Raw genomic sequence first — 144,179 nt, 5'->3', positions numbered from 1 at the left:
AAACAACAGCAGGATTTTTTTTTCCCAAAGAGCCACATTCAAACAAAACAATGATGCACTGAAATTTTAAAAAAACTATGTTTACAATCCAGCTTAGGTAATAGAAAGGGGAATGGCTTTGCTTAAACAAAACAGCCTTAAAAAAATCTTAAATTCCATGAACCATTGCAGATGATATCTCTTGGTACTTCTGACAGAACTCCAACGACCAGAGATTTGAGGCAGATCTGCCAAGCCTTTGCCCTACAATTTGTTTCTCGAGGAGAACTGGAAGGCTTTTAAACAGAAAATTAAATTTGAGAATGTTTAGGCTTTTAAACAGAGAAAACTCAAAGTGACCGGGGCAGACAGAACAGGAAGAAAAAATAAAAAGACAAAATGGAAAGGTTTGTATGCAGTTCCCTTCCCCGACCATGCTGTCCTTGCCAGCCAGTCCCTGCTCCCAGTGGCCTCAGTGGCTTTGCTGGTAGCAAGAATTTTGGCTCAGTGTCTCCGTCCCCCGAGGCACAGCTGGCATTCCCTGTCCCCTGGTGTTCCCAGTCCCTTGCTGATGCCCAGCACTCACACCTGCCCCCTTCTGCCTCTGTCCCACAGGGCCCTGGGAGAAGGAGAAGAGGTCGCTGCATCCTCCCCTCCAGCTCTCATCTATCCATCTGTGAAGAGCTGCAGCTAGTGTACTACCAGGAGCAAGCAAATCAAATGCATGCTCTGTGCAGCGGCTCCCCTGCTCTGGCTGCTACCGCACCTGAATATTTTCCATGTTCTTCAGCTCTGTGCACATGCAGTCCCTTCCCAAAGGTGCAGGACAGTGCTCCAGGACTTCCTTCAGCAAAGAGGTTTGGTCTGTTGGTTGGTTGGTTGGTTTTCTGTTTGTTTTTTGGTTTTTGTTTTGTTTTGTTTTTTAAATTCCCGTGTGCTGTGATTTCAGTAGCAATAGAGCATAAACATGTCTTGGCAGATCTTCAACTAATCTAAGTAGCCAGAGCTCTACTGACATTGGCAGACATGGACAAGTCACCACATCTGAAGACAAATACTAGAGGCTCCATCCTGCTGACACAGAAGACAATGGCAAACCTCCTGCTGACTTCATAAGAAGCAGGATCTGACATTTAGTGCAATATCTGGAGAGGTTTGCTTATGTGGACTCTGGAGAACTTACAGTAACATACATTTCATTCTTTCCTATGTGTGTCCAAATGTGAGGTCACTTGTTCAATTACACCCCTATTCTTATTCTATTGGGTAATGAGGGGAAAACAAAAGAGTGTTTGCATTTGCTTATAGCACTCGTTTTTTTCCCTAAAGCCAACACAATGGCACTAGGACGTTTTTCTCTCAAGAAAATGTAGCAAGCCAACAGGAAGAAAAAAAAAAGCCCCAAACTGAATAGTTGTAAAATGTTATTGAAAGGATTCATAATGGGTTCCAAGGGGTTTTATTGAATGGCTTTAGGAAAGCTTAATTCTTTAAAATAATTTTTGAGGTGAACATGTATTTGATTATGTTTCAATAGGGTTTAAAGGCCTCCTGTTATTAGCATTGTTCAGTGAAAAGCTCCTATATTTTTTCAAATGTACCCCTTAATTCAAATCTTTTCCTGCAATTTGATTTTGAGAGAGAATCTGTTTTTAATGCTGATTACTCTTTCTGTGTAGAAGAATTTTATTTTGATGACCTATCAGCTGCTAAAAAGCTTTAAATGACAGTGAGTGCAAAATGGTGCAATTAGGCTGAATAAAAGTGTAAAGGCTGTCCTTCCAGGCTCTGTGAATGTTGTACAGCAAGTCTGATTGAAGCAGGGTGTCGTCACAAATTCGTGTGAAGATGAGGTGGCTGGACCATGCTGGAAAGATGTAGGGAACAGGGATGCAGCCGAGGGAGCCATGGTGAGCTGTGAAAGAGCAGGGCACTGGGCTTCTTCAGTTCTCCCTTTAACAGCATCGCCAAATCCAGGCTGGGTTTAGCTCTCACCTTCTGGCCTCTGCTCCCAGTGTTGCAGTGTCTTGGCTCTGTTCCACAGTCTGTCCTGTCCCACAATATTTGTGGAATTGCATAGGATGACATTTAAAATTTGGCCCTGGGCTTATTAAATACAGGAGAGCAATGGATGGGGAAGCACCTCTAAAGAATAAAGACCCAAATGGATTTGTTACTTCCTGTCTAAGAGCAGGCTCGCTTACCTGTCAGCCTTCATTTCTTTCGGCAAAAGCTAAATACCTCTGTTTTTCTCATCTTACACACTAACCAATCCTACTACAGGTAGGTGTACCACCACTTCTAGTGGAAACGAGTGGCTTGCAGGGGTTACATACCTCTAATCTCACTGTATGAATATAAAAGGATTACTTTTCATTTATTACCTAGGATCCCTTCAGGCCAGGACACAGCTGGGTTGTCTCAGCTATGCACCATAAGAAGGTTGCTGTAGCAAGCCCTTCAGCTAAATCTATGAATGCACAGCATACTTGTCTGGGTTTTGTAAGGAGGATTAGCATGTCTAATTGAGAAACATTACCTGTTGTTCAGTCTTAGGCTGCAGTTGCAGAGTCATTCCACCATACGCTTGACTACCCTTCTGATAGTCACGTCTAAAGAAAACGGACTGTTGCAAAATCCTACTGCAGGAGGTTCCCTTGTGCAAAAAAGGATAGTTCCTTACAGGAATTGTCAAAAGATTGTATCCCAACCTCAAGTATGTTGCTGCCTTGGCTTGGCTTCTCTGCCCAGTTTAGCAGAGACTCTGACCCCAGAGATTTTCCATTGCAATTGCCAAAGCAATTTGAGAGTGGAATATTTTGCAAATGTTTTGTGACAATTTGAACTTTTTGTAAGAACAGCAACTAGTACTTTTTCTTTGGATTAATGAACACTGTGCTTGCTGTATATTATTAATTTAACTAGTTCCTTTGGAGTCCTTTGTACTTACAGAATGTGTACATAATTTATTATTGCCCCTGCCCAGAGGCAATTGCAATGTATATCAGATAAGTTACAACACAATGAAGACACAATGAACAATGCAAAGTTAAAATTATACAGCATAAAATTGTGGCTGTTGCTTCAGTCATAAGGTTTTTGTCAGTTTATACAGTTTGTCATGTTAGCCAAGAAATGGAAATGGAGTTGACAAGACAAGTCGAAAGAAGCACACTCTGAGGCGTGGAACAAAAAGTACTTTTTAACATAGCTTTAATCTTTAAGCTAGTGTTCATTTGTGGCTAGTTTGCTGCAAGTTGTAACGTACCTAGGTCTCTCATCCACCTCATTTTATCCAGCTTCAACTGTGTATTAAGGCCGATTCCGGGGATGAGAAAATAATTTGCCTTTATTCCTTTGACTGCGCTGGTATATTTTATTTTCACTCAGGTTTTTTGGCCAAACTAACTCAACCACACACAAGAGTGAGGTGCCTGAGCCAGGTCTTGGGAAAACCAAAGAGAAATCTGAGGTTCATGCCTTTCTATCAGACTTTTTTTTTGTCCCAGACTGTTAAAGTCTTTCCTCTGTGTCTTGCAGATATATTTTATGTTCCTCTGATATCAGGAAATGTCTGAATCTCCTCACTATTAGGGCATTTTGGGGCAGGACAGTTACCATGTTAGTGCCATATTACTAACAAAGCATCCTGGCTTTGACAATGATATTTGACTGGAAGTGACACATTAAGAAATTAACTAATTTCTGTCTCTGTTCCCAATACAAAAGCTAGTTGTCAACCATATGCAATGAACGTCCTGCCTGCCCTTAAAATTTCCTATTTTTCTATTTTTTTCCCCTCAAATCCTCTTAGCATTTCAAAAGTTCTTTTGATTCACTCATGAATACAATGGCCTTTTATTTGCCTTCACCTTGATTATACTGGAGTTTGCTGGAGTGGTTAAAGGATCCCTCCCCAGGGCATTTGTCATTCCTGTGCTCCAGACAATGTTTGCACAAGTTCCCTTTCATCCTCTTTCCCATTATCTGTGATTTCTGCAACACTGAGATCTCTTGCACAAGACCATTGCTGGTACAAAAGCACCATGTATCATTTTGAAAGGCATTCCCTGTCATCTCCTAATTGCAAGCTCATATTTGGGAAAGGCTCTTGGTATTTTTCCTGGAAGCCAATATCCTCCTGCAGGGCTGGTACCGTCCCTGGCATCAGTCTAAAGTCAGAGTCCATGGCCTTTCGTCGGTGACTCTTTGCCATGTGCACACGCACCTGCTCTCTGTGCGAGCGTGCTTAATACCTCCAGTGAAAATTTTTGAAGGGCACACTTTTTTTATGCAGTTTAATGCAGGGTTCATCACATTAAAACAGCTACTAGAGTCAGGGTACAAGACACCTCTCAGATCCTGAGGATCGGCCTGGGACATCCTTTGATCCCCAGCACTTCACAATATGGGGGATCTCCCTTACAGAGCTGATGCAACATGACCTGACACTCTCCTGTTGTTCTCCTGTTGCATGTCACCCTTTCTTCCAATTAAATGCAATGGTAGTGGGCACTGCTCTCCCTTCAGGTCCCAAGGAGGCTGTTGGGATGCCAAGCAGCATCCCCCCCAGGAGGAGGAGGGTGTCCCAGAGGGCTGCGAGCCTCATCCATGCAGCGGGACTGCAGCTCCCGCTGGACAGGCAGAGCTTGGCAGTGTAGCATGTCTTCAGCAGCAACCAAGTTTCCTGCTGTTCAAAAGGGCCAATTATTTCTGACTGATTAAATTTGAAGTGAGAAGGCCAAAGGCTCCAGAAACAAAATCAGCTCCCAGAGCTGAATTGCCATCTTACTAAACCTTGGGGTGCTGTGAAGGGGGACTCTGATTCTCTGTGGAGATGGACCTGCTTTGAGCTGCTCCTCTGCCTGTTAGTTGAACAGACTCTGGGCATAGCAGTTTAAGGAAGAGGAGAAGGTTGTCTTTTAATAGCTGAATATCATTCATGCAGTATATGAAGAGAGTTTTCCCAATGAATAGATTCCAAGACTATTAAATATTTTCTTCAATTTTTTGGCAGCTCCAGTAACCTGGATCTGTCTTGTCTTCCCTCCCCTGAAGCCTCTTTTCTTACTGCTGTAAAGCGATGAGTATTTCCAGTCTGTTTTACGTTTCTGATTTCTGCTGGTGTGTACATGCGTGTAAACACTGTCATTTCAGTGTGGATCCCTTGTGGTGGTTTGTCGTGCTTTAAGTGTTTGGCATTTCAGTCAAAGGCTGTTCTGAGGTGATGGTCAGGGGTGCTCAGTGGTCAAGGAGACCTCCAGTGCCAAGCCCTGTGAGTATGATGCTTTAGATACTTGATGCTATCTATTGTGAAATCTCACACTTAATATTCGGTAATGTTTGCATGCAAACTAAAGCTGTTTGGGTTAAAAAGAGAAGAAAAAAAAAAAGACTCTCACAGCTGCATTATGCTCTGACCTGGACTTGCACTCCCTGTTGTGCTCCGCAGGCCCAGGCTGGCAATGGCATTTCCCGTGGCGTGGGGCTGCTGCTCCACCGCCGCTGCTCCGCCAGAGCGGGGAGATGTGCCCTGCACCCGCCGGCCCCAGCTCCCCTCCCCAGCAGAGCCCCAACAGAGCTCCCTGCACTCAGGGCTGGCACAGCCCTGGGCTGTTTCTTGGTGCCCTGCTGGTATCATTCTGTGGCCTTCAGGCTGTAATAGAGCATCATTTCACGTGTCTCTGGCCCTTCCCAGGTTTTCAGCTGTGCTATGTGACAGTGACTTTCAGGAACCAGACTTTTGCACAAGTGCCTGTCTAGGAAGGCAGAGGAGGGCTTTTTCCTCAACAGCAGCAGGCAACTTCAGATGTAGCATTCTCTTAGAGTTCCCTTCTAAAGGCTAAGCTAAAAACCTCAGAACAATATAAACCCCTTAAAAGTCAAAGATTCACCCACTTCTGCGTAAAAGCCGCTACAAGGACATAACCTAATGTTACTGTCTTACCGTTGCATATGACACACTACTGCCTTCCCATCACAGTGTGTAGCACCTGCAAAGCACCACAGTGGGAATAAAAGCTCTGCAGGCCCAAGCAGCCTCCTATGGAAGACTGTAATTCAGCAGTATCACAGCTGCAATGCAGCAGCCACTGGGGAAAACTGGAGCTATGGGCTCCCAAAGGGCTTGCTCACAGCTGGGTCAGGCCATTAGCCTCATCCATGCTAGCTGCAGTGGGTAAGCATCAAACCAAAGCCAGGCAGGTGTTTTAAAATCAAGTCCTGGGATCCATTCCACTTGAAAACTACATTTGGCTGAGTTGGCGGTGGAAGTGTATTGCCATGTTTCATGTCATTCACAGGTTTATTTAAAGCTAGTGATAAACACAGTTAAGTAAGAGAATCCCTCACAAGTGACAGAGGTTCTGGGAATATCAGGCCCTAACTCTTACACAGCCTAGTAAAAAGAGATAGCGAGGTAGACTGAACGTTGTGTTTTATAGGTAGTAGGATACTAATTAAAATGTACAGGAGGAGAGTTCCTTAGTGTTCTTGGAATAGTAAAACACCACCATAAACTTAGCAGCTCTCCAAGTAGATATTATGGTTAATAGGCGTTACATGTTTTCATATATCTTTCATTTAAATGACATGTTGTATTTCCTTCAGGTGTTCTCTTCATGTATTTATTCAGGCTTCAAAAGCAGTGATTTTGTTATAAAAGACTCTAAAACCTGTTTTTTTTCTGTAAAATAATGACAACCCAGCAGAACTAAAGAAGAGCAAGAGCCAAGGACTTTAGGGTCCGGATAGGTGTAAGAACTGAACTTTACCACAGTCTGAGGTTGTCAGATGTGTGCTTTTGCTCTTGACCTTTAGAGAAATGTGGTGAAAGCCACAAAGTTTAAATCTTCCTTTTTATATTCATAGGCTCAAAGTATCAGATTTGTCATATAATTACATTTTAGGCCAGCCACTGAACACATAAGAAGTACAAATTTTAATCAAAACTTGCCACTATGTAAAAGGAAACCACTAGGCTTTACTTCTATATAGCTGATTTTTCCATGAAATCTCCAGAAAAGACTGGTGATTTTTGGTTTCAAGCATTCTTCCGTAGTAACTTGAAGTATTTTTAAAGAAATCCTGATTTTTTTAGCGGGTACTGGACAATTGCCTTCTGAAAACCAGAACTTTTATAAATGTTTTCTGTTGTGGTGAACACAGTAAATCTCTGGTTCCCTTTTAAAATCTCAACCAACAACAAAAAGAGAATATTTGGCTTGGTTCTGTTTTTCTTGTATTATCCATGGGCCAGATCCTGTTCCTGCTAGCCTCTGTGTCAAAATGTCTATGGACTTTTTGGCACTAAAATTAACCCTTAATTTTGCAAGAGTTATCTGCAAGAGATCAACATAATTTACAAAAATACAGTGATTATTTCATGTGTTTTTTTATCCCTGGCTTAGCATGCACCAATTTTGTCCTCTTGCCATCTTTGCTTCCCCAGTTGGTGTTCTGGAAGTCTAGCTAAGCCACTTATAATAATTTTCTCATTCACCAGTCATTTATTCCATTGCTTTCCTCCCTCTCCTAACTCCAATAAGTTGCTTACCTCATGCTTTTGTTTTGAAAAATCGCTTTCTGCACAGTAATTCCAACCTCCCCTGATCCATATTTCTGTAGAGACCATATCAGCATTGATTCAAGAAAGCAAGTGTGTCAAAATAAAAGCTGGGGCTTACCTTCTCCGGTCCAGCTTCAGGCCTTTGAAGGCACCAATTCAAATTCTTTTTCTACCAATGGCAAATGGTTACCTCAGAATCAGTATTTCATGGTAGAGCTATTATTTTGACGAAAGTTTAGTCCATTCTCCTGGTGAGCATATGTTAATTTTATTGCAGTATTTTAAGGCAGGCAGAAACGTTTGAAATCCATTACCCTGGGAAACCGAAGTGGCAGACAGGAATCTATGTTACATTTAGGTAACATCTTTCTATGACCCTTTTTTTCCCCTGTGGTGCAGTTCACAGCCTTTATTCTTTGCACCCCCAGGATCTGGGTGTTGTAGCAAGCAATAGCACTGTTACTCCAAAGGGAGAGTAAGTAAGTGATTTGCATGGGATCTGAGAAATGGGGCAGATCAGGGAATTAAGTGCCAGACCCGCAGGACAGGCTGCCCTCACCACACCAAGAGGCTTGGTCAAATCATTCTGGTGGTGAAGAGCCCAGGCTAATGGTGGGAGGCAGGAGGAGCAGGGTGTCCAATGGGGCGAGCGGTGCTTGCATCCTCATTCAAGCATCTCAGCCCTTGAGAGGGTGTGGGAGTTTAATGTTTATTTAGGAGATGAGCAAGTTTGGTGTCTTGGGAAGATGTGGTTCCCCTTCAGCCATAAGAAAGGAGAACTGTGGAAATGACTAGCATGCCAGTGCCTGACAGCGGGGATTTAGGGAGCCATTAGTTATTGCTCTGACTTGCTGTTTTTCCAAAGGCACCTGTCAGACCCAGCTGACACTTCAAGCACAGAGAAATATTTGGCACTAGCCGTTCCTTGTGAACGTGTTATATATATTCCCTTTTCACACACTTGCTTTGTTCTCATGAGGTTTAGTATTAGCGAAGGTTTTTGTCTTTGTTCTCTGCAATAACCAGCAGACGTGCCTGAGCTGAGGTACTGTGTGCAGGCTTTGTCATTTTGATCCTGTTTTCCACCATCCCCTGGACCAAGGATTAAGGCTATTAATGAGATATCTACATTTAAATACTGCAGCTAACTGCTCCAATTCCTGCCTGCTAGCTAGGGAGCTGGGTCAGGCCCTGTTCTTCTGTCAGCTGCCCCATGACCCATGCAAAATGACTGCGTGAGCTTTTCATTGCCCACCTTCTTGTGTTTGCTGAGATTACCTCTGAGAGGATAGACATCTGATCTGGGACATGAACTTACACGTCTGCTCCACTGCAAGTTCGGCTTCTCTCCATGTTACCGCTGGGAGTCCTTGCCTGACTTAACCTGTATTTTTGATGCACGCAATTTTTAAGTTTCCTTAAACTCTTTTTTCCTTTTGAGGCAGCATAAAGGATCTCTGGTCTTTTTAAATTGTTTTTTAATTATTGTTATTTTTAGCCTTGCCAGTCCTTAAAAAACCTCATTCCCTCTCCAAAACGTTGCAGGAAGAAACAGAATGTAGTTCTGCTTTATAGATAGAAAGTTAAGTAGTGGTAAAGCTATCAGAGAGCAGTGGAAGGCTTCAAATTCTGTAAATCCAAAAAATCTCTATCCTAAAAAAACTTATTAGCTAATACTGAGAGTCCTACCTCTCCTTTTAGCTTTGCAGCAGAAGCTCGGAGAACTGCTGTTTGTGTTGACTCTCTTTCTGCAGGAGGCCTCCACAAGCTCTGGGAATCCCAGTCTAAGTCTGCCTGGGATTATGCAGGTTTCTTTTCTGAATCAGATTGAAATGCTACTTCTGGACTTTGCTCCTCTAACTGTTCTGTCCAGAAAAGCAGTTACACTTTCTTAAAATTGTATCTGCTTTGCAGATTGGATGCTTGAAGTTGCAGATAAGATCTGTGTTGTTTTGTAGGGCAGGAAGATGTTTGTGAGGTCCCTTTTGGAAAATTCCATCTTTGGTTTAAGATCAGTTGCAGTTAATAACAACATCCCTTAAAAAAGGCATATCTGATTTTGTACTAAATCTCTTTTCTCTATTTTAACCATCCTAGTGGTGGCTCTACTTGCCAATGATTCCCTGAGAAAACTCCTTCAGTTTCTGCTTTTAAGACAGAGAAATAATTCTTGAGTCATGACAAGTAGGATGGTTGGGTTCCTTCAGCCTTAGCCTATTTTTATTATCGGCTTCTTGCCTCCTCAGTGCCCTCAAACTCTTCCCTAACTGCACAGATGACCTGTTCTTTCTAGGGGTGTCAGCTTGATGAGATACATGTGTGATCTGTTTTTAAAACAATGAGTATTTTAATACTTCTGCTACAATCCCTGACTGCTCACTTTTGTAAATATTTCTAATAACTCTAGTTCTTATATTACTTTAGTGAGGAGCAAGTGAGCGTTGCAAGTCCTCCAGTTCACTTCTTTATTATCTTCTGTCGCTTGCTTTTTTTCTCCAACAATATCATCAGTCCCCCTAAAGCTTGCACCCATCTTAAAATGAAGACGATTAGCTTGCAGACTGGTAGCCTAGTCACTTTTCCTCTGAGGTGTTGCATGTTGCTCTTAAGAGAAAACCTCAGGCCTGTTCTCCTCTTCATCCATGTGTTGCACCTTCTGCTAGCACCGTCCAGCTTTGCAAATTCAACATTTGTGACTTTGCATTGCCTTGGCTTCTTTGTTCCCAGGCTGGCAGGCTCGTGCATGGGATCCCCCTGGCCTTTTGAGCTCTGCTTTCTTGGCCTTGCCAGGTCACTCTAATGATGCAGGGAAACCTCACTGATCCAAAACCTGGGAATATACCACTTTCTTGGACACTGAAACTTGTAGTGCAAGTAACAGCAGCATGAGGGTTATGTGTGCAAATATGTTTTCTTAGTATGTTCTAATGTTCTTTAGTAAAAAAAGAGCATATTGGCAGTAGGTGAAGCAACAACTTCAGAATGAATGCATTAAACATAAAAAGTCACTGCAGGTTTTCTCTGTCGGAAGTAAAGCACAAAATTGACATGGGCTGTGTAAATATACAAAGCAAGAACACTGCACTGCGGGCAAATGTTTACAAGACACATGTTTAGCCAATGTCATTGTGTTCCAGCAGAAAGCAAAAATGCCAAATGAGAAGTCCTGGGCAGTCATATATTTTGTCAGATGCTGTGAGTCTGTGGAACAACATTAAGTGAGCAGTGTTTGTGCTGGGCTGCTGTTAAAGATAGGCAATGTACCCATCCAATATTTCAGTAGTAGCTTTATGGTTCACTTGTTAGCTGGTGTCCATATTGTTACCCTTGCCTGAGATTTCAATATCCACATAGTTATCTCTTGTGCACAGATCTGCTATTCCACTGACTATTATTTCAAGGAAGGCTGTCTTGTTGCATGAGAACAAAAATCATTGCCATCCTCACTTAGCAGTGAAACTTCCTTAGCTCTGTTTGCCATGGCTTCACCTGATCATTGCCATCAGTCCCATCAGCACACCCTATATCAGGATCAGTGTCAAGATGGGGACCTATTCTAGTCACCCAGAAGAAATTCAGGCCAGATGCTATTTCACGCTTTGCCTGCCATGCACATTCAGTCTTCCTGCCTTGAAAAGCTTTTACAGAGTTTCTTTTCCTAGTGAAGATGTGCCTGTAGCTCTTAAGATTTTTGAATATCTTTGGTGTATTCAGATCTTCAGACCTTGTGGCAGCCAAGCAGCATTTCCCACCAGGGACTCCTCCAGCAACGTGTGTTCGCTTGAGTGATATCATGGTGCGGCAAGGGCTTGCAAGGGACAGCCTCCAGAAAATGAAGGGATTTTATCAGCTAACTTTTCTCCACTGTTGAGCTGTAGGTCCAGAAACAAAAGAGCTGAGGAGGCAGGATGTGAAGTCTGACCTTGCCTGGGGACAGGGCAGTCCCATCAGTCTGTCTACGAGCATGAAGAGTTGGGCCTATGGCAATCAGGAGCTACGGCAAGCGGAAAGTCTCTGGAGCAGTACTGCCTGCAAGAAGAACAATGCTTTTGGTGCTTTAAAGTCTCCTGCGTTGTTTAAGTTGTCCAAGAGGTAACACATTGCAGACTAAGTGGTTTTATAACAGCCAGTATTAAATGCTGACTTATTTCACAGGCAGATAAGCAGTTAGTGATACGTTTTTTTCTTGAAAGGTTAGAGATCTCTAAGATGGAGATACTTTGGCCAAGAAGTGGCAATTTGTATTTATTTACTTTTCCTCTTCCTGAATCTGTCAAAGTGGATGTGACTGTTCTTGACTCAACCTGCCATAGCATCTGGGTGCAACAGTTCTTGGGAGAAGCAGGATGGCCATGTTTGTGTCTTACCAAATGGAAATCACTGTCTTTGACTCAGCAGATGCTCCAATGCTGTGCAGCTGTTTGAGGGAATGAGATTCATGTGATGGCTCTGACCGTCCCCCATTCCCTCTGCAGAAGCTTCTTCTCCATTTGAAATGCCAACCAAATACTACTGCAAAACAGGAGCTGCCTAAGTTGCTGCAGGTTTTATGGGAAACGTACATGTAGGTACCTGTAGAAGAGAGAGGCCTCTGTCACCATCCGCCCATAGAGGAAAAGGCAACAGATCCACCTGGTCTCGTTCTGCACCTGGCTGGTCAGTGAGCTCCCAGTGCTGCCAGGGGCTCAGGTCATGGGTGCTGCTCCTTCAGCAGAGCAACTGGAAGTAGAGGGGCTGAGGTACCTGCAGGGGAGGAAGCTTTGCGACGTCAGCTGTGTGTAGAGCTGCTGCTGGACCCAAGTTCAGGCCCATCCCCGCACCGTCTGCACATCCTGCTGCCAGTGCAAGGCAGTGGCAGGTATTTTCCCAGGGCCCCTCTGGCTCAGCAAGGAGGGTGACTCAGCTGGGCTGCAGTATCTGCTGCAAGTCCCTATTTCTCTCTGTTCCTATTGCATTTTGGTGCAAAACGCCCCTAGGTGAAATGAATCTGAACTTTGGCCATTAGGGCAACAAGCTTGAACCCTTCACGCTGCAGAGAGGCATGTTTGCATCTCACTGCCTGAAGAAGTGGTCAGCAGGCTGTGGCACAATGGAAGTGTGTCAACTCCTCATCTGGGCAGGTCTTTGATGGCACTGCTCTCGGTTTGTAGTGGCACCTGGGGACAAACCTTAGGGGAGCTCTGAATATGTGTACCCTCTGGGCTGTAGTGTCTCAGACCCGAGGCAGGTTGCTGGGCCTAAGAGACATGAAAGCTTAAAAAGCTGGGGAAATTTTATGGTAAAAAACCAGACACTCATTGTGTTAGGTAAAGATCTGAGGATTGTGTTCTGCACCCAGTCCTGCCTAATTTCCATTCTGAGTGCTTATGTCCTTATGTGGACTCTCCTTGGAGTACTTGGGTTTCAAGGGTGAATAGATAAGAAACAAAGTTGAGTGTCAAAGCCAACCGGTGAAGCTGACTGTTCCAACTGGGGTAATGTTGCACTGTCCTGTGTAGCTTCCAGTCCCTCCTCTCTCTTGCTTCCCACATTTCTTACAACACTTTTTTTCTTTCCTGCAGCTGTAACTGACAGAGATGGGTACTGAGGAAGAAATACCTTTTTTCCATAGCCATAAAAATAGTTTCCTTGGTTTTATTAGCAGCACATGGATGTGAGTTCAGCATCCTCTCCAAAATAGACAATAAGCAGGAAGTACTCAATTTGGCAATGCATTTGGGGTTAGAAACATTGCTGTTTTCAAAGCATTTCACCAGAGTCATTAATTAAGTGCTAGAACAGAGAACTTCAACCAAACAAAACTAGGGGAAATTACATTTCTCTTTCCTGACCTATATAAAAAGCATTTGTGCTTAAATCATATTAAAAGCTTTAAAGGGACCTCTCTCCCAATGGAACATGCAGAAAACATGTCCTGCAATAGGATTGCTGCTCACTGTAACTTAGTAGGACTTGGCTGCATTTCCCTCTTCTTTGCAAATGTTTAGTGGGAGTGTTTATGGGATCAGAGTCTAAGCAAGGATAGTGCAGATATGGAGTTTCATTTTTCGAATCTGAAAGCATGAACTGGGAAACTTTCTCCTAATGGGTAGGCTTATCCTGTCTGAGAACAAAGACAAATCCATCCCATTTCTGTACAGTCCCAATGACTAGCATCGTGATTAACTCCAAAGCCTTGCTTGGATATGCAGTCCAAATAGCTTAAGATTTAGCAGAGTCTGAGAGAATTGGGTAAACAACATATCAGAGGCCTGAAGTGTCAGAGTATTCCCTGTCTCTATTATCAACTGTGATTCAATAATCACAGTCAGAGGAGAGATGGTCTGGCTTTCATTTAACGTGTAAATGGACCATACCTATCCAAATAAGGGAAAAGTCTCAGCACATTGTATCTCACAGTGGGGCATAACTGCTGCTGCACTCCTGGATCCACAGGCCCCAGAACAGATGCACCTCTAGCTACCATCTGCAATAGGGTCCCTGCGTCCATCCTCTCTGCATGCTGCTATGGATATGCAAGACAGGTCAGAGTACATTGCTTAAAGAATTGACTGCCTTCTCTGTCCATGGTCAGAAATTGCTGTGGCTGCTGTGAGTGGTTAGTTCTTGAACAAACTGGGACTAAGAACTGCTGCTCTATTGCTTTCTTCCATTACCTTTCTTTATTCTACTCCAACAAATTTTTTGTTACTGCTTCTTTGTGCTAGACAGATTATCTCCGGCAGCAGCTGCCTTTCTCATATAAGACAATTTGTTCTTTCACTGTGTTTTCATTGATTACTCATCCCTTTATATAGCCTACTTCATGAGTCACTTTGCCTACCTACCTGCAACCAGCGTGGTATGCTATCCATCAGTTCCTTGTTCGGAGGCAATTACCAGCCTTTTATTGCTGGATTTTTCTCTCAAGGACTACTCCTAATGCCAGCTTACTTCATTAATTTCTAATTTTGCAAACCACAAATTGTGACATAGCCGCAGGAGCTGGAAATAGAACTACATACCTCTCCTAGAACTACACATATGGAGTTGGAAGGGAACTCGGGCTGAAGTTGCCAGCATATCCCTTATAATTGCTTTCCACAAATATTTAACCAGCCAGATTTTACTCTCACATACATCTGTTCATTTCAAAATTGTTCAAGTGGACTCAGTGGATGGCAGTTAGTTGTATAGATGGAGCAGGACATTGCTCAAAATGGGAAGAGCCTAAATCCTTCAAATCTTCTCACCACTGCCCTAGCACAGTGGCATGAGGTCCCAGACAAACTCAATCATGCTTTTATAGACTTCTCCACAGTTTTGTCTGGCCAACCTAATTACAGGTTGTTTTCTCACATGAATCTCTCTTAGTGGTACTCCGAGAACGAGAAGTTAAAATGCTGATATCTATTTCTAGCATGTTACAGGCAATTTTATAAATATCTGTATAAAAGATTAGTTTCAGTATTAACTCTGGGACAATGTTAACTTGAAATGAAATAACTAATAGTTGCGATTTGTATGTCTTGGACTGAAGATACCTAAAATTATCGTTATTCTTTGCAAGTGGAATGAATACCAAGCAGGTCTGGGGCATAGGAATAGCCATGCAGGATTAATGATATGAACAGCATGAAACAAAGCTCAATGTAATCTCAATTGACCTTTCTGTCCCCTCATCTGAAGGACACCAAGGGGAGTTGTTTGCGTCTCTCCTTCCCCCTGGAGGTTTTTTTACAATATTAGAAGAGAAAGTGCAAACTTCTTCTGTCTCCTTGTCACCATGATCCCGGCAGGGAAGTGTATACTCTGTGAAAAGGTGATAAAGCCAGTCTGGCTGTTCAACTAATCTCTCTGGTATACATTCCAACATAAATGGAAGTATGTTTTGCAACTCAGACAGCACAACTCCATTCGCAAATTAAATCAGGCCATTGAATTCATTGTACCTAGGTCATGACTGCTGCAAATTGGAGCTGAGTGCAAACTGCCTACCTCAGACCGTGCAGCTGGGCACCCTGCACACAGGACCCTGAGTGATCTGGTCTCTCTGGGCATTGGCATGAGTGATCATGGGTCCATGCCAGGGGCTCCAGAAAGTCTCTCTTTTTTCCCCAGCTGCTGGGCTATGAGTTACTTATCTGATCTTTCAGGACTTGTAAAGCCACCCATAGCACTCCAGGATATATTCTTTCCCTGGAATGTTCTATTGTATTGGAGATGCTGGTTATTAAGGGGAAAAACAGCTGGGGATTTTTTAGCATGAAAATTATAAAAAAGGAGGTCCTTTTTTGATCCACTGCCACTCAGATTGCACGCAGGTCTGTTGTCATCTAGATACAATAACTATTGCCATTGTTTTAGTATCATTTAGTGTTTTTCTTGGTTCTACTATTTCTCAAGGACCGCAGTCTCATGAATTGTTTTATAAAAAAACAACCAAAGAATGGTCTTCCAAAATGTCCCGTACATTCAATTAAATGTTGATATGCCTTTCCTATTAATATGTACTTTCCATCCTGAAACACCATCATATAAAGCAGTGCTTCAGCCAGCTGAAGTAAGTGTGTGCCTTGGGACACAATTTCCAAGTAGTCCTTCTCTGTACATTCCACTCTTGATTTAATCCAGGTTTATCTCAGCTTTGCATTAGCTGATTTGGAACAGGTTTAAGCTAAAGTGGATGAAGGCACTCTTAAACTGGAGCAAGAGTGTTCATACACAGTATCACATTAGCTAGCCTGAATGGATGCAAAGTATGTGTGTAGAAATCTTCTTTATTAATGTTCATCTTTGACATCTCTTTTCCTTTTTACTGAGCCTCTCCCTGCTGCCATGTTTGTCATCTTTCTGCTGCTCCATGCCTGTGGCAGAATTAAAATGATTGGGGTCTCAAACCTCAGAGAAAGCTATACAGAGTCAAAATTTTAGTCCTCTTAACAGCAATGAAAGCTCATCAGAGTGCAGCTCTCCCCCTTGTCAAGAGGATGTATGATGACATCTTTATCCCTGAGTATTGGCAGAGGTGGCCATGGGGGCTTGGGCACTGGGACTCTTCCAGCACTGAGCAGAGGACGATGCTCTGCTGAGATGGGGCTTTCAGTCATAGCGGCACTCACCCCTTCACTGCTCAGTGGTGTTGTCTACACCGTGGTACAATGCCGATGCAGTAAGCCCAGAGCATGCTGGCTGCTTATACTGCAGAAGGCTCTGCTGGCTGCAGCTGGACCATTTCCCTGGTGAGAGAGGGGCCCTTCCCACTGGGAAGGCAGTGTGCTGTGTCATCTGCTGTTTGCCGAAGCGGGCTGCCGCTCATGTTGGACCATCCTTGCTGGAGACAGAAACATGGGACATAATATAGGGCACACAGAAAATTAAGTCTGAATTTCATAAACAGTGGAAAAGGAATAATGGGGCAGACAGGGGAGGGCTCAAAGCAAATTTTCATGTTCACGCTTGGCAAAAGTAATAGCAGCGTTTGAATGGGAGGCTGCACTGCCTTTTCCTAGCATGCGTTTCATTTGCAGGAGGTACATTTCATGGCAGAAAGGTAAAACATGGGTCTTGTCATCACAGTGCCCATGAGAAAGTTAAGTTTTAGCAATGGAGGCATCAGGAGGCTCCAATGACCTGTGCAGTGAATTTGCTGGATGGGAGACTCTTTAGTGCCCTATTGGTTTTGGTACAGAAATAAGCTCTCATTTTCTCCTTCCTGGGAATCCAATAGTTGTAAGAAGAGCTGCCCACAAGGTTCACTCAACAGTTTTTGAGGGAAACAAAAAATTTTGCTGGGAATATTGGGGTTTTCTTTGAAAACAATCAATAAAACTTTGTTTTTCACTTCTTTACCTCTCCTTTCTTTCTGTTTTGCTTGTGGAAAGATAAAGAAATGAGTATGAAAAAAAACCCCAAACCTGGTGGAAAACTGACAGTATTTGGACAATGCCAAATAGAGTAACAAAATTTGCAAAACCAACAACAACAGAAAGCAATCCTTTCTTTCTGAACTCCATCCCTATTCCCAGTTGATGTTCAATTATCACATTTCTTCAGGAGTGTTTGTTCAAAGAAGAATTTTCGCTTTCTTTCAATGGTGCTGTGGAGCAGGCAGTCCTGGTGCCGATGGGGCAGCCTGCTTGCCCAGCTCCAGTGCACGGACGCATGCTCTGCTGCTCCCTGCTCCTTTGGGTTAAAAAGGCTGTGAAAACAACTGTCAGAAAATTAGCCTAGCTTACTGCCAGGGCTGGATTTTTGAACTAGTGACACAGGATCTGCAATTTATTATCAGTCTTCTGAGTTCTCCTGGATATTGCCCAGTGATTATATTTTATAACTAGGTCAAAAATATGCGTGGTAATTTAATAGTCACTTGGAAATTGCCAAATATCTTAACTGGTCTGTCCAGCACAGCAGTCCGCAGTGGAGAGGCCAGCACCTCACCCTTGGAAGGAAGAGGGAGAAATAAATCCATAATGGGCGGTCAGGAAACAGCCAGCCAGCTGGGAAGCTTCTGATTAACCCATGTTACCAAATACATGGTTGATGCTACAATATAGTCCTTTTTTTTTTCCCCTCTGACTCATATGAAATAGCTTATTGTACAATATTCTTGTGAGCATTCTCATTATTTGTGTATATTTGAATCATATTAAATTGTTGACATCAGTGATATCTTCTGGTCATGCCTTCCGTAGGCTAATTAATGCTGGGAAATCTAGGATTCCTAGTATATCATAAGAGCTATTATACAATAATGATTAGGTAGATATTAGTTATATTTAATAGAAAACATTTTTCTCAGAACCCATTTTTGTAGGTATGGTGCTAGCTAAAATGCATGTTGGGTGATAATTTGCAGCAGTTCTCATTGGACTCCATTAGAGTCCACAGAAATGTTCCCTGCTTTGAATATTTTCCCACTTAGCTGTGTACCTGGGAAAAGGATCTGCAGCAATTTTAGGCATGCTTTTTTGAAGGTCAAAAGATTGTCACTTGCAGAAGCAACACCTGTGAAATCTCTCTTTTGTTAGCAAAAAGAAATCTGTTTTCCTTTTGGTTACTGTGTTCACTGTCTGTAGACCCCTGTTGCTGAGTTTGAAATGGTACCCTCAGAAAAATTCCCACCACTGCTGACAAGGGAGCTATAAGGCATTACAGAGGCAGTGGTTTCTTTGTTCTTAATTCGTCTATTAATATCTCATTGCTACCATAAATGTTGTTTTCCCTTCTGAAGACTTACAAGCTCAGTGCAGTTGGGCTAGGTTTGCAGAGAAAGCTGCATTAAGAGACCTTGAGGACGAGAGCAGGGCATGCCTGTAAAATGTTCTCTTGAAACAGGTAGGAAGCCCTGACATGCTCCAGCAATCAGCAAGAAGTCTGTTGACTGATTTAAGAGCAACTTGATTGAACTGTGAAAAGCATGAGTCACAGATCATGGTGACCGATGTGTAACAGCCTTTTAATTATTTGAACATTAGCCTCCAGTTTGAAGTAAGTTGAAGAAACGGGATGACCCTGTCTATTTGAATAATGAAATCTTTCTGCTATCCCTTCCCCTGGCACCACTGGTGGTTGGGTGAAAGTCTGGCTTCACTGAAGCCAACACCACAGTTGGAAACAAGACTGCACACCTCAATATTTACTCTGGTTTCTTAATTCTCAGTTCCTTCTGCATTTTCAGAGCTCTTTTCTGGCTTCTCCTTGCATCACGCCCACGACAAGACCAGCACCTTGGTGTCCCTTTTGAAACATGCTCTAAATGAACCATTTTAAAAAAATGAAGGCAAACCCCTGTGGCTTTCCGTGGTGGGCGAGAAGGTGTCTCTCCAGGGGGTGGGGAGCTGCTGGTGTGTGCTACCAGCTGCCCTTCAGCAAAGGCTTCAGCTGGAAAAGGCAAAAGCCAGCAGCTTTCTACACCATGTCCATGCCAGCGGCTGGAGCATGGTCCTCTCTGCCCAGATGATGTTTTGGGGTGGCAGGAAAAGAGCCAAGCAGCTGAGCCCGGTGTCTGCTCAAGCTAAAAGCTGACTTCAGGCACAAGGGATAGGACTGAGAAGGAGGGAGAGGGAGCTCCAGGTCTCCCAGTCTGCCACCAGTAACACAAACCATAGCTGGTTAGAAAATTGGGTTTCTTAGATATTGAGAAGCTGAGTTGCCTTCCTGCACACCAGCTGGCACCAGGCTGGATTGAGACGCCCATCACCAGCCCTGGCTTAAGTGTATAAACACCAAATACTGTCCTAGAGCTCTCTATATTCTTGGCCCCTTTGGCCTTTGGATGGATTATATGATAGTTGAAGTGCCTCTGTCAGAACCTCTGTCAAGCACTGGTTGCCCAGAGAGGGCTGATATCCCCAGCCTTGAAGATGCTCAAAGGCCCTGGGCAATTTGGTCTAGCATCGAAGCTGGATCCAGCTTCAGAGCAGGCCCTGCCCTGAGCAGAGGTTTGGGCTTGAGGAACCTGAACAATGCCATGAAAATAAATGTGTTTGCAGAAATTCCACCCTTGTTCTGTGAAAGCTGCAAGCAGCAGAAAGTACTTCAATAGATGGTTTGTGCGTAAGTGCATTTTATTGACTCTGTACAGGACAGTGCTGCAGATCTAGAACTGGTTGTATTCAGCTCCACTTTCTCTGTTTATGCAGGTTTCACAGAACTGTCAGCACAGATTGCACATCCATTCAAAGCAAGTTAGCTTTATGTATTGAGACAATTTTGCTTTACTCAGACTGGAATTCAGTTGTTTTGTTTCCATTAAACTAGATGAATTACTATTTTTTCTTAGTCTTCTAGCCCAATTTTGTTGGGTTTTGTCCCTTGCAGGCAAGGAAGGAATAGCTCTGTGGGTTAAATACGGAAAGGAGGTGTGTGGGTGGGTTGATGACGTACTGCAGTGAGGTGCAGGTGAGCCAGTTACTGAATCCAGATCATTAGGAAGTCCATCACAACATCCCTAATGTTCTTGCCCTGTTGTTCTTACATTGCATGACCTATCCATAGATTGAAGAGTGACATCAGAGGAGCATTTATTCCCATCTTTATGAGGAACCAAAAAATCACTTTATGCTGATGTTATGGTGCTGCTGCTTCAAGAGATGGTTCCTTCCCCCCACTTCTCATTGCCTCTTTTCTTCTGCACTGTGTTTGCACCACTCTTTGTTGAACTGGATTTGAGACCTGGTTTGGTTGAAAACAAAGCTTTGCGTTTACTCCCAGTTACTTTTCTGCCAGATCAGCTCCCTGCTCTGACTGCTGGTGTAGCCACAGGCTTGGTAACTCTGGCACAAGGAGAGAGCAGGAACATCAGGTCAGAGCCACCCATTTTTGCAGGAGCCAGACAGCATCAGCACAGTGTCCCCGAGCGCAGGGGAATGGCTGGGCTGAGCCAGCAGAGCAGGAGCCATGTTACGGCTCTTCCACTGTCCCCACTGCTGCCCCCACACCCACGCTGCCCTCGAGGTTCGCCCCTACGAGGGGACTGCTGCGCCTCTGCAGGCCCAGGCGAAAGAGGCAGTCCCTTCTCCCAGCAGGGTGAGCGTGCCTATGGGAGGTAACAGGCATGGGAAATGGGGTGCTGCCGGTCAGTGCAACAGGCCCCCTGGTCCCTGCTAGATGATGACTTCATGGTGGAGCAGAGCTAAGATATACCAGGTGGTGGATCAGCGTACCTCGGATGTTTTCTCTGCTTATCGTTTGCCTGTGCGTGCCACAGCCCTGGGTTTGCCTTAGGCAGGATAAAGCATTGCAAAGACTTTTCTTCGCAGTCAGGATTTTGTGTGTGCCATTGTGACCGTAATTGCTCTACTGACCTCAAGTATTGAACTGTGGTCTTTAATTACATGAAAACCATTTACATGAGCAAATACCTGACACCTGTGACCTAATTGCTATGAACTGAATATTATTTAGAGGATCATTGTGAATGTCATGTTGTAGGTTTGTATTACTTAAACCTTCGGAGCATACTGAGTTGACAGCTGTGTTGTTACTTAAACCCATTCAGATAATGCCTCTTGTTTTTAAAATGTGGAACTAACCATGACATACCCTGCTTCATGGTATTTCTGTGTACATGTGTTTGGAACAGGTGCCCTCTTTATGACTGAATCCCCCCATCCTCCCCATACTGTCATAGAATCACAGAATCATAGAAGGGTTTGGGTTGGAAGGGACCTTTAAAGGTCATCTAGTCCAACCCCCCTGCAATGATCAGGGACATCAACTAGATCAGGTTGCTCAGACCCCCATCCAACCTGACCTTGAATGTTTCCAGGGATGGGGCATCTACCACCTCTCTGGGCAACCTGCTCCAGTGTTTCACCACCCCCATTGTAAAAAATGTCTTCCTTCTATCTAGACTGAATCTACCCTCTTTTAGTTTAAAACCATTGCCCCTTGTCCTATTGCAACAGGCCCTACTAAAAAGTCTGTCCTATTTTTCTTAGAAGCCCCCTCTAAGTATTGAAAGACTGCAATAAGGTCTCCCCAGAGCCATCTCATCTCCAGGCTGAACAACCCCAACTGTCTCTGCCTGTCCTCATAGGAGAGGATGTCCCACATCCTCTTGCCATCCTGTGGATCCTGCCGCAGTGCCAGCCATGGCAATTATGCCCAAGTAGAAAGCAAGAGAAAAGGAGCTACTGCAAACCCCCATCTTCCCCGCCAGCCCTGGGCAAGGACATGTGTGCGTGCTGCACCCCAGCTAAGCACCCCATCAGGCACCCCAGGGTGTGGGGTGCAGGATCCAGTGTGGCTGAAAGGGCAAGCTTGTTTGCTTGGAAGTGTAGTGGAGACTTGTGTTATGTATTCAGTATTTTGCGATCAAAACCAAATGTATTCCCAGAGGATTAGCTTAGTACAAACTGTGGAACAGTGCACGCTAATCTCGTTTAAAGAGCACTGTTCAAAGTAGGAATGGGGCCCAGGGCGCCTGAGAGCCCTGCCTGTGGCTTGCAGGGAAACCTGTTGCTTTTCATTACCTTTAGCTAATCAATACAAATGCCATCCCATGCACCTTTTCAGGCATTTCCAGCAGAGGATCTTCGCCATCAAATAGATCAGATTATCCTCTGAAAGGAAAAAATAAATCCCCCAAAATGGCATTATTACAAAAGAGATTTTTCAATAAAACTTTTAATTTCCTTTCTACATAGCCATAGGCCAAAAAAACCAAACACACACACACATATCTGCTATGCTTAAAGATAGGTAGGAAAGGGTTTGGAGGTTTTGAAACAGACTCATAGCCCTGCAGAAAAAAGAAAAAAAAAGAAAAAAAAAAAAGGAAAATCCCAGGAGTATAAAGCTTGTAGAATTCCAATATCAGGTGTTATTATTTTTCATATCTTCCCATATCTTTCAAAAATAGAGCTCAGGATTGAAAACATCTTTCACAGATGCAAAATTTTTCCTGAAAATATTACAAAATTATTTACAATTTCTAGATAAGCAGTTAGAAACTGTGATTTCCCTAGCTTTTGAGGAAAGCTTATTAAGTGTTTAAATTGCAAGTGGGAAAAGCAATGCACAGAAAATTAATGTGTTTCCCTTCACCCTCTCAGGCCTTCTCTGCAAGTTGCCCCTTGTCATTTCCCCTTCGTTTCACCCTCTTTTCAGCTCTCGAGCTCTGAGCCATCCTTAGCTTTCCTATGGCTGTGTAAGTTATGCCTGTACTGAGATAATGGAGACATAAAAAAACCTGATCGTCCATTTGTGTAGTAATCCAACAACTTAAATTTAGAATAAAAACATTAAAATGAGAAACACTGATTGTCTATACCCCTTTTTACCACTTTGCTTAATAGCAGTGACCTAGGAACCACTATTTTATGATCTAGTTTTTTTGTTTAGTTTTCATATTGCTAGCTTGGTAAAGCTGTGAATTTCTCCCAGTTCCTGATGCCAAATATTAGTCTGAAAACCTTCTTCCCTTATGGTGATGCCTTTCTATGCCTGACTGTTCCTATGAAGCAAACGTTACTGCTGCTGTTGATTTCACTTTTTTTTGTTGTTTTCCAGGCAAGCCCGGAGAGCTGTGCTTTGCTCATGGTCTTGTTGTGCAAGAACTGTGCACATCTGGCTGACGACTTCTGAAGCACTGTGCTGCTGCTTCTGCTGCTGGTTGGCTTAACTGTAAAACTGGAGGGAAGGGAAGAGGGAGCTGGTTTGCAGGTGGGTTTTTCATATGAATAGAAATAAAAAGGTGACAATAAAGTTATGATGTTAGGTGAAGCAAACATTTTGCTTTGCCTCAGCAGAAAGTATTTGTTTCTTTAACTATTTAAAACCATAAACTTTAGATAAACACCTAAACAAAGCATTTCTATGAAGTCAAAGGAGTTCATTTACAGGATGTTGAAATTAAACATTTAGTGCTCAAGAAAAAGTTGTCTGAGCCAAAACAATTAAATTAATTCTATCTATAGTTTTCTGAGTGTTTCACAGATTATGGTTATGTATTTATACCCTTCTATCAAAAGTCTCTCATCCTCTACTCCTGTTTAACGGGAAGGAAATGGAAATTCATTTTACAGATGGAAAAGTAGGGCAGAGAGAGGGTTGGCAACTAGTCCCAAGTCCCAGGGGGTTTGCAGAAGCAAGAATCAACTTCTGCTCCCTGCTCAGCCTGGGGTTGTAATGCCACTGAAGCCATTTGTTTCGTAGGTGCAGTTCTGACCTCTGTGAAACCTTTAGGGATGCATTTGTATGGGTGATATGCTTTGCATGGCCAGGGCATCCCCAGCACTGCTGATGGTAAAGTTGCAAGCTCGCCATCTAGGACAGGCTCACCCTGCATTTCTGCCTCACTTCAGAGAGGAAACAACAGTTGTTGCAGGTGGCTGCTGGTCCTGTCCCGCGCCATGCCCCTCACTCCAATCCCAAAGTTTAGAGGTTATTAAAGCAGAGGAGAACAATTTGTAATTGATTCTGTCCTTTCCCGTTGCTCACAGTGGACCAAAGCCTGTGCTCTCGGTCTGGGGAGATCCCCTGTGGAAATCAGTGGCGTGTTCAGATAAGGTTTTCAGGTGCCTAAGAGCAACCATCTGCCTCCAGAACAAAGGAAATAAATTCCAGGCAGCAGTTCAGAAAAGGGACTTGAGGGTGAAATTCTGATGTCTGTGAAGCATAGATTGTGATGAATGAGAAACAAACTATTCCCAATGTACAGTTATGAATGTACTAGAAATGTGATTCTAAGGATTGCAAACAGTATCACAAACTGCCACCACACTGTCTTGTCAACAGTAGCTCATGAAATATCCCAGAAAAGCCTACAACTCCTGCTTGATTTGCCCCACGTCTTTTAATACAGTTGCCCCTCAGTTTAGATGCTGCATGGCTTTTAAACTTGAGGGTCTCATACAAAAAAATAAGGTTATGGGGCATGTGATTTGGCATCCTGTGGCCTGGGTTGCCCAAAAGGTAAGCCTAGGAACCTCTCTCTGTGTGTTCATGTTTAAAGTATACAGATTTCTAAATGCTTATATTTTTAATTTATACTTACATATAAATGTATAACTATAACTATAGGAAAATAAAATATATACTCTACATTTACACTAAATATGACTGCCTTGCACCTGGCACGTGAATTTGCCCAAATTACAGACTTTTAATGGACAACTGACACAGGCACTGCTCACTGGGAATAAGATGTGGGTTAGCTCAGTGGAAGCCATGTTCATGGTGATTTGTGTTCGTGTTCTGAGCAAAACTCTTCATGGAGTCTCAAGAGGTAGTATGTTATTTGTAGTCCCCAGCAAAAATCCTATCCACAATCAGTAGAAAAATTCCAGTGGACTTCAGATCAGATTATCAAAAACCTCTCTGAGATGCATTTTTGACCTCTCTCTGTTCTTAAGAAAGAGCTGGGTAGAAAAATCGGGCAAGAATAAAGAAGAAGGAGCTTGTGGAAAATGTGATGTTCTCAGCAAAGGGATTGGGATGACTGCTGAGCTTTGACCACAGAGTGAGGTGAGTCCTGAGTTGTGGCTCTGCTGTGCAGGACATGTCCTGGCTTTGCAGGCTGTCCTGCTGCCACCTCCTACCACCCCTGTGCCTCACAGACTCTGCAAAAGGTGCTGCTGCCAGGGTGCCCAGCCTGGGCAAAGACAGAAAAGGGGGAGAAGCAGCCTCTGTTTTGCCTGTTCCAGGATCTCACCCACCAGCCCTGCTTCTCACAAAAGGAGGGTTTGCCTCCTTTTGCTGTAGTTTGGGCAGCAAAAATGGCTATGGTATCTGCAAACAGGCACTCTGGCCAGTGCCAAGATTTTTGCGGGTTTCAGAGCAAAGTTGAGCATTAAGGCAGGATTCAAAGAAAGATAAGGAGGTAATGCCATGGGTATTTACTTAAGGAAGTTGTTTGGCCGAAAGGAAAATATGGAAGGAAGAGCAAAAGTTTTGGTTTGAAAATACCCTCCTGGAAGCAGGAGTCAGCAAGCAAGAGGTGAGTGAGACTTGGGGTAGGGCACAAGGGGCTTTAAAGCTGAGGTGAGGCACTTATCCTGCATTTGGCAGGCAAGGACTAGCCTGTGGAGGTGGCTTAACATAAATAAGCAACTGGAGAATGATCTTCACAGCAGTTTTATGAGTCCTGAAAGTGGGACGTGGCTTCGTTTGCAAATGCTGGAGAAAAAAGCATTGCTGTCCTCAAGTGAGGTGCTAGAAAATGGTGTAGTTCGGTCATGCTGTGAGTGCCCGGATCACATGGGAAGTGTCTTAGGCAGGTTGGGTGCAGCCAGCTGGAAGACTTTGAAGTGCTCTGGACCCATGGGCTCAGCAGTGTCTCCGGTTTGCAGGTGTTGCTCTTGGCTACGTGAGGCATTCAAGCAGGACTGGAGCTGCTCTTCGCAGTGACTATAGACTTGTCTGGGAGAGAGAGGACTTGGGGGGACAAATAAGGGTTCAGGTGCCCAGATTAAGCTTCAGCTGACCACTGCTTAACACAGCAGGTATCACAGAGAGGCTGACTAAGAGTTGTGCTTTAAGAGACTTGAGCTTGGCAGGAGTCCTAAATTATGGATGACCAAATTGACAGAGATACAAACTGCCATGAGTCTCTTCCCAAGCCTCAAACAAACCAACCATTGACTTTTATTGTTTCCTCTGCCTTTCCACTTCCTTGTTTTTTGTGGAACTCCAAATGGAAATGTCAGAGGCTGGTTTTCCAGCATTTCCAAGAGAGATAAAATCAGAAAAACTACCAAAATTAGCTTTGTTAATATTCTTCGCGTGCTTTTCCAGATTGACTTCTAGACCAAAAAGTGATTTTGGTCTAGACATTTGTAAACCTTCCAAACATCTGGACTTCTTGAAGTCAGCTCAACTTTACTCCATCTACTCTGGTTGTATTTCCTGTTGTACTATTAAAAGAACCACAAAAATATTTAAGCACTGGAGGAACAGGCTTATGGGGAAATTTTCCAGGAACGAAATACACTTGGCTAAGTGTGATTAAAGAGGAGGTGTGATGAGGATTGTCTTCTAGTCATCCTGTCCCCTTAGAAGGAAAGGGAAGCATCTGTAGGGCAAACCCAGTGTGTAATTAGAAGTAATGGAGTCCTGCTAAGGCTCAGGCTGTGGGTCCTGGTTCCACTCTGGTTCGTAAAGCGTGTACTTGCGATCTGCAGAGAGCCGGCAGGACACGTCTCTGACTCCTTTCTTTCCATGCTTTCTATTTCTTGTCTGGGGAGAGCAACTGAAAATGTCTTTATATGTTCATTATAAGCTGCAGCTACAGAGGAAGACGATCAGCTAGATCAGCTGTGACTGCAAGTAATAGTCATCAGCACTTCCTATGTGCCTAGTAATGCTGGCTAATTTCATAAGGAAGAGGAGACAGAGGAGTAAGAGAGTAAGTTGGAAGGAGCAGAGAGAGAGGAGCATGATCAGCAAACTGGGCATTATTATGAACTAGAGAAAAATAATATGACCAGTGCAGAGAAGGGGGCACAAGAGGACCTGGGGACTGCATCACTGGAAGGTGTTGGAGATGCTGAAAGGCTTTTTCTCAACCAGGTCTATTGGCAGGCCGAAGCATATGTTTTTTCTGTGTCATTTCCAGTGTATCTTGAGTAAGCAGTAAAGGCTCCAGATATTACATAGCAGAAATGGAGAAAGGGTAGTGGGAAGCTGAATGGCTGGAAAGACAAAAACAGTGGGGACAAGAAAGATCATGGCTCTCATCTGGCCAGGTGACCATTGATCATAACACTAAAAACGAAGAATCTCCTGTGCAGCTGTAACTTCTCTCACTGTTGTGCACACTCTCATTCAAGTGTCCTTTTCTCAAGTGTCCATGGAGAAATCAATATTCTGCTCCTCAGAGCAGGTGGTGGATCTCTGATGACCTATTGGTCAGACTTTGATAAACCGGGATGGTTGTACACCAAGGAATTTCTTTCTGAATGGCTGTATGGTCTTGTGAACAATTCTTGCTTTCCATGGTAAAGAACCATGTTGAACAGAGGCTATAATCCCTGACTGGCCAAAGCTGAATCAACACTTCATTTCCTTTTCTAAACTGATCTAATGAAAACCTTGAAATAATTTAGTATCAAAGAAGATATTTGTAGTTGTTGTTTAGAAGATACCATGGCAGTGAAACCCAAAGAGAATGGTTAATATAGTCTGCATGTGGAACCAGAACTTTTTCTGAAAAGGTAAAAGAAGGAATTAGAAAAATTCACAGTTCCTGTGGCCAGCAACTTGATTTTTTGCCATCTTGGTTTTTCACTGGTTGCCTGAAGTACATGCTTTACATCTGGCCCATGTGATGGTCCATGTATTTATGGTACTGCACAAATTTTGGGGACAAGGGTTCCTTTCTTTATGGGCAAATTATGTATTCCTTTCACATTGTAATTGGGACTTTGGCGTATTCTTTGGAACACTGTGTGCTTTGTGACTTGCTCTAACGCTTAGGTTTTTCCATTTTATAGTGATCATAACTTGTGTAAGACTTTATTCGTGGCCCAAGTAAAATAGGGGTCATACAAAATACTTTTTGTCTTTGATGATGTAATTATTCAACTGAAGCAGTGTTACTCATGGTATTACACATAGAGGTCCACAACATTCCAAATGTTTCAACAGTGCAGCTATGCAATTTGATAAGTAGTAGTAAAGTGGATACAGGTGCTTTCTGCATTCCTTTAAGCTTGCAACAAAACATGTAAGATGGTCAAAGGCAACAGTCAAATCTACCATGTCACTAGAACAGGGCAGGAAAATAAATTTACCCTTTTCTCTGTAAAGCAAGGAAGGAAAGGAAAGGAATTTAGGACTACCAGGACACTGGTCTTGAGCACATGCCCCCAGAGAGCGCAAGCGTCTTTCTCAAGTTTTCAGGGAACTGGTAAATTTTGTGTAAGGACATAGGGCAATTTAACATGCTTTGGGAATCAGAGGGCAGGCTGTATTGGCAATGTAGACATAGCCATATTCAACATATTAATATGCTGAAGAGTGTGCTGAAACAGGTATGGGTTTACCTTTGAGATTTTAAATGCTGACCGATTGTAAATACAGATAGCCAGAGCAGGAATTATCGGTAGACCAAGACTGTCAGGTGAAGTGGTGGATGAGCAAAGATAATGCAAGTATAGCGAAGATCAGAAAAATAAAAGAAAGGAAATGAGATGCTGCTTACAGTCTGTTAATTACCCATGATGAGGAATATGTCTGAAACTGCATACTTGGAAAATTATTATGAACTAGGAAGAATAATATGATACTCAAAATTTTCTCTGAAATTTTACCTCATTTTAAATGTATTAACCCAACCTTCACCTAGTAGCTCTGACATCTTATGTTACTTGAGAATTTGGCTTATTAATTTGACTTGACTCTTTTGTCATTCCAGAACTTGTTTTTTGTTAGTTGTTCGTGAGACGCAGGCTGAAAAATATGATGTAGTGGTAGTATTTTTAACTCTTTTAATCTGACAGTGCACATATATGTGTATGTGTGCACGTATGTGTGTGTGTTTATATCTCCATACATGTAAGTGAATGTATACTACTACTATTTTGAAGCAATCAACAACAGTGCAACTGTGGTAGCACTGTCTTTAAAAACAGAGCATGTTGAATGTTTGCTGCAGAATGTTTTTAATGTGAGTTGTGTAATAGATAAGCTGTAGGGGTTTTGAACTGCTGACAGGGAAATGTTTAGATCTACAAAAAGCCTCACTTGTCAGCTCATATCTAACTGTCTCTTTGGGCACTGAAATTTTTTCCTAAAGTATTCTCTAAGCTCATCAAATTGCTGTCTAATCCAGAGGTGGCCAGTATCCATACGCATCAAGGCTGACACCCATAAATTTTCCCATGGTCCTAACAGCTACGTCCAGGCATAGACTTATGCACTTCATCTTGGACTTAAGCAAAATTTAGATATATAATCCCTAAACATTTTGAAATGCGTGCTAACCTAAACTCCATTGGCATCTTACTTTTTAATGGAGGCTTTCCTAGATGCCTCATGTTTTGCTTCTTTTCATTCCCAATGTGCCCCAACTTTGGCAGGGCAGAGAAATTTAAATCTGAACTGATATCCAAGCCTACCAGAACAAAGAACCAGGTATCTTCTCAAACAGGGGAGCTCAGTCCAGAATGTGGTCCCAGGGCATGCCTAACCTGCATCAAAAGCATTAACACTCTCATAAAAGTTACAGCAACTACTTATTCAAGAAAAAAAAACAGGCCAGTGATGGAGGGAGGTGTGCAAAAGGAGGAGGGTATGGCTATCAGACGGGAGGGAAGACACTGGGGTCCTGATTCTGCTCCCAAAATTGTTTATACATTTCAAATTGAATTACTGGATGCAGCAGTGAGGTGGTGATGGGTCATTTGCCTCACAGGCGAGTTATCCTAACTATGTGATCCCACGCGCAGCTGTAAGGTACTTAGCATGTACTAGACCAGTGTTAAGTATCTTGAAATGAAAAAAGCTGAGAAAAGAAATATGAGATAACCTGAACTGAAATCCTGAGACTGACTTCAAAAAAGCCAGGTCTCCACACAGGTTCAAGAGCTCTAAAGCTTTGGAAGATCCTTCTGTGAGAACTGGGTTTGCTTCTTCCATTCTCAGCTATAGTCTTCTGAGAATAGTGTCCCTAACTTAAAGGACAAAATAATGTTGGGGAAAAACTTCTGTGCATTGCTGCTATTTTGTAATGTGATTTAGCAGCTGGGGACAGAGAGGAAAGCCAGACTGATGTAATCAGCCAGCTTTCCTCAAGGCAGTTGACATTTACTGCCCACTGTTTAAGACTTGCTCTCCTAGTTGGTGGTTCTTCTCCAGAGGGGCAAATGAAGAGGAAAGATATGATAAGTATGTAACTCACTGTAACTCATTAATGAAACAGTCCTGGGCATAGTCACTAGAGATACCAAAGTTTGCAATGAGGATGGCTGCAGATTTATGCCTTCTTTTGATCTGACATCTCCTCTACCACTGGGATAGGCAAAGATACTTTTACAAGGTAAGTCAGGATGACTGTAAATGGGTGCACTAGTACACACTTGGCAAAACATGAACACAGAAGGCTTCTGGGGTTTTGGTTTTAGTGATTTTTGGTTGCTTCCCCCCCCCCCAGTAGAACAACGTTGGTGTTTAAATGGTGACCACTCTTGGCCTGTCTTCAATAGCAATACCTATGTAAAGGTACTGCTGCATAGGGCTTCTGCAGGCTAAGCTGTAGAATATGAGTAAGAAACATCCCTCCCCTGTAGCACCATGTAAAAATCAAGGTTTTGTGGCTAAAGGGGTGATTAAAAAGTGTGGTTGCATACAATGATCTGGATAAATAATACCAACTGACTGCACTTTGGAGGCTCCTTTGGGCTTTGTAAAAAGTGTTTCCAGAGAGGCAAAAGTGTCTTTTTGTCAAACTTGAAGGATTCTCAAAATTGGCCTGGGGTCAAAATCAACTGAAAGGAACACACTCAGCTTCAATGGCATCATAGAGTAACCTGAATCTCTCTGACAAGCATTAAATGATCTCCAGCAGCCTTGTCAGCTAATCCCAAACAGAACCAGCTTGCCGGGAATACCAAACCTTTTGGCCAAGTGACAGCTGGTTTCTTTACAAAGGCCTTGGGAAAACCCAGTGAAAGAAATAGTTCATCAAAAAAACCACAGGCCAATTAATTTGGGAAGATTTTTCCATACATGCTTTTTGGTTCTCAATATTTCTAAAATGACTTGTTTTAGAAACACAAACTTTATTTTATGTTGCTGGATTTACAGAAAAACAATTGTTTTCTTTACTTCTTAGTGTGATAAACATGTAATTATCAAATCAAGACCTAACTCTAGATACAGCAGAACAAACAGGATGTTCATGTGTCTTAAATGCATTCAGGACACATTTACAAGACTCATTAGCAAGAGGAAATGAATACTAGCTGGAAGCCAGGACCAAAGGTAATTTTAAGTCACCTTGGAGGTTCCTTGAGGATTGTTGTGCAGCCTGAGCTTGGGTCTGTAACTTCAGATCCCCAGGAATGGGTGCTGGCCACAGGCTCTGCTAAACTGAGCATCTCACCAGACAGTAAAAGGTCCAGGTTTTCAAATTTACCTTGTTGTCTTAAAATGCATAAAATATCTTCACTGAATTTTAAAAGCACCCTAGCAGATGCATCCCATTAATCCTAAACTGCAGTCCAAATTAATGACTGCCACATTTATAAGCCCTGCTAGATACTCCCTGCATCTTCAGACACCAAAATGCCTTTGAAAACCTGGCTTAGATTCTGCACAGCGGCTCCTGATTGTGAAGGCTGGCAGATTATTTTGAAATGCTGCAGGCATTTTAAAAGTTAGGTGAATTTTATAAAAAAATTTGGCAAATCTTGTTTTTGAGACTATTCTTGTTGGTCCTGTTTTGCTATAGAGTACTATGAAAAGTGTCATTTGCAGCTCTGAAAGTTTGAACAAGAGGAGCTAAACTTTGGCTAATTACTGCCCTCACTCATATAAACCATGTCAACCTTGCCACCTGAACTTGGTCTTTGAATTCTCCTCCAATCTTACCTTTAACATTAGCAGGTGTCTTGGCTATAAATACACCAGTGCTAATTTATGGCCAGCAGCTTGAGGGAGGTGATTCTGCCCCTCTACTCTGCTCTTGTGAGACCCCACCTGAAGTATTGTGTCCAGCTCTGGGGTCCTCAATACAAGACAGACATGGACCTGCTGGAGCAGGTCCAGAGGAGGGCCACAAAAATTATCAGAGAGCTGGAACACCTCTCCTGTGAGGACAGGCTGAGACAGTTGGAGTTGTTCAGCCTGGAGATGAGAAGGCTCTGGGGAGACCTTATTGCAGTCTTTCAATACTTAGAGGGGGCTTATAAGAAAGATAGAAACAAACTTTTCAGTAAGACCTGTAGCAATAGGACAAGGGGTGATGGTTTTAAATGAAAAGACAGTAGATTCAGACTAGATATAAGGAAGAAATCTTTTATGATGAGGATGGTGAAACACTGGAGCAGGTTGCCCAGAGAGGTGGTAGATGCCCCATCCCTGGAAACATTCAAGGTCAGGTTGGATGGGGCTCTGAGCAACCTGATCTAGCTGAAGATGTCCCTGCTCATTGCAAGGGGCTTGGACTAGATGACCTTTAAAGGTCCCTTCCAACCCAAACCATTCTATGATTCTATGATTCTAATGAATGTATCTTTTTGTACTTGTTACTTAGTACCACTAGTCTGGAGGCTATTTTCAGTTAAATCACTATACTGCCGAAGGATTCCAGGGGATATAGGGGACTAGGAGTGCTGACAAAGTTATTTACAACAAATCCACCTATTAGTCTCACCAGATACTTCAGTTTTACAGCCTGATACCTACCGCTTCAGCTCTGTTGGAGTGTTATTTCTCTGATTATTTCCCCTTGCCTTTCTCTGCGAGCCAGGATCCTCTCCATACTTGAATGTCCAATTTTCAGCCCCAGGTAGATACTTGCTCTGTGTGTCTTGTCTCTCCAACATTTTCCTTTTATTTTTCCAAAGAGGCTCAGAAGAAAGGCACAGGCTAAAATTACACTGACTGGACTGAAGCAAGCCATATCATCATCTGTACTGGACTACCTGTGCTAGGTACTTCCCTAAAAGTCATCCATGAATGCTGAATCCACTTCTGGGCACCACTGAGGAGGTGGGCCTGCAGCTGAGGTGTAACACACGGGCTGTAGGAGGCACAGTGGGTGGGGAGACAGGTGGCACCACTGTCACCCTTCTTGGTTGGGAGACTCGAAAGATGACCAAGGAAGTAGCAGTAACGTTAGGAGAACTGGAAAAGTACAGTGTGTGAGGGAGGCATGTGACATGGAAAGGATGAGACCGTGGCTTTGTGCCTTGGAAGTCTTTCAGCTTTCCACGCTTCAGCAGGGCAGAGTGCCAAAACCCCACAGGTGTTTGCTTCACGCAACTGAAAATACGGGGTCTGAGGTGCTCAGAGATCACTGCAGAGCTGTAAAAGAGCTTGGCACCAATGTGCAGATTTGAATTATTATTATATTAATATTCTTTCTTAATATTGTCAGAAAAGCCAACATTTTTCCCATGAGAAATTCTGAATCTTTTCCTTTACTGAAATCTGGCCAGGGCTCCTGCTGACGGAAAGGTTAATAAAGGAAGTGAGCTATCCAAAGGGTTCTGACAATGTTTATTATAATTTTTTTATCCACCACATAGACTTGCATTTTAACCTTCAGGGTCTCAGGAATACTGATGCACCAGAAAATGGATGTGATCCTCACCCTAAGTTGCTGATGCCAATTTGGAAATAAGTAAGAGTTGTGCAAAGTTTGCTTTAAACTGAAGTGTGGTTTTCAGATCATGATTTGGATGCAGAAAAGGCACATTCAGAGCACTCCTTCGCTCTTTATCTCTCCCTGTGTCTTTGTTTCTTTGCTTGTTTGTTTGAAGCACTTTCTTTTCCTTCCCTGTTGTTGGAGGATACTGTGATTGCACAAGCAGAGTTTCATATTTAAAGTAACAGAGTTGGACAAAAGTTTTCCCAGCTGAAGGCCCAAGCCCAGGCCCTGGGAATAAATCGTAGAGCTTAACAGCAGTATTTTACAGATTTTAAAGCTGAGACTTTTAAACAAGATTTCATGGAATGGACTTTTACCAGTTCATTGACTCATCTAAAATTAAATGGAGCATTTCAAAGAACTGCTACAGCAGCAAAATCCAAGAGGAAGAGAGAAAATATACAGCTTGAACAGAACTGTTCTAACAAACATTTCTAGTGTTAATTCTGCAGAATGCTGCAACTGTTTTGTGTTAGCTCAGTGACTTCAAGCAGCCCTGAGCTCCCAAGTGTCATCAACCATGGGACAGTGTGCAAAGCATCCTTAAATCTCCAGTGTAGTTGGTCTAGGTCAGCAGTCTGGATCCAAAACTGGACTCAAGATTGAATCTCTTCATGATGTTTTGATTTTTAATTCTGGAAAAGCCCATTTTAGAAATGGTGTTTGCCACAAAATTGGGGTTTGTTTTCAGTTCAGGATATTTAAGATTTTGGTTTGGTTTTTAACATATCCAGTTTTGAATCTCTGGTTCAAATCTAGTGGTCAGATTTCTACCTGCTGCTAATTTCTAAGTAATGTTTTGATGTCAGAATAAAAGAAGCAGGATCTTTCTGCTTTTATTGGTGTCGAGCAGAAATCAAGTCCCTCAAGAAATTGATTTGTACTTGTATGGACTGATGCAGGAAGCTGAAGAATCAGGCTGTGTATTTTCCAGAGCACTGATATCCACTTAACACATGCTTTCCAGACTCTGTAGTCCCTAATTCTTTCTAAGGGTCCCTCCTGCATCTCCTCTTGCATTTGTCTTCCATGACATTTTTGACAGGAGATATGTCTTATCTATGTTTAGAAAGTGCTTTTTAAATTTACAGCACTATAGAAATCCTTTTATAAGAATCAGAATGTAAACCTTTACCAGCCACAATAACATGAGTGGAAAATTCTTTGTTAATTTCTTAATGACTGACTAAATATTGTCTTTAGTGTTATATTTATAGGAAGTTTCCTTGTATGTGCTTTACTGTAAATGTTATTCTTAGAGGTGGAGTTAGGAAAACCAGAAATTCAATACAGATCTTTTACTTTTCTTCAGTGGCAAAGAACTTTTTACCAGTTACACTGTGTCCTTCAGGCAGAGAGAAAGTAAGATGGGCCCTTAACATTATGTGGAATTGGAGCAATAAGAAGTATTTTGGTTGCTCTGGGATTTATAAAGCCTACCTGGGAGGATTCTTTTTGCAAATTATTTTCCAAATCCCTACACTTCTCAAGCCTCCTTCATTTGGGATTTTTCTCAGCATCTAATCTCAAATAATAGTTTCAGCTGTAGACAAAGATAAATTCATGCCAGACCAGTCTGAGATTATTTATCTGTGATTTTTTTTTAGAAATCAGAAAAAGTGGCCTTGGCTACTGTCTTTGTATGGCAGCCCTTCCCTCCAGACAGAGCAACCCTGCATGTCAGCCTGGCATGGGGCAGGTGCGGGAAGACATGCTGCTTTGCGGAAGACTGTGCCTTCCCATACCTGATGTGGATGGATTTTGTGTTTAGCCCTGGGTGGCTCTGAATGGGACTGTCCAGATTTTACACTTCCTTCGCCCCTACTTTGCACATGCTTGTGCAAGGCATGAAGTAGTGGAAATCACATCCAATAAATCAAGTTTAATTCCTTTGCAAAACTGAGATGCAGACAAGCATCTCTTCCTGCTTTATTGCTGAGGTTACTATTGAGGTTTCCTGCTTATAATTTATTTCACATAAGCTGATTAAAAAGCCATTAGAAAACAATCAAATATCTCCATAGATAGAACAGGATTACAAAGACGGTGCAATTATTCATTTGCCGTCTTGCTGTGTTAATAGAACAGCTGCTGCCACCAGTCTTTTAACATGGCTGATCATTCTTGCCCAAGTTTATCTCTACTGAAAATAAATGTTTTGGGTTTTATGTCAAGATAACTAAAAGAGGCTTCTAGAAACAATGTACATGTAGTTTTTACTTTTCTATACACATAAATTCATAGGAGCTTAGAAATACTGCTTGGAAGGGATCTCTGGAGATCACCCAGATAAAACTCCTGCTCAAAATGGGAGTATCATCCAACGCTAGACCAGGTCAGCCATGGCTTTGTCTAGCTGAGCCTTGAAAACCTACAAGGAGAGTCGTTCTAGGCAATCATTTCTAGCACTGTACTATGTTCTTACTGTAAAAGTTCATGGCAAATTCATGCATGCTCCTAGTTTTTCTCAAACTAGCTATAATACGAAAATGGCTAATGGATCACATTTTATTATGAGGAGTTAGCTATCCTGATATAAAAATGCAGTCTTTTTTGCACTGAAGACAGAGGTTGCCAGACAATGGTCATTAAGCATCAGGATTCAGAGGGCTGAAGATAATTTCATCAAAATACTGACCTGCCAAGCTGTTGATCATTTGCCTGTTTAGATGAAGTGCAAGAGCCTGGGATGAGGTATGGCAGTGCTCAGAGCAGATGAGACCATCTCAGCAACTTGCTTCTGTCTTCTGAGGTCAGAGTACCAGCTGGAGTGTTAGAGTGGAGGACCAGAAAGTGATGATACGACAATGTGAGTGTGTATTTAACAAATACATGTACATGGAGGGAGAGGGAGAGAGAGAGAGTGAACTCCTCTGTGTAGAACAGAAACTCCATTCATTTGGGAATGGCTGCATTATCCAGAGCAAGAAAAATCCTTGGGCATATATGGAAGTCCAAGGCAAGTGTGAAACAAACTCATTTTGCCACCTCACATCTTCCCCCAATTACAAAAATGTTAAACATTGGCAGAGGTGCATTATTGCTATCTTTCCACTCAATCTCTAGAGCTAGGATTGCTTAATACCTTGAGTCCAACAGCACAAGCCGCTAGCAGGAGAGTTATAAATATCTTCCAAATGATTGGTTACACTCACATGCTGTCTTTTCTTTTAACGGTAAGTTTTCTGGAGAAGAATTCCTTGCAGAAAATCATTTGAGAGGGCAGCATTGCTGGGGAAGCTGGACTGGTAAGCAATCAGGGAGGCTGCTCGCATGCTCACTGGAATTGAGGCAGCACCTGCTGCTACACTGCTTAGGGTCCTTGGTTAGTTTAACTGATAAGAAAGAAATGAAATGTTATTTGCTCACCTCTGCCTCACATTGTAGTTGGCATGGTTGTTCAGAGGGGAGAGGGATGTTCAGAGTGACTGCATGTCCCTCCTGTTCTTTGCAATCAATAAAAAAAGATTTCCGTCACTGGACTTGGGGCTTTCTATGTGCCAGTTATTACGGCTGCAGTATGACAAGGTCTATCCTAGAAATCTGTTTACAGAGAGCCACTACCTGAACAGGAGTCTCAGCAACACACTTACACGTCATTTCTGTAAATAACTCCTAACAGCTATGAGAGCCTCTGAGGCCTCTGTGAACTGCTGTGGGGGCAATGCTGAACAGTGTGTTCCTGAACATGCCAGTTTCCTCCTCCATGCAGAAGGCTCAGCTCTGCCTGCAGCACCGCGGGTAGGAGTCAGACTGGTGTGGCATTGTTCATGGGCTTGGCACCGACACACAGCATAATGTGATAATCCCCGTGGGTCGAATCTGCACTGTCCTTTGCCAAAAAGCTGTACTCGGAGGTAAACTTCTGACCTTGTGGCTTTTTTTCCCCAAAAAGTATTTTGGAAAGAAGTAATTGCTATCCTTTCATAAGCCATTCTTCACTCAGAGGATGTGATTCTCCTGTGTGCTACTGTGGCTTTTTAAAGAAACAGAGAACTCTTCATATGGCCAAGACACTCCAGCACAAACAATCGAGGTGGCATGGCACCAAGGCAACCAGGTTCTTCCAAAAAAGACCATTCTGTAAGGCTCATAACTGTGAAGTCTCACTCACGCTTCAGCTCAGGACATAGGAAATGGTGCTCTGTGTCTTGCATATTCACTGTTAGAGTATCTACTGAGCAAAGGGTGCTTATCAAAGAAACACATAATTTTTTTTTGAAAAATGATTGCACTTGAGACATCGATCTAGCAATGAATAAAAAATGGCATTTCTTGAGAGAGTTTTAAGGGCTCTTTGGTTCAGTGGTAGTATGCATATGGTAAGTATGTATTTACAAGTTGAGACATGCAGTGCTTCATCCTTAACTTGCTGGTTTGTGTAAGTACTTGAGGATACAATGTGCTGAAGGAGCATGTACAAAGGAAGAGCTTTAGCTGAGAGATAGTCATAGCCTAATAATTATCACTCTTTTTGGAGACAACTACAATTGCATTAAAAGCAGAAAAAAAGTACAGTTAATTTTATATAACAGTGCAACATTTTTAGTTTGCACCTTTACAGAGGAAGTGTGAAGACAAAGAAATCTAGGTACTAGCCAGTATCTTAATGAGCTATAGTAATAGTTCCTACATGTAGGGGTTAAGAAGATAGCAGACTTGGTTTACTGCCCACAAAATGCTGTCTCAAATTTTTTAAGCATCCTTTACTTTGCTTCCTGTTTTATATGTTATAATTTTAATATGTCCAATAATTGGACCTGCTACTCCTTGTGGATTCAAGTGAGACTACACAGACATCTACCAGCATGATTTGCCGCAATCAAGTAATTGATCATTTGCAGACTATATCCTCATTTGCGCCCAGTAATTGTGTTGAAAGTTATTTGCAAGTGCAGAAGTCTACAATTCAAGAGTCATGCACTAAACACACTTAAGAAAACAAAAAAACCTTGCTTTAAGAGCCACATGATTTGCATTTCAGAAAGGGATATCCATGTAGAGTTAGGTGGAGAACCACAGCATTGAGGCAGCATGGGCTGACTTTTAGTGTAGTTCCTACTGAGGGTGAAGCCCTAAGTGATGAGGAGTGGGGTGAGAGATGGGAGCCATTTAGCCACATCGGCTGTTGTCCCCCTCCCTTTTAACCTATTCTAGACAGCCCTGGCCCCTCTCCCCTCTCCAGCTGTGGTTGGTGGGTGTGACTTTGCTGTGCTCCCCCTACCCCAGGCCAAAGCCTATCAGAAACAATGTGCCATAAGCCGTTTTTCCTATGCAAGCACCTGCGCTGCTGCTCAGTACTGCCCTCCATGCCAGCCAGCAGAAGTGATGGGACCATTTGCAAATGATGGCTTTTTGTCACAGTCTTTTGAACAACTGAAGTAGCCACAGTGTCCATGCTGTGGTGGCACCAGCTGAGCATGGTGACTGAGCTCAGGCTTTGGGCAGCAGGACCCCACTGGGGCCTGCAGCACTCGCTGGATACCTCCAGGTTGGACCAGGCTCTGGGTCAGACCCTGCAGTTTGGTGGGGAGCATGGCTAATTTTCCTTGTATCTCAGGACTCAGCAGAGCAGAGACATCCAAGACCTCCCTCTTACAATCCAAGCTCCCCTACAGACCCCTTCCCCATGACTTGTAGAGGATCTGACAGGGGTATGCATTAACCATCATTTCTCTGTTACTTAGCACTTGCCAAGTGGGAAATTGCTACCTACTAAATTTGCTGGGCATTATGTATTTCTAGGTCTTTACACCAGCATGTGAGAGTGTGTCCTAGGTTTGGGGTCCAGGTGTGTGCCCTGGGTGTCCTGTCACATGCAGACTTCCTTCTCTTCCCCTTCCCAACCTATCCCATGGTTTCCACACACTGGAAAACAGGGCATGAGCTTTGGGAACTGAGGCACATTCAGATGATGTGCTGCTCTGCGTGATGGTTTCTGGCTTTGCAATACCCCAGCAGGTATTTGCATGTGTCTGTTCATCTGCACAGGGACATAGCAGGGAGCGGCCAAGCTTACACTTGGCTCTTACATATCCAGGGGCTCAGTCATACTAAGGAATCTGAAAAGTGCCCTTTTAAACACCCTGAACTATTGCTTATACCGTTGATAGTACCTCAGGGACAGTTGTCCCCTGGTGCTGGTTGGAATGAAGAGCAGCGCTGTGCAGAGGGCACCAAGCAACTCTGATCTACTGCCAGCACATGCAGGACACCAGCCCTTTTGCACTGCTAGCCTGAAAATGACTTCCTGGAAGCACCTGTGTAAATGTCACAGAGAAGCCTCTTTAAACTACTCAGATGAGGTGCAAGTAGTTATCTGACTTGGGAGATGGGAGAGATTCCTGGCTTTGGGGGTCAAATGCTCATGTGATGGCCCTGTGACACTTCAGCTGGTGGCCCCAATGTGCCTCTGCTCCAGAGCTGGTCCCCAGCACTGAACACCTCAGGTATCCATAGCTCCTGGCCAGCACCACTGCCAGCCAGGAGGAGCAGCCCTGGCAGCCTGCAGCACATGCTCCTGTGAGCCATGTCCTCCTTGACCAACCTGTCTGTTTTGGCCAGCATCCTCTGGACAGCCTCTCCCGGTGCGGTCAGTCCTCCTGCTTTTCCACATGTGCAGGTCTGTGATATTTTTCACTTTAATCACTCTCTCCTTGCTGCTGGTGAACCAGCCATGTCATGGGAGGTTGGGGTGAAGGAGTTTTCTCTTCAAGGCTATAATCCTGCTTCTTGGTGTCTACTATGGATGGTCCTTATCTGGGCTCATGTACTACCTTTCCTGCTTGGTTCTGTTAGCAGGACTTTTTGATCCACAGCACGTAAGCATCAGAATCAGACATGCTTCAACACGCTCCATCTCCCACAAGATAATACAGGCATTTCCTAGTTTATCACAAGCAGCTTTTGTGTAAATAAAAACAAAGCCCCAGATCTCCATGGGTATAAAACAGACAATCAGCAAATATGATCCTCCACAAAGATATGTTGTAAATTTTAAATGAATGAAGTGCTAACACAGAAATTGGTAGCATTGTCTTCTTCCAGGCAAACTCATGCCAGGAATTCATGTGGTCTGTGAACTCAAAACCCATGGCAGGCCTCTGTCAGGGTGTTACGGGACATCAAGATACCATGGGACTAAAGCTGAGCTGGCAACCTCTTTCCTTTTTTCAGTGCTAACCCGCAAGGTGTTTCCAAAAAGTCACTGAGTGACCAGCCCAGTAGCATGCACGTTTACCAGCATGCAACACCAATACTGCACAAGACAACAAGAGGTACTGTGTTTGAACGTGCCTCCTGCCATGAGACTCACGGATACATTTTGAACCTCCCTGCATGCATGAAGCAGATTGATTGCAGTGACAGTGCCCATCAATTTAGCTTGCCTGGCCTGCATAGAAGCCAGGCGAAACAGGACCCAGCTCTGCCACAGGGCAAGGATGACGCCATGCTGGGGAACCTGGTTCCTCTGCACTGCCAGCACCATTCTGGGTCCCTGAGAAAGACAGAGGATATGATTGTGCACCAAAAGAGGATCAGAAAATCCTTGGAGAAACATGCTGATCTAACCCTATTTCTGCACTGAACGTGGAGAAGACATGGACTAGAGCACACAGCTCCTCGTAGTGCCTGTGCTTTCCCACCAACCAGCTCAGAGTCAGCAAATCGGCAGTAGGGGCTGTTGCACAGGAGGGATACATAGCTGTAAAATGGATATCTGTCCAAGCTGCATCGTTTTCAGACAATCAGCAAGCTGCAGATGTGTTTAAGTAGCTGACAATCCCCAGATATACTGGGGCAATAAGTGGCAAGATCATCTCAGTGCTTCGTGCTCTCCCTCAGTGGGTCAAACACACTATTTTTCAGGTTTTGAACTAAAAATGTGTAACAAGTCATGAAAGGAAAGTGTTTAACCATAGAGCAAAAGTGCAAATAAACAAAATGGAACAAAAGGAAGACAAAAATCCTCTACAGCAATGGCATACACAATCCTCAACAGCCAGAGCATTGCAGAGGTGCCAACACTCTGGCTCCTCTGAAGCAACCACAAGCTCTGGGTCTGGATCATCCTGTATTCATGCCTCCATGATGGTGCCTGCAAGGGGGTGAAATTTTTTCGCTGCTGGAAAGGGAAGGTGAAGAGGAAGACACAAGCACAACCAGGCTTAGTGCAGTTGCAGAGGCCTGCTGAGCACTCCTTGCCATGCCTGAGGAGAAGCCTTTTCACAGGGCTGGAGGATGTTTTGGGACTGCAGGTCTGCAGTGCATAGATAATATTAGCTCTTAAGGACATGTAAGAGGAGCACGTACGAGGGAAGAGACAGAGGGTAAATAAGGAGAGCATGAACCGGAGACTATTAGGCAAGACCGGCTATTTTTGCAACACTTTCAGGCAGGTGTCTGCCCCTCTCCCATCCAGATAAATGGTGACACGTTCCATAGGCTCCTGGATCATGACTGCTGAGTGCTATGTGGATGCTTTACCTGCTGAACACATCTTCATGACTCTTCCAGCTCCAGAGGGCATGTCTGGCCATCCTCTCTTCCTACCTCTCTGGGGCCCTGTAAAGTCTCCAAGAGACTTGCATATCTTCTCCTTGGCCCTGGTTTTTTCCAGTGCTGGAAGCAATGCATTAGCTGCACACCCGAGTGGTAGTTCCTGGGAAGCTGAAGGTGCTGTATCTTGCAGGTAAGAAATATAACATGGGATTGCTGTGGTGTTTCTTTTTGTAGCTTAAGAGTTAGAGTCCCAGATGTTTCTGAACTGACATCACCAGAGCCACATGTAGCAAGTAGTGTTTCCTTCAAAGTATGGTCATGACCCTGAAGGGAAAGACCCTGCAGAGAAAGGCAGCATGGACTGAGGATCCCATGTGGGACCAGGCAGACTGAGGCCAGAAAGGAGGTGCAAAACTGGCGGTGTCCTATTGTCTGTTGCTCTAAGGTCCCTCAGGCACCCCTAACTCTAGGCTACCTAACAAGAAGGCAGTTGAGTTATGTGTTCACAGCCCTGAAGATGAATCCTGCTGGGCATGAGCCGGTCCTGTTGGCTGCTGTTGAGGAATAAACTGACTGTTCATAAATGCAGGGATGTAAGAGCCTGCCATTTGTGGGACTGGAAGAAGAGTTTTGAAACATTATTTGTGCTGAAAGTTGCAGTGCTTTTATCAGGGAAAGGCAAGCCACATGTATGATGTGATCAGGTACTATTCCTGCTCATCTGTGGGAGGATGAGTGGGTACAAGCAAGCACAGGCAGCCAGCACACTCTGGTCTGCTCTGTATGTGTGCCTTCCTGCCTAGGTAGGTGGGAAGGGGGCTGCTTGGCCACTGACCAGTAAATGGCATAGCAGGCTGCAAGCAGGCATTAGATGTTCCTGATGCTCAACACTTGCTCATGTCCTGGTACCAGTGGACCAGGTGATGGGCTGTGCAGGGCTCCTGTGGTGCCTGGAGGTGCAGCCCCTTTGTTGTCAGGGGCTGTGCTGGTCCAGGACACTTCATGGTGCCATCCCCACTGCTGATGGCAGCGGCAGACCACCTCTGCAGGCTACCTCATGCTTGTGACTTGTCCCAACTTGCTGTCAGGGTCTAAGTAAGCATCCATGGGCACACATGCACCAAAGAGAGTCTCACTCCCTCATGCCAGTACGATCATTTTCAGTCTTCCTGTCTGTATCTTCAGGACAAAGCTGTTGACACCTGGTCACCACTGCAAAGCTGGAACTCAGCATTCATGGAGTCCCCCTGCTTATGTCAAAGATGGGAAATTGTCTTGGCCCTGCAGTTGAAGCTTTTGTCTTGTCCCTGCAGCCAAAGCTGTTGGAGGCAGCGTTCCCTGTCTCTGGAGGTATCTGGGCAGACATGTAACCTGGCTGTGGGAAGGTGCTGGTGGCACCTGCCTAGGGTCCTGCTGTGCCTGGTGGAGAAAGGCAGGCTCTTGCAACCAACATCTTGGCGTGCCCCAACGAGGCAACTTACTCTGTTGCCACTGAATGAATAGTCCAGGTGTGTCACTTGGGCAAAGCCAGGAAGCAGCATGCTGAACTGGGAGCTGCAGTGCTGGTCGGAGTTGCTGGGAAGGCGGGTATGTCTGGCCTGGCACCTACATGGCAGCTATGGGGTCAGTGCCTTTGCCAGACAGAGGGCTGAGTCTTTTCAGAGCTGTGAAAGCCTGTGGGTAAAATTTGGAAGCTGTGACCCTGGAAGAGGTGAGGTCAGGGAAGGGTGTCCTCCAGAGGATGGAGAAGCAGTCAGCAGGTGGGCAAGGAGAGCAGACAGACCCGCAGTTAACGCAGCGGGAACCATTTTAGAGCTAGTCCTGTTCTGGTTTAGATTTAAATCGCAATGGACAGGCCTGTGGTTTTTATTTCTGGGTTATCATATGGCTGTGGCATTTTGAGCTAATTTTAGTCTACCTTCTGTTAACTTTTAATTACTTGTCCAAATCTAATACAGGGAAGGTAAGGCTAACCTAATTCTTTTCACATGCTCAGTCTAGAACAATGATTCAACTGCAGAGAAAAATTATTCTTATCACAACAGAATGATTTCACCTCTTGTTCCTATTCTCCATGTCATGGTTAAAGACTTGTTTATGTTTCATAATGAATTTTCATTTTCAGGAAGTTTGAGCTTGGATTCAGAATTGTGCTCGGGGCTGGATCTCAGTATATCAAATCTCGGCTTGGAAAAAACCATCATCTGTACAAAACTGCAAAGAAATCCAGTTGGCTGGAGGTTAGCAGTTATTTAAGAATATGTTGTGGTTCTGCTCTTTAAAAATATAATCTAAAGGGTGCTTATATATAGTCCATCATCTCTCCATAATTTAAGGGAAACTATTCACCTATCAATGAAAAGCAGCTGCTCTTGTGCTGCTTCACTGTACAGCAACCACAGTTTATATGATGAAGTGGAAAAGACTATTTTATGCTAATGAAATTGCTTCAGGCATTTTTAAACAACCCCCCTTGCCCTTGAAGCATCCTAGATGTAGCTAACCTTTGAATTGCAGGCACGTGCAGCAAAATGGCTGGTGCAACTGAACTATATAGATATGAACGTTACTGTAATATAATCTAGATATATAGAGTGAAACTTTATCACTCTTTTAATTGTTGCTTTCTGCAACTAAATCAACTAAATATCTCCTAAATAAAATAAAACTCAAATTGGCTTCTCTTATTACCGGTTCCAGCAGAATTTTTTGTGCTGTTAGGGATAAGCACATGCCAAAGCGCTTTGCTGGATTAGGCCTTAAATGTCTCAGGATTTAAACTCCTCAGATGAGTGGAGAGGAGGGACTGAAATTGTTCAACATAGACTGAGGCCAAGCATGCTGTAGGAGGTCTACTGTGGCTCTTAATTTAATGTAGAAATCACTCTACCTCCACAGAATACAGTTTTGGCTGTTGCAGTAACTTCTTGGGTATAGAATAATTAAGAGTTAAAGAACAGAAGAGTTAGCTGGACTACTATGCTCATCATCTCACCAATGCAGAAGTATTCCTTACTGTATTCATCTATAGCTATTTAGTACCTGAAATCCTGTATGTGGGTCACGTGCAGCTCAGGCTAGCAGTGATGGTGCTGCCTCCAGCTGATGGCCATGAGACAGCTTGTAAGAAATGTCACAGTCTCCAATAAGTCTGCAGTGAATGATTGCCTCATCTGAAGAAGGGTGAAGCCCCTGGCTGCCACAGGCGTCTCCCAGGCATGACATTTCAATGCACAAACCCTCCTCTGAGCTGGGGGGCTGCCTGGAGCCCGTGCACACTTGGGGTTTCCAGCATTTCCTGTTCCTTGGCACTGGGTTGCCCTCTGCCATGGGCGGCTCTGCCCCAGCCCGGACAGTGTGGTATCCACTTCACCACACCCCTTCCCAAGGGGCTTGTTGCAGCAGGTACCCACGGGATGATTCCCCACAGCGAGCATGGAGGAAGGCATGGCTGCCCCTGTCACACCCAGCGCTTGCTGGTGGCACCCCAAAAGAAGGGAAGGCGTGGGGCACCCCTGCTGGAAATTGCACCTGGGAGCACAGGGACAAGCATCATGGTGCTGTGTGATACGATGTGTGTAGGTGTTGGTGTTTGCATCATCTTCTTCTTTTGATGCTCTTTTGGGATGGCATTGAATGAGGGGGAGATGGCATGGACATGAATGATGTCTTCTCTCTCTCTCTAATCCGGCAAATACATGTTGACCCAAAGTAGAAGGGCTGGGGGTGGAGGAAACCATGGCTCTCCTGAACACACCGGTGTGGGAGGATGCTTTGCAGGGAGATTTTGGGGTAAACCCTATTGAGCTGAGTCTTATGAAGAGCGGCTGAGGGATCTGGGGTTGTTCAGTCTAGAAAAGAGGAGGCTGAGGGGAGATCTTATCGCTTTCTACAACTACCTGAAAGGGGGTTGTAGTGAGGTGGGTGTTGGTCTCTTCTGTCAGGTGGCTGGAGATAGGACAAGAGGAAATGGCCTCAAGTTGAGGCAAGGGAGATTTAGGTTAGATATTAGGAAAAATTTTTTTACTGAGAGGGTTATCAAACATTGGAATGGGCTGCCCAGGGAAGTGGTTGAGTCACCATCCCTGGAGATATTCAAAAAGCGAGTGGACAGGGTACTCCAGGGCATGGTTTAGGGGGCATGGTTAATGGTTGGACTCGATGATCTTGAAGGTCTTTTCAAACCGAAATGATTCTATGATTCTATGATTCTATGACCTGGCTACAGTTTCTCTGGCTCTAAGCAAGCACTCTGTTTGGCCACTGAATAGCAGAGAAGAACATTTTCTTCCAGTTGTTTGATTTGAAAGGGCTTTTTTTATGCCCCCTTTTTACTTATAATTTGTAATGATTGTGTCACCTCAAGAGAAAGCCTGGGGACAGCCCTGTGTGGATGGAGAGGGTGACTAGCAGTCAAAATAGGTTGCAGGGACTGGTAGGATGCAAGGCATACTCTTGCTAGTTGTTTAACTCTGGTTTTTAGATGCCTGACTCTCCCCAGGCACTACCCAAGCATAAAACTTGGGGAAAGATACATTCCTCATATTTTTTAGCATAGACCATCCTGTCCTGCTCTCTCCCAGTGCCCCCAGTTGGAGAACCCTTGCCTGAAGGGTGTAAAGTGGTAGCAGAGGCATTGCTGGGAGCACAAAGAGCAGATGGGGGGAAGCCCCTGGGAGGGGCTGGGCACCCCTCGGGAAACCCACTGAACCAACATCTCCTTGAGGACAGGCAGGAGAAGAGGATGGCTGATGGGTGCCTGCTGCCCTCCTCGCCACAGACCCCATGGTAAAGGGTACTTCAGCAGCAGGGTTATCGTGCGCTCCTCTGTGTCCTGTGCAGGGATCTTGTCAGGTCTGTTGCAGCTGGTTGTCTCCATTGGGGAACTGGGCTGTGGTGTCATTCAGCCCAAGGGTCACAAATTTTGCAGGGGAGATGGAGGAGCTTGTGTGGGTCTGTATTTGCTTAGTGCTTACAGGTGAGGGGCTGTGTGCTGGACACCTTTGGCAGCCCTATGCTCAGGCGTCATCTTTCGTCCCCTGTTAGGCTGCCTGCTGCATAAAACAAATAATAAAACTGACAGTTTGAGATTCCTTGTATTTACCAGCCTGTTCCCATCTGATGGCTGAGAATATTACTTGGGAAGACAAAAGCATTTAACTTTGTTTATAGAATAAGCCCTGTTCCTGCTCCCAGGTCTAAGTGTTACAAGGGTTGGCTTTCTAGAGCTCTGGGCCCTAGGTGTGCAGCCAGAAGCCAAGTGCTAAGGTCCTGCCTTAGCTCAAACAGGAGTTCAAGGAGCTACTTCTTTCCAGGAGGGCTCTTGGCAATGAGGAGCATCGAAGCCAGGGTTGGCCAAAGGCCCTGTGGATCTACTTCACTGGCACACTTCAAGTCATTCTAAGCTGCTCTAAGGGGATTTCACAAGCCCTCCAAGAGCTCTTTTCCTCTGTTCTACTGTTGCACTCAAAATGGATGCAGCAGCAAATTTTCTCATCAAACATATTTTTCCTTCCAGTGAAACAGTCGTGCACGTATCCTCCAGCAAGAAGTGCACGAGGTGGCAGTCACTGTGAGGTGTGCACCCTGATGAGTCTTCTGGGACTATTGAAAGCTCAGAGGATTGAGGGGTTTGGGTATTTGTATACCGAACTCCCTCAAGACCTTTTCCATCTGTGAATGTGCAGTCCCTCCCTCTGTCTTTGAATAATGCTTCGTATAACAGAATATTCTGGATGGGAACAAATGAATCTTAAGGCAGCTCTAGAGAATGCAATGCAAAAAACAAGGGCCTGAACCAAATTTGCTTTCTCCTCCAAACCCTCTTGTGGCTTTTGATTGTCACTGCCTATCGCTTACTGTTGCTTCTTTCTTTTGGAAGAAATTTGGTTTGTTAACCAGATTATCTTCATTGTGAAATGATAAAAGACTTCACCCCAGTTGCCAATAGTCTGTGATGCCTGGAAAATAAATCTGTGATTCTAAGTTGTTCTAACAATTTGCTGATTTCTTTGGGGAAATAGGAACAAAATTAGTATGATGCTTATGTAATCACTTACGAAAGCTATGACTAATTTGCATCCTAGTGGCAGTAAGAGGAGATAAGAAGATGTGGCATAAATTACAATCCTGTTTTTCTCTATCTATCTTTCTGGAGCCTAGGGCTGCCTGTTTGCAGCTGCAGAGGCGTGCCTCTGAACTGAGCTGCAATTGCACCATCAGAGAGGTGCTGAAGCCAGGCTAATGAGTCTCGCCAGACCCATGCTGGCTTGTGCTGGGCTGGCCCTGCTTCTGCATGCCCCAGATCTCTCCCTTGCTAGGAGGTTGTTAGAAATGGCCAGTAGGAATTTCTCTGGACTTTTTCTGAAGCAGCTGCCAGAGACATCCCAGCCTTTCTTGCTCCAGTGCAGAAATCCTGTCCCAGCCTGGTGGGAGTGGCCCAGGTACTCATCAATCATCCAGACTAAACCCCATCTTCTATATCAAGGCATGCACAATTTTAGAAAATTGGCATTCCTCCTTCCTCAACCCCTGATTTTTGTTTGTTTTGTTTAAGGTTTGTGCACAAGTGCAGGTCCCCACAGAGCCGGCACCTGGCTGCTGTAGCATGAGGACCAGAGACACCAAGCAGCCTGTGACAGCAGCTAGGAAACTGGACTCTCCCGGCTTTGCTGCACCATGTGAAAGCAATGTGAAAAATACAATGGCATTTCAAGACAAACAGTGAAAAGCCCCTACCTTTTAATGTTGTTATCTTAAGTGGTGCTATTGGATGCTGAAACATGTTAAAGTGTATGGGAGGAGCATTTGCTCAAAGCTCCCTACTTCTGCTCTCCAGGGCTGGCATTTGCACTCTCTGTCTCAAGCTGCCCTGCTGCGCTGCCAGCCTGGTATTCTGTGTGTCTCTTCCATGCACCCTCCCTGCTCTCCAGCACTGGAGGTGAGCTCACACTGCAGCCCTTCCCTTAGAAGGAATATTAATTTGGTTTTCCTTCCTTTTATGTAGCCACCTAATGCCATTACACGTGTTGCCTCCATCTCTATCCAATTTAACAGACAAGGAAGCCAACAGGTTCAAAAACTTTTGAGAGGGTTGTGGGATTGACAGAAACTGTTGTTACAGAAGTCTAGTTTCCTTAGGAAGTCAGGCTAAAACCAAGGTTAGCATACTATTTCACAGTATTGTCTGTATTCTGAAGGTATGTCTGTACAGGGCAGTATGGTGCCTTGCTAGGTCCTGAGCAAGCTCCGACTGAACGTTCATGTCAATGACACAGCGTGTATTAAATTTGAATATTGGCAGCATCTCTTCTGTTTGGGGCAGCTCTTCTCTTCCTGGTTAGGGAGTCAGCTCATTCAGTGTCAGACTGAGGAGCTCTGCAGTACATTGCATTGTGCAATGTGGACAGACCCAAATAATTCAATTGAACAGCAGAATTCTCTTGAAAGCTGCTCTCCAAGTGTGGATTAGAGGCCAGATTTGAGGTGATTTGAGCAAGGAGCTCCTGAGATGCAACCCCTTCTTAAAAAAGTCATATACCATCCAAATGTTACTGCTGTTACAGTACCTCATTTACTGGTTGCACACATCTGGATATCGCACTGTGGCTCTGATCCTCTCCAAGCTGTTATCAGGTCATCTACTTAGAGTATGGTGTTTGGTATGGTATGGTGGTTGACACTCAAGGACCCTTAGGGAGGTAATACTAGAAAAAGTAATGGGGGTACAGATTGGATCTCTCCGGATTAAGGTGACAAGGTGAAGGAAATTAGGTTTGCGTGCACAGCAGGACATTGTTTATGGATGGCTGGGGGCCACTGGCAGCTCTGGGGATATGAATTGCAGCATTGCTAACTTTCCACCTGCAAGGGCTTCCTGTCACGCTTCGGCCCTGACGACAAAGCTGTCCTTCTCAGAGCCAATGTTTCAATGGGCTCTGAAACCCACACACATGCTCACTCTGTTCCGAAATTTGCTATGCCTTAGCAGGGCCAGAGAATAAATTTAGTCCAGGGTCACTTAACACAGCATGTTCTGTAGATACTGCCTGCCCCTCACACATATGCAGCTGCTTTTCATAGCCAGATTGCTCTAAAACCTCCAACCTGCCCAACCCCAATAAGCCCAATACTGATTTGATGCAGCAGGCGGTTTTGGTGGAAATGAGAAGTCCTTCTGTCAAAGTGTCCCTGAGGTGTGGACAACAGAAAGAGAGCTGCTTACAGCATTTGCCAGACTCTCACAACTTTTGCAGTGCATAGCAGGGAAAAAACCCAACCACCAAACCCTCCACAAATAGGGTCTCTGACCTTGCACCAGTCTTCAAGTATGTCATGTTATCACAGTCCAAATGCTTCACTGCCTCAGTTTGAAGAGACTTGACATCTAGCATTTCTTCAGAGACCCTTTGCTGAGGGACACCGACCCAGCAGCGAAGTCCCATGGGGCCCCTCGATGCCTACAGTGTATGTGGGCATGGCACGACACTGGCAGAGCCGTACGCTGCCTGTCCTGGAGCAAGCTCACCCCTGGGGCTGCCCAGAGCAGCTTGCAGGACTGGGTGTTGCCCTCCGGATGCACCAATCCTCCCCCATGCAGATGCTTGCTGTTGGCATGAGCGGCACCAAGGAGATGCGTGAGTGAGGGAAGCGTGCACATGCATGCATGTTTCGGGCAGCTGCCCTGCATTACCGTGGTGCCATTTCTCCAGCCCTCCCCTGCCACCATTCATGTAGGTGGCACTGGGATGTGATGGCTGGTTTGATGGGAGCCATCAGACTGCACGGGAAAAGTAGCACTGCTGCCACATCTTTGAAGCATACAAAAAATGAATTGCTATAAGGTAAGGAAGTCAGTGGTTCCTGATACTTTCCAGAACATGAAGTCAGTGCTTAAAGACTTGAAGTATAATTGACTTAAACCTCCCAATACTGGGAAATTTGAAACTTGCCTTCTGCAATACCACTTTCACAACAACCTTAACTCTTCCCCTATATGAAATGCTCCTCTGGCCTCTGTGAGAGCTTGCCAGACTGCCCCTTTCCCAAGCCTGTTGACAACAACGTAGGAATGTGCAGGAGTCCTGTGAGGGCACAGGGAGGCCCTGCCTTGCTTGGGGAAAAGGCCGAGTTTAAGTCAGATGTGATGAAGCAGGAGCTAGCTGAGGCCTGTGTGTCCTCGCTCACTTGTCTCACTCTGATGGAGCATGGGCTCTGTAGATGCCCACGGGCAGATGATAAAGAAGTGGTGGAGGCCTATGCCTCTGAACCTTTCCATTCCTCACCAGCCAAAGAGATGGAGCGGTTCCAAGTCACTTCCATTTACTCCTGGAGCCTCTCAAACGCAGAGCAGCAGTCTTTAATGACAGCCATAAATCATTAAGTAATTAAGCAGGCAAGCTATAAAAAGCATGTGCAAACAAACCTTATGCAGTGATGTATATGTAGAGTTTGAGGTTAGAAAGCTAACACATTGCTACATTCCTACAAAAACATACCCAGCACTGCACTGGAGATCAAGATAATCTGCGTGGGGAAATACTCCTTTTTATCCCATGAGCTATTGTTATTGGCCTGAAAAATACTCATTACCATAGTTATATGGAAGTTTGCAACCAGGGCTAAAGTTCAGGCAGCCAAGTCTTAGAAATGCTGGAACATTTTGTGAAGTAGGAATGCCAATTCCATCACTGTTTATTCCAGTGTTTTTGTATTATATCCTAGCAGTCTTTATAATCTGAGAATTTTGCCAATTCCCTTCACTTTTTCTTGTGTTTCCCAGGGAGTGCGTATCCTCTCAGGTCTTTGACAGAGTGTATGAGAGTAGCCTAGCCTGTTAGTGGAGCACTGTAGCAGGAGCCAGCCCCAAGGGCTATGGCAGCGGGCACCTACCTGGCGTCTGCTGGAGCATCTTTTCCAGCAGTTTGGGTTTTCATCTACTTGTGCTGCTGCTGACACTTTAACCACTGTTTCTCCTCAGCTGCTTTGTGCTCTACAAGCTTTATTAAGCAAGGGATGTCACCAGGTGAATTCATGTACCAAATCTTTCTTCCCTGCCCCAGCAGCACCCACAAAATATGCAGGTAGCTGAGTGTCTCCAGTAAGAAATGCTCCTCTGGAGACAGTGTCTCCACATTAGCACTGAATCCTGAGAGGGCAAGCCTCCCACTTTGCCATCAGACATCGAGTTTTAAAAGATAGATATTGTTTAATTTACTCTGAGATGAAATAACTGATACAGATATCTTGCACTTGGAGGGGCTTTCCCGAAAGGGCTGTTTGATTTCCTTCTTTTATTATTCTTGTACAATACTGTACTACCTCCTGTGGTGCATGCATGTGCAACCAGCCCTCAGGAGCCTGGTCAACCAGCTAGAATGTGATTTCTTGAGCCATTGGCAGGGAGAGGGATGTGGCCCCAGGGCTGCTCCTGCCACCTCCCCGCTTCACCTCCAGCCACACAGCTAACATGGTGACAGAGTGTTCCTAGTTTGGGTTTGCTGTTATTTTCCCTGCACTGTAGTATCACAGAAGAACCAAGGACAGACAGTGCTCTTTGATCTGAGCACTAGGGATAATTTTAAACAAGTTGGCAGAAACCATTCTTATATAACCTTACAAGGGTTTCAAAACCCTGCAGAAACCAGGAAGGTGTGATTAGGATAGATAAGCCCAGGATGAAACGGTTATGTTAGACTGGACGGACTTGGTTTGTGCCAAAGTCCTCCCTGCCTCTCACCAGCAAATAATGTTGCCAGATGGTAAGAGGTTGAAAATTTCAGGTCATGTTTGTAAAAGCTATCACTTCACTGAGTGCATTGATCTGCCCACAAATCTGAAGGCCCGAAGAACAAAGGTATGTTCACACCAATGAAAAGTCTTCTGCTAGTTACTGAACACCTTGGGCCTGTTCCCTCATGTTGCAATGCATTGAGATATTTGGCACTGTCTAACATCCAACTCAGGGCAGTTCTATGGATTTACTTTAAGAAAAGCAGATACCAGACTGAAAGGGTATTTCCTATATATTGAAACATAGGGACAGCTCAAGAGAAGGCTGAAAGGATTCAGCCCAACAGAAAGAGTGTGTTAAAAGGTTAGTAAAAAAAGCGGAGACCAGTGACGAGTGGCATTCCTCAGGGGTCGGTATTGGGACCGGCACTGTTTAACATCTTTGTAGGAGACATGGACAATGGGATTGAGTGCACCCTCAGCAAGTTTGCCAATGACAGCAAGCTGTGTGGTGTGGTTGACATGCTGGCGGGAAGGGATGCCATCCAGAGGGACCTTGACAGGTTAGAGAGGTGGGCCTGTGTGAACCTCATAAAGTTCAGCAAGGCCAAGTGCAAGGTCCTGCACATGGGTCGAGGCAATCCCAAACACAAATACAGGCTGGGCAATGAGTGGATTGAGAGCAGCCCTCCGGAGAAGGACTTGGGGTTTTTGGTTGACAAGAAGCTCAACATGACCCAGCAATGTGCATTTGCACCCCAGAAAGTCAACTGTATCCCAGTCTGCATCAAAAGAAGCATGACCAGCAGGTCGAGGGAGGTGATTCTCCCCCTCTACTCTGCTCTCATGAGAACCCACCTGGAGTACTGCATTCAGCTCTGGCGTCCCCAACATAAGAAGGACATGGACCTGTTGGAGCAAGTCCAGACGAGGGCCATGAAGATGATCCAAGGGCTGGAGCACCTCTTCTACGAAAACAGGCTGAGAGAGTTGGGGTTTTTCAGCCTGGAGAAGAGAAGGCTCTGGGGAAACCTTACAGCAGCCTTCCAGTCCCTAAAGGGAGTGTACAAGAAAGCTGGAGAGGGACTTTTTACAAGGGCATGTAGTGATAGGACAAGGGGTAATGGCTTTAAACTGAAAGAGGGTAGATTTTGATTAGAGATAAGGAAGAGATTCTTCACTATGAAGGTAGCGAGGCATTAGAACAGGTTGCCCAGAGAAGTTGTGGATGCCCCATCCCTGGAAGTGTTCAGGGCCAGGTTGGATGGGGTTTTGAGCAACCTGGTCTAGTGGAAGGTGTTCCTGTCCACGGCAGGGGGGGTTGGAACTAGATGATCTTTAAGGTGCCTTCCAATCCAAACCATTCGATGATTCTATGAACCCAAAGACCACCTGTGGGAGCAGTGCTGTTTTGTCATATCTCATTTCCATGGACCTAACTCAGGAGTGGCTCTCCCAAAGATGTAGTAACACAACAATATAAAACCAGCTTAAAGAGGGAGGCATTTGGGGCTCTGGTTGTCTGTAGATTAAAATGTCATTTGCTGCATCACCAGGTTACACAAGTAATTTAGTACCATGAAAGGTTTCACTGGCTTATGGTCTAAATGCCAGCTTCTAGCCCTGAGCCAAGGGTTCAGTGACATTGCCTTCAGTTGAATGGTGTTAGTGATATTAAATTTGACTGTGTGCATGTAAAAACTTAATAAATTAAACTCTGATATCCCACAGGCATGCAGGATAGGGTGAAAATGTGTGACCCAGATTTAGGGAGAACGATCATTGCCTTCCTCTCCTTTCATGACTTAGACTTCAGGGTAGATTATGCACTTCTGCAGCAGAAGGTTGCAGGGTCAAGCAGGCCTGAGCACCACAAAGGGCTTTGAAATGAAGTGGAAAATGCTGCAGAATCTAGTTAGGTCCAGGAAAAGAAGAAAGGCTGTTTCTAAGAAAGAGAGAAAAGAGCTGCATCTCTGTTAGTCCAGCTCTTCTCATGGCTCCTTCTGATGTTCTCACCAGACCCTCTCTTCTGGAGGAGGAATCCACCTCAGAAATACCAGCACACCCACCTGTGATAAAGGCAGGTCTCCTGAGGGCCAGGAGAGGCCCCTCTTTGCTGGAGAGGCATGCTTTCCCCAGGTGTGGACTTGCCCGACACACACTGGGGAAAGGCGCATCCCGGCCAACATCTCATTGAGGAGAGCACTGGTGCATCACTTCACCCAGCAAGATCCCCCACGAATTAAAGCTTCTAGGAGCACAGAGTATCATAAGAAAGAGATTGTGGTAAAGATTTCAGACGCTGTAAAAAATGCATTACAGGAGGGGCCTTTGCAGCCTGCATGTCATGTCCAAGCTGCCCTGCATGCCCAGTTCCCACTTGCGCTGCCTGCTGCCAAAAGGCCATTATGGGGCTGGTTCCCAGCCCACATGCCTAGGAGGAGCATGCATAACTAAACACATGTATACATACATATGCATGTCTATAAATTGGGTCTATGCTTGGAGTTCTCACGTAGCAAGTATTGCTATGATACAACATAAAAATACTTAAGTAAAAAGTGTTGGAGTTGGCATCCCTGCTGTTTAAAAAGTGCTGCAATTTTGCCAAACATCACTGGCTGAACTTTAGCCTTGGATACAAACTTCCATACAACGATGGTAATGAGTGTTTTATAGGCCAGTAGCTCAGAGGATGAAAGCTGTTTCCCTCCCCAGAGAAATGATCCCAGGCTACAGTGCTGAGTGTGCTAACAAGGATGCTGCTGAATTGCATTCTGCCCTGCTTTTGCACTTTTTCTATGTATGACTTCACTTTTATTTTATTTTTTCACAGGTGCAGGGAACTTATAAAACATTTTTCCAGCTAGAATTATTAAATGCTTTGGCATTTTTCTCCTGCCTCAGCCTTGACCAAACCTGGGGTATCTCAGGGCAGCAGTGAGCTGGCAGGCCTCTCCTCTCATAAAGATGGCGCAAGGTGCCAGCTAGATGGGGCCTTCACAGCACTCTCAGGATGTGCTCCTCTGGCAGAGAGTCTGGGCATTTCACTGGGCTCTGGGTCCCAGGAGCTGAGGAGGGAAGCAGGGAGTCTGGCCATCTTCACCTTGCAGCCATCAGCCCTGAAGCTTTTGACTGAGAAGCATTGGGCACTTAGAAATCCCTCTTACACCTTGTGGTGGGTTGACCCTGGCTGGATGCCAGATGCCCACCAAGCCACTCTATCACTCCCCCTCCTCAACTGGACAGGGGAGAGAAAATATAACAAAAGGCTCATGGGTTGAGGTAAGAGCAGGGAGAGATTACTCACCAATTAACATCACAGGCAAAACAGACTCAACTTGGGGAAATTAGTTTAATTGTATTACCAGTCAAAATCAAAGTAGGATAATGAGAAAAAAACCCTAAATCTTAAAACACCTTCCCCTCCACCCCTCCTTTCTTCCCGGGCTCAACTCCACTCCTGATTTTCTCTACTTCCTCCCCACCAGCGGCACAGGGGAACAGGGAATGGGGGTTGTGGTCAGTTCATCACATATTGTTTCTGCTGCTCCTTCCTCCTCAGGGGGAGGACTCCTACTCTTCCCCTGCTCCAGCGTGGGGTCCCTCCCACGGGAGACAGTCCTCCATGAACTTCTCCAAGGTGAGTCCTTTCCACGGGCTGCAATTCTTCACCAACTGCTCCAGTGTGGGTCCCTTCCACGGGCTGCAGTCCCTCAGGCACAGACTGCTCCAGTGTGGGTCCCCTGCAGGGTCACAAGTCCTGCCAGCAGAACTGCTCCAGCAAGGGCTCCTCTCTCCATGGGTCCACAGGTTCTGCCAGGAACCTGCTCCAGCATGGGCTTCCCACAGGGTCACAGCCTCCTTCTGGCATCCACCTGCTCTAGCGTGTGGTCCTCCACGGGCTGCAGGTGGATATCTGCTCCACGGTGGACCTCCATGGGCTGCAGGGGGACAGCCTGCCTCACCATGGTCTTCCCCACAGGCTGCAGGGGAATCTCTGCTCCGGTGCCTGGAGCACCTCCTCCCCCTCCTTCTTCACTGACCATGGCGTCTGCAGAGTTATTTCTCTCACGTATTCTCACTCCTCTCTTCCAGCTGCTGCTCCACAGCAGTTTTTTTCCCCTTCTTAAATATGTGATCCCAGAGGCACTACCACCGTTGCTGATGGGCTTGGCGTTGGCTAGTGGCAGGTTCGTCTTGGAGCCGGCTGGTATTGGCTCTGTCGGACATGGGGGAAGCTTCTAGCAGCTTCTCGGAGAAGCACCCTCACTACCAAAACCTTGCTATGCAAACCCAATACACGCCTTGGCACAAAACCTTCCATGTCTTTTATTGCAAACCAAACATCAGTGAAGCCTTTTTTTGGGTTTGGGTTTGGTTTTTTTTTTTTTGAGCTGGCCTACTCTGTATTTCTTCTTTGCTATAAATTACAACTTAAGGACTCTGCAATGGTGAATTTATTCTCAGGCCTGGCCCGAGCATACAGAAAAGGTCTCCTCATGAGGTGCTGTGTGCAGGTTACACCCAGCTAGGTTTGCTGCAGCGGTTGCAGTGCAGGAGGGCACTCCTCCCCTTGCTGCTGACGGTTAGATTAAGAGGAGAGAGGACTGTCAATACAGCAAAAGGAGCTCAGAGAGTGAGCATCAGCAGCATGGGCTTGGGGGGGGGGTACTTTCTATCTGACACTGGCTTTCCTCTATTTTCAGTCAAACGTTAGGAGTTGCTCTGATTTTAAGTGACTGAGAAACAGCTGTTGGTCCAGAAGGCAGTTGCTGATTTTTAAGTGCCAACTTTGTCTGATCGCAATTAAAAACAGCTGAAAAAGAGAACCCCCCCATCCTGTGTTTTGTTGCCTTAAAGCAAACATTTTTTCCCCCAGTTTGATCTGGGAAAGTTTGTACTGTACTGGAAAAATAATTGAGAAGTCTGAAATGGTATTTTCTTGACCTTGAACAGGCTGTCCACTGTGTTGTTATTTTAGAAAGAGGTGGGAACGATGATGTTCACATTGCTCAGCAGGGCTCAGAGGGGCTGAGCCCACAGTCCTGGGCTGGATCTGTAACTCAGGAAGCAGTGCAGTGCCCCGTGACTGGAAGGTGCTACCAACAGAGAAGAGGAATAGCGATAACTTTGTTGGAGTTAAGCTGTAAAAAATAATTTGGAAAAGCAAGAATGCTGTAAAGAACTGGAGAAGATCCCGAGGGGGGACAAAGTCTAAGTCAGGAGGCCCTTCAGATGAAATACAGATGAAAAATTAGGTTATCTGACAATCTGCGGGAAACACACGGTGCTTGAACTCTCATACAGGTTGGGGAGAAGTATGTGTGTGCAATGAATATGCTATACTCAATCCAACTTTTCCAGCAATATGCACTTGAACAAAAGTATTTGCTGGAAGAAAGGCCAGAAAGGAGGCTGTCTGCATTTGCTGATGCAGACAGAACAATTCAGGGCAATGCTCAAATGAAAATAAGCTGTCAGAAACATACCACTTCAGTAACTGCAAGAACATGAGAAAAATGGCTTCGTTCTCCTGCTCAAGAGAGAAAGCAGTGAGTCTGTGGTGAGGCTGCTAAACTAGAAATATCTTCTTGATAACAATCTTACCTGCTCAAGTTTTTCCTGCACCTTGCAGCTGTTTTGGCACAACTAAGAGATCTCCTGATGTAGTGAGTTCACAGCAAGATTACAGCTTTGCAAGCAGTGGCAGGTTCAGACACGTTAATTGCACTGTGGTGCTCAGGGTGATAGTGGAGCCCGGGCCTGGGAGCCTGAGGGGAGCCTGGCCTCCATACATGCAGAGCTCCTGCTTACATGGAAATTAATTAGGCACAGACTTGAAAAAGAGATGTCTGCATTTGTGTTTGATTAGGGCTTCATATCTGCAAGGGATGTTGCAGGGAAGCTGGATCATCACCTTTAGAAGCAGGTAAAAAAAAGACTATCAACACCAGCCCTTGTAGTAAGGCCAGTAGCAATTCACACAGGATTTCCTGTCAAAAATTAAATCCTGACAGAGTTCAATCTTGTACGTGCCTTCAAATACTTTGTATTTTTCATATTCACATATCAGTATATCATGTAGAATGGCATTTACATGTAATGAAACTGGGGATCCTTGTATTTATATATTTTTTCAATTGGTTGACTTTCTTCTTGCTGTTACAGTTGCTAATTGGAAGGTTTTATTGCATCGTGAATCATAACAGGCAACTAGAATATTTGCTTGCTTTTGGATTTCATCCTGGATTCCCTGGGAGCACTCAGCACAGCAGTATAATGACAAAAGTGTCTACAGGTCAGGAAACAATGTCATCTTCATGAGCTGCCTGCCGCAGCCTGTGTGTGAGTGCAATTTGGAGAAAGCTGTGGCCTTTGCCTGCACAATAATCTCAGCAGATGTGAGCACTCCAAACCCAATTTTTAACTGGGGTGATATTCTGGGTGAGATTCAACGTACTTGCTGTTGATAAGAGGTCTCCACTCACTGCCTGTTTTCCTGTCTGATAACACTTATGTCCTTCTTCTCTAGACCTGGCAACATATCCTCAAAATAGTAGCACTGTCATGAGTTAAAATAACAACAGCAATTCTTAAAAAATTATTCTACTTGGAGAAAAATTATCACAAGCATCTTTTTTGCACAGCAACAAATAGCTCCCACTGTTATTTCTCTTTAGAAGCCTTCTGGCACAGTGTCCCTCCCTTTTATCATTCATTAGTTACTTGAGTGTAATATCACTTATAGTACATTAGTAACACAGAAGCGGAGGAGCAATCCCTATAAGAACTGTTCTTGAGCCAGGACATTTCTGGAATTGAATCCTCTTTAGCTCTCAACAGAAAAGTCTAGCTGCAAACTTACTTCTGGATAACCAGAGTATAAAAATTGAAGTTTCCCCATTCTTTAGCTCACTTGCTTCCCTGTCCTTTTCCTGCTCTGTATCATGTAGGTGCTACAGACCCTTTACAAGCACTCAGTAAGAAACGTGTTTTCTGGAACAGTATTTATTCTCAATAAGCATTAAAGGTATATGATTACAGTTTTTACATCCAGATATCTGTTGAACAGGTTTTCCTCACTTTACAGTGAGGTGAAACTTAGAAAGGTGCCACTTCTAAGTTTAGTAGTAAAGACCACCTCATGTGGGTCAACATGTTTGGACAGAAAGAACAAGGGAAAACAAGGAAAGGAATTGGGGGCTTCTGGTGATGTTTCTAATACTTGACACACAGGATAGTTTAACTAATAGTTTAAATGATTGTATAAGACAAACTGCTTCTGTTAATACGGACCCTTGTCTCTCCTGAGAAGTAGCTGCACAAGGTGGGAAGTAAAATGGTCTGGACTGTGTGGAAAAAGAAACTTGATAACTTGTGCAGATATGAGTTTCTACACCTTCCAGCTCAAAAAAAAAAAAAGGAAAAAAAGACATATTTATAACCACCTCCTCATGATACTCCAGGCACATTCTTACAGCTATTCATTCCTGGGCCTAGTAATAAATGCCCCTTGACTGGTGATGAAATGCTTCAATATTTAACTTCACTCCCATTTTACTGATTTGTTTTAAAGGTCTGAACAAAGTAAGCATGCTCACACAGCAATGAAAATAAATATGGTGCAAAATCTTGATCATTTGACAGTATGAAGGAGTTCAAAATGCCAATGTGTAATGCCTGTATTTAATCTTCTGTATGAAATCTAACCTTCCCACTAATCAGTTCTTAGGAGGAAATCCTGAGCCCTGCTGAAGTCAGTGGCAAAACTCGCAACGACCTCAACATTTATGTATGATGGAAATAATTGAATGTGAGCAAAGCAGACCGATTTTTCCATGTAAGCATATTTTATGCAATGATTATTTTATTCATTGATTATATGATGCAATGACACTTAAATATTTTCAATTTATTTGGTCATTGTCAACAAAACTATTCAGTGGAAAACCTGTGGAAGATAATTCTAGCCTTCAAGGTGGTGATTTTTTTTAAAACTAAACTTAAAACTAGCTGTGCAAGTCCAGTGTACAGATATTAATTGTGAGCTAATTGCAATGGATACGCACACATTATTTGGCCCTCTGTACTGTTTGCAGATTGCTTGTAAACACATTGTGAAGTCTTTGAATTTCAATCCTGTTCTAAACAAGACATGAATTCCAACAAGAAATTGTTTTGGGGCTGCAAATTATTTATAAATACTCACAGATCACATGGGTGAGCATGTCACAGGATGTTCTTTCACCTAAGTGAAGGATTTGGATTTATCCAACTTGATACCCAACTTAATTTATGCCATATGCCACATGACACTTGTACGTTCTTCTGTACAATGTGAACTTTTGACTAACAGAACCTAAACCCATGGGTGGATGGTGATGAATTTGGAAGGTTGTAGGCAAGTCAACAATTCACTGAGGTGGTTTTAGAGATCTCTTAGAAAAGCCTTATGGAAAAGCCTTTGTAAAAAATGGCAAGGAAATGTTTAGGAAGAAAAACTGAGTTGCCGCTCCACCTGTTTATTGTGCTGAAATACATATCCTCACATGCAGCAAGTGTCTATGATATGAAGGGGATTAAAGCTAGCTGGGAATAGGAAGGAGAAGATAATAGTCACAGAAAATGGAGATTGTACCTTAGGCAGTACCCCTGTTTATAAATAAAATGTGGTTTACTCATTTTTTGATACATGTTTTCCTCTATGAAGGGGTCTCGGGTAGCTATCCAAACATTCTGAAGCTGTGGAAGGAAAATATTTCCCTGCCATTCATTTCAGTCTTTTGTCAGTGCCGAAACACTGGTTCTGTGGACATGTCCTGGCCCCCACAACAGCGCTGGTCCGGCCTGGTCTGTTCCTGTAATCAAAACCCTCTGGTCATGTCGCCGCATGCTTGTTACTGTGAATGTATTTGTCATTGTTTACATCCATTTCATGTAGCTGTAAATGAGCCTTTGCTTCGGTTAGGGTATTTAGATATGGTGAAACAACAAACAGCGTTCAGGTCTTTCAAACACAGGAAGCCAGGGCACCAGGAGGAGTGTTTAATAGGGTCTAACAGGAAACAGCATCCTTGGAAATAGAGGTTTATTTACAAACACATCAAACAAGAGGGACCCTCAGCCCCAGGGGCGGAGGAAGGGTGCCTTTTGTTCCATAAACATCCCTTTGAACATCTCATGTCAGAGTCAGACTGCCAGCTGGGCTGGGAGTGAGTGGAGCGGGGCGGCGGGTCCCCTTTGGGGTGGGTGATTGACTCGTGCTGGGTCTGGTGGTGATGCTGCTCCTGCAGGGGTGATGCCGAGAGCTCGCACCTTGTGCTTTCCTCGTGGTATGGCTGCAGGACACCAGTGGAGGGCTTTGCTGGCTGGATCCCAGGTACGGTGGGTGATGCTTGTTTGCTGTGCTCATGAGAAATATTTGGAGAATATCTGGCCTTGATTCAATTTAGGTAGGCACTTGGTGGGGGTGGATATTTCAGAAGGGACATATATGTTGGTGGGATATCTTAAAAAAAGAAAGGGAAGAGGCTTAGTCCACACCTGGGGTCCAATAGCTTTGAACTTTGAAGAAATCCCGGTCATTATCTGAGCTTTGCTGTTCCAGCAAAGCTGTGCTTGGGACTTAGCTGACTCCTTCTCCAGGAGCATCCAGAGGAGTGGAGGAGAACAGATGGTTTAAGAACAGAGTGACCACTCATCTGATGACCGGTCATTAGAAACTTCAAGATGACTGGAAGATAAGGACATGCCAGGCCTAACATGAAAAACATCCAGGCACAGATGGTTTAGGAACAGAGTGACCACTCATCTGATGACCGTTCATCAGAAACTTCAAGATGACCGGAGGATAAGGACACGCCAGGCCTAACAGGAAAAACATCCAGGCGAAATGCAGCCAGCACACAGCTGATAAAAGAAAAGTCATAGTATTTCATCTTTGTCTGCCTCCCAGGGGGACAATAGGAATGCACCTTTTTTTTTTGCTGTATCTCAGAGCAGAGGGATGTCAGGCTTTGGGCCACCAAAGGGCTGTGTGGGGAAGGCTCTCTGTGAACAGTGCCTTCTCAGGGAAGGCTTGTCTCCTCTGCCTCAGCTGCGCAGCAAGCCCTGAGGGTGTGAATACTTTCTATGCATAGCTAAACCTATCTGCTTCTTTGTTTTGCCTTTTCCTTGTGTGTTCCTGCTGTTGTTTCCCCAGGTGTTGACAGCAGCCAGGCCCACATTGGGAGGTGACTCAAGAGAACCACTGAGCAGGGGAGAGCTCTGGCTGTCGCTGACTGCTTCAGCCTCCTCTGCCTGCTGCTGACATCAGCCTTGGGCTTTGCTGGCAGCAGTGCTAGGGGTCTTCTAACACACTCAAAATTCCCTTTCCACAGTCTCTTCACCTGTGCCTCAGCTGGAGTACCTGCTTACTTGACTCTTTGGGGCAATTGCTAAATCTGGGCGTTTCTCAGCCAGCTGTGGGAGTCACAGCTGTTGCTGTAGGAGGCAATGGCTCATGGCTCAAAGTTTCTCCTTGCAAACCTCAACCTCTTTCCAGCCGTTGGCTGTGTGGGGAGTTTTGCCCGGCTAAGGGCTGAATAATGACTCCACAGTTCAGACCTGCATGCGATATTGATCAGGCTGTGACAGTGCAGGTTTGCAAGTGTTTTGACCATCTTCCAAGAGCCTTTCAGTGAAACATAATCTGGTCATGTATTTCACATAGAGGTGCACAGGATGCAAATAAACAACTACCCACCTACTGCTACTGTCTATATTCATTAGAGAGACAGATTGCTCAATGTCCACACAATCATATGACAAAGATAAAATGCAAGCTGGCAGGAAAGAAATTATGGCAAGTAAAATTATTCTGTATTTTTCTCATTTAGAGAACAATTGAAATAGCAGTGTTGATCAGTGGTCTGCTGTTTTCATTTCTCACTAATTACTATTTTAAAATGGAGAAACTGCTTGGAATTATGGTGTGTAGAAAACAGGGACGTTTCAAAGCTGCATGCCAGGTGAAGGGGAAGTGAGCTGGGGTGTGATTCCCACACCCGCTGTGTGCTGCCTGCAGGACCGATTGCCCGCTTCCCGACGGCAGCCCCTGAAGGAGGGCTGGCTGTCCCAGCACCTGCCCAGCACTCAGGGATGAGCAGTGCTCAGCTGGCAAGGGTTCGATGCCTGCTAGGCCAGTCTCTGTGCTGGATTGCATCTTGGCCTGCAGGTGCGAATTGAGATTAGGTATCACATCTACCGGCATGACTGCCTCACAGGAGTGGTTTTCATTGAAAACCCATCATTTCTGGGAGTGATTTTTATTTTGCAGGTGAAAAATGTGAAGGCTTTTTCACCAGATGGGAGGATCACAGGAGGAGAGGGTGAGAATTTGTGATGAGACTGAAAATGACTGACACATGAATGTTGCACATTCAAATTAAAAAGCTTTCAAAGGAATCCGTGAAAAAAACCCCACATATAGATTTGCACAATCTGGTCAACAAGAGTGACCTGATCTGGTGCTTTCAGCCATTATCTGCCATGGGATTAATGGGTGATTGAACCATCATCATCCTGCCAAGACTAGTGAAGTATCGTTGTCAGGAGCCAGAGGCCATCTGTTCAGCAGATATGTAGTAAAAAAGCATAATGAAATTAAAATAGGGGAAAGCAGAATAAAAACACAACTCTTGGTTACTCCGTATTTTGAACTTAAAACAGCTACATGCTTATGATTTTCATAAGAACATTTTTCCGAGACTATTTTAAAAGACGGTGGCATAAATAACACTAATGAGAATTTCAGAAAAGGCAATTTCTGTAGTCAGTATATAACCTACATAAACAAATCATGGACAAAACATAGCTGCGTCCTTTCAACATTTGATTTTTTCTGATAAAAATGTGGAATTGTCTACATTTTTGCCTCTCAAAAAAATTGTTTCAAGTCATGGCCCTGTTCAGACACAACTACTCAAACATCACTCTTCAGCATTCAGAAGAGCTGCTTAATGGTTTCTCAAAGACTAAACCCACTGTGAAGCAGCTCTACCCATCCCAGCCCAACTCAAGATACTTACCAAAATTTCAAGCGTATGATTTAAAATATGCCCTTGTAAGGGAGACAATTATAATGACAAGTTACTTATCAAATGGATGTACCAGCCAAGGTAAAACTTGTTTTGGTCCCTTCAGGTCAGTGAACTCACCTGAACTTGCAGGATCAAAACAGAGGCCACAGTACCCTCAAATAAATATTATTTGCATCTGAAGAGCAATATTCAGGAATGTCAGCAGTTCTAACTGACAATTAGGAAGGCACTGCCAAGCCTGGGTAACGAATCAGTTATTAGTAGAGGAGTCAGACAGTGCTAATCTCTTCACCAGCTACTCAGCACTTCCAAACAGCCTGTGGAGATGGCAGATACTGTTTACTTAGCACAGACATCTCATCTACTCTTCTAGCGTTGCTGGGAACAGTTAGTGGTCAAGAAGCCATGTTGGTCCTTCTGATTAAGAGAAGTGTTCAAGCATCCCCTGCTTCACAGCATGCTTTTCTCTCTTTGTTTATGTTGTCTTTGTGAAGTTGCATCCTTTTGGACATCGAGCAGATTCCTTCTTCTTCTTTATTCACTTGGAAGATTTATTTAAGTAAATAATCCCCAAATACCTGTCTCTTTGGCTTCTTGGGTGGAGAAAATGTTGCATTAATGTGGCTGCAATAATGCAATCTCGCCAGGTCTGTACAGCACAGAGAGCCCACACCCAGAGCACCCTTGGCAGAGCCACCCCTGCCTTTAGATGTTGCTGCTGAGGACAGGGACAGGGGCATGGGGAAGCTGCTGTGTGGAGGGACATCCTGGGCAGCATTTAGCCAGCTGTTTGCAGATGCAGCCATTGTTTGCATCTGGAAATTAATTCAGGTCACTAGTCCCAGGGCTTCTCAGCACAGAGGCACCAGGAGCTCTGGGAGGCAGGAGGGTGAGAGCAAGGCTGGGCAAGCACGCACAGCGGCAGCAAGGCTGTGTGGGGCTTCTTCATCAGGGGCAGGGCACACCTTCACCTTGTGCCAAGGGATGAAACACAAGCACAGCCTGAGTGCCAGCAGGACGGCGTTATCTGCCACATTGGCTCTGTTGTCTCTTCTCACCATGTTGGCCTCTTTATAGCCAAGGATGACTTGATTTATTCTTGACTTTTTGGCCAATGCTTCCCAGATCAGCAGGGCAGGGTCAGTTTCTGCCCATGAGGCTTCTCCTGAAACCAGTATTGCACCAGCCTCTGGTGAGAGGGAGCATGGGGACATGTGTACACAAACACACATACACCCCCCTCTGCACAAGAGCCAGGCACAGGTCTACCAGGAGTGAGGAGGCACTCCCGCATGTGGGGAGCTGAAAAAAAGCACCTTGTTTTGGAAAACAACAAAACCAAGAATTTCAGCAAAATTGCTGCTTTATGTAAATGCAAGTTGACAAGCGAGCAACCAACAAAAGTCCTCTCCCAGTCTCCTTGCACTCCCCAGACTGTCCATCCCAGGGACAAAGCTGTGCAGGGGTGACATACTAACTCCCTGGCTAGAGAACCCTCCAATTTGTTTCCTTGCATTATTTCCTGGCTATGGACTGGGGCCTTGCATGGCATGTTCACTGCCCCTTGTTGCTTAGAAGCGAAATAGTTCCTTCTAATTCTTGATTGTCTCTGGCATGAAATTTGTTGCTTGGGGTTTAATTCCCACTTGTATATGCTGTGCCACTACTGAGACCACTACCCGCTCTGTCAGATGCAGGGCTGGAGCAACATAGAGGTCACCGATGGGGACAAGTGTGTCACCAAAGCTGTCTCAGGAAAACTAGACAACTTTCTGACAACACTTAGCAGAGTTGAAGCTGCTGAAATTACTTCCACCCATTTTGAATCCATGATTTTTTTTTCCATAGTACAGCTAAAGCAATTTCAATGAATATCCTCAGTTTCAAAACCGTTTTTTTCATCCTCCAACTCCCTTTATTTTGCTTGAAGATTTGAATCATCCACCTGGGAGAGGTCAGAGGCATGATGGGTCAAGTACAACATAGTGTCAGGGTCATCACTAAAATATCATTATGAAGCGATTACCTGGCTGAGAGCTCTGCAAACCCCTTTTCTGTCCAGCAAGGCACCTATTCCTCTGGCACGGGGCATTGCAGAGTCCCTCTAGAACTGCTTTGGGGTGACATAGCTTACAGCAAGCTGGCCCTAAAGGCTGTGAGCGGAGAAGGACACCCAGAACCATCTGTTTGGCTTGGAGCTAACTGAACTTGCAGTAGGCAATAAATGCATGTGTGTCGGACCCCAGAGCAGCTGTGCTCAGCATTACTCTGTTTCAGGGCTCTTTCAATTGATTCGAACAGCTTTGGATTACAGATAACAATGTAGCCTTGGGAGCTAAGGCCTTCACCAGTGTCAAATGCATGTACATTTAATTAAAAGTAATAGCTGCTGCAAGCTTACTCATAAGAACACACAATATTCAATAATACATTATCTTCCAAATGTTCCCTGTGCATTTATTATTCTCATTTTAACAAAGGAGTCCCTTAATATTTTAAACTCGGGAAGAAATTTATTGGAATGCATATTTAAGATCTGTATCAGCTAGGCTTTTTTTTTAAATTGAAACCATATATGCTCATGTGCATAAAAGGTATTATTAATTTTCCCATCCAAAACCAGAAAAAAACAAACTCAGGGCACAGGGTACTTAATGGATTCAGATGGTAGTTGAGGCAAAGTTTCTTCCGATGCTCGTGTGGAAAATAATGTATATGTGTCGTGTCCAAAAAAGCTCTTTGTCCAAAAAAGGGTTTATCTCTTTGTGATAGAAGGCTAGACAGGCATAAATTGTTGTGGTGACCTTTTACCTGGTGATATTACTGAATTATGTTGGAGCAGAGGTGGATTTAGGGATTTAGTAAATGGCAAACCCCTCTGACCTTAATTACTGTAATGCCTTCTTTAATCCTATCAGAGCTATGCAAATGAAATACACTTCCTGCATTTAGAATAAAGATTGCTTGGTCAGTTTTAAGTTGCAACCAGGGCATATAATGTTAAAAATGTAACAGAAAGACATTCAGGCTGCCTGTTGGGCAGCCCAGCATCGATGGGAGTGATGTAGCACCGTGCTGGGGGGACTCACGTGGCCAGCCACAGGAAAGGCATCACGTGGCTGCTTCATCTCTCCTGTCCGTTGCGCTCACAGGGCAGGTTCCCCTGGTGAGGCCGCCGGAGTGGAAACTCGAGCTTTGACTTCTTTGACCTACTCCCACATGAATATTCAGGGCTAACCTACAAGCCAATAATGTGAAGGGCATATATATACATACATACATACATATATATATGTGTGTGTGTGCGTGCATACATGTAGGGCAAAGGCTATGAAGAGCTGAGGGTATTTGTAGCTACCAAGGAGACTAAGCACAAACATTAACTTTGCTGCTCTTTTGTATGTCTAGGACCTAAATGTGTTATCCTACACGTCATTTTTTTATTCCCCTCCCTGCCGAATATATATTCACTCAAAAGTATATACACAATTATCTCGAGGTATTGAGCTGCTGCAAATGTTTCAGTGGATGTCTGGAGATTCATATGTCCCTCACCTTTTCTTGAGTACCTCCACAGAAAGCAATAGCCAGGGCTCAGCCATGCAGGGTGCTGGCGCCAACGCAGCTGCGCATGTCAGCATGTGCTTAACTCCCAGCGGGTACCTAATCCTGCTGACTTCAGGATCAGTATTACCAAGGGGCAGATCGGCTTGTGCCAGCACCAGGAAGGGCTTCTGCCATCCCCTTGCCCTGATGTTTCTCCTGTGCTGAATGACAGCAAGGGACCTGCAGGTTCCTGCTGCGTGCCTGCTGCATGTCAGGGATCCTTGGGGTATCAGCCTGCTGTGCGCTTTCTTTTTTTTTAACTGGCCTTCATCTGCGTTCTTACAGCAAGAGCTGGCATGTCCCCAAGGACAGCTGTCAGGCAGCCGTGCATGCCTGCTTTTGGGGCTGGAGGTAGGACATGCTTCACTCCTGCTTCAGTTCCTATGCCCTTGAAGGAAACATGGAAGCAGGTGAATGGCAGTGGCATTACTCTCAGCACCCTGTGAACAATTACTTCATCACAGGTGTATGTCTGCAGAGCAGTAAACATCTCACCTGTAGGCCAGGCACTTCTGTTTTACAGGCACCATTTGTGCTTCTGACACGCATAGCAAAAAATGCAATTATGCAGAGTTTGACAAATGGGATATAACCTGCAATTTATTCCATTTTGAGCTGCTCTCCACCCCTGCAGCTTTACTGAATGCATTTGCTATTCAAAATCGGTTACAGAAGAAATCAGATCCTACAAAAAATTATTGACACGGTGATTGCGAACTGCTTGTTCCAAGCATTTGACATTGGAAGTATATTAGTAACACTTAACTAGACACAAAGTAATGCATAGAAATGTTTCTGCTGTTTTGCTGTATATGTATAATTCCTAAAGTAAGATTTTGACTGCAAAGAGGTGCAATTATGAGCTTATAATTAACTTTAGTAAAAGTTCTGTCAGGATTAATTCAAATTCATTTCTCTTTGATAATGTGCTGCCAGTATTTACTGGAATGTTTCTAGGAAGGGAATTCAACAAAGGCCTGAATGCAGATGACACTAATTTTGCTTTACTGAGGCTATTTTTTGCAGGACTTTTCAGGTATTACTCCAGCTCTGTGACCATGTTTAGCTTTGAGAAGGACAGCAAAGAAAATCTGGGAAATTAACTCATTAATGAGCCTGACATGTATTGTGATCAAAGAAACACAGTGCATCAAATTAAACAAAATGAAATAAAGTGAAATAAAATAAAATAAAATAAATTGAAATAAAATAGAATAGAACAAAAATACCAATGTTGACTACATTTGGGTAAATGACGTCAAATAGCAGCAGCATGTATAGATCTTTGCTACACTTCACAGCAGGTATATAACAGCTAGATAAGGGCTCCATTCTTTTGAAAAAGATTATTTATTCAATGGATGACATTTGAGATTAATTCAGTGGAAGCTTGGGAAGAAGTGACAAATCTGGGATTTGAGCTATGATGCTTTGATCATATTAATTGAGGATGGCCAACATAGCTCTGAAGAAAGGGTTAGCAGTCCATGACATATGGCTGCTGGGCTATGGCACTGGATTGGAAAACATATTAGGAAGAATATGTTACTTCCCAAAGTTATACCTCACCTTTAAGAAATGTTGGCATCACTGAGACATCATTGGAAACCCAGACTGAGTAAAGCATCTGCAGCTGCAGGAAAGCTGAGAGGCAGCTTAAAGCCACCATGGTACTTCCTCCCTCACTTTGGGATCCCATCTGACACACCAGGGAGAGGTGTGATGGTGAAACCCAGCTTAAGAGTAATGATACTAATCAGCAATGTCTGAAACAGATTGCTTCTGGCAGAGCACGAGAGCTTGGAGGTGTCACTTGGAGAATAAATCTGGTCAGACAACCCTGGATCAGGCAAAGCAATGAGAGAGCTCAGACACTAGCAAGCCTGGGGTCTCCCAGTCACTTGCATTGCTGAAAACGGTCATGCCTGGGTGGCCTCATTATGTGTGATGGGATTACGGACATCCCTGGGGAAGCACCAGTCATAGCCACATGCACCGTGGAAAGGTCATGTGTGCCATGCTGAGCACCATAGCTGTGCTGGCCTCAGCTGTCCAGAACAAGCAGAGGTCTGCCCATCCATGGTCCTGGCTCTCTCAGTGGTTTGCTGTGGGGGACATCTTTCTGTGTAACTGCAAATACAGTGCCCTGCTTTGCCTGTCATGCCTGTGGCAGATGCAGTGGTATTTCTCACCAAAACGGGTCTTCCTGTCTCCGTCGCACCATGCTGGGCCACAGCCTCATGGTGCCCTGTGCAGAGCTGGCTGCACCTTGGGTCAGGAGGAGGTAGAAATGCTGTGAGCATCAGCAGTCTGTTCTCACTGGTGATGCTGAGACGGAAGGCGCCACTTTGCACGAGACTGGGTGGTGAGTGGAGCAGGATGTGATGGTCTCCAGAATACGGGAATTCAAGACAGCAATGAAAACCACAGCAGCTGGAGGGAGCTTCAGATGAGGCAAAAGTAGGAACTGAGAGAGTTCGGATCATTCAGAAAATGCTTATACACTATATATTTATCCATTCAAGATACAGAGAGCTCAGGTGAAGGGGTGTGCTTCACATTGGCTTATTCAGGATAAGACAGCAAAGAGCAATTGCCTCGTCCTACTATCCAGATGTGCTGGTAGGGCAACTGGTGCAGGAGCAGGCTGTCAATGAAGACATTCAATGCCCCCTTACATGAGAGTTTCAATGGAAATAAAACAAAAAATTCATACAAATGTGAACAGTGGAGCAAGAGGACACGAGAAAAGCCTAGGCTCAGGGTGTATGTTCAGAGCAGCCTCCCTTGGCTGTGCTTCCTGCAAATGAAAGTACAATGGTGCCTTCTCAGCCATGCAGGACTGGGAGCCACACTGCGTTTATGGCGTTCCTTTGAGGAAGAGGCAGCAGTGGCTCCTGGGGGGAGCTCAAGCACGTGCACAGATGCACATGGGGTGTCTGTGTGCGTGATAAGAAGAAGTGGAAAACAGAACCATTCTGTCACTGCAGGTTTTCTTAGCGTCATGGCAGAGAGAGATGCAAAGTAAGGTAAGGAAGTGCCAAGAGGTGCCTGCCCACCCAGCCACAGGGCAGCACAAGGGCTATGGGCCTCTCCTGACTCTGCAGACCAACTGCCCGCTGCTGCCGGTCCTGCCTGGCATGACCGTGTCCCCACCGGAGAGGAAGCGTGGGTGCAGCTGCAATGCGAAGCCGTGGGTTGCAAACAGCCATGCCTAGCCCAGCCTCACTGCCAGCCAGGGGTGCTCTCAGAGATTAATTACTCTCTGTCTCAGGCCAGACCAGCTACTCCAGGTGACTGTACTCAGATCACTATCTCGAGGCAATCTGCTTAAGCAGCCTCCAGACATTTGCAGGCTTTTTCCCAGGTCACCAGCTCTGACCCCTGTCACAGCAGCCCACTGGCCCGGTGCCCTTTGGGAGCCTCCGAGCCAAGCCCAGGTCTCTGAAGGGCACTGACTGCACAGGCACACTGTCCCAAACCTGCTCTCCTGCCCGCAGCCCTGGGCAGCACAGGGTGGCCAAGGCAGAAAGACTGTGCAAAGAAGCCGCCTGAGCTGTTTGCATTTTGCATGCAGATGGCACCTGAGAAGCACCAAAAACCCAACACAACCTCATGCACCCCTTCCCCAGTTTGCTTTTCACCCAGGAGTTAATAGCTGTGTGGGAAGGCAGCGAAGCTGCTGCATTCGCTTACTCTCTCCCTCCTGTTTGGTCTTGCCTTCACGCCACATCTCAGCAGATTTTGTCTTTTTATAACTTCCAGCCTCCTCTGACAGGTCAACCTCAACATCTACCCATCAGATAATCAAGGGCTCCCTCCGCCTGCCTTTTGCTAGGTTAGCCATTAGGAGGCCAGACTTGAAAAACAATTTCATATCTAGATGGCAGCAGTTTCATTGTTCTGCTTGGAAAACAGATCATTTATTTGCTAATTGTTTTTAATACCTTGCTGACTCAGAGGCAGACTTGCAGATGCCAGTCTTCCTTTTCTTCCTGCAGATGAATAAGGCAGTGAGTGCTACCACAAGAGATATCAGAAAAATGGAACACATGCAAACACACAGAGTGAAACCAAGTTTGCAAGCTGTATGAATACCAAGTGGTAGCCACTTTTCAGAAAGCCAAAGCCAAAAATCTAATACTAGATAAATATCTTCAAGCATATTTAGATGCAAAAGCAATTTTGCCTTTATCAGTAGTCACTAGGTGAACTCCTTAGCAAAAAAGCTGCCTGATTTCAGTGTGTTTCCACTCATTTCCAATAAGACCACAGCTGAAGTGACAGATGACTCAATGCTAGTGATGGTGGTGACATCTGGCCTAAAGGTCTCTGAGTGTGACAAAATGGGGAAGACCTGTGAACCCAGGTTTTTCCAGTGCTGCTGTGAGTGGTTCAGTAAGCTCACCAGTTAACTTCTGTAAGACTCTATTCAGAACATATATATATAATCTATATTTATAGGTTTAAATTTGCATATAGATTTAGATCCTTCAAGCTTTTCTCCTCACTTATTTTTAATTTAAATTTTAAATGTCTGTTACCCTGTTAACTCTACAGAAATCAAAGCATATTGCTCTGGAAAGTCAATTGTTTTCTGTGCCTCTCTAGGCATCCATCAGTGGTCACAAGCACTTTTGAAAATCCCTTGGGAGCCTAACTGATTTTTGAACTGACTTTTGCCTTTTCAATTCCTGCCTCTAGTCAGTTAAGAGCCCATCTAGAGTAGCTGCCTGACTCAGTCACCACAGCAGCTCGCATATTTCAGCTTGAGAGGACAATGCACGATGCTGGCACAGTCTGCCTATTATCTAGGGCTGCTGAAGCATAGCTCCTTCTCTGCCCAGCAGAGAGAAACAGTTGTTGTCAAGCAAGGGTACATTCCTGTTGTGGTTTGCCCCCAGGCCAGAACTGAGGGTTTTGCTAGAATAAAGATTCTCACTGATTTTTAAAATTCTTGTTATTCCTAAGCCTGCATCTTGTCTTTCCTTGGATCAGTGGTGGAGCACCACCATGGAGTCATGAGCTGGTGCTGGACTTCTTATTTATCAATTGGCACCTAAAGCAGGTCTCCTGAAAACAGTCCTTGGCCTTTTTGGAAATTGTATGTATTCACTGGCCCCTGACTCTTCCAAATGGATGGGCCAGCCATTCTGCAAAAGTCTGCACGGAGTCTGGAGAGCTACTGATCACGGTGACACAGCAGTGACCACAGATCTGCTTGCATCAGCATGTCTCCTTCCACCATCTGAGTCTGTGCACTTAGTCCCTCCCTCCTTCCTTTCTTCATGAACTTTTTTTAAGGAAGAGAGTGAGAGAATTTTACCCTGAGAAAAATGTGTATTCTCAAGAATATTCTTAAGCCACACTTCTTAGCGAATGACCTAGCAGTGTGAAGTATTGCTTTATTAGACTAATGATGATCTTAACAGTAATCCTCTGGTTCTGTGTAAACCTGACAGAGGAATAACTTGTAAAAATGTCCCACCTAATTGACATGCGTGTGCCTGTGTGTAAAGGGTGTCAGTTTAGAGGAGGCGGATGTCACATGGCCCATGAGAAAATAACTTTTTATAAAAGCACTGGGTTTATAGCTGTTAACAAAGTGATGGAGGCCACTGATAATGAGAACTGATGAAACTGGTAGGTTCAGCTAGGCTATATAATGCTCTATTTTTAGAGTACTTATTTTTATTTTTTCTTGAAAGAAGTTAACAGGAATCTATATTTACCTGGCATCTGCCTCCGCATAGGCCCTCTTGCAAGCTCTCTCTCCCTCACAGTGTCCACCCTTGTTTGTGCTGTTCCACTCCCTGATTTCTTCAGCACTTAAGAGCTGGTGTGGGGGTGTTGTTAAACCACATGTGAAAAGGAATCTAGAGAAATACTGTACAGCCTAAAAATGGAGTGCAGCCAAAGTGAGATGGTTTTAACCTGAAAAAAAATGCTTTGAAGCACAGTTTGCAACTGAAGAAGAGGGGGTTTCAATCCCAACCCAATATATGCTGCAGGGCTTTGACTTTTTGCGTGGTACCTGTAGTCAACTTACACAGGATTCAACTCACTTCTTACTCAAAGTTAGGCTTTGTTCATGCCTTTCCACAGACATAAAATAGCTAGATCTATTTCTGTGACTTATTCTGCCCTATGTGGAACCTGTAAATCTTTCAGAAACCCAATGCTGGGATTCCCTTTGTCATTTACAGAGCAGAGGGCTGTATGGGGACTCTGCTGCCTTGTCTAGCAGTTGCTGAATTTGAGCACAATGGCAGCCTGCAAGCTTCAACCTATGGTAGTGTTGCGCTGCTCCACAAGTCTGCTCAGGTGGTGGAAAGCTGGTGGAAAACCAGCTAGTTGGGGAAACTGGCACAGAAATGAAGCTTGGCACACAGCAAGGCTCAAATGCCACAGGACATGCTGGTAAATCAATCAGCAAGAAAGAGGTCGAGCTGGATTGCTGTTGTGTTCAGATGACCATTCAGTGGAGTGTCAACCTTTTGGACCATAGCCAGTTTGTTCCTTGCACAACCACCCAGTGCTGCTGCATAACAACTAACCCTTCTGTAGCACTCTCCTAACCCAGGATTTATTATACTGGAGATGGAAGACAATCAATACTGCAGGGATTAGGAATGGGTGAACTTGAAGTTAGCCAAAAGCCTGCTACTTTCAGAGCAGCGTCCCGCATTTGGAGTGATGGATCTCTTGGGCTTTAAAGCATGTTTCTGTAGAGAGTGTGCTCTTGTAGTCTACCTACATCCATAGTGTCCGTATTAAGATGTAAATAAAAGGAGAAAAATGTGTTTATGTCAGAATAGACAGGACAAGAAAAATGTAGCAATATGCAATAGCTTGTCTGAAGATACTGACTGGCACTAACAGCAGGTACAGAATGGGTTTTTGAGCTAATGAAAATTGTAGAAAAATTTCAGTTATAATAGAAATCTGGAGGTCATTTTGTCTAACATTCTGTTCCAAGCAGGAGATTCAAAGTTAGTGTCAGCAGACATAAATAATATCTCTCATTTATACGACAGCGTTTCATTTCTTTGGAGTTGAGAATTTTACAATGCAGGCACATAAATGACTACATCCACTACTAGAACTCCCTGGGGGTGAAATCCCTGGTACTGTTGGGGTGAAATGCCATAGCTCCTCAGCAGCGTGTAGAGAAACTTCCCACAAGTTTAACAGGTGCTAAAAAAAGTATGTAATTTCTGTTCTTCCTAAATCATTCATCTCCCTCCAGTGAGTGCCATCTTATTGTTCATTATATCTAACTTACATCATGAGGATACCTTTTTCCCTGAAAATAGGAGGTGGGTAGCATTCTGAAAGAGGGCAATTTTCTAAGAAAATCTCTAGGAAAAACTGCTTGTTTTCTCTAAGTCCAGACCCTGCTTTCTTTTATGGAATAGGAGAAATGGGGAGGGGAAAAATATCTCTACAAAGTCTTCAAATGTAAGCCAGTACACATGGTCTTTGTATGTCTCAGCTATGGAAGAACATCAAAGGTCTCACTCTGCCCTTTAACAGGGCAATCAAAAACAGTTAAACAGAGTGCTAATTATCTTCCCAGACCCATTTTTTTCACCAATTGTAATGCATTATCTAATTACAGGGTTCATTTGTGAATTCTCATTTGGCACAGAGCCTGCCATTTCAGAGGCGATACTCTGTAGCTTTGGCTTGCAGCAAAAATAGAAAGTGCCCTTCTCCAATGCGAAAAACTCAGCTCACTCTTCTCGGTGGGAGAGTGGTCCAGGCTGCCCAAGCATCAGCCTGCTGCAGGGGAAAGGTATGTGGGCTGCGTGGATTTGGCCAAGCCATAATTTGAGCAACCCAGGCAGGGAGACAGCTGGCAAAAAAGCCCCAGAAGAGTTTGAAAACCCTCAGGGTTCAAAGGGAGCAAAGCTATATTGACACATGTGCTCAATAGCCACAAAGTGGGAAGGCTTATCTGAGCACCTTCTGCTCGGCAAAGGAAACCTACTTCTTGCATAATTCCTTAGTAAAGACAAAATCTGGGCAGTGATAGGAATGCTGCAAAAGCCAATGTTGAAATTGGATGTAGTCACGTTTTCCTTTCCTCCAAACAGAAATACCAGACAACTTCTTTTGAGTCACTGGGCAACCAACCAAAATGGCCAAATGAACGTTTTCTAGATGTCATTATCGATAACACATGACTGGCACTCCAACAAGTCCACAGTCTCCCAGGCTGGGAGGCAGGACCCCCCGCAGGTGTGGAGGGCTGGGCGCCCCCCAGCACTGCCCGTAGACAAATGCTGAGATTGTGAAAACAGGGAAGGCCAGTCCTGTCTTGCTAGCTGGCACAGGGGCCATGGTGGAGATATGAGTAAATTCACCTTCCAAGTACAAAATGATTGCTGGCAGTACACTGTGAGCATGTCAAACTTGGGGGAATATATTAAGAAAAGGCCCATCAGTGGTTTTCTTTCTTTAAATGGTAGCCACTGAGAAGTTATGCAAACACTTCAGCTGTGGAATATATAATCTGATGTCTGGCAGGGCTCCTCTGTTGATCCAAGGAGTGAAGTATGAAGGGGATGGCTAGCAGTTGTTTCAGTGTGTATTCAAAATGATAAACTATATTAGATGTGTTTTCTCCCCCCCTCCCGCTTCTGCTCTAACTTGGTCACTCCCAGTAAATAAACCCCATTCCCTGGTTTTCTAACAATGAAATGCTATTTTAGTGGCCACAGGCTAGGGCAGAGGTAGCTGCAGAAAGGAGCTGGTGAGGGAGCGTAAGCCTGTGGCTGCACATGAAAACGAGCCCAAACCAGAGCCAGCTATCTGAAACATGCACCCAGGCAAACACGGTTGGTTTTAATAAAACAGCTCCCTGATCCAAGCCACTCAAGTTAAGCAACTGGCCAAAGAGGTGTTGCTAAATCATAATTGTTCCTGTTTCTGCCCATTTCTTGTCAAAATGGAGATGCCTGAAACCAGAGCCTGTTCGTGGAGCCTGCCCCTGTTGCTGCAAGCCTTGGGGTCCTGGTCTGACCTGCTCTAGGGGTTGATTTTGCAGCCTCCCTCCTCACCGTCTCCTCTTCTGCTGGCTTTCTCCCCACAGCCACCAACATCTGCCTCTCCACCCAGCCTCAGTAAAAAACTTGGGGGGGGGGGGAAACTCACAGGTCATGTCTGAAGAAGTTTCTCAGATTTCACTCACTGCCTGACAAGGTATAAAGGACAAACAAAGAAACCACACTTCCCACAGAAGCCCCTGTAGCACATGATATAACACTCAGTCTGTGCTGCTCCTGAGGAAATGAAACCGTGCTGACTGTGTGTATTCTTTTTATTACCATTTGAGGGAAAAATAAAAGGCCTGATTAAAATAAAATATTAGTTTAAGCTTTTCAATGTGTTTTCTTTCATCCTGTATTTCTGTTCTGTGTGAATACTCACCTACTGGTTAATTTTAAAGAGTTTAACTCTTTCTAAATGAAATGAATTATGAGAAACAATCACATTGCATCAGAAGTCTTACAGACTTTCTCTAAAATAAAAAGGGAGAATGCACTCAAAAATGGATGTTGACATACTCAGTAAATGAGATAAATGTGAATTTATTGGTCATGTATCATTTTTACAGGAATGACATGCTGTGAGAAGATAGGTCTTTAAATTATTTGAAAAATAAGAGGCATTCGAACAGAACAGAATAGCTGCTTAGCCTCAGAAGGAAAACCAGTGACTAAAGGAATATGTGAAGACAACACCACAAAATGCTTTGATACCACTGGAATACAGCTACATGAATTGGAAGCCATGGAGTATTGTCCTTTTCTGGTCAAAGCTACCCTTTGCTATTTCCTATGATTTTCTGTTAGTTGAATTCCTGCTTGCCCATACACCCATTATTGAGTGCAAATGAAACTGTTGCGGTTTGATGATGGGCATCGCCTTGAGCTACATATGTTTCTTGTAGGTTTTGCATGTTTCAGAGTTAGTAATAATAATTATTCCTGTTAATTACACATTATTGTCATTCTGGATCCATGAGCAGGCTGAATTGTCTGCCAATCCTCACCTAGACCTGAGGAACCTGGACTAAAATCCAAATTAACATCTTTCTACTGAAATTGGATCATTTGGTCAAGAGCACAGCACAGATCTCCTTTGAGCTTTCTTCTTGGCTTTGGCTTTCTTAAGAAGCCCATTGACCTTATTCTTGGTCTAAATGCCCATGGCAGCTCCCTTTTGTCCTGCCTGATGTTAGCACCCACTTCAGTCAGCACAGGAGCCTTGCTTTCCTCAACCAGGCCTATTTGTGCTCCACTGTTTCATGACACTATAATTTTGTGGTTCCTCCCCAAAGCTTCTTTGAGATGATAGGGCTGACGTGTGAGATGGAAACCTGAGGTCCCACATAGCACACCCATTTGTGCTGTGTACTCTCTTCTGATTTTCCTTTCTCATCCTAGAAATGGACTCACACCCACACACATACACACAGACAGAAACTTCACATCCTGCCATTAGGCTTTGATATACAAAGGAATATGAAATATATGGTACCCTTGTAGTTGAAGGAACCTATGGAAATAAATCCAACCCAACCACTGCATGGTGACTTTGTATGAAATATTACCCAAACTAGTCCTGATGCTACATAGCATCTGCTGAATCAAAGAGAAATGAAGGAAGGAAGCCATCATTTAAAACACTTAAAGGAATAAAAGCTGTTCAGGATGAGACTCTTTCTTTTGAGAATGAATTAGTCTTCATGTTCCTTGCAGCATTCTTCACTCAAATACAGCAGCTATAACCAAGACATCTGGTCAAGGGCTGCAGCACTGGTAATATTTGCTCCACAAAGGAAAAGCCATGCATAATTCCATTAGCTTTGCTCAGGAAAAATTAGTTTCTCAGTGTTCACTGACAATGAATGACTGAGTGATAAACTGCCATGATGACATTTAATGTTAGAAAGAGCCTTTTGCATGCAGGGAAAAACAACCCTAGCTTTACATACATATGGATAGACTCTAAATGAGCAAATGTCTCTCAAGAAGAAATCCAGGAAGACTGAAATCATGGAAAATAATTCTTTGCTAGCACCAGCTCCATACTAAGAAAGTTGAATGTGAGGATCTGTTAAAATGAGTAACAAGCAAAAGAGAAATCATCACATGCCACCATACAAAGCAGAAACATACTTATTCCACGAATACTGTGTCCAGTGCCCATTACCCCTGCTCAGAAAGGAAATGGTTAAAAAACAGTGTAATGAGGAAGATTTAGGAATACAAAGTGGCTTCTGTTTAGAGAGAACGATCAGTGACAGGACCCCCTGGCTTGGAAAGCAGGCAACAGAAAGGTGATGCACTGAGCTACAAAATCCCCAGTCTGCATGAACTGTTGTCCAGCCCCAGTGGGGATGTCTGAATGCAGGTGGTTCATGTGCTGCATAGGAAGATGTGGAAAATTGGCTGGGCAGCATGCAAGATTGCTGTCATGCCCAGGCAAGACAGACCCAAATAGGGAAGAATTCAAGCCCTCTTTTCCTGAAGTGTTCGCTGTGAGGAGTGAGGCTTGGGGAAGAGGGAGAGTTTGAAAACACACCACCTCGTCTGACTGCAGGCTGGCGGGTGACCCCTGGCAAGGGGAGTGCACCCCAATTCCCTTCTGCACTGAACCAGCAGTGGCACTGGGCAACTCGCTGGTGGTGAGCAGTGCTTTGCATGGAGGGTGACTTCTCAGTCTGTGCTGGCTTGTGGTTGGGATGGGAGAGAAAGACCAGACCCTTTCCTAGCCCACCTCCATGGGGGGCCGAAAAGCAACTCAGTGGAGGTGGTCTGCCCTCCCTGTGCTCCAACCTCTGCGATGCGCTGCTGGTGCCAAGCTCTTCCCTCCCCTCCTGCGCCGTGCAGCAAGGGCAGGTCAGCATCCTGTCAGGGTTTGGAGGCTTATCAGAAATGCATCAGAAGAAACACAGCCTCTGGAAAGTGGTCTGGAGCTCCCACAAGGAAAGATTTATTGCGTGTCTTTCTTCCAGCTGGGCTGGAGTCACTGTATGAACATTTTCTTTCCCTCTCTCTCCCTTTTGACATCTGACAGTTCAACTTCTGCCTGGAGCCTGGGAGCCTAGAGGTTGGTAAAAAGTAATCAAGAAGTAATTACCCTTTCAAAAATAATTCAGTTCAGGTTTGGATACAATTTTAGATGGAGGCTTGAGGGCAACAGCGAATTTTTATTGTGTTGGAGTGTTCTCACTCTGCCTTCGGCAGCATAGGCAAGGCTGTGTTTCAGCTTGCTCATTAGGGCAGAAATAAACTGGCTCTCAGGAGGGCATGGAACCCGTGTTTGTAACAAAGTTACACTAAAAATCGGTGTTCATTAACCTCCTTCTCTGCAGTGCTGCTGTCTTTAAAGAGAACAATTTGAGTTTCCAAGCCCTTGCTAGTTTCCATGAACTCTTCATTTCTAGTGAAAGCATTTCCCTCTTTCATACTCATGTTTCACCAAAAAGCTTTTTTCTGCTGCAGAAATGGAGAACTGGGGCCAATGGTGGTGCTCACACCGTAAAAACAGGGCCCGGGTATTGCACCACCACACTCTAGTACCAACCAAGGTACTCAGCCTACTTCTGTGTGACCCTGTGTGGGAGAAAGGGACCTCTGATGTCCCATCCCAATGCTGTCTGTGTTCCAGCAGCTTGCCCTGTGAGGAGGAGGAGAGACTGCCTCTGGCAGGCAGAGCCCAACTGCTCGGCCGCTGGTGGTGGTGCCGTGCACTGCTTGGCACCATGTCCCTTCCCTCAGGCAGCAGCAGCTGGCTGTCCCCCAGCCCACTGCCATCAGCAGACAGTAATTGTAAATGAAGCCTGGGAGGCTGAGCCTGTCCTGTAACAAGTGTCTGTCTAGCACAGGTAAAATGTCTGCCTCGCCTCCACTGCACAGACCTCCTGCCTGTCCCCATCCGTGGTGAAGGTCTCTGTTGCTCCAGGGATGCTCCTGGTGGCCCATGCTGGGTAGGGGCTGTGGGGACGGGTCTCAGGGAAGGACTGCATGTCATGGCTCCCACATGGTGTGCTGGTGCCCCTGCCAGCTCTCAGGGCCAGTCTGCGCTGGCAAGAGCCTGAACTGAGCATGGACCTGCAGAGAAACATAGTTCGCACAGTAGCTGAATTATAATTCAGTCCCTAGCTTGTCCCGGGGAGTAAATTGTCCTTCACTCTGGGCTAGAGGGTAAATCCACAGCCTTGTCCTCACCGAGCCCAGAGAAGGGAGATAATGCAAGCCAGATGCGTGATTTCCTGAGATTCTGGCATAAACCTCACTTACAGAGGGGTTGCTCCTGGAGGGAGCTTTTACAGTTATACCAGTGTTGAGAACAATTATGTTTTCATCTTGATATAGCCTAAATTCTGTTGCAGCACACAAGACACCATGTAAAGCAGCATGCTGAAAGAGGAGTCATGCGGTGGCTGCACCGGTGCAGCAGATAGGGGCAGAGCAGGGAGGAATGTTTCGGCTGTGCAAGCTGGCCGTAACGCTCTGCAGACCTCACCATCATGCCCTGAGTGTGGGTCTGTAAACCATGCCATGGGCCAGTGTACATCTTTTCCAGCCACTTCGCCAGCTCTCCTCTCAGGGCATTGTCCTAACCCTAGTGTGTGTGGTGCTTCAGCAGGACAGCTATTGACAGGAGTGCTTGCTTCATGGAGATGTCAACTGCCAAGCTAACAGTGTCTTGCTCACCAGGTACTTTGAAGTGGATGTGATGTTTTCCCACAGCCTCTTTTTACTTCTCAATTAGGTTGTAAACTTGGCAGGCAGTCCTTCAGCCTAGACCTGCACTACTCCCAGCAGGACTCTGGTCTAGGAATGGTACATGTGCTTTGGGTTACTGGGTGGTGTTTTCTCAGATAGCCTTCCTCCAAACCCTACAGCCATCCATTTGTAACCCAGTCCAAGCACCACTCTTTCCTCCACTTCATGGGTCTGGCTGCAAACCAACAGAGCAAGCAAGAATATGCTTGATTTTAAGCATATGACAAGCACCAGTGGAGCTGACAATGGACTGCTCCCCCGTTCTCCCTCTCAGAGAGCTAGACAGGGCTTCGTGTCCTTGCATCTGCCTGGGTCCTCAGCATGGCCTTTCAGAAAGTCTCCAGAGCCAGCCTGTTCAGCCAGGCGCTTGCAGACCGTATGCACAAGCCGGGCAGGAGCACTGTGCCTAAGGCTGGCTGAAGGGTACCAAAAGGGGCATTGCTCCCTCACCCTCTGTGGCACGTTCCCACCCACCTCAGTGCAAAACAGGAGCTGGGAACATCACAGGCCCTGGGATGTACAGGATAAACATCTCCATACTCCTCTGCCTTTCCCCTTCACTCTCCCCTACTCTCCTTTTATTTTACACAGCTTTGCTGGGGCCCCAGATCTGGGCTGGGCTCTCAGCCCTCAGCTAAATCTGAACTAACAGCAGCAAAACCAGTTCCACTGCCCTGACTTTATGTCAGTGAAAAAGCAAAGGTCCCTTTTCCTGGAGCTTGCACGGCTGTCCGTCCTCTCCCTGCCGCTGACAGCTGTGCGAGCATGAGTGGCACAGCCCCCAGGGCCAGCTCCCTGCGCGTGTGCAGCCTGCACCACAGACCCTCCTCGGGGCCCCGTGCTGCGAGACAGCCCTGAGACTTCCTGACTCCTTGGCATAGCTGAGGCCTTGTTCCTATTAGCCTTGTCTGGCCCGTAGGGTTCAGCTGGTGGCAACAGTCCTACAGATTTTGCCTTCCTGTTGTTTGTGTGCAGCCAGCTCCTACTGCCTCTCAGTCTAGAGTGCAACTATTTTAATGGCTAAAACCAGGTTGTTTGACACATCAAGCAGCTTCAAGGCAAAAAAGCTGGCATGTTCCAATGCGTCCCTGTGAGCTGACGTGCCGTAGCTTTCCTCCCCATGTTTCACTGGGCCACACTAGCAGCCAGCGGTGGGGACTTGCATCCTGCTGCTGCTTACCTATACCTAGTTAGACAGCTTGCGGTGTTTCCTCGGGCCAGACCCACACTAATGGCAAAGGATTAAACCCTGAGGGCTGTTCCCGGAGATTTTAATTTTGCTTCCTGCATTCCTTTTTGGACAAAGATCCATTATATCAAAAGAGATTTTTGCAAGCCTCAGCTGTAGTCAACAGGAGTTCACCTGACCTTTGCTTTTAAGACAAGCCAAAGATAATTAGATATGTTTTGTATTGAGTATAAACTTTTCATCACATTAGGAATTTTCCAGCCCTGCTAGTAATGGAATCCAAAAAAGAGCAAAGATAGGCAGATAGACAATTTTTGAAAAAGAAGGTGTAATTCACCAGACACCCCCCAAATATTTGAAGATACCATCTTGGGCCTGGCTGAAGTATCAGCTAAACAGAGAAATACACCATGGCTTACTTGTTTGATTTGGGTTTAACTCAGTGGTACTATAAATAATTCACAAGGCAGTTCCAAAGTGCAGTTATCAAAATTTATGTGTGCATTTCATGCGCTTACAGTTATTGCAACATATATGCCCCTATGGTATGGTGTAATTCCACAATGACCCCACTTGGCAGCAAGCATCCTCATGTGTTTGCAGGGCCCCTTGTGCTGTGGTTGTTCACAACACTTATTTCACAGGCTCAGAAATGGAGTTCTGTGGGGTTTTGGTTTTTTTCAGGTGGGACCTAAATTTCAAATTTTGTCATGGAATGAAGCAGCTGTATGGAGGTTTTGCTTCCACGTTGTGTTTGCAGGCTACCAGCACTGTACTTACAGTAAATTAATTCTTCATTATACTATACTCTCCTTAAAGAAGATGTTTTGCTGCCCTTATTTCTTTGGCTTCCTAGAGTAACTCTGACTCTTGCACCTACTTCCTTAACTGTTAATAGTTGATCTGTGTTAACTACAGCCCAGTAACAAAGTGATCATAATATTTTTTGCATACCTCAAAAGTTTCGTGTATTTCAGCCTGATGGATTAGCCACCTGAGACTTTTTTAAGAAGCATGTGATTTGGATTTGCTGTCCATCACCTACCCTTCTTTCTTGAGTAGCTGCACTAGATGAGATGATTAAAAGGGCCAGGTAACTGATCAGCAGAACAAAAATCATCTGTAGGGGACAGAAAAGATGAACAATTCTTGAAGAATATTAGTAAAATAATAAATTAAAGAAGAAACTTCATGGTAGCAAATTTGGACAACCCATGAATCCCTGAGTTTTAGCCTGGAAAATCTGTAAGAAGTATAGTCAGCTTTGACACCTACAACCTCTGTGGTTTTAGCCAGTGGTGGCTTCTTATGGCTGTGGTGTAAACAACAAAACTCTTTGGTAGCACATTGCTGTACAGAGATTTTACCAGAAGTGTTGTTTAGTCATTCACCTGTACTCTTTAAGAGACTGATTTTCAGTAGACATGCTTAAATAATGCTAGCATCTACCATAAAATAAGGCAGCATGTAAAGATAGATTAGGAGCACTGCAGAAAGAAACAGAAGAACCGTACTTCGTAAAAAGTCAATTCTGCACATGCTTAAATCCCTACCTTTTAAAGACCCTGTGTGCTTAAAGCTAAGGGCTTGTTTGAATTACTTCTGAATATGAGTAACACAGTGCAAAAAAATTTATCTTGGACTTTAGCCCCCCCCTTCTCATTACCTCATCTCCAGAGGCTAATGAAAAACTAAATATTGTCTGGCTGGGTAATATGCTGTTATGGATTAGAAATTAGCCAAGGGTATGGCCAGATGATTATAAGTGATCAAATTGCTGCTTGCCTGGTTTTAGCCCACCTGAGTTGTGAAGCTAAACTTGTTATTTAAACCATGAGAGAGGTTGAAGCTCCAGGGTTTTACCCCCTATGAGAAGTGGGAAGGCAGTGTTTGGGAAATGTCTCCATCCCCCAGCTGGGGGACAGCCCTGTGGCTAGGGAGCCAGGGGGGCAATGCAGCAGGGCAAAACAGAAAGCTCTTACCATAGGGAGAGAGGTTATCCATTGGCTTCACTGACAATACTGGGAGCAGCTGAAAAGGGGAAGAGAAGGAAGGCAGCACTATACCATAGGAAAAGTGATAGGGTTTTGCAGGGGATTTTGTTGTTAGATGTGAATTTGCTCTGGTCTAAAAACACCTCTTCAGCTTCTCGCTTATACATCAAGAACATCTCAGAAAGTGGAAAATTTCAGGTAGAGACCAAACAGCCATCACCAGATGGATTTTCCCTAAGGGGTAAAGCCCTGAGGCCTGTCATGTCTCATCCCAGAGCTGTGGCTCGGAGAAAACCAGGCACTCCACTGCCTGCGATGCTGTGAGAGACCTTCAGACAGACCTTCCCAGTTACTCTACATGGGGTTCAGACATGGGAAAAACACCAGAGAATAACAAATGACCACACTTCATCTCACGTCTGATGGCCATTGTGTGACTGAACTTGACCAGCAGTAGACAGGACATGAAACTCGACTTGTTTGACTCTGAATCTTTGAGTGTTTTGCTAAACTAGTTTAAAATTACCTCCCTTGTTCTGTGGGCTAAAAGATGGATGTCTTGCTGGCTTTAAAATTAACTGAGCGCTCAAACAGATCCCTCTGACTTTTATTTAGCTCTAACCACTTAAGAAGAAAACCTAGGAGTGTAGTCAACTCCTAATGCTTCTAGACAGCATCTGGTACTGATCATTGTCAGGTACAAAATACTAAACCATTTAGACCACTGTCTGATCTGGGTTTGATAATTTTTGCTTTGCTTAAAGCAAAGAAGTCCAGATAAACCTTTCCTAAGCAATTCCATATTATGGTAGTTGAACTGTTTCATGGAAAATTTTTGGGTGATGATCTTCTTTTCTAGTATTCATAGTATTGTCCAGCAGCGAATGACAGCTGATTGCCACGTCCATGTTCGTTACAGCTTCCACTTTTACCACTCGCTACTTTTGATTCATTGCTGCTTAAGTTCATGTGTCTAGCCAGTGCAGAACCTATCAGTTCACACATGTCAAAGGCATCAGCTGATAGCAGCTGGAAGTAGGCATGCGAAAACACAGTTTACTGAAGTGTCTTATAGCTTGCAAGTTTGCTAAATGAACATGCAAGCTCTTATTTTGCAACGAACTCTGTGTGGGTGTATCCATGTGCTGCCTTGCTTCAGCAGGAGTCTTTGCTTAGATCTATTTTGGAGGATTTCTTTTCAGAAATGCTGGGCTTATAATTGGCACACAGTTCAAATCTTCCTGCAAAATTTCTCCTGTTCCATCCCTTTTACAACAGCCATTTGCCCAGTTCCTGCCATCCCTTTGTCATGGTCATTCTTACTCACTAAAATGCACTAAACTCATCAGAATCAACCATGCAAGAGGGAAGGATTTTTAACCTACTTCAATTTGAACATAGCCAACAAAATCTGTGGATTAAATCTAAATTAATCAATCTCTTCTCTCTGTGACATCATATGTAAACTGTTCTTGCAACATTTGACAAAATGATGTGCCTGAAAAAGATCTGGTGTGATTTTGCAAATGCATTCAATGGCAGCATCTTTTCTACCTGCTTTAGCAGCAAATGAAAACAGAATGAAAGTCTCTAGATTTTGGCCAATAGTCCCCTATGGAACCTATCTTTAGGTCATTAAATGTTTGGTTATGACAGATATATACAGCTTGAAAATATTCTTCATCTTCAAGCCATTCTGTGTTACCTTTTCTGCACGTTGCCATTGCCTGCAAAGCCTAATAAGCCATAATTTTCTTGAACTGCAGCTTGCCGCCTAAGGTCTGGTATTTCTATCTTTCCCTCATTTTGGCTCCTTCTTTGATGGTTTCGCTTTAGTCAGATTAGCAAAAAAGATAAAGCTGCATTTCTGCTAATAAGCCTTCTGGAGTCCCAGCCAATTGGCTGAAGGGCTGAGGATGTTGAAAATACATATCCAATTATGATCTGGCTGCGGTCCCCATTTGGCTAATGTATCAAATGTCAGTTCCAACTGAAAAAAGCACACCCTGTCACTAATGTTGTTTTATACATAGCACAAAGTGTACTCTTGAGAAACAGCCTCATCTTCTGATACACTGCAAAGATTTGTCAAAAAGCAGGGAAGGATAATCTATCCAAAATATAGACCTAGACATACAGGAAAAGATTTATGCAAGGTTCTCCACCCAACTAGGTAATATACAGACAAACATATTAAAAACCACAATTACTTCCATGTTAGGGATTTTTCAAGATGTGCAGCAGCGTGTGCCCGAATATCACAGATTAGCATCAAAATCAACATCAAGAACTGTTTTCTAATTGCAGAAAAAACACGGCATACACGTGTTTTATGCACCAGTGAACAAGGCAAGAGTTCAAGAATATAAAACTATGGACTGGAGGGAACTGTGGTTAAGGTAAGGAAGCTGTCCAGGGATTATGTATTATTTTATTCCTCTACTCCCAAGCCTTTCTGTTCCAAGCTGGGCTGCTGCACTGAATGCTGAAGGATCAAAGTCTTGTTCTTTCCCTTAAAATGCTGTGACTCTTTGCTTTTCTGTTGCCTTTTTCCTTTTCTACTGAAAGATTTCTATAGTGCCCTGGAGTTTTGTGTAAGAGAGAGTCAATATTATTGTTTAGTTTTCCAGGATGAAAGACTGCTGGACAGAAAAGAACCTCCCCTCGATTTGTGGGTTGTGCTTAGTAAATGTTTATTTATTTTTTTATGCCTTGGAAAGGAGACAAGTGCTGTGGTTAAAAAACGTTCTCTTTCCTTTGGTTGCTGGCAAAAAAATGATAAAACAACTATAAGCTGAAACAGGAGAAACAAGAATATCTGAACATGTTCCAATATATTAGCCCCAAATCAGTCAGCTATAAATAAATGCATTGAGTCTTCAGAGAGCTGGGCTCTGTAGTCATTTGTATATCTCATAAGCATAGTTTGCTTTTGCAAATACCAGATCTCATGTACTTTTCTGTTTGATATCCACTAATACTTGAGCACACAAAGTACTTGTACTTCTCCTTTATTCCACAATACATTTACGAGAAATATAGCACATTAACAACAGAAGAGTGCCACCTAAAAAAACCCACTTTCTGGCCCTAGGAATTCCTATGCATATGTTCATTCAAAAGAAGAAGAGAACACTGGTTAACGTCAAGCAATGGCAATGTCTTTCTCACTCTTCGAAGGACATGTTATTCACTTAAGCCCACATATTTTGTCACCTCCAAGTGGTATTTAGGATGCATGCCTAAAAATTGATGTAGGCTTGCATCCTCCATGGATTTCCATGCATACAAAACCAGCTGTGGATAACATACAGCCCCTTAAAAGTGCTGGCTTTTGAAAATCAGTCCTTAGGCAAACTGGACCCCTGGACAGTCCATGGGGTGTGAGAGGCAGCAGCAGTGGTGGGAGCTGCTAAGAGGAGGGTGACTTGGGGGAAAGGAGCAGGCTGCAGGACCACATCCAGAGGGACACTGCAGGAGAGCAGGTTCTGGGTTAGTTTTTCTCTTGTGCTGTCTCCCAGGCATGCACTTGCACTGCTGCTGGATCCTGGGGGCTTGTTTTCTTCCTTCTCAGTACCCAGCAGATAACCTCCAGGACACACGAAGGGAAATCCCAGAACCTGCCACCACCCCATCCCTCTGGGCAGCCTCACACAGAAGTGACTGGAGGGTCTCTCAGATTTGCCTCTGTTGACATTCCCCTGATTGCTTCTGCTACGCCTTTTTAGAGCCATTGGCAACTATTTCAGTACCAGGGGTTAGGCCTGGCAAGGGCAGAGTTTTGTCACTCTAAAAGGGTTTGAGGAGAGCTTAGCTAGCTAGTTATGGTTTCAATTTGTCTTTCTAAAACTAGGCCTCTAGGGTCTGGCAAATGGCCTGGAAAAGTCTGTATAGACCTCATGCTGTCAGCTCAGTTTTACAGATCTCATTTCTGTCTGGCAGGTTTCAGGCTGCCCAGGGAGAAATTTGGCCAGTGGCTTGTTAGTGCAGAGGACATTTTCCAAGTGGGAACCAAGCCAAGTCATTGTGAACTTTACTAATGGTGGATGGAGCACATTGGCTGTAGGTTGGAGATGTTTTTTCCAAAGGTGAAAGCAAAATCCTGAGCATGCGAAAGGGAAAATGTTGCAACAGACAGCGTGAGACCTAGACATGAATGCTTGGTCAGGCCACCGGTTTGTTGGTGGCTCTTTGTGCCAGTACAAGGGAGGCTCATGTACCTTTTTTTGCTTCTGTTTCTCATTGAGTTGGCTGGGTAGTGTATCTTCAAGCCCTGAGTGGTGGGACAGGGCTTGGGTAGCTGCTAGTCATTTTGGAAGCTGGTGGCTGACCCTGCTGGGATGGGATGGGAACCAGCAGGAAGGGCCCAGGGCTGGCAGTGGCTGGGTAAAGGTCTGACTCAGACACCTCCAAAGCCAGGTCTCCAGTGAGCAGCAGCCTGCCCCACAGGTTAGAAGCAGCTCCAATGGGAGCCATGCTCTGATGCCTGAGCTCTCCATGCCTGAAAGAGCAGGTGGTGTTACTTTACCTCTTTTCTGCATTTTTGTAGGCAGGTAATTTCACTTCCTCGTGGCGATAACACACTGTACTTTCTTAATTTTCCAGTGTACTGCTATAAATTTACAATGAATGTATTTGTGATGGGTTGATCCCAGCTGGACACCAGGTGCCCACCAAGCCACTCTATCACTCCCCCTCCTCAACTGGACAGGGGAGAGAAAATATAACAAAAGGCTCATGGGTTGAGGTAAGAGCAGGGAGAGATTACTCACCAATTAACATCACAGGCAAAACAGACTCAACTTGGGGAAATTAGTTTAATTGTATTACCAGTCAAAATCAAAGTAGGATAATGAGAAAAAAACCCTAAATCTTAAAACACCTTCCCCTCCACCCCTCCTTTCTTCCCGGGCTCAACTCCACTCCTGATTTTCTCTACTTCCTCCCCACCAGCGGCACAGGGGAACAGGGAATGGGGGTTGTGGTCAGTTCATCACATATTGTTTCTGCTGCTCCTTCCTCCTCAGGGGGAGGACTCCTACTCTTCCCCTGCTCCAGCGTGGGGTCCCTCCCACGGGAGACAGTCCTCCATGAACTTCTCCAAGGTGAGTCCTTTCCACGGGCTGCAATTCTTCACCAACTGCTCCAGCGTGGGTCCCTTCCACGGGCTGCAGTCCCTCAGGCATAGACTGCTCCAGTGTGGGTCCCCTGCAGGGTCACAAGTCCTGCCAGCAGAACTGCTCCAGCGAGGGCTCCTCTCTCCACGGGTCCACAGGTTCTGCCAGGAGCCTGCTCCAGCGTGGGCCTCCCATGGGGTCACAGCCTCCTTCTGGCATCCACCTGCTCTAGCGTGTGGTCCTCCACGGGCTGCAGGTGGATATCTGCTCCACGGTGGACCTCCATGGGCTGCAGGGGGACAGCCTGCCTCACCATGGTCTTCCCCACAGGCTGCAGGGAATCTCTGCTCCGGTGCCTGGAGCACCTCCTCCCCCTCCTCCTTCACTGACCTGGGGGTCTGCAGAGTTATTTCTCTCACATATTCTCACTCGTCTCTTCCGGCTGCTACTCTGCAGCGTTTTTTTTCCCCTTCTTAAATATGTGATCCCAGAGGTGCCACCACTGTCATGGATGGGCTTGGCCTCGGCCAGCAGCAGGTCCGTCTTAGAGCCGGCTGGTATTGGCTCTGTCGGACATGGGGGAAGCTTCTAGCAGCTTCTCACAGAAGCCACCCCTGCAGCCCCACACTACCAAAACATTGCCATGCAAACCCAATACGGTATTATGTTTTTCTTTGGCAGTTAGATGAAAAATCCATTGTGCACATTAGTCACTGCAGGAAAAACTGCTTGTGTTCTCTTCTGAGCACCAACACATGTTGTAATCTCCATGACCAGAGCTGTACGCATCCATGCATGAATCGTGTGAGAAATTTTGAGGTCTGAGGACCAAGGGGCAAGCAGAAACTGCATGTGCAACCTTTCACTGGAGGCAGTGTGTGTTATATACAAGCCTGCACACACAATAATTGAAATATCTGTGACAATAAAAACAAATTCAACATCAAGCTAGAAGCAGAACAAAACTCCCAAATTTTCTTAGTCTGGGATGGCACAGATTTGGAGTTTGAATTAATTCACAGTCCATCATTACATTCTTGACAAATGTGCTCTAGGGTAGCCCAGAACTCCCATTTGGAAAAAAAAAAAAAAAAAAGAAAGAAGAAACAGTTGTACATTTTTTGCCTTTCTGGCTGCAAGTTAAATGTTGGGTATGTCTCAGAGCCCTGCAGGTCTGTCTTATTCAACCAGCAAACAAACAAACTAAAATGCAGGTCTTTGGAATGATGTGAACTTCCCCATTCAGCTCCATAACTGCTCATTATTACTGGTATGCTCTTCTAAGAGCTATTAATGACCCATTGAATTAAGTTACCTGATACTTCAAAGATAATATATTTAAAGACTTTTTGAAGAGGTTCTGACATCTTTACTACTCTTAAAAGACCTTGAAAGCCTGTGGGTGAAAGAGCTAACTTTAATTTGTTGCATGGAATTCCTTATAGGAGTTGTAAAGAAAAAAACCTGCTGCAATTCACTATTACCCCCACTCTCATCTGTATTCTCTGAGAAATAATAAGACAGACTTCTGTGAAAGCACTGAAGAGAGGAGGAGAAACAGTCACTGCATTTGGATCATGTCCTGGGCCCTTACTCCTATGAATAACATCATTGAGAAGGTAATGGGTATGAGCCAAGAGGGTTCAACAGGACTGGAAGGGGATGTTATAGAAAGGCCTCTGAGACACTTGCACTGTATTTTAATGCTGAGATATAGAGAGTTCTGAAAATCTCCAATAGCATTTTCTAGGAAATTATATATGTGATATAAGAACAATTATGGTTAGTCAAACAGTACTTCTGGAAAATTATTGGTTTCAGTTACATTCTTCAGGGTACTTCATAACTGAGAAGGAGTCCCAGCATCTCCTCTGAAGGTCAAATCTGCTCACTGAACCTCAGATAGGGCCATATTTATGTACATTTGTAAGGTATAGAAGAGACATTTCTCCATCCACTTAGTCAGGCTGAGGACACAAAGGAAGGTATCATGATGTTATGCTGATCGAGACAACAGTATGCCCGAAAATTAGCAGTGTCTGTAATTCTGTCTGGTGTTCTAGGGTATATTTAAGCTCTGTGTACTATTTTTACATGCAATTTTATACATTTGAAGGCTATAATTAAATTTAAAAATAATGAAAAACTTATTTGTATTCAAATTAGATAGAAACCATGCCTTAGCCTTGAGCCTTTTCTTCCTGAATTTTCCTGCTTGTGGGTTTTTGTTGTTGTTGTTTTAAAGAAAGAACAAAAAGACAGTGGAAAACTCTACATATGTGTTTTAATGGTGGCTTTTGGATTTGGATGGGACAATGATGGTGTCAGAGATGTGATGTCAGAAGCACAGGGAGAAAGTTTTTAACATTTTCCTGCTTTAAAAAATGTCTCTGTGGAGGATAAGGACCCTTTAGTTGGGCAGGTGCCTGGGAGATGGGAGAAAGCATCTGACTCCTGACTCTGCCCCAGACTCCCCAGCTGAGCTTGGGTGCATCACTCAGAGCAGGAGCCCAGCACTTAGCTGAAGCCATCCTGCAGACAGGTATCTCAGCTAAGCTAGTTATTTAGGTCTCCTCTATCATTCAGGAAGACAGACAGACAGGCATCTCTGGAGTACGATTCAACCTATTTTAGGATAGTTGTCCAAGAAAGGAGGAATGAGTCATGCTCTGGAGGTACCTGTCTGTCTTCATTGATGGTAGAGAGAGCCTAGATGACTAGTTCTGATTAGATGCCTAATTTTGGGCGTAGGTGAAGTGAGATGAGCACAATCCCACCATTAGCCTTTCTGTACCTTCACTCGTATGTCTGTGAAACAGACAGAGGCCTGGACTCCTTCTGCAGGGACACGTCCAGGAGAACTGTTGGAGAAGTCAGATGTGGCAGTCATGAGGGCCACATGCGTCTCTGGTGGGAGACATATCTGGTACTTAAAATGGGGAACACCTTTTTAATGAGTGAAAATGTCTCAGTTTCAAAGTGCAACAACTGTCTCTGGAGGAGGTGTCTATTGGAAATGCATCTTGTGCACAGAGACAGAAATGTCTCAGCCTTTGCACACAGCATCCATATTTCTGTCTGGCAGGTGACTGCTGCATTAGAAATAGAAATAGCTGAAGTAGTTTAACAAATGGCCTTCTGACAAGGAAAGAGACCATATTCTGGAAATGGGAGAGGGGAGAAACAACTAACGGCTCAAAAATGTTCATCCTATAGTGGCCTGCAGGGAAAAGTTTAACAAGGAGTCCCACAACCAGGAGGAGAGGCAAAAGAAATGCCAGGGAGAAATGTTCATCACTAGCAAATAAGGAGGAAGTGACATGCTGCCCTATGCAAGTGATTTAGCATTGCTATGAACTGCTGTCCTTTGAAGAGCCATTGAGCCTTCTGCACAGCGTGCCAGGCTTGCAGCCTCCCACTCGAGTGCTCAGGGCTTACAGACTTTGAGGTCTGTGCTCACAGCAGCAGATAACAGGGATAAAAGATGCTGAAATGTGGTCTTGTACCTGGAGAAGACGCATCTCTGTCTTAAAAGGAGCTGTGCCACAAGGGGTGATTCTGTCGCAGTCACCCATGACAAGATATACTAGCCAAGTGACCCCATCCTCCTGTACACTGCCACCATGTTGGAGATGTGGTCACATGGACTGTCACAGTTCCCATGCAGACCATAGAAGATCTGAACTCAAAGGACATCCCTGGTACTGCTGTGGACCTTGGGCTCCGTTGTAGTGAGCACAGCCAAAGTGTGGTAGGAGCCAACCCTCCTTTCTTGTTACTAGGAAATGGAAATTGCCCCAGTGCCGGAGCTAACCAGGGAGTAATTTGGAAACAGGCTTCCAAGTCTTTTGATTGCCAGTCCATGTACTCATGCCGGAGAACAGAGTATTGCCTCTCCTTAATCTGGACTCATTTTCACTCCAAACTATGGCTCCCAGTTCTGGTGTAAACTGCTCTGAAATAAGAAAGATCTATAAAAGTGTCAGCGTGAATTATTGCTTCTCTTGCTCAGGCTAAGACATGGATATTGAAGGGTGGTTTAATGGACCACCAATTCTGTGTATCCTTTTTGCCAGGTTAGCAGGAAACAGAGTTAAATCCTACAGTGGAAGTGTATAGTTCACATTTGGTTCCAACACATGGTGCAAGACAAGACCCATGCTACCTGCAGCAGTTGTGTAGCAACAACTACGATATTTCTGTATGCATTTCTTCTAAAAGACAGTGAATCTGTACAGTTGGACTCCATTTGTAAAGTTTTACAAGGCATTGGGCACTTTTGTTGCAACAGACTCCATGCCAGCATGCAACTTGTTCATTTTATGTTCTGAACATAACATTGTCCACGTGAGCTTCACAGTTGGCGGCCACCAGCAGCTGTTTTTCTTTATTCACCAGCTGGCACACTGAATGCACTCAGCTGTAATTCACTCTTTCATTCCCAGCCATGAATACTGATACTGCTTTAGAAGCTGAGTTTGCATTCAGAGTGCTAATTTTTACTAGCCCTTGCAGAAAGAGGGGAAAGAAATACCATTTATTTCAGGACTGGTCCTATATGAAGCTGCCTTTTGCAAAAGAATGAAGGAAATTGTTTATATCTATTTTCATATAATGTATGTATGGCTGTGCTGTAAGGGCTTTGAAATTATCTACCAACTTGTCACTCCTGGGTGCAGTTTAATCAAAAGCCTATGGTATGTGTGTACGTGGAAAAGTTCTGCCAGAATAATTGTTACTGTATCTGACAAATGATGTCAACACAGGTCACCTTTTTCATGTTCTCTTTCCTATCTTACTTGCTTTTTTTCTTTTGCCTTCTTCTCTTACCCCACTGCTCCTGGGTTGACTTATGATGCTTCTTAGTGACACCATTGCTCATACGTTTGCTTTTCTGCTACAGTGATTTTATGTGCTCCAAACATGTTAAACTCTCACTCTTGGCACATCAGTGCCAGCAGGATTCTGAAAGAACAATGTTTCAAAAAAGACATTTCAAGCCACCAGGTGACCTAGATACTTGGAGTTTTAGGCAAAAGCTTCAAGTCAAAGATGAATGTTGAATGTTGCAAAGATGAACGTTGCATGTTGCAAAGATGAATGCTGCATTTAGAGTCTTGACAATGCAAAGGGTTTCTATTTGCCTGATCGCAGGTTTCTGGCTTTGCATTGCAAGCCTGTAGAGTTGACATATGTGCACACTTTGCTTAGAGCTGCCCTGTATTCATGCCACAGTTGGAGTTTAGATCCTGTGACATGGCAGATAGAAGTGGCATGTGGTTTTCCAGAGAAGGGGGAGAGGATCTTACCTCTCACCCAAAACCAGGCTCCAGGCAAAGAGTAGCCCGAAGTCCATACAGCAATAGGAAGGGGAACAACCAAGGTGGCAAAGACGAAGCCATATGCATTCTTGGTATGTTTGGCTTATGCTAAACTTCATGTTTATCTCTTTTTGGAGTGTTGTTTATCTCTTTTTAGAGTGTTATTTATCAGCATCTCTGGTTTTTGTTTGCTGAATATTCATTAAACACAGTTCTCACAATACAACTTTTAGTTCCAAGATGGATAAATAAGCTCCAACAAAGAAAAAAGTCATATTCAAATACTTCAAATAAGCTCTGTGCAAAATTTTGTGTTTCAAATATGAAATGGCTAAATAAGAGACCTGTTGAATTATAGTGTAGTCATTCTTCAGGCCTAAGATGCTATTTATTGGGAAGGCACTAGGATTCCATTAAAATTACTGATTTTTCCCTGTGAATCTGAAAAGAGTGCAACACACAAATTATAACATTAAGCAACTCCATGCCAACAGGGATTTTTGAAAAAGTGTCTATTGTGTACATGTCCCTGACCAAAGATAATCTAGGCCTGTCTGATAGCACGAGAGAATTTAGATATCAGGAAATAAATTCATTTCCTCTTGTAATACCAGGAGGAATTAGAAGAATTACAGCAGACACTATATGTTTCAGGACAGTCTGGGTTAGAAAGATGCTGACTCAAAGAAGGACAACATTGTTTTCTTTCCCTTTTTTTTTTTAACTCAAGTCTCTCCAGATGGATCAGGTTATTTCACACACAGCTTCTTTCTCAGAGGAACTAGTTTCTGATGAACTGAGGTGAACTGATCCTGCTTACAGCCTGAAGTAAGATTAGCCAATCGAGATCACAGGGAAGTGCCATATGATTTTCATTATGTGTCTTGTCTCATATTCTGCACCTTGGTGAACCGTGTTCAGACCTGAAAGATAAAGTGAGTTGTAGCCTGCAGCTGCTGAGTAGCCAGAGCAAGCAAAGCACATCTGTGAGATTTCCAGCCATGGAGGCTTTGCAGGAGCAAATGGAGGCTCCTTTTCAGTAGTGTGTGGTCCTGGAGAGGATTCAGTGTCAAATCAGAGAGCATGTGGAGTTACACTGCAATGCAGGTCATTAAACAGGTAGCAGTGAATTTCTCCAGTCTGATAAACAGCAGATAAATAGACAAGCTACAGCTGCAATCCTCAAAGAAACTGGTGTATCCCAAAGTTTCACTTCTGACTTTCCTTCCGTATCATCACCACCATTCCTTCTCCATGATCACCTTTGAAAGTCTCAGACATTGTAACTGAGAATAAAAAGGACATACATTGTCTAAATGTCGTTAGCTGTTACCATGCCAACCAGTAGACTACACTTAACGGCAGCCAAGGTGCAGATTCGATTATAACAAATGTACCAGATCTTCATTCCTCCTTAAACTAACCAAGACCTACCCCTTTACATAGACACACAGTTTTCGTCTCACCAGCTTAAGCAAAAGGTGTAAAGCAGGGCAGCCACAGGGAGCCTGACAAGAGGAGGAAGGGCTTTCCTTGGGCTGACCTTCCCTCCCAGGAAAACTACAGTGTAGCACAAACTGGCAGAGAGACCAGGACGTGAGTGTGTTAGGATGGCCAATGGAGAAGTGACATGGCTTCATGGAAGTACTGAGCATACTGGTTACTTAGGGATTCTTACATGTTGCCAATGGTCTTTTTTCTCTTTAAACATGTGTGGAGGAGGACATACAGATAAGGACATGTGCAAGCTGGCCAAAAGTATTATTATTATTATTATTATTATTATTATTGTAGTTTCCTGTTTCTGCATACAACTGCAAGACAGATTTCTTGTGTTTCTGCAGCACTTAAAACGATCTAACAAAATCAGAACTGATTTCTTTGCCAAAACTGGTAGTTTTGTTCACACATTGAGATGCTTTTAGCAAGTGAATCCTGTTTCACTCCAGGGTGAAGCAGTTCTTTAAATGGCAGAACTGCACACACAGAGACACAGAGGGACTGGAATGGGTCTTCAGAGGTCATTTAGTCTTTCCCCCCAGCCCGATAGGCAGAAGCAATTACACTTGCATCATTATTTCTGACAGGTGCTTGTCTAACCTGTTCTTGGAAAGTTCTTAGAGATAGGACCTCATGACCTTCCTAGGCAATGCAGTGCCCTGCTTCCCTCTCCTTACAGGTAGAGAAAAGAAGGTACCACTCTCAACCTAAAACTCCTTTGCTGCAGTTTAAGCCTTTCACTTCCTGTGTTTTTTCCAATGGATCTGGAGAATGGTTTATTAGTGACTGCTGTGCGGTAATCTTTTATAGAGTAGTTGGAGACAGCAACCTTGTATCTGCAGCCTAAAGCACCTCTACATGAATTTTTAACACTATATTTATCCCCAGTGATGACCTCCTCTCTTATTTTCACATCTAACATCACAGGCAATTTACAGAATGGTACTCACAACAAGTATAGAAAATGTGCAGTGGGAAATTTATGAAGCACCTATACCAGGAGATGTCCTTGACATAGGTCTGTCCCCTGCTACCTACCTATGTAGAGGTTGGCCTGGAAAATTCCTTAAGAAACTCTTGGCTGTGAGAAGGGTGAGGCTTGGCTGCTGCTTTAGCAGTAGAGGATTCCTGAAAGACCAGTTCTTTGACTCAACAAGTCAGATGATAATTACATTGCTGCTCAGGCTAATAGTGTGTCTATATGTGAAGAATTCTGTTCATTATCAAAAGACATAATCATGATACTGATTATTACTTGGTTGTTGTGAAATATACCATGAGGCATTTCATGGGAACTCCAGGGTGAATAGAGTGCATAAGACCTTTTGAAGAAACAATAGAAATGTGCAGCACAAAGAGATCGATTTGGAGTTGTTAATAGAGTAGTCTGCTCCTTAAGCGCAGCCAGGTAAGTGGAGCCAAGCTCTCTTCACACTCTAAAAGTAAAGGGTTGAGGAGCCCTATAAGTATCCATTTTGTCCCTCATCTTGGAATCTGAGGCAGACTCCACAAAAGAAAAATACACTCTTAAAAATTAACCTGCTTATTAAATGCAACTGGGAAATAGGGATGGCATGTAAACAGCAATAAAGCAGAGCTGGGAAATGAGCTAAAAAAATCTACTCTAACTGGAAACATAAATCAGATGCAATGTAAGAAAGGTTCTCTGCAATAATTTTTTTATGGCTGCAGGCTCCAGAAAGCCAAAGCCAGTGTGTGGTTGGCTCAGGGATACTCCACAGAAGTTCGTCAGCCTGTTTTGGTGCCTTGCTGGGACACTGCCCCCAAGACTCACATACTTGAATCTTTCCATTCAGGGGGAAGGATAACAATGGAAAAGTAGTTCAGCACATATGAGGAAGGCACAGATCACAGAAAAAGAAAAGAAAAGTAAGTGCATTCTGCTGGCGTTTCCTTCATTTCTTCTGGGTTTAGGAAAATAAAATGCTGACAGCAATGCCCACACCAGAGCTGAAATGCAGCAGAGCTGTTCACCCACCAAAAAAAACAGTCTCAGCACTTCAGTCACCTTCCCTACCTATTCTTGCACCACCAATCTCCATTGCCACTTTTCTGGTGTCCTTGAAAGTTTGGGATTTTTAGTGATCTGAAGTTCTGGCTATTCAGACTATTTGCAATCTTCTGCGATTTTGAGCTAGATTCTGTCAAGCTCAACCAAAACAATAGAGGAAAGACCTGAAAACCCAGCAGACCCAGCCCCAGGCCTTCCACTGATCTCAGCTGCGGTAGTGCTGCTATCCAGCTATCCCCTTTTGGCTAAGGTGGTACCTTGTAGACGTGTGGGACTTGCCAAGACTGATGACGTTCTGTGTTTGGAGAAAGAGTAAAAAACCTATTTCTTTATTGACAACGCCAAATAACCACTGACCTCAAAGTATGCAGCTGCTGTGAAGAACAAGACTCTTATGTTTGTATGAAGAACACAGATTTTGGTACAAGTGTCCTTTATCAGCATTTCCCCCTGGAAATAACAAAATAGTCATTGCTGTGTACTTCTGCCATCTTTGTGTAGGAAAGGTGATGACCAGTGCAGGGGGCAGTGGGAGAAAGCGGAAAAATCCCATCCTACCAGGGCAAGGGAACCTGAAAAAGGAAAGCAGTGGGAGAGGTGGGACCTTTAAAGAAGCAACACTGCTGGAGGAAAAAAGCACACAGAAAAGGAACATTGAATACGTTTTGAAAGTGGAAATACCTCAGTTTGCTTTTGTGGCAACCATGCCTGTGTAAACCACAGACAAAAAATAGGTACAGAGCAGCAGGTGACAGGTTGCCTTTTATTGGTGCCTTCCAGTTGTGATCATGGTATAAGAGAGCACAGATTCCTGACAAAAATTAAAAAAACCAACATACTAACTAATGGGTTTGTCTTGGTTGAACTAGAGCACTTTGGTCAGGTGCTGCCCGATGATGTGAATCTATATCTGCATACAGAGGCATGCACAGATGTACCCACAACAGCGCTTTGCCAATCCTAATCAGTTTATTCAGTTGCAGTTGCTTCTGGTTTTTGCCTCTCTTGTCCTTTGCTGCAGTCAAAGCTGAGGTTGGGAATAAAAGGAAAGCCTATTAAGACAATCCAGACATAATCTGGAATGACTTGTATTTCTCTGTAGAAAAGAATGCTCACAATAACGGAGGATAAAACCCAGCCATCTGGAGGAGAGGCTAAACCAATATTCCCTTGAAATCCCCATGGCAAAGTGTATGCATCTTTGACAGTGTCTTGTGAAGTTCACAGTTTTCTATTCATTAGCTTATTTCAAATGAATTAATCTTATATTTGCAGAGAAGGGAGCTTTCTCCAGGTTGCTCTGCTGTCAAGGGAGAAGGAGCCATCACAGCCCTCACAACTTGTGGGTTTATCCTCTCATTGATACATAGGATTCCCTATTCTCTCTCCACCCAGCAGAATGCAGTGATTTAAGGGATAGGGTGCCATGATGGACGGTTATAGGCTCTTCAGGAGGGATAGGCAGGGCAGGTGAGGCAGAGAGGGGGTGCCGCTGTATGTAAGGGAGGGGTTAGATTGTATGGAGCTTACAGTTGGCGATGACACATTTGAGAGCCTCTGGACAAGGGTGAAGGGGAAAGCAAATAAAGCGGATGTTGTTGTGTCTACTATCAACCCCACAGACAGGGTGACAACACCGATTAATTATTCTACAAGGAATTAAGGGATGTCTCTAGATCAAATGCCCTTGTCCTTATGGGTGATTTTAACTTTCCAGACAACAACTGGGAATATCATACAGTAGACACAAAGAGGTTCAGGAAATTTCTGAAGCATGTTGAAGATTACTTCATGGTGCAGGTACTAAGGGAGCCGACTAGAAAAGGTGCGCTCTTACATTTATTGTTTGTAAACAGAGAGGGAATCATGGTTGAAGTGGTGATTGGTGGCTGTCTTAGTCACAGTGACCACAAAGCAGTTGAGTTTCAAGTCATTGGTGAAAGGAGAAAAACTGCCAGCAAAACTTCAACCATATGGATAATGGGGATATGGGGAAAGCAGACTCTGGGCTGCTGAAGGAGCTAGTTAGGCAGGTCCCCTGGGAATTTGCTTTTTAAGGTATTGGAGTCCATGAATGCTGGTCACTTTTTAAGAGCCATCTCTTAAGATTGTAGGAGCAGATGATTCCAAAGTGTCAAGCAAGTGGGGCAGAAGGCTGTCTTGGCTGAGCAGGGATCTTCTTCTAGAACTTAGGTGGAAAAGGAAAGTGTACGGACATTGGAAGCAGGGACAGGCGATATGGGAGGACTACAGAGATGCTGTTTGCCACTACAGGGAGAAAATTCATGTGGCCAAAGCTCAGTTAGAGTTGAAGCTGGCCAGCACTGTGAAGGACAACAAAAAGGGCTTTTTTAAAATATGTTAATAGCAAAAGGAGAATCAAAGATAACATTGGTCCATTCCTTGATAAGGTCAGTCACCTCACAAATAGGGACATAGATGAAGTGGAGATGTTTAATGCCACCTTTGCCTCTGTCTTCAACACAGATGATGGGCCCTGGGACCCCCAGAGCCTTGTGTTGGAAGACCATGACTGTGGGATTGATAAACTCCCAGCCAACTCTGAAGTTGTTCAAGACTTGCTGCTCCAGCTGCTGCATGTATGTCTACGTGGCCCAGTGGGATTCATCCCAGTGTACTGAAAGAGCTGGCTCATGTCATCGCAGGACCTCTCTCCATTATTTTTCAATGGTCTTGGGACTCTGTAGAAGTCCCAGTCAACTGGCAGCTGGCAAATGTTGTCCTAGTTTTCAAGAAGGGTAAGAAGGAAGACCTTGGTAATTACAGGCCTGTCAGTCTCACATTAGTGCCTGGCAAAATTATGGAGAAGGTTATTCTGTGAGTTACTGAAAAGCACTTGAGAGACAATGCAGTCATTGGTCATAGCCAGCACGGGTTCACCAGGGGAAAGTCCTGCTTAACTAACTTAATTTCCTTTTATGACAAGGTCAGCCATCTAGCTGACTAAGGGAACCCAGGAGATGTGGTGGGTTTGGATTTTAGCAAAGCTTTGATACTGTCCAGCACACAGCTAGGCAAGTCCATAATACATTGGGTGAGCAATTGGCTGATGGGTCGGGCTCAAAGAGGTGTATATATAGTAAATGGGGTTACATCAGGCTGGTGGCCAGTCACCAGTGGGGTTCCCCAGGGCTCGATTTTAGGGCCGGTGCTCTTTAATACTTTTACAAATGATCCGGATGCAGGAATCAAATGTACATTAAGTAAATTTGCTGATGCTACTAAACTAGGAGGAGCTGTGGACTCCCTCGAGGGCAGACAGGCCTTACAGAGAGATTTGGATAGACTAGAGAGCTGGGCAATGACCAACCCTATGAAATTTAACAAAAGCAAGTGCCAGATTCTCCACCTGCAATGGGATAATCCTGGTTATACATACAAACTGGGGGATGAGAGGCTGGAGAGCAGCCCCCTGGAAAGAGATCTGGCGGTTTGGGTTGATGGCAAGTTGAACATGAGTCACCAGTGTGCCCCGGCAGCCAAAAGGACCAACTGTGTCCTGGGGTGCATCAAGCACAGCACAGCTAGCTGGTCAAGGGAGGTGACTGTCCCACTCTACACTGCACTGGTGCGGCCTCACCTCGAGTACTGTGTGCAGTTTTGGGCGCCTCAGTATAAGAAGGACATCGAACTATTAGAGCGTGTCTAGAGGAGGGTGACCAAGATGGTGAAAGCCCTCAAGGGCAAGACTTAGGAGGAACAGCTGAGGTCACTTGTCTTGTTCATCTTGGAGAAGAGAAGGCTGAGGGGCGACCCCATCGCAGCCTACAGCTTCCTCAAGGGAGTCAGCAGAGGGAGAGGTGACGATCTCCTCTCTCTGGTGACCAGCAACAGGACACGAGGAGATGGAATGAAGCTGTGTCAGGAGAAGTTCAGATTGGGCATTAGGAAAAGGTTCTTCATGGAGAGTGTGGTTGGTCACTGGGACAGGCTACCCAGGGAATTGGTCACAGTAGCAAGCCTGTCTGTTCAAGGAGCATCTGGGCAATGCCCTTAGTCATATGGTTTAGTGTTAGGTAGACCTGCGAGGAGCAGGGAGTTGAACTCAATGATCCTTATGGGTCCCTTCCAACTAGAGATATTCTATGATTCTATGGGGGTTTTTTCCAGCAAAAGGAGCTTAAAGTTACTCAGTAGGACATCTAAGCCCCAGTGGGGAAGGGAAGGTGGGGAGCTGAACTCAAAAAACCTAACATTCTCTCAGTGTGGGAAAGCCAACTCAAGGATCTCTAGGAAGATAACCAAATGTGCTCAAACTGTGATTCTTTACAAGTCTAAAAAGAGTGATGACCTATTTTGGTGAGCTGTCTGTATAGATGGATTTATTTTGTGAGTAACACACAGAAGACTGCCCCTTCTATTCCTCCCTCCAACTTCCTTTGCAAATGTGATGTGTCAAAGTGGTGGATTACAGGGGGTATTATTCCAACCAAATAGGTCACTTTATTTGTCATGGACAAGGAGGATATGGTCCTTTGCAGGACACTGGCCTGCAGGTCTCCAGGGGAACTTCTTCCAATAGCTGCCCTGGGACTGTCTTGCAAACACAGGGCAAAAATTGTAGCCAGTGTTCAACTTGCCCCAGCCCAAGGTTCGGTCAGGTGGGACTTGGCCAAAGCTGGGTGGAAGAGGCTGCAGCCATGTGCTCCAGTGGGCAGCCTGGCAAGTGGGGATGCTACAACAAGGGATGCAGAGAAGAAATACGGAGCAGACCTGAGATTGTCATCTCACAAGTGACCATACTTCACTCCATATCATTTCAGAGCACCCTTATTTTCTCAGAAACCAAAGGTTTTGTACAGGACTATGTAACTGAGTATAGTGCATTGTTCAGAGGAACATTTTTTTGCCAAGTGCTTGCCTGATTAGAATTGTGTAAGCATTAGATTTGTGATGCTAACCTTAATATAAAGATCAAGGCCATTTCATTCTAGGTAAATTCATTCAGTGCCTTTACCTAACACGACCATTACCTAGCAGTTGGAGCTCTCTAATGCACTACCCAGCTGACTACTGGTGCCCACCTCCTGCGTGGCTTCAGATTCATTTGCCACTAGTGAATAATCCACAGTGGTGCATCACTTTTTATTAAGGAGCACAAAAGAAGAAAACTAGTGAAAGTGAAGAAAACTAATGAAAGCAGAAACTGAGCCTAAAAATGCCACCTATAAACTAAGCCCCTGTAACTGTTTCGGTTTCAGCTCATAGGAATTAATTAAAGTGTGCCCCGAGCATGCAGGGCTTTCACCACTCAGTTTAACAAAATTGCAGATCTCTTCCCCCGTTCAAAACGCTGTTCCTCACAAAACTCTCCAGGATGATTTCCATTCCTTCAGTGTGACAAACCCTCCGGAACTGTGTCACTTGTCACCAGCTGACCAGCGCATCCTTATAACTGTTTCCCGTCTTCCCAGGTTTTGGAGCTTCAAAAGTACAATTTAGGAACAAGAAATAATCTGGAATAAAACTGATTATTTCCTACTCCATGACATTTGCGGGACTGTCATCCTAACTGCATTTAAATAGCATTACTTTTTCATCAGGAATAAAAAAACGTGCTGTGATTTGTTGCCTCTTTGGGAATTAGACCCTTTTGCATTTTTGTTTGTTTTCTTCTCTTCTCATCCTGATATACTTATAATGAGGAATAGACTTCTTCCCCATTAACTACACAATGATTTCAAACACATGATCTTGGCTTATTTTTTTACGGTAGTAAATTAGTTCCTTTATATACATTTGCAAAAAACATGATTTGGAAATATAAAATAATTCATAACAAATATTAAATAGTCTCGCAACTGTTCTGTGAACATGCCAGCAAAACAGCTGTACTGAATCAGTCCACAGATTTATTTTGTTCACTGCTCTGTTTCTAACAGTACTGGATGCTTATAAAAGTATAAACAATGGAGTACCTGTCCCTAGTATCTGAGAGCTTAAAGACCTACCGAGATTAAGATTGCATGGTCTTTGCTTGATGTCTCCTTTGTCTAAAAATTTTTCAATTTGTTTATGCTTTTTGGCAGATTATCCTCTGACAATGAGTTTCAGGGTTTGACTCTGTGCTGGCTGAAAGGGGATTTGCACCAGGGTTTTTGTTCTTCCTTTGTGCCACTTAGTACTTGTGCTATGAGCCACAACAAATTAAGTGATCCCTATTCTCCTTCTTGGCTGTTTCGGAGGCCTCTGCCATAACACCTCTGTGCTGCTTTTTTTCCAGGCTGAAAAGCCTTCCATTTAACCTCTCTTTATGTTCAAACCACTCCTCACCTCTGACCACCTCAGCTCCCTTCCTCTGTGCTGACTTCAAGGTGCAAATGAAGCCCCCCCCTCCCCGATTTGTACTGCTGCATCCCCCGCTGCTGCTCTAATAATTCATCAGCTGCAAAGGCACAGGCAGCGAGGCCGAGCCAAGTGGTGTGCCAGGAGAGCAGGCTGCACCTTTGTGCCCAGCCTATCCCAGTTCAAATAAAGCTCCTTTCCAGAAGAGCCTGGGGGGCTGTTTCCACATATGGCTCTGAGCAGGCAGGACAGCTGGCTGCTGGAAAGGGCCGTTGCTGAAGCATATGCTCTTTTGATGTTCTTCCACGCTTTGTGGGTCCAAGGCAGTGCAGCACCACATCTGTGGTGCAGAAGCCCAGCACCTTCGTGATGTGCCGTGGCACCCACAGCTGCGGGGAGCCACAGGCTCCAGGGCAGGATGGGGTCAGACAGACCCCTCCAGGGCAGCACCCATTTCACTCCCACCCAGGTGCCTGTTCCCGGTCATTGGTGGCAGGAGACCCTTTCACACCTCCCCTGCCCACAGCACAGCCCCTCTGATCTTCTGGAAATCCTCCAGACCGACAGACAGAAATGGGAGCCCTGTTTGCTTCCTACAGCAACCTGGCTAATCCCTCAGAGGTGACAGACAGAAGCGAGGTGCTGGCATCTTTTCAGAGGAGGAGAAGGAAGTTTCTGAACTATTTGATGCAGCCACCCAGGAAAGAAATGGGTGCTCCTCAAAAGGTGGGAAAATAGTTGCTGGGCTCATCTCTGCCCTCTTGGCTCCAGTCTGAGCATTGTCCCCAGTCAGGGGCCGTGAGGCTGGGCATAGGACAGCATTTCTGGTGCTTAGAGGTTTCTCTGTGTGGCTTCCCTGTCCCACAGTACTCCCTGCTCCCTGACCACAGGGTAGGTATTTTCTGTTCTGGGTTTATTTTTATGGCAGGCAAGGGCTGAAAGTCCTTGGCACGTGTCTTTGCCACCATCCAGGCAGGTTCCAAGGCTGGATGGATGCTCCTGACCAGGTGGCATCAGCACCCAGTCCTGTGTCATGCTGCAGTATTGCCTCAGCCCCAGTAAGCTATGGCTAAAGCTGGACTGGGCGGCAGCAGAAACACCCCCTCAGCCTCCTTGTAGTATTACAAGTTGAGAATTTAAGATCTTGCTTTGTCCTGTGTACAGTATGGGCTAGCTCAGCGTGCACTGAGTTTTCCCTTTTCCATTTTTCATGACCTCTGACCTGTACAACAGAATAGAGAAAATAAATTTAGCCTTTCAGAGCTGAAACATACAAAGTCCTGAGATATTTTTGAAAATGAAATAATGTAAGTCAGCCTTATGTGTGTGCAATTTTCAAATTATTCACTGAAGTCCAAGCTACAAAGTCACTGAGATATGCAAGTACCGCAGACGTGGTCCCCCACCCCACTCTGAAGGCACCAATATGCAAGCAGCTATAGTTAACTAATGAAAAACAGCACTTCAGTGCTGCTGGAAGATGCAAAAAAAGGTGGAGTCTATGAAAAAGAAATCCTATACAAAAACAATGCTGAGAATGAACACATTACTTGCCAGTTGCTTTTTTTAAACTCACAGTGTGATACAGTTGCACATATTTTAGATTTTAAAATTTCTCTTAAAAGTAGCAGGAAAATATATTTAGCCAAGCACTACCTAGAAAATAAGAGATTAAAAGCAATTTCTAACTGAGGATCAGGATCCATATTCTATTTAAAGCAGCACTTTCATTATTATTCATGGGAAATCACATGAAAATCAAGCTGGTATGAACACAATAACATGCCAAGTGGCTTAACATTTTAATTCATAAATATATATTTTTATATATATATATATTTTTATATATATATATATATAAAGCCCTAATGAACAGCCAGGAAGCGTTCTTTGTAGTTCTAAACACAAACACATTTATGAGCTGAAAGTGTGTTTCAGATTGTATTACAAAGCGGGATTCCGTATGGCAGCTGAGGTCCAGAGCTGGGATGACTCAGGAAACTGAGAAGATGAAAAGATCAACACAGTTTATTGAACAGGTCTGACGGTTCCTGAAGCACCCTTAGCTTCATGATTGAACAGGCGGACTTACTAACTGGCAGAGCTGGAGACACATTTTGCAGTAGCTGGAAGTCATGACTACGTTTTTCAAAGATTGACTTTCTAGTAAATAAGCACGTACTACAATCCAGCTCCTATTAAGGTAGTTTTGTATGTGAGATTTTATATAGGGAAATAGGCAATAGGATATCTGATTGATCACAGCTGTAAAATGTCTCTGCGGAAAGCAGGTAATAAAAAGGCCAGAAAATAGGCATGAAACAAATACTTTTATGATACTTAGGAGGTTGGAAGCAACTTTTTGAACAGAGTTTTTTTAGGTGATAAAGCAAGCAGTAAACTCATCCGCTCCACATACATGAAAAAAAGGTGAACACAGCACTGCCAAAACTGGAAATTACTTATATTTACTCTTGATTATATTTCTACTTTGACCGTTGTTATCCTGCCTTTGCTTGCTGAAGCAAAAGCCGACTTTTGTGCAAACTGCCTGCAGTAAAGGCACATGGAGGAGGCTGTGCCTCCCTCTAAAAGCCCTCTGTAAGGGGGTCTGGCCTGTGGGACTTCAGCCCTTGAAAAGGCAGCCATGCAGTCCAAGAGGAGTGTCCCACCTACTTCAGGAGGAAGGAAGCTCTTTCCCAAGGTGCCCACCTCTGCCCATAGCAGCATCCCATCCCGTGCTGCCCAACAGATATTGATGATTGCCTTGCAGCTACCTACTGGTGAATGAGAAGACACTTGCTTTATTTTGGGGTATTGAGTGGGAAAAAAAAAAAAAAAAGGCTTCTAGTTCTGCTCATTCTTGTGAATTTCTCTTTTTGTGGTGATTCGGAATAAACTAATTTCTTTCAAAACTTGAAGACTATAATACAAGGGACCTTTGTTTTCCCAAACAAGCTCTGATCTCTGCCTCTTCTATCACAGTGGTCTCTATGCACAAAAGATCCTCCCCAGGTTTCTCTGTGAGATGAAGAGGCAATCTTATTCCATATCAAGGCCACATGATAGGATCTAAAAGCAATCAGCCTTTACAAACATGTCTAAGTGTAGCTAGGAAGAGATGTCAGACTATCAAGCAGAAGAGCAAACAAAGGTAGGTCTGTGAAAGGTGTGTTTGACTGCAGGCCTATTCATTGCTGTCCTCAGATTGCTAGTGAGCCATGACAAGGATCAGTCTGAACTTGAGTGAGGTCTTTGGGTATTTCTGCAGCATAACTATGGGTTGCATTACCTTCCCCATGCAGTATCCAGGGCAAAGACAGCTCTCTGGAAGGGGCAAAGGTTTCCTCCGGCCACCTCTGCAAGTCCTCATTTCCTACAGGCAGTCAACACACGGATCCTTTGGCTGCCCCACTCCCCAGCGCCCTGCTATCCTGAGCAACGCTGGCTTTCTCTGCTCAGCACAGGTACAGCATGCCCTCCATGGCACTCGAGGGATGGTTGTGCAAGGCTGCTAACTGAGGCATGGCAAGCTGTGCCTGGGGACGGTGTTGGGCAATGCCATCCCTGGCCCCAGGCCCCACGCAGACAGCAAGCCACAGCCATGGGAAGAGCCCCTTTCCAAGCCTCGCAAGAGCTGCAGCAGCCAACGATGTTGGCCAGTCCATTGCTACCCTGCTCCAGCATTGGGCTTGCCATTTTCTGCACCATGTGGGAATAGAGGGGGCAAGGTGGCCAAGCTCTACAGGGGAGAGCAGAAAACACTTCAGCAAACAAAGGGAAATCATGTACAGATCAGCAGAGCAGATGAGGAAACAAAAGAGCACAGACATAAGGACTTACGCCCTCTCAAGGAGCTGAGAGATGAAGGCAGAGTGGGAGGCAGAGGGAAAGCCCGAGACCCTGTAGAATGCCTGAGCCAAAGCAAAGCAGAAGAAAAGGAGCTCTGGGGAAGCTGCCAGCCCATCTCGAGCAGGGTCAAGCCCCCGATTCAAACCTCAGGGAGTAAAGAGGGAGCTCTTGGGGACCTTGTTTAAGCTTTGGCTGCAGCATGCCAGAAAAACAGAACGTGTGGCCCTTGGTAAAGGGAGGGGGTGGCTGAGTGACAGTCCAAAACCCAACAGAGCCACTGTGTCTGCCCCATCTTGTGTGAATCCATAGTGCTCCCCAGAAACTCCCTCTGGCAAGATGATTTGACCGGGACAGATGTGTCATGATGAGTGCTTGCATTTCTGCTTCACTGTGGGGAATCCAGATGGGGATGGTAATAGCTTGAGCTTTAAGGGCGTTTTAAAATATCCGTATTTTCACAGTGTGTACAAAGAGCTGTTGATGTGAAAGCCCTTGACTTTTTAACATTAAAAATAAGCTTTAAGATTCTGCAGAATATATGTCTCTGCGTGTTCATAAGGTTTCTGAAGCCAAAACACACAGAAAATTAATAGACTGTCACTGAGGAGTCCAAAACTGAGTCTATCAGGAAGAAAGGAAAATGTACTTTGCTTCCTCTCATTTTCACAGTTGTTGCTTTACTTCATATTGCTTTTGGCATTTTAGCTGGTGACTGAGATATCCAAAACCCATTCTTGATTCTTTATTCAGTTCCACAATTTTTATGTGCACTATATCATCCTCCTCTTTGCGTTCTCTTCCCAGCAAGCTCTGATTAGGAGATTTCCTTGTGAACTTACTTTTATACTACTAAGCTTGGACGCAAAGACAGCCCTGGGTATGCAAACCCTCATGGAAACATGTGGCTGGTGGAAGAGAAAGACAGAATGAAGTCCTAAGTCCACAGAGGAAGGAGCTGCAGTTACCACCTTCTGTGATCCTTTTCTTCCTCCCTTGGTAGGGTATTTACATGAACAAGTAGGGCACAAAAAACCTAACGGAAGGGAGCAGCAACATGGAAGAAGCAGCCTCGAAAGCAGCAGAGCTTTTGTTAGAATTAGGAAGCTCAGACAGACATCTGCAGCCTTCAGCATGCCAACAGCTATCTTCCTACCTACAGCTGTGCATGTGTGCCCCTGTGAGTGTATAATGCCTGGGAATCACAGAGAGTGTTTGCATCTCTTCCAATTTTCCATTTGGACCAGCCCACTGAATGCTTTCCATATCCTTTCCAGCTCTGCATTCCTGCCTGGGGCTGGGGGACACAATCTCACATCGGCTTTGAGAAAGGGAGAAAAAGGCAAGGGGAACCTGGTCCCAAATTTGGCATTGCCCCTTTGTATGTCATAAGTGGAGAAGGATATCATTTCAATGAGCTGCTCTTTTCACACACTTTCTTTTTTTTCCCTTTTCCTGTCTTGTTTTCTGGCTGAACCAGGTGCAGATCTTCAGCTAAAGTAAATCCACAGTGCTCTCTGACTGTGGCAAATCTACCAAAATGCCAGCTTGTATCACCAGGCTCTTAATTACCACTTTCTCCTGCCATGTTTCTCCAAGTTATGCAGATTGTGCTCTGCAGAGTCAGAGTGCATGGGAAAGCACCACTTGGGATCCTGGCAATCACTGCAGTGGTTTTTGTTTAACTAACTGCAGTCTGACCTGGAGCCTATCATTATGGTGGTTTAATACAACAATATATAGAAAACATTATATAACAACAGCACAACAATGTGTAAGCAAAGCAACAATAGAGAAAAGACCATATGGGGGTGTGGGGAGAGGTCCATGTGCTGTGGGGTTTGAGCAGACAAAGGCATTGACCATGTTCAGTCCCCTTCACCTGCTGCAAATGCCTGCTCCTGCTCAGCGCAGACCACAAAGCCACCATCGGGACCTGTTGGTGTTCCGGATCTTGATGCAGAGTCGATGGCAGATGAGTCCAAAAAAGGCTACAGTGGTCGTGCAAGGGATATTCCTGTCTGCTGAGGGAGCACTGATGCCATGCTGAACCCCCTGTCCTGTGGCTGGAGGGCACTGGGTCACCAGGGTGGGCACAAAGTGTACAGGTCCTGGCAGTTGACAGGCTCTGGTCTGCTCTAGGAGGCGCCTTTTAGCTCCTAATGTCTGAGAAATTTGCAGTCAGTGGATGCCCTTTTTAGGTTGTGCCCCAAAGGGTTTCTCCTCAAATCAAGATCAGAGGCTGCTAATTCGTCTTCACTCCTTTTAGTTTCAACAAGATAAATTTATTGCTTGCAGTCTGTGATGCAGATACAATCTGAAAAATTACATTATTACTATTCTTGTCTTTTTTACAAGGGCAGAATTAGCTTCTAGCATTTTTTGATTATTTTTTTTTATTTATTTTATTTTGTTTTATTTTGTTTTACATTACTTTGGTTTATATTATTTAATCTTATTTATTTTATGTTTTGCTTGTGTATAGTGTTATAGTATATTGAATATAGCAAGGACTTTGGCTGGCTTTCCATTTTTCTTTCCATTTTCCTTTTTAGCAGACAGACAGTGCTCAGCAGGAAGCTGTGACCAGTGTAATCACTGCTGCAGATGGAAAGGTGTCCCCAAAAAGGGATCAAAGAGACTTAGCAACCATTAGCACAGGAAGTCTGGACGGCTGAGATGGCAGAGTATTTTGAAACCAGATTAGGAAAGAGATACAGCTTTTGACATCAATGCCCATGTCTGGGTGCTAATTGTGGGGAGGAAGGACTAGCCGGAGGATGCCGGCCACATATAGGACACAGAGAGGTTCTCCTGGTTTCATTTGGTCTGTGAGGGCATCTCTTGTCGCAAGGCTGGCTTCAGTTCTTAATCGTTAAAACATCCCAGGAAGGTCTTTCTTGACACAGTGTTTTCCAGCATCTCTCTGGACATCCAGAACCCCTCTCCTCAGCTTTACCTTCCCTTGTCCTCACAAAAGAAATGGAAAATCCAAAACCCATCACAGTGTAAACTGAACTTTACCCGACAAGCCACGTCTCTCTTGCTGTATGAACAGCTGACTGTGTATTATGGTTTACACAAAGTCTATACATCAATCCACTTACTCAGATCTTTGTCTGCAACATCAATATTTGATGGTATTCTCCCAGTTTTCTGTTTGCATCAAAGCTATCCAATTGCAATTATTCTTGTCGCAGACATAGCCATAAGCAGATGCCATAGCCTGAAATGGTAACTAATAGGTAAAGTATTCCTCATAGAAGTTATACCCTTTCAGTGTGCTGAAAGATAACACTAAATGCACACTGCCCACATATTTGCACAAGACAGGCACCCAAATCTCCATCCAAAGCCAGGTCAAAGGTAACTCTCACAAATCTAAATACAAAGCCGGATTTGCAGAGCTCTAAATTTAATTCACTATGCCAGCAAATGCTCTCAAGAGCTCAGACATCTTGAACGCGCTGCTGTAGATTTGAACTCCAGGGCACCAGACTGCTTTTCCTACACAGCTCTGCAGCAACAGCAACGGTAAATCGTGAGTGTGTGACAAAGTTGTGCATCTTTGTCATTTTTTTAACTATCAAGTTATTTGTTCTAAGGGACAGGCTTTGTGATGCTGGTGATCGGAGTAAAGGATTCATATTTTTCTGGCTATGTAACTATCTATAAAGTTGGTAGAGAGATCTCAATAAAAGCTGTCACAGCCAAACCAGAAGGAGGATATATCTAGCATCTAGCAGGAAGTTTGGATAACCAAGGTACAGCACAGAAACCAAATATATGTGAAGTTTTTGCCAGAGAGACAAACACTGGAAGAAGAATACTGTATGACTTATCCAGTTCTTGTATTCCTCCACTATTTGGTTAAGGGCTTTTGACTCCAATAACTTTCACTGCTGTTACAAAGCAGCAAGAATTTCTTGCATGATGAGAGGACTAGATGATTCAGGAAATTAGTAACGGGTTATGGAGCTTTTCACCTCGTAGGTCACTGGCTTAAATACAGCTCATTGCTATCCAGCTATTATACTTTGCCCTGAATTTTCACAAGTGAAAACCAAGGATCTGGCAGTGCCAGGTAGTACCGGTTACACTTTGCTGAGCCCACTATTCCTCTGCCCATGTACAAAGGCAACAGGACCCCTGCTAGGATGATCCCTGCTGCAGACAGAAGCATGACGCAGAGAGGAGGATCCTAGCATGCATTTTTGGCATGGGAAAGATGGGAAAAAGATCATGTATGAAAACTCTGGACTGCTCAACAAGCAGAAAGTCCAGAGCTCAGACACTGGGGGATATTGTTATGGAGATCTGTTGCAAAGGGATTGCAGTCTCTTGGGGTAGTAGAGAAATGTCACCTTATTTTTTCCATCAAGTCCTGTATTCAGTAGGAATGGTCAAAATCAGATCTTCTTACACATGACAGTTTTGATACTGCATCTGGACTGGTTTTTTCCATGCATCTGGACAAGAAGTCAAATTATTGAGCTTTTAAATGAAATTGGAAGTGCCAAAATAGCTGGTGCCAAAATAGCAAAATATTTTGTTCAAACTTTTCAAGCTAAATGAAATGATCCAGAATATCTGAGCCAAAACATCTCTGCTTTCTTTTTAAATTTCTTTTAATCTGTAATCTCAAGCAAGTGAGCCCTGACTCCTCTGCATTATCATGCATGGTCCTTCCCAAAGGCTGAAAACTGTCTTAGCACAAGCCTGGCCACAGAAAAAAGGCAGTGCAAGGTGCACCTTGGCCCTTGCCATCACTTCATTCCCCAGTCATCCCCAAAAAGGGGAAAAGCCATTCCAAGCCTCCCCTTGCCTCACACCAGCTCTAGCACCTGCAGGACAGAAGAGATACAGCTTTGACTTTGGTCTTTGCTAGCATTTCCATAATGATGGTGCTCAGGAAATTGGACCTATCTCACAACAGCCTTAGAAGTCAAATACTCCCTCCTGATGAAATATTAAAGTTACCAGGACATCGCTGCTTAGATGCGAGCAGTTGCATTATCCCTTTACAAGGCATAAAATGATTTTATTGATCCAGTCTCAAGCACAGATGTCCCATTTTGACATATTTACTCCCAGCCAGGGAGAATGCAAGGAAAATCTTGCAAGAAACCTGCCCCCTCTCCGCTCTGGGTGGGCAGGTTGGGTGGCTTCCCCCGAAGGTGCTCTGAGCACAGAAATAATAAATTTATTGTGAAAATCACATATCCTTTGCCCATGATCTCTGAACTACTGAACGTATGGCATGCTGCCTAAGTCTTTACAAAACTGGATTGGAAGAAGATAGAAGTTTGGTAAGAGTAAGTGTAGGAAAAAAATGGAAAACAAGTTATATGGCCTATATCTGACCATCTGACTGCTCTTCTCATAGAAGTTGTCCCACCCTTCCACTGGGATATACATGTAATTGATCCTGAGAAAATCTGTCATGTTCATTGTGTGTTGCTAGAAGATAATGTGCTATATGAGTCATGGGGGAGTGGATAATAAACACAGTGGATTTTCCTAGTATTTCTGGTCAACAACTTACTGATACTGCAGCTTATAATTAAGAACACTACCATTTTATCATGCAAGAAGCTTGCTTGAACTCCTGTCCCTCTAAGTGTGTTTTCTTGATAATTTCCAATTATATGTTCTTGATAACTGCCTAATTTCATTACTATTCTTCAGTGAAGTGTTTGTAATTTTCTTTTCTTGTTACCTTGAAAGGACCAAGGAAATTTGCAACTGTCTTTTGGTTTTTATAAGGTGAAACATTACTGTATACAGAAAAAAAAAATCAGTTGTAATTATGTCTTTGCTGTACCATGTGAGTTTTTGTTCTTTCATTCACTTCAGAATTCTCCCTCATTTGTTGATTTTGCTGCTCCCAGCCTTCAGGAGAACTACATTTCTTTAAATATATTTTTTAGAGTAAATATTTGAATCCAAACTGTAAGAGGAATGAAACAGAGAGAAACGAAAAGATGCAGTAAGTGCCTCCAAAGGGCAAGTGAACAGCCTTGAGAGACTCAAAGTACTGCAGTTTCTGTGTTTAGATGAGGCACTGCATGTCCAGCAGTTTGTTTTTCATCTGCAGTCCAAAGGGCAAATAGATAGCAGATGACAGGCTCTGAAATTTGGAATAATGAAATTTAACCGCTTCTCAAGAGCCCCTGTAAGGAGAAGATGGTGACTTTCAGAGGACTCCTTGGACATACTTTATTGATTAAAGTAACAATATCGTGGGGCTCCTGCACAGACACTTCTTGACCTAACACAAAATTTGGTAAAAATCCTTGTTTGGGAGCGCAAAATTGACTTCACTTCTGTGGCTGTTGAGCATGGACAGCCTGTGCAGTTTGCAGCCATGCTCTCAAGCGCCCTCATTCTGCAGAAAAGCTTCTCAGTCTGGGTACGGGCAGGGTGAGGTGTCATTTCGCCACATATATGATGCGTATAGCCTTAAAGCTATTTTGGGCTGTGGGACAAACTGAAGCCATGGGAATGAGTGCTGCTGTAAAAGAAATCAAACAACTCAGCACTGCGGATGCTGACTCTTCAACTCCTATGACTTTTCGCCCCCGTGGGTGTTACTGAGGAGGAGCAGGGATGTCCGCGAGGTCCTGGGACCCCATCCAGCTGTTGCAGAGGAGCCAGAGGCTTAGTTCCCAAGGGCCGTGGAGAGGCAGGAACACTGAAGTGAAGCACTGGCAGGAGGTGGCTGGGGGTGGACAACATGGGTTAGGGGTGGGTGACCTCTGGGACAAAAGGACATTTGACACGGGGATTGTCCCGCTGCATGGTTGAGAGGGAAGTTTCCCCTTTCCTAGCTCTCTGCTCACTTGTTCTCCCCATCTCCTCATGCTAAATTTATTTCCATTAAGCTCACACTCAGCTCCAGGAAGACTGGGCATGGGGTGGAGGAGGGTTCTGGGCAGGAACTGGCAGCTCTTAAGCCCTCTGCATGGACACACACATTGGCCTTTTGCCCCATGGGGCTGAGGAACACCACTGGCAGAGCATCTTCCTCTGTGCCACTTCTGATTTTGGTCAACACGCATCTATCTCAAATCTCCACAGATGCCTCTGTAAATGCCATCTGGCCAGCTTGATATTTTTAACCAATGTCCAAGGTTTTCTATCACAAGACATTTTAGGATCTTACTAAAGAATTTTTCTTTCTTTAATTTTTAGTGTTTTTCAAGAAACAATTCAGGCACAACACTGATGTCCTAAATAAACATCAGATTACTGACACATTGCCCCCAAAATGTCCAGAAGGTCCTAAATCATGTCTTGAAGAACCTGTACCCCCAAATATGAAGGGGAAAGCTGCATGGGAGATGTAGTCAGCTCTGAACAGGAGAGACAATACTGCCTGTGACCACCAACATCCATAATAACCTATGGACCGCACTGCAGATCACTTCCCACTTCAGTCTGTTGTATCTCAGATTTACACCAAATCATTTCAGAAACTATCCACACTTTCACTGATTTGGGGTTATTTCACTATTTCCAATCACCCTCCATGGCTACACAAAAGAAAACAAGGTACAAAGTAGCATAAGCAGATGTTCAGTTGACCAAAGGATAATTTTAATCAAAACAATCCCGATTATTATTTTAAAACCTATATACCCAAATGTGATTGGACTTATTCTTGACAGCAAGAATTTACAATACCTTCAGTCATACCTGAGGCATTTTCTTGCCAGATTTCATACAGAAACCAAAAGTGTCAGAGTTGTTATGTTGCTTTTAATAGAAATATCTCAAAACTCATGAGCTACTGTCTTCATAAATATTTATTATGCAGTTCCTATTTGAATGTGATTAGATGTTAAATAGCAGTGTTCTGAAATGCTGTACTTGGCTAAGGAAAATTTCAATTTTATGACAACAGCAAGTTTTAAAAGTTGCATGTGTTTTTTCCTTTTTTTAAGAAGGTAACTATAATATTCAGAATCAATGCCTTTCTACCACGTTATCTAGCTGCTTCTGTTTCTCTGAGCACAGAAATTAGACTTTTGGGGAGAGATTTTGGGTTGTGAAGTACTGATCCAGTCTGCTTTGGAAGTTGTGCATAATTCCATTAAAGCTTATTCTGCTTAAATTTCTGTATTGGATTCATTTTCTTAGGTATAGCTGTTGCTAATAAATTGTGTAAAAGAATCCAAGCCTCATTTCCCAGTAGCTCTTAGCACTGTTAATGGCTTCTACTATATTCATTGCTTTTTTTACTGTTGCAGATCCCAAAGGCTCTGTTCAGGTGACATTTTGGCTCTGGAGAAGTGAGCTACTAGGCATTAAATAACTATTCCTGCAGAAACAGAAGGTAAAGTTCCTGATAAAGGTCTGAAAAGACAATAGCAAACATGTGAATCACGAAGAAGATAAATATTCCAAACCAGAGACATATATTGTGTTCAAAAAAGGACAATCTCTATTTTAAACTTAAATTCTATAATTCGTGAATGGATCTCAGTTTGCTCAAAACGTCACTATTATTGGCTAGTCACGCTTTTGTAGATTTATATGGAAAAATTTCACACATATTACATATTAATTATTCCTGCATAAAGAGCCTGGAGGAGCAAGAGGAAAGAGCTGCATGGAACAAGTTTTCAGAGTCTTCTCAAATAGTGTAAGAGGAGAGACAAGAAAAAATATAAATACAGACATTTTGGGGCAAATGGCCATCTCAGGGCTGTTTATATAAATAATGATAATGCAGGCCCTCAACTGCAATGGTGTTGCAGATCCTAGCTAGAGGGAAAGTATACTCTGAGCAGAATATGAGAGAAGAACAGCTCCAAGGGGAAAAGCATATGTATGGTTTGAGTTTAAAGCCAGAGCTCATTTACATTAAGAGATCAATCAGTGGGAAAATCCATTCTGCAGTGCTAGCCCATCAGTAAGCAAGCTAATTGAATGCAGAGCGAGCGAGAACATGGGTGGCCTCTTTCCTCTTTTATCAGCACAGCAAAGATTGCAGCAGCTCCGAGATCCCCCTCTCTGCAAACGAAGCGCCTTCAGACAGGGCAACCATCTGACTGAGTCCAAGGAATTTTATCTGTGAGCGCGTACCATCTTTGAAACTGGTTTACCTGCTTCTGAACAGGGCTCAGCAGCACACTGTAAAAATGGCTGCGGTTCACCGCCACCCAACCGCTCGCTACCATGCAGGTCCGGTCCCCTGGCCGTGTGGGGTGGGAGTTGGGCAGCTGCGCTGGAGCTGGAGCTGGAGCAGAGGTGGCTGCATCCAACACACGGTGCTGCGAGCTCCCTAAATAAACACGCTTACATAACATGCAAAATCGTCCCATCTTTCCCCTAGGTTCTTTTGGCAGGAACGCTCACAGGAAATATCCTGTTAGTGGAGATAAAAGGCTTGATTTACTCTGTTCCTGATAATGCATAATTGCTTAATCGGGAGCACATAATTAAACTCCATTGGGAAGGTTACAGTGACAATGTTTGCCGAGCAAAGATGAGTTCCCCTAGAGAGGCAATCTTTGCATCAGCTGGATTTTTTTATAATGGGAACGAGGGGGAATGCACTAAAAAGCCTGAATGTTTGGCAAAAGCTGTGAAGGCACAGGGCAAGGAAGGCTGGACACAGTCAGAGCAACACCAACAGAGAGAGGACATAAGCTTTTAAATTAATCCCTTCACTAACTGAGCTGCTCTTGGAAGCGACCTCTCTAGAAAAGCACTTTTTGTGCACTGAGGAGGCCACCAAGCTCAGCAACCTCTAGAGAAGACTGCTCCGAGGCGCCGAGCACCCTCCCAGCTCATGCCAGCACAGGAGCCTACCTGGCCCCACCACCCCAAGGCTGCGCTGACCCTGCTGAAGGTTGTTTGTGCAGATGGTATGGGGCGACTAAGCCCAGTGGGTCAAGGGACCACCAGTGGGCAAGGCAACTGCAGCGGACCCAGGTCTGAAGCAGCTGATTCAGTGGGGAGCCACAGCTTCCCAACGCAAAGAGACAACCAGTTCCTGTGGTGCTCATTCTGTCCCCTGGTGTAAGAAACAGCCTGAAAGGAGCAAACAGAAAGCTGTTACTCCCACAATAGGAGGCAATTTTGCATACTCGTGCATGAGTCATGACTCCTTTTATTGAAACCTGCTCTTCAGTCATCTGGAAGCCAACGCTAAAGATATTTTTTAATTCCTTTGTCATGTAAATTCTGTGTCACTACTGCATTAGGCACCCACCACAAAGGAACAGTAGTTTGCTGAGACCATCAGAGCCTTGTGTGCGTGTCCACAACTCCAAGGCTTCCTTAATAACTGCATAAATGAATGAAGTCCTGTTTGCACATGGAAGAGCACTGCATTCATTTTCATCAGTGATGATGAAGGAATTCTGAGAAGTTAAAGAAGAAGAAAACAAAAACCTTCAGTACACAAGAGCCGCTATGTTCCTGAGAGAGAAGACAGACAGTTCCAGTTTGGGGGAGCCAGTCTGTAAGTGCAAGTAAAGAGTGTCACTTTGTAGCCTGCAGAGCAAAAGAAGAAAAATCTCTGCTTCAGAAAATGGTGCTTGCTTTGAGCTGGCAAGAAATATTTCAATAACAGGTTGTGGAGAATGTAACTTCAAAGTTTTGAAGCTGACGGAGTTTTGGAAGCAGTTGCTGAAATTTGTTTCCAAAAGTGATTTAACTTCCCCAGTAAGTGATGTGTACAAATGGCACACACCACTAAACCGCATATGCACGCAATGTATGAATTCCCACATTCCTGACTTCCCATTCCATCTTTAACATTTTTTCCAGTGCAAAAAGTAATGAATCAAACTTGCAATAGGATGTGTGTATAAAGGCCAAAGAAAAAAATTAAAATCAGCTGTTATTTGAAAATTACTGAGCCTGGATTACTTTGCTTAGATACTTAATGCCCTCATAAATCCTGTATACCACTGTCGGTAACCAGCTAAAGGTAGAGCTCTTTAAGCCAAAGCTATTCTGGGTTTGTTTGTGACCTTTTATAGTGACCTAAATGGTTATAAAATCATCAGGATCCATGGGCCAAACTGTTCTTCTGTGAACTGATTTCTTGTGGTGTGTAAAATTCATCCATTTTAAAAGCATTTTCATTGCTCCTGCCAAAGAAGAAATGTTGTGGCCAAAAAAGAGAAAATGTGGGGACATGCTGGAGAATACATTGCCCAATATTTTTCTTTGCCCCAACTTGCTCTGCTAAGAAAGCGAGAATTGCTGGGACCATATGGAAGCAGAATGACAACAGCCTGCAGTATATGAAAGGTTTCTGCAGCAAAGCAGAATTCCTTTCACTCAGCCTAAAAGTACAATCAAAGCATCTCACTCAAAGTTTTTAGGAGAGATTTTTCTTTTGAGGGCTTGTCAGCATAATTATGGCAGGAACAAATTTACCAAAACAAATCTTAACTTAATGAATGTTGGTAGCTGTCATCTTTAAAATTGTTTAGATACAATACAGGAAGAGAATGAGACAGAGAAGTGTTACATCTTATTTAATACCCTAAAAATAACACCATCACCCTGCTAAATAAGAAGGGACATAATGCAACACTTGGAAGAAAAACAGGCAGTCATTTTTCTCCTGATACGTTTAGAGTGAGCGAGTTCATCTGTACCTGTACAAGGACATTAAGTTGTGCGCGATGTAGAGGCTTGAGGCTCATCTCAGCTGGTGGGGGATTCCCTCTGTTAACATTTTTTCTCCTCTTTTTTTTTTTTTTTTTTTTTTTTTTTCCCCTCTGAATAGCATCCTATCTTCCTCAGGCACAAGAGAAGATGCATGTGTCCAATCACCATGAAACATATAGAGGCCAGAAAGGTAAGAGCCATCCTAAAAGCAGAGCTAGAAGAAGCTGCATGTCACCTTCTGCATTGCAAGAGTAGCATAACCACCTGCTGTGTTTCATTTCCATGACCACGTCCTGAATTTTTCCTTTCAAGGGGAAAGGCAGTGCTAGGGGCAGATACAGGCTGGCGACTGTTAATTTGTATCAGGATTTAATCATCTTAATTTGCTTCAGGGCTCATCCCTGAGGTGAGGAAAGCAGCATGTGCTAGAGCCAGTGTCTACCCAGCCTCTGCCTATTACAGGGCAGGAAAGTGGATCTGAGTGTCACAGTGGGAATTGGGAGGAGAAGGACATATTTTTCAAGCAGAGATGCATGTATTTTACTCCCTCCCTAGTTCCTTCACACTTGCATTTCTGCAGGCTGCTACCACTTATTGCAACACAGTTAACAACCAGCAAGAACAACGTTAGAGGTTTTGAACCCAGTAAGTATACCACTGGCAAACAGGGATGCTGTTATTCAGAGACCTAAACAATATGATGTTGGGCATGGACCCTGAACCTACCTGCAGCCCACTGGGCATCTTTTTGATGATACCCCCACAGAGTAATCACAAAACAGTTTGAGGTAACAAAACTCTCCTACAAGAAAATGCAACAGTGCTGCAGTCAGTTGCAATCACTTGCCACAGCTAGAGTTTTGCTCTTAGAGGGATGGGAACAGTACCTGAAGTATCAGGGCCCACTGACAGAGCTCATAGATGCAGTCAACCATGCAAATGCAATTAATACTTCTTCCTGGTCTGTAATGACTCTGCTCCCCTAATGCAGTAGAGTGGCTAGAAGAACAACCTCTCTAATGGCACATAAACACTTTCCAAGTGGCTGTCCTGTTAAGGTTATGCAAGACCTAGGGCAGTCCTCTGCAACATGATGTCAGCTCTGGCTCCTGGCCTGACACACAGTTACACAACAGGACAAGGCAAGGGGAGAAAATGGAGATGCTCTGGAGCTGTCAATTTTTTGAAATACAGTTTAAGCACATAGTTTCTATTGCCATCACTGGCAACACGTCAGATGGGTAAACAGCAGTGTGGGGAGTTAAGGTTGATCTAAGACATGCTGGTTTTTTTCCTTTTCTTTATATTATCCTTTATTCTTCTTCTCGTGTATCTGTCCTGATTTTCCCTCTCTGAGTCTTGGCAAGGGAGCAAAAGAAGTTCAAAAGTACATAGCTTACAACTGAGTAATGCTCTACTGAAGGCAGGGAATCTCTTTTTTTTCAGTTTTTCATGTTTTTTCTTACTTTGTTCATGAGCTGTTAGCGTAGAAGCCCTCCTTATATTTAGCATTTCTTCCACACCGATTAATTCATGCTGGTTGCAAGAAGCACGTGGTGGGGACTTGGGGCCAGCATTGGTAGAGGCGTGCTCATTATCACAAGCAGGGAAGGTGAATGTCACAGTAGTGTTGCACTGCCCAAGAAAAGGGAACAAAGGAATCAACACAAACCTTTTTTCTCACTGCCCACATAAGCCCACTGCAGTGTAGCAATGAGTGCTGAACAGATGTGGAAGTGTGTCTGAGGTGGAGGAGACCCTCAGGTGACACCCTTGCAGGATACGTTGTGCTGCTCTCTCTTCCCAGTGCTGTTTGGAGAAATCAGGGCTCTCAGCTGAGAGAAATGGTCCTATTTCCCACATTAGCCTTTCTGAAGGCTTTTTTGTCCTCCCTCAATTTAAAACCATGTAGGTGACCCTGGCTGAGGAGTGGGGTCTATGTGCTTCCCAGGGCACAGACGAAGCCTTGCAGAAGGATGTTCTGTGGCTGCTCAGAGGGCCAAGGGCGCGTGGAGGAACTATAGATTCTCTTTGCTGGTGTTGCTGAGCGAGGAGCAGCTCTCCAAGCAGTGAGTGCAAGCCCTGTCCTCCATATGGGTGAGCACGTGGGTGCTAGCCTTGCCATCAGGCCTCCACACCGTAAGCTGGGCAGAGGAGTGGGCTGGCAGCATGACCACGGGCAGGAGAACTGGGGCCCACTACATATGCCATCTGAGCATGGGGAAAGACACAGAGAGAAAAGGGGTAGCAGGTGCCAGCCTCAGTGTTTCAGCTCTTGGACTTGCTACCCAAAGGGAATATCTCTGCCCAGCCAAGCTCTCTGCGAAATTCCTGATAGCCAAGAGCCATATGGAGCCCAGGGCTACCCTCTTCCTCCCCAAAACACTCCCAGCCTGCTACTTAATTCCCTTATTTTTCCATCAGCCTGTATAAAGAGCTTTACTGTTCACTCAGTCGCTCGATCAGGAGACTGAATTTGGCTGATGTGTCAGAGTGCCATCTATTCATACATGTAGCTGTCCTCTTCTCTTATGCCCAGATTAGGAATTATCAGAATAAAGCTGCAAAACTTCTCAGAAAAAACCAATATTGGTAATGAACATTTGAACTGTAAGCACTGATAAAGTTCAGCCTGAACTAAATCTTTTGTCTACAAGTATTTTCTACAGTTTTCTGTCTTCTTTTATCTCTGATGCATGCCAGCTTGCATTAATTTCTTTTGGTGATAACTTGGGAGAAGACACTGCAGAAAAACCACTCAGCCAAAGATTTCCCTGTAGTTGAAGAAAGTCAGACCTGGAACCCAAATCTAGCTATTCTGTATGAAATGGGAGAAAGCAAAGTCTTGCATTAGAAAACCCCTGGAGTTTTGTGGAATGTTTGATCCTGATCTGACCCGTGTGGCTCAAGCCTTTTTGGTTCATTGTATGTCTTTTTATGATGAAGAAAATACACAGTAAAACCAGGCCTGTATGGTCAGGATCCCTGGAATTAAATGCATTAAAACAGAATAAATCAATTCAGAAAACTGGCTGTCTTCCTTTTTGCTCCAAGTTACTTCCTCAACATCTGCCTTAACTGACCCTAGTAACAGAATTTTTCCACAGGGTGTGTATTTTATACTTTGACAACTTGGTACATATATTTTATTGTCGAATTGGGACACAGTTACACTTGAAACCCAACTACCTATTCTGAACTGCATGTGTCTGAACTTCTGCATGTCTATGAAAAAAATTAAGTTTTTCTGTTCCCCCTCTAGTCCTCACAATTCACTTGGAACCAGCACTATCGTTCAGGCAAAACAGACCTTCCCAAAGAAAAGCACCTTGCTTTCTCCTGCTTTATAAAAAGAACTGGATTTCTCTGAAGCAATGCAAATTCCTTGCATTAAAAAAAAAAAAAGGAATGTTAATGCTACCTCCAAATGACGTGTGTGTGCTGAGTGCCTTTGAAAGAAGCCCTTCACAAAATCTGTTTGCATCAGGGGATGCAACTGGTGGACTTCCATCTGAATGTTGCTATTGTTCTAGTCTCTGTCACATTTGCTTTTCCAGTCAGTCTCAGGTGTAACTTCGCAACCACAAGAAATTGTATTGAATTGTCAGCAGTCTAATTCACCTAGATTTTCTTTGTTTACAGGAAGATTTTAGTGTCCAATGAGAGGAAGGGATTTTATTGCTGGCTCTTAGTCACTGCAGGGCAAAATGCAGGCAAGAGAATAGATTTCCACAGGTCAAGGTTCATAGGAGAGAACTTTTTGTTCAGGTTACTGGCTTTAGACTAGCAATAAATTTGGCATCAAGTATCCGTGCTGTGCTTGGAAGGAGCAGGACTCAAATCACCTGGTGCTAAACTGAGCCGCCACATCCCCAGCCCCATTTGTATCCCATTTCTTCAAACTACATGAGCAGAAACCTCTGTCCACCCTCCTGGCCATGGCAGGCTGAGCCACACCTATGTCTGTCAATCCTGGCATGAGTTTGCCTATCCTGTTCTTTAAGACCTCTGATGTTGGAGAGGCCACAGCTCACCTCGGCAAGCTATTCTAGCTTTTGTCTGTCTTCACTTTCTAACCTACATCTCTTTTAGGCAGTCTGAGATCCTCAGCTTGGGGAAATGAGATGAGCTCTGCTGACATCAGTGAAGTTTCACCGTTAAACATGCTTTGAAGATATGACCTAGTACTGTCAAAACTCAGCCCTTTCACTTCCCTCTTAATTTTTCTGTTCCTACTCTTTATCTCTTGATAGATTCACAGTGTTCCTTCCACTCACTTTAACATCCAAGGAGTGTGAAAGTGCTGACGCTCACTCCTACATACCATCATCAGCATTCAGCTCTCTTTTTCTGTTCATATTTCTAAAGCTTTCAGAACTTCATCTTCACACATGCCCACTACAGCGTTCTGCTGGGGATCTAAAAAACACATCAGACATATAAAGAAGTTTCTGAGATCATCTTCCAGCCTTGTCTTTCTGAGCAAATGAACCTTTTTTTTGTGACCCTCACCTGGCTTCCCAAGTTCAAATTTTCAGCCATTACCTTTAATACCACTCATAGTGCAAGGGCTCAGCCAGTTCCTCTGTTATTACGTGTATCCTCCCACTTCTGTAGTGACATCAGTCTCCAGTGTCCGTTTGACCTGTTGCCAGAAGATACCTTCACATTTTCTTTATTTCATCCTTTTTGAATGCACAGCTTTTCAGAGGTGTCCTTTAAGGCTGTTCTTCTGTGTGATCTCAGACCTTTCCTAAAGCCCGCTCTGACTGCAAATGTCTAATAAGAAGATGTGAGGTACTATTACCTTTTTTAATTAACTTATTTGACAAGTTTGAACACAATTAAACCACAAATATTTGCCAAATGCCCAGGTGCACATGTGCTAACTTTTGCAAGAATGACTTCCTTATCACTGCTGCTTTAATCTTGCCCTGGCTTCTTCTAATTTGTTCGTTTGTTCATTTATTAGGTCTTGTCTTGAATTAGCAGCATGTGCCACATAGGTAATACCATTCACTGTGTGCTTGCGCAGTTACTCATATCTCTGCATTATTTCCCACCTCTGCCTGGGTTGTTAGTTTTATTAGAAGTCCACCCAAACCTCAGCCTGCATCTTGTCATGACATCTCTGGGATGTTCTTGCTATGTGCTCCTAGATTCAACAGTGCAGAATATGGCAAAGGACTCATAGTTCAAATTTTGTGCACCAGCAGTGGTGCACAGGCAGACAGTGCTGGCACCAGCAAGGCACCCTCCTTGGGGAAAAGGCTGCCTTTATCTTTTGACCAGTGAGTAAGATAAAGACATGATGAGCAAGTCTTCCTTAGGTTTGCCCTGAGGACAGCTGGTAGTGGGGTCTTGCCCCCAGACAAGGTGAGCTCTCAACCATAGAATTTGCATTTGGTAGCAGTTCTTGCAGCCTAAGTTTTCCTATCTTGGAAGCGTGCTATGCAGACTGTTTATTTGATTGGTTTTTGGCTGATAGTTTACTTTGGACTTTGATTAAATAAAAATATATTAACATTCAGCATCTATACAGAACTGCTTACAGGTAGCAGTTTGCAAAAGATTTAAAGACAGAGAAATCAGAAGCTTGTCCGAAAATCTGTTTGGTCATAATCCACATGCTCTCCAGGTATTTTTAGGGTTTTTTGTTGCCGGGTTTACTGGAGTTTTTTTGTCCTAGCTATAGCTGTACATCATCTTGCTTTGTCTATTAAGATCTGCATCTGTTGTTATACACACCTATTATGAATCTGCTGTAATCTGTACCTCTGCATGCCTTCACTTGCTTTTCTGCTTCAGTGTTTCCTGTGCCTTCATCTGATATAATTAATCATTTCACCAAAAGAAATCTGATACTGATACCCTGCAACTACTTAGTCAAGTACCCTAACCCAGAGAAAATACTGGACTTGTTGAGAAGGCACCCACAGTGACAGCGCTGTGTCAGTGGGAATATTTGCCTTCAGGGACTGCTGGAATCACAAGAGATTACAGAATGGGCCAATGTTGGCAAGTGTCATATAGGAATAGCAGATGTGCTCACTTATCTCCATCGAAGATGCAGCCAGACTCACATTGTTTCTTCTATCCATCTGAAAAAGCATGTCTGCAAGGCAGCCACAAGCAGTTAAACATCAATGAAAGCCAGGCTTGTCTAGTCCTTTCAACTCTTGCAGGGAAGAAACATTCAGAAGGCTACTGAAAAACTAATGAAAACAGTTCTGCTTTGGGCCATGAGCAGAGAAACCTGGAATCAAAGCAAAAAAGCTTCTTTCTGTTTTGTTCTCCACCTGCGGAATCAGTGGATATCTAAACGAGAACAATATGTACTGGCAGCACGGCTTGAGTGCAGGCATGGCTCGGGGCAGAGCCAAGCCTGGCTGCCATGCTAAGCAGCCTCATGCACCAGTGTTCTCTGAGATCTGCTCCTCACAGGGAGCTGAGGGACACAAAAATCTCCTCCCGCACACCTTCCCCCCATTTCTCAAGAGCAGGCTAGATCCACCTAATTAAACAGACTGTCTTCCAGGAACATCAGGGTTTACCCTGAAAATGGAGGAAACTGGAACTGCCACAAATACCTTGCTATTTGTAGCACTGCTGGCAAAACAATAATGCACATACAAAAGCAAAGCAAAATGTAAGCATTTTCATGCCCCGTCTGAGTGCACCTCAACATGCTGGTAGCATTGGCATTTTCTCGTCGTGCTAGGAGGAAAAATACTATGCAAACAAACTAGATTTGCCTCATTGTCAGTGGAAGTGTGTTATTATGAGCACAAATACAGAGAAGAATGTTTTCACCTGCTGATGTTAGCTTCAAGAAACCCTGGCAAATCGAAGTCCCCTGCTCTTCAATCGTACAGGCAACTTGTGTAGGCCTTTAAAGAAGCAATCACACTGTTGTTTAGTAAAAGCACAATGCCAGAAGTGAGTAATAAGCTAACCAATACCATCTCTTTATTCCAGTGGAATATGCACTTATGCCATTTCAAATTTCTAATTTTCCATTTTTGTAGTGTTACAAAGCTTTGGAAACTGCACTGTAGCTTCTGAGACCCATGTGCTGCAGAAAGCTTTTGCAGTAAAACAACTTTGCTTGGCAATAGGTTCATTTTCATATAAAATCAGTCAGAGCACTCACCAAAATGACACCAGTTCAGGAATGTCCTCACTCACCCCGCCGTCACACAGAGCGGAAACTTTATCACTCCTTGCTATGCCAACAGCCTGCATGCCCATCACTCTTTCTAATGAGCTCTTAGGTGAATAACACACTTTATGGTTATTACCTGTGAAATCAGAGTCCCAGATCCTCTCTGGTACAAAGAAATGGACTGAAACCTCAATGTGGGTTCTACCGATTGCCATGGTTAGAATGAGACTTACAGTGCTCGGTTTAGACATTCTTCATAGTGGTTTTGCAAATGCTTCAAGAAAATGTGGTACAAATTTCCTACGGTTCTTTCACAGCTTCTGCACTTGCATTCGTCTCATTTTTAAGAACCAGCTACATAGCTGAATATATTAAGTTTTGAGTAATAAAAGTACAAAGTCATCTGCAGGTTAGGTCAAAGGTCCTCCAAAAGGATCACATTAGTGAACAAAATGACAGGCAGGCACTTTGGTGATGGAGTGATGGAGGACGTCAAAACAGGCATATCAGAATCGCCAGCTTTGTCTTAAAGGTTTTCACCCCAGGATATGCAAGTGCATCTGGTCTGTGTTTGGTTATTGGAGTACTGCCTACAGACAAGAGCAGATACACCTTGAAATGCATTAAAGAACAAGGACCACTGAGAGGTTATGAAGTTTTTAAGTGATGTACAGATCTTAGACCTAAAGCAGGCGAGATTTTCATTTTCTCTTTTCTTGTCTATCCATCTCTTTTTTTAACTCACACTTTCCATGGAAACTAAACCTTGCTGAGGCTTAGGCACTGACAGAAATAAGCTTGATTTCATGGAAGGCAGAAAATGCTCTATTACGCCAGCTCTGACTCTGACACCGTGGCCTTTTTTGGGGGAGGAAATGACAATGAATGGAAAGACTTGCTCGTCCTTGTGCAGGGCTCAGCTCTGCTTGTGCTCTTGGCCTTTTCCTGGGAGGAGAAAAACTGGCCACTGCTTTTGACCTTTCTGATGCACCAGGAGGAAAAGAGACAGTTTAATATGATAAAGAACCCTGCAGGTAATAGCTGTGACCTTCAGTGATAGCCTTCTGAGTGGCGGGACAAGGAAGAGAAGGAAGAAGCAGTTGAGTTACCTTCTAAGATCTGGGGTGGTTTGGGACCAACAAAAGAAATTATGTCAAACTAGACACAAAGTTGTGAGGCCTGGGGAAAGAGGACAGGAGTGGAGAGGGGACTGGGAGGGAAAAGTTTCCTCGCTGTGTGGCACAAGTTTTGATGCTATAGATCTGTGCCTTGCTTGAAGTACAGCTTTTCTGTTTACTTCTGCCAGGCTGTTGATCTTGGGCTTGAATGGGAGAAATTACTGCAAATCTTGACAACAAAGAGTCACACTGCTCAGATATTTTGATGTGCTTGGGCTGTGGCTTCTAATGCTTGAAGAGCTGCTGCCTTCACTCCTGGAGCCAGACAACGTTATTGCAGAGGTGGGAGAGAAATGCTCTGGCCTAGTGCATGCAAAGAAAGAAGATATTACTCATTGCCACTATGAAGTGGAGACATTTTTGGGAAAAGACTGCTAGAGACAGTGAGCTACTCCATTCCCCTAAGTCTTAGGACAGGAAGTAATTCAAGGATGACAGAATAGTAGAACAATTAATGCCCTTCATTACTATCACAGAATGTTTTGAAGAGATGCAGAAGACAATTAAAACCTGAATGGATTTCCTTTATTTTGCACTCAGAACTGAGATGCTTATACAATATAGACAATATGCCCATCAAGCATTGATCTCCATCCTCCCTGACATCTTCCTCCACCACATTTCTTATTTGTTTATAACAACAGATTGCCCTTGCGAGATGTCTCTGAACCTGGCAATGTCTAAGAAACACACTGCTCGGTTATACAAGTGACAGCCATGAACACCAAAGCTGGCTGGATACATTACACACACAGTTTATCCAAAATGTAATTCAAGACAGGCCATTTATTCAGTTCAGCTACACATAAAGCAGAGCAACTCTGTGCAGGAATGTGCAAGACCAGGAAGAAGGTCTTAAGTGGTGTTCATTCATGTTTGCACATGTCTTCTCCACTTGTAGGGAAGTACAGTATGCTGGGAATTTTCTTGGCCAACTGCTTTAAGTTGCTTTAACTTACTATCTGCTAGATAAACACAATAAATCACAAGCTTATTTAAAGGTAGAGCAAGCCAATTTCTCTGATAAGCAAACCAGCCTCTACAAAATTATTTCCTTTTGATTCAGTCTTGTTTGCCCATTGCAAAACCAAATCATGTGGCATTTAATGAAAGAGCATGATTAGGAGTGAGTAGTACAGCAGGCCTCCATTGCCCATAGATGTGGGCAAAAAAAGCAGATGTTGAGCTGTGTGCTCAGCTACCCAAAGACAACTACACTGTCCTTGTTTGTATGTTAGCTCTTTCTCCTTGCTCTCACCTCATTTCTGTCCTTACCTACCTTGATTTAGTATGTACCAGCACATTGGTCTGTAGGGCAGGAACCATTATTAGTAACCCTTTGGAAGCTACTGATCTTGCATGCATGATAACGACCTCCATTGACTAAAAAAAGCCAAGGAAAAAGAGAGTTGAGTCCACCATGCAGGGAAGGATGGCACCTCAGGGCAACATGGAAGGAGACTTCTGTGTCCCCAGGCAGCAGAAATGGTCAGGTTAGACGCAGAAGTGGTTGGGTAAGTCCGAGGGGGCACTCAGACCAGAGCAGGTGGGAGAGACCAGGGCACGACAGGGAGCCCACGTGGTCCCTTTGCAAAGAGGCAAAAACAGCCCCTGCCCATGCTGCCTGCCTGGGTATGGGGACTCGCAGAGATGGGGGGCCTCAGGACAGCCAAACACAACCCTCAGGGCTTTATGTCTGTCGAGCCTCTCAGGCTTTGCCGCCAGATACTAGATCCTCTGCAACTGAAGAGCTTAGGTTGATAATTAATGAGAACTAAGCGGTGCAGAAGGCATAAAACCCCACATGAGAAAGCTAGTGTATGACACCGTTCATGAGGCAATTGCTCAACATCAAAAAGAGACAGCCCAATGTGGCATTTCCATTACCTGGTTTTATTATACTGAAGGATTTTATAGAGCGTGTACTCCCTGGTGGGAAATGTGACTTCTGAATGGCTTCTTCACCTTCCAAGGGTGTTACCACTCTCTCGGATTTCTGGAAATGAGTCTTGCCTTCAGAGCACCTCCAGAAAGACTTTGACTCATGCATCTACACAGGAAAAGAGGGGTTTTCGCATAGGAGTGGAAAAGCCATCCTGAGCCGTCACATGATTTTGGAGGAAAAAAAATCCCACAAGTTCCCTTTAGCAGAGTTCCTTAATATGCAGACACTCATATTCATTTCCCACCGTGGTATCTTGGATGCTTTCCTAGAGGCACTGTGAACGCCAAGGAAGAACTCATGCTCACCATCATTGCCCACTAAAAAGGAAGAAGTGGACAAAAAGTACTGTGGTGTTTGAGCCACTTGTGACCTCAACTGAGCATTGCTGCTCTCCTGGGAGGAAGGGGCATGGCCCAACAGCAACACTGGCCATGCACAAAATACATGAAACCATTTAAATCCTGGTATAGGTATAGGTATAGACTGCTACAAAATATGAGCTACAGCAAAAGAGACTTAAAAGCAGAGGAACAAACTATGAGGAAGGAGAACAGGGAAAGGAAAACTTTGAAAAGGGGCAAAAAGGCCTCATTTAGGCTATTTGAGCACTATAAAAAGGTCTTGTTTTGCCACTTTTCTGGAGGGAGGAGGATAAGAAGGCAAGTATTGTATTAATCAATCAATAATAGTTGCAAATGTGAAACAAACTTAAAGAATGAGTCATTCCAATTCTCATGGTCAACTACCAAAGTCTGCTAAGGCAGGTGATACTAGAAGTTTTGTTGGCACAATTTCACGATCCATAGTCCTTAGGGTGACACAAGTTACGAGCAGTCAGATCTCAACCCATCATGTGTAGGAGGTGGAAAGAGATTTCCTTCCCTCACCCAGCCAAGGGGCCAGCAGTGATGATGGTGCCAGTGCCTCGCTGCTCTCCCTGTGCCAGGGCAGGGGAAATGCTAGCCCCACTGTGAAACTCCAGTGCTGCAAAGAAGTATCAATGCCACTGTCCATCCTGATTTTTTGAAAGAAGGGGATTAAGAAGAGATGGAGCACAATCCTATCTTGGCTTTAAGCCCTTCTCTTCCTAGATTTGGATGCTTTTGAGTGTTCATGTTTGATGTTTTCCAGAGCAAGAGGAGGGGAGGGGTGGGCAGGAACCAGGATTTGTCTTCTCATCTTTTTTGCCTCTCATCAGTAAATACAGGGGCTTTTGGTCCAGTTTCTCAAAGGGAACAGGAATCAAGGCAGACATGTCAAAATATTTCCCTGTGGTCACTTGGGTATTTGCAGCGGTCTTGGTTCCTTGAAAGAGCACAGAGGCAATTTCACCTCTCAGAAAAAAATCAGCCATGACTTCACTGTGCCTCTCATGAAGGAACAGCTCCTCTCGGTCATGTCTATTCAAGATCAGCTACTTACAGCACACTTCCCCTTGCTTTCCCAGACTCTGAGGTTGCTGCTAGCTCACAGCCCAGCAGCTAAACAGAGAGGCTCGTCTCCTTCTTTTGCAGCTGCCATGGACCAGAGGAATCGAAGAAAGACTGGCTAGCACAGACAATGCAAAGGGAGTGTTTGCACATTCACAATATCTTTACCAGCCTGGAAGTCTGGTTGCCCTTTAGCAAGTTTAGCTCCTTGCACAGAGAGTTTCATCATGGGTGCTTTTGCACTGAGGACCTTTGAAGTAAAAGGCAGTGATATTTTTGACCAAGTCATATTGCAACACCACCTCCCCTAAATAGCCACAAGCCCTTACCATTCCCATCCCTCTATTTTATTCTAATGAGGCATTACCCCTGTACTCCTTTTGCACATTTTGGCAGGGAGGGGATCTGTTAATTAGCCAGACTTTGCATTTTTAGTGGAAGTCTGCTGCAAAAGTCTTGTTTTTCTAAATCTGACCTGTTGAGTGATTCATGAGATCCATATTAATACATGGCACAGTACAGCTCCATTGGTTAGCATCCTAAATCTGCCAGATGGCTCAGTAAAAAGATAAGCAGCAGGAGAAAATTCAATCTCAAAAATAGCATTGTGACAGCAGCATCCATTAGCCTGAAGTTCACAACATAAAGCTACCATGCTACCGCATTTTTGAGAATACTGCACTCTCAACCAGGATACAGGGGAAGATCAAATTTAGAAAAGAAGGTCTCTAAATAGAAGTTCGGTTAAAAAATAAAGTGTACCCTTGGAAGTTATGTTCCTGTAATAAATTTAGAAACAAGAGTAGAATAAAAAATTTACTAGCATTCTCAGGTGACAGGCAGTGTAGTCAGGTGGACATCCCTGAATATGACATGCTGTTTCAAATACAGACTTCCAGGAAAAACAGGGGCAGGACCATGTCTTCTTTTTCTGTTTATTATACAGTGCTAAGAACATTGGAGATGTGTGAAAAACTATAAATCTTCATATGTAGGCCATCTGGCTCGAATGGCATGACAGCTCATATCAATAGTTTGTGTACTCACCGGTTGTCTCCTGGTTTCCAAGTAATGAGTATCTCTGTGGCCAAATTTTCAAACCTTTGCTTCCAATAAAGCACACGAATAAGTGCCTATTCAGCTGTGCTCTGCCCATAACAGCTTCCAGTCTGACATGCCTGGACAGATTTTTAAAAGCACTTGGCAGTAATATTCCATCAATAGCCTGAAGCGAACTGGGTGAGATATTCTAGCCAAAACTTTTCTGGTAGAAGATGTACAATATTTCCAACAGTTAAAATGAATTTCAAAGCAGCAAACTTGTTTATATCAGAATCCAGGGAAGAAGGAATCGAGTATGGAAAGAGAAATAAAAAAGAGTGTTTATATTTCGTTTGCCTGCAGAAGGAATTTATTTTTCTGTTCACTGATATTTTACTGGGAAATTCCATCCAATGTTTTGCTTAATTCAGAAAAGTATTTACAATCAAAATGCAATTTTGTGTGAAATATTAGCAACACATTAGCTTTTGTGAGTTTAAACTACAACAAAAATATTTTCTGCAATCTTTCAGCTTGTTGAAGATGTTGAAAAAATATATTGGTTGTTGACCTAGGCTGATTTTTTTCCCAGCTGTTGGAAGAATTGCCACAAACCAGAAAATCAGTTATTCACATGGCTTGAATACTGTTTTGTTTGTTGGGGTTTTTTAAACCTATCTCCACTTTTAGATGAGTTTATGGTAAGACAGAGAAAATTTAGTCCTATGCATTTCCCTGAAAATACAGTTCAATGGATGAGCTGGGGAGAAAGAACTTCCCACCACTGCAGGTGATTATCTCTGTCAGGAAACATGAGGACAGTCTGTCATTTTTACACAGATAATGAAAGTACAATGGAGGCACTATTTAAAGATGTCCTGTTCTTCCTACTGTATTTAAAGAATTTGCTTAAGGAAAAGAGACAGGGTGGATTTGTATATTGCACTTGTCATATTATGCAACAAGATACTTAACATTGCATTAATCATATTCCTTATCGGTGACTTTTTCACCAGTTCACCTCACTGATTGTTCAGACTATTTTTACAGTTAAAAAGGAAAAACTTTCCATGTATATTCTCTTTTCAGGAAGAAAGAGTAACAATGTAATGAAGTTAGTTTTGGTAAAAGAAAGAAATGTGATGTTGAATACCGGGAAAAAAATTTTGTGCTGCATTACAATCATTAAACTTCTGTTAATTATAGTAATACTTCTGACAACTATTTTCCCAATAATGAATCTGGCCTAGGTGCAACTTTAATTTTGTAGTAGATAGTTTACTCTTTGGGTTAATCTGGAAACCTACATTGCACTCTTTTGATTATTTTAGTTTTGCATTGACCTGTAAGAATAATGAATATTTGAAAAAAAATTTGCAACATCTCCTTGTGGGATGTCTGGGGATCCAGCTCCAAGCAAAAAATCTGAAGACCCAGAAGGTGATGAAACTCTTGCTCTGTCAGTACCACATGGAGCCTGGGCTCCTGGCTCCTTGGCAGGGAGGTGTGGAAGCCCTGGCAGTCAGGAACTTTGGATTTCTGGCAAAAAATCACTTAGAAATTGTCAAAAAGCTATCAGTCTCAAAATTACTATCTTTCAAATATCTCTTCAGGAAAAAAAATTCTGGATTTCCTTTAAAAAGGAATTTTCTTGGCAATTTGGGGGTTTTCTTGTATGGAAATTCCAGCTTTCAATTCCCATGATCATTCTGCTATCTGTGCTTTAGTTCCCCATTTATTGCGGACAAAGGCACTTTTCTTTCGGGAAACTCACAGGGATAGTTCTTTCGTGAGCATAAACACATACTGGGTTGTGAAGTAGTCAGGTAAGAGATGAGTGCCAGGGCTACCACAGATCATCTCTGGTAATTACAGGCCTGTCAGTCTCACTTTAGTGCCTGGCAAAATTATGGAGAAAGTTATTCTGTGAGTTACTGAAAAGCACTTGAGAGACAATGCAGTCATTGGTCATAACCAGCATGGGTTCACCAGGGGAAAGTCCTGCTTAACTAACTTAATTTCCTTTTATGACAAGGTCAGCCATCTAGTTGACTAAGGGAACCCAGGAGATGTGGTGGGTTTGGATTTTAGCAAAGCTTTGATACTGTCCAGCACACAGCTAGGCAAGTCCATAATACATTGGGTGAGCAATTGGCTGATGGGTCGGGCTCAAAGAGGTGTATATATAGTAAATGGGGTTACATCAGGCTGGTGGCCAGTCACCAGTGGGGTTCCCCAGGGCTCGATTTTAGGGCCAGTGCTCTTTAATACTTTTACAAATGATCCGGATGCAGGAATCAAATGTACATTAAGTAAATCTGCTGATGCTACTAAACTAGGAGGAGCTGTGGACTCCCTCAAGGGTAGACAGGCCTTACAGAGAAATCTGGATAGGTGTCCTGGTTTCAGCTGGGATAGAGTTAATTGTCTTCCTAGTAACTGGTACAGTGCTATGTTTTTTGAGTTTGGTATGAGAAGAATGATGATAACACTGATGTTTTCAGTTGTTGCTAAGTAGTGTTTAGACTAAAGTCAAGGATTTTTCAGCTTCTCATGCCCAGCCAGTGAGAAAGCTGGAGGGGCACAAGAAGTGAGGAGGGGACACAGCCAGGGCAGCTGACCCAAAGTGGCCAATGGGGTATTCCATACCATGTGATGTCACGTCTAGTATATGAACTGGGGGAAGTGGGGATGGGGGGGATCACTGCTTGGGGACTAACTGGGTGTCAGTCGGTGGGTGTTGAGCAATTGCATTGTGCATCACTTGCATATTCCAATCCTTTTATTATTACTATTGTCATTTTATTAGTGTTACCATTATCATTATTAGTTTCTTGTTTTCTGTTCTATTAAACTGTTCTTAGCTCAACCCATGAGTTTTACTTTTTTTTATGATTCCTTTCCCATCCCACTGGGTGGGTGGGAAGTGAGTGAGTGGCTGCGTGGTGCTTAGTTGCTGGCTGGGGTTAAGCCACAACAATAGGCTAGAGAGCTGGGCAATGACCAACCCTATGAAATTTAACAAAAGCAAGTGCCAGATTCTCCACCTGCAATGGGATAATCCTGGTTATACATACAAACTGGGGGATGAGAGGCTGGAGAGCAGCCTCCTGGAAAGACATCTGGGGGTTTGGGTTGATGGCAAGTTGAACATGAGTCACCAGTGTGCCCCAGCAGCCAAAAGGACCAACTGTGTCCTGGGGTGCATCAAGCACAGCACAGCTAGCTGGTCAAGGGAGGTGACTGTCCCACTCTACACTGCACTGGTGCGGCCCCACCTCGAGTACTGTGTGCAGTTTTGGGCGCCTCAGTATAAGAAGGACATCGAACTATTAGAGCGTGTCTAGAGGAGGGTGACCAAGATGGTGAAAGCCCTCAAGGGCAAGACTTAGGAGGAACAGCTGAGGTCACTTGTCTTGTTCATCTTGGAGAAGAGAAGGCTGAGGGGTGACCCCATCGCAGCCTACAGCTTCCTCATGGGGGGGCAGCGGAGGGAGAGGTGCTGATCTCCACCTCTCTGGTGACCAGCAATAGGACACAAGGAGATAGAATGAAGCTGTGTCAGGGGCAGTTCAGATTGGGCATTAGGGAAAGTTTCTTCATGGAGAGTGTGGTTGGTCACTGGAACAGGCTTCCCAGGGAAGTGGTCATGGCACCAAGCCTGTCAGAGTTCAAGGAGCATCTGGACGACGCTCTTAGTCATATGGTTTACTTTTAGGTAGTCCTGCGAGGAGCAGGGAGTTGAACTCAATGATCCTTATGGGTCCCTTCCAACTAGAGGTATTCTATGATTTTATGATTCTATCATCTCATGTCATCTATAATAAATGCATATACTGTGTTGCAAGTAAGAAGGCAAAAATTTGAAAAAAAAAACCTATATAAAAAAGGAAAATAATAGTAGACCTGCAGAAAGGAGAAGCAGCAATATAACAGCTTGCATCTTCACCTTTTGATTTTCTTCAGGATTAAGCAGACAATCCACTATAAAAAATATTCATAACCAGTCTCAGAAATCTGTTGGATCTACGCATATGCCAACATCTTTGACTAAAATTAGACTTCAGCTTTTGGTGAAAGTACATGTTTGAGTGCTAGTTGAAAATCCTGCTGAAAGACAATTTTGCTGATTTAATTGAAAAGTTGAGTATCTTCAAGGTCACATGATTTTCACTGAGAGATGTGGCTTCTCAGCACATTTGAAAAACTAAACAGACTGAGTATGGAGGTAAGAAATTCATCAGAAATCAAGGGGGTTATTATTTACAAAAGTTTTTCCATTGTAATAGGCCATTGAAAGAAGAAGCAGCAGTCATGCTACACAAGAGTGAGAGGTAAAAGCTGATGCACTTAACAGTAAAACCAAAGTGACATAGAGATATGATCAAGGGAATTACATCTGTCCAAAACCAGAAGGCAACAGGTAGAGCATCTGAGTTTGGGCAGGTACAGTAAGCATTAGAGGAGACAGTGGCTAGTTACTTTGCAGTTCTTTGACTTTGAATAATCTGAAGGAGGTTTATTCAAGAAGTGCTGGAGAGCACCTCCCTCTGAGCCAGCAACTTTGCCTGTGAAAGGGACCACAAAGTACAGAAGATGCACAGAAAGCAACAGCAAACAGACAGATGGTGTACCACCATACAAGCCAACCATACTTGAAAGTCAACTTGTGCGTGACAGAAATTTGCTTTTACAAAGGAGAACTGGCGTGATGGGTCGGAAAGGCAAAAAGCACGCATTCTGGCAGAAGTGTGGAGATCAGGACTCAGAAGCAGAACAGGGTATAAACCAACCTGACATTATGAACACAGCCCAGCCAGGCACTGTGTCCAAAAAAAATGGCAGCACCTGAGCACTGTTCCAGAAAACACAGCTAGACATGAAAGGTTTGCTTGTGTTTTCCCAATGCTAGCAGCTTCCTCTCTGTATGACATTTGAAAATTAAGGCAGAAAAGAAAAAAAAACAAGGGAGGATAGAAAAAGAGAGAAAGAAAATCCCAAAGAGAAAAAGCAGGAAAGCTCTGCAAGAAAGCAAAGTCAAGACTACACATGCTGCCTGGCTAAAAAGAGAACTCAAGATGGCACAAGAAAGTCCTGATAGCTTTCCAAAAGCAAGGGTAAAAAAAGGTGTTAAAACATGCAGAGATGAATACAGCAAGAAAAGAACCCATGGCAAGCACAGACAAAGAGAAATGCATTGCCAGTAAATCCTGCCTTCTCTTCAGGGGCTTTCAGGGACACCAGAAAAGAGAACAAGTGAGTTCTTTGAGGAAGAAAAAATTCCACCAACACCCCGTTGATCCAGGAAGACTGCTGGTGGTGAAATGCCTTTGAATCATATGAGTCTGTATGAAATCTGTCCAAAGCAGGGTACCTCAGCCCCACTACTGACACTGCTGGGCAAGGAAACTTTTGTATGTGGTCAAAACATGGGGATGTTAATGGGTTTCACACCTGCTGTGGAGATGATACCTTTCAAAGCATGGTATTAGGGAGGTCCATGCACAGCTCTGCTGCTGGATCTGTAAAGCAGGGAATGAAGGAGGACATTTCTGGAAGGGCAGCAAGAACTAGCTTACAATAATCTTCATGGCCACTTCAGAGATTTTTGCTAAGCTCCTTGTACTCTTTTGTCATCCAAGCTATTTATGAACCTGTCCCAAAATAAGCCCTGACTGACCACCACAGCTTCTTTCCCCTGCATTACACAATATGATCCCAGCCCAGGAGAAACTCCCTGCCTGAGCGTGGGGCTGCTGCTCTGTGGACAGATGAAATGGGTCACATACATTGAATACTGCTCACTTCTTCAGGGCTTGTCCTTGTCAGAGGTAGAGAAGACAGGGATTTGACTGTTCCTGCTTCAATAGCTGCTTGGAGACACACTCCCAACAGATCTGGCTGAACTGGTGATACAGTGACCCAGACAAAGCCTTGCAGACTGGTGTTAGTTAGCTAAGCCATTGCCAGCCTTGTGACACCTCCCAGCAATGGGGTACTCAAGCCAGCCTTTCCCCACATGTAGGGCCAGGGTCTGTGAGATCTGAGACAGGGGGTGTTGCAAGCAGCAAGCTTGAAAGAGGCCAAAGCACCCTGTGTAAGCAGCTGCTGGGTCTTCTGTGGGCTGCATTCTGGTCATTTTGCGTGCAAGCCAGAAGAGCGCAATGCAATTGGGAATCACTCTTATATCCATTTTAGATGGACAGCAAATACAGCGATCATTTTAATTACATTAAAAGCTATATGTCAGACAGCTAACCTTGGGCAGCTGCTTTTGCAACTTGGCTGGATTCGAATGGATTCAGCTTGCACTCAGATTCGAATCTGGGCTAACCCCTTAATCCTCCATCTCCTCATCATTTCATGTAATTTCATTCCATGCAACCTCCTCAGCAAGAGCTGCTGTCATGACATAGAGCAGACTGGATGTCACTGTGCCATTCACTTCATCTGGGCTCTCCCCTAAGATCAAGGATGCACAGTTAGTTAGATAGTTTATTTGTTTATTTATTTGTTTGTTTACATATTTAACCAGGCTGCAAAATCCAGCTTTTGGCAGAGGGACACAAACAGCCTTTGATCTTTAGCAACACTCAGCAATGAACTTTTGACTCCTTGAACTGCTTACATTGATTTGCCATGGCTCACAAACCTAAGGCTGTCTTCCCAAGAAGAAGCATGAGAAACATCTTTGTCCTTGTTGTTCAGTTTGTTTGTTAGCTTTTAAGATGAAAGTTTAGGCTTTCTTTTTTATTTTCTGGTCCCCAGAGCTGGTGAGGAGTTGGGGAAGCAGGGAGGCTGGGGAAGGCAAAGGGGGGAAACAGAAGAGGTTGCAGCCTGGAAAGGATTTAGACTCACTCAGATTGGTGATAATGGGACTGTATGGAAAAGCTGAGAACAAAAGATTATTCATTGCAGCAGCTTTGCCAATATACTTTTGGATGTCCCCTGACTTACTCAGGTCAGGATGGCAGAATGGACTTTTTCCCCTCACTATCTGATTTTTACTTTAAAATGCAGACTGTGTTAGGTGTTAAGAAGTGTTTCACCTGAAACTTGAACAATCATTTGGCTAATACCTTATCCTAGAAGAAGCTGAGAAACAGTCTGTTCCAAAGCCCTAGGTCATGTGTTTTCTTAGAAGATAAATTAGAAATTTCCAGACTAAGACTGTGCTCAACTTAAGAGACATTAAGTAGCAGCAAACTGAAGACTGTGACCCACTTGCTATCAGTCACATTATCTTGTTTAAAAGAAAATAAGAAGCAGTCACACAGTACGTTTTAGTATCACTTCCTCACTGTGGGATTGTATGAAAGCAGTAGTTCCTTGGAGCATTATAGTGCATGAAGCAAATGCCAGGCAGCTAAGTGACTTCCACAGCTTGCTAAGGTATAGAGATTGCACTTCTTTCTTACAACTGTGATGAAAATAGAATGCTTTGTTTATTCATCAACGGAACAACAGAATGGGAAGGGATGGGGAAACACCACTGAAGGATCACCCAAAGCAATAAATTTCTGCTGTTCTTAAGAGAGATAACATAGAGTTAAATAGAAATGCAGAGGTATAGCACAGATCAGCCCTCCTGCCCCCCAGGCAGGACTGACTGCAATCAGTCTCATTCACAGCAGCTGTCCTGTGACTGTGTAACTGTTCCCCACAGGCTGGAACTCCTTTCTCCAGGCTGTCCTCAGGTATCCTTCTCTAGATGCTGCTGCAGTGCCCTGTTTCCTACAGTTTTTACTCCAGTCTTATGGCTTTTATTCTAGTTCCACAGGCAGACTCTTTTTCTGCTTTATAGCTCTCAAATAGTTATCAGACTTTATTTCCTAATTAGAGATATGTAGGCAGTACAACACACACGATGCCAATAATGTGGTATTATCTATGGCTTATGGTTGTTTATCTAGTATCTGCCAAAACTGTGACTTTTTTTCCTGCCTGGCATAACGTTTTGGCAGTCTTCTGATGTCAAAAGAGAGATAGCTAAGCCTCATCTATGCCTCAATGAAAATCAAAAGATAACACTGTAAACTTGGAAAGCCGTTACCACTCAATGCTGCACAGAAATTACAATGCAAAGAACAGCGCAAAGCAAAGATGGGCTTTGATTTGAAAGTTCTGTATTAAGACCCCAGAATTCAATTCCATCCATGCATGTGTATGTGATGGAAAAGTTTTAGCAGCAACATGTTTTGCTAAGTAAACAATAGCAAGTTAAGACAGGTGAAAAGTATTCCCATTCCACTGATGTCTAAACAGCATTAAGTTATGCCTAGCAATAAGTTATGAATAGCTTTCCTGTTCTGAAACTTCACAATGCTTTTAAATTTTAAGTTGCCTGTATTTAAGGAGACTTTTTTTAAAAACTAAAATGAAACTATGAAAGTTGCAGAAGTGACCTTGTGCTTTTCACTACACCTACAAAAATACTAGTGTTCTGTTTTTACAATCACATAGCAGTTTACTTTTGCTAACAAACATTAGTTTTATGAATCCACATGAAAAAAAACTATTTTAAAAGAATTTCTACTTCACTGATTAATATCTTGCAGTTCTAAAAGTTCAGTTTCAGTTTTTAATTTTGTCATCCAGCAATATTGTTTAAAACCAAAGTCTCAGATAAATTCCTAATGTGAATACTGAAAAAGAGAAATAGAAGCAATAGAGAAATTAGTACATCTGCTTGTCAAACTGTTTTCAATTTTGAATATACATACAGAAGGCAACACTCAAAATTTCCAGTTTCTTGTCTTGTAATACCTTTTGCAAATGTGCATGCATCTTTCAGAGTAGAGTGGGGAAGAAGGTCATAAAGATACCCAATTTTGCTGTTTTATTCTTAGTGGAAAGCAGTGGAAATCTTCTGGACTTGTGTCTGACAGGAGGATTTATCTTTCAGATTGTATATGCAAAGTATTATCCGTGTACTTCAAAAAATATGCATGGCAGATCCTATGTAACAATATATATAAAACAATAAATACATGCTATGACAAATCTAACAAGCATTATGACAAAAATCTGTTCATTCAGGGCAGGGTATCAGAATAAAGGAGTTCCAGCCAAATTGTATCCTCATTAAGTACCTAAATCTGCAGCAACATCGGAGTAGGTGAAGATCTTAGGACATTTATAGAAATCATCTCCTACCTAGTGCAATGCTTCTACCTCACTCCTACAGAGCTACGACTTGTGGGCTGGTGTGTAGAAAAGGAGAGGGACTGTAGATTCTAAAAACAGACCTGCCTTGCACACAAATAAGTGTAATTCCAGCTAAAAGGATCCCTGGGAGAGACAAGAGCAAGAGAAAAAATACCACAGACAGCATACCAGCATGCATAACCTGAGGTTGTCTCAACAAAACTTCTGGAGATGTTGGGTATTTGATGGCTG

Source organism: Harpia harpyja, chromosome Z, assembly GCF_026419915.1.
Source record: "Harpia harpyja isolate bHarHar1 chromosome Z, bHarHar1 primary haplotype, whole genome shotgun sequence".
NCBI classification, from domain to species: Eukaryota; Metazoa; Chordata; class Aves; order Accipitriformes; family Accipitridae; genus Harpia; species Harpia harpyja.
The sequence above is the reverse complement of the archived record's forward strand: the minus strand, read 5'-3'. Positions refer to the sequence as shown.